At 45.3% G+C, this 121965-nt stretch overlaps 3 protein-coding genes across 12 annotated transcripts in view; 2 read left to right on the top strand and 1 right to left on the bottom strand.

Annotated features, from left to right (window-relative positions):
- shf (Src homology 2 domain containing F) overlaps nucleotides 1-17507 on the top strand; it is a 77771-nt gene extending 60264 nt beyond the window's left edge. For both annotated transcript variants that reach the window (XM_084682382.1, XM_084682381.1), the window contains 3 exons: nucleotides 9492-9660; nucleotides 9920-10039; nucleotides 14603-17507. In XM_084682382.1, the coding sequence (XP_084538508.1) occupies nucleotides 9492-9660; nucleotides 9920-10039; nucleotides 14603-14789 (476 nt within the window). In that variant the 3' untranslated portion in view covers nucleotides 14790-17507. The remainder of the gene's footprint in view (nucleotides 1-9491; nucleotides 9661-9919; nucleotides 10040-14602) is intronic.
- Nucleotides 17508-21311: 3804 nt separating this feature from the next.
- Nucleotides 21312-25205, bottom strand: LOC146246651 (ubiquitin-like protein 7). 7 transcript variants are annotated; one of them, XM_084682430.1, is made up of 11 exons: nucleotides 24746-25205; nucleotides 24219-24398; nucleotides 24015-24134; nucleotides 23737-23819; nucleotides 23578-23662; nucleotides 23405-23462; nucleotides 23150-23283; nucleotides 22993-23042; nucleotides 22733-22909; nucleotides 22066-22179; nucleotides 21312-21879 (listed from the first exon to the last, which is right to left on the bottom strand). In XM_084682430.1, the coding sequence occupies exons 1-11, from the start codon at nucleotides 24762-24764 to the stop codon at nucleotides 21739-21741; spliced, it is 1161 nt and encodes a 386-aa protein (XP_084538556.1). In that variant the 5' UTR covers nucleotides 24765-25205; the 3' UTR covers nucleotides 21312-21738. The 7 variants fall into 7 exon arrangements, with proteins under 7 accessions (XP_084538556.1, XP_084538560.1, XP_084538559.1 ...); XM_084682434.1 differs by having other exon boundaries at nucleotides 22066-22176; XM_084682433.1 differs by having other exon boundaries at nucleotides 24219-24395.
- Nucleotides 25206-25353: 148 nt separating this feature from the next.
- cd276 (CD276 molecule) lies at nucleotides 25354-74676 on the top strand. 3 transcript variants are annotated; one of them, XM_084682440.1, is made up of 9 exons: nucleotides 25354-25603; nucleotides 28464-28558; nucleotides 37829-38179; nucleotides 39447-39746; nucleotides 56235-56369; nucleotides 59967-60008; nucleotides 64321-64359; nucleotides 73759-73790; nucleotides 74086-74676. In XM_084682440.1, exons 2-7 carry the CDS (start codon nucleotides 28507-28509, stop codon nucleotides 64341-64343), a joined length of 903 nt encoding a protein of 300 aa, XP_084538566.1. In that variant the 5' UTR covers nucleotides 25354-25603; nucleotides 28464-28506; the 3' UTR covers nucleotides 64344-64359; nucleotides 73759-73790; nucleotides 74086-74676. The 3 variants fall into 3 exon arrangements, with proteins under 3 accessions (XP_084538566.1, XP_084538565.1, XP_084538564.1); XM_084682439.1 differs by having other exon boundaries at nucleotides 73759-74676; XM_084682438.1 differs by lacking the exons at nucleotides 64321-64359; nucleotides 73759-73790; nucleotides 74086-74676 and adding an exon at nucleotides 60292-60477.
- Nucleotides 74677-121965: the final 47289 nt, after the last annotated feature.

Raw genomic sequence — 121965 nt, 5'->3', positions numbered from 1 at the left:
GTCGGCTCAAACACTGGTGATGCAGTGTGATATCCATCTGTCAACTCCTATAGACGATGGAATGCGATGTTGGAACGTGTTCCGAGGCGTGCGCGTCTGCTTGTTAGACACAGCCATCCCCCAGAGACAACACGTTCGCCCCGCCCTGCCTAATGCCGGCGCTTCTTCGTTACAGTTAATTGCAAAGACTTTGTGACAGCTTGTATGTGGGAGAGAGAGCTGAGGTGTGCAGGCTGGAGGAAAGGGGGAGTTGGGGGTAGGCAGGGTGGGATCGGGAGGCTGTCTCTGGGCTCGGGGAGTCTCCAGGGGCCTGCTGGAATGGGGTGAGCTCCAGGCTGTAGCCTGCTGAGACATCAGGGGACAGCCTCCCTACCTCCATTCAACTCTCCTGCGTCACTCATAGGGCAGAGTTAACTACAACAACCTGTACCCAACCAGCTAGCACAGGCACGCAGATGGATTTAGAACAGTGTGTGTGTGTGTGTGTGTGTGTGTGTGTGTGTGTGTGTGTGTGTGTGTGTGTGTGTGTGTGTGTGTGTGTGTGTGTGTGTGTGTGTGTGTGTGTGTGTGTGTGTGTGTGTGTGTGTGTGTGTGTGTGTGTGTGTGTGTGTGTGTGTGTGTGTGTGTGTGTTACTGGAACAGGCAAGGCCTCCAGAGATCGTGGTGTGCAGACTACAAAATTCAGAACCACAAAATGGCTGGTGTGTTTTTTTTCTTTTTTTTCTTCTCTCTCCCATGTGCTGTCATAAAGCACTGACTAAAACATTTGCATGTCACTCTTTGCTCCCTGTTCTCGTCACACTTCATTTACCAGATGCTTTTATCCAAAGCAACAAATAACGCATGTCAAAAAGTTCATCGAAAGGCATAGAGAGGTTACTTTATAGAGAGACAGAACAACACAGGGGTCCTCCTAAACCTCTCAAGCAGCCCTTCAACAGCATCACATCTGAGCCAGGGTTTATTCAGAGGAAAGGCCTGGAGGCTGTCAGCCAATTCAAACAGGTTCGAGGGTAAGGGAAATAACTGTCCCCTGGAGGGTTTGAAGCCACTTCTGCCACTTGAACTAGTTTACCTTCATTTTGACAAGGGCTGTTTGACACTTCAGCACATAATTCTGCAGTGCAGCCAAGCGCAGCTGAGCTCAACCCTGGAGATCCTCCTCCTCCTCCTCCTCGGGAGCAAGGCCACGCTAAGCACAGCTTTCGCCTTCCCAAAACAATTACACGCTAATCTGCAAATGTGAAATAGGAATTAGTCTTGTGAATCGCACTGCGGCCCGGCCCCCGGCTTCACCCCGAAAGTGGAAGAAGTTATTATATGAGCTGCTGGCACTCCCGACCTCCTGCCGACCTCACTACCTCCGGTCGGTTCACCTCTCTGAGGGGAGAGGCCCCCCCCCTGGCTGTGTGTGGGGACGTGTTGAGCCGGACTTGGTGAATGGTGCTGGGAGTGCTCATCACAGCGGGCAGGCCCACAGCTGTGCTTCTCTGAGCCCGGCTCCCTGACACGTCTGCAGGGCTCTGTAATTGCTTGTCTGACTGAATATTCTCCAGTTTCCCCTTCTTCATCTGGCCGCTGGAAATCTCGTTCTCATTTGCATGTTCCACTGCAGCCCAAAGCTATCTTCCACAGGACAGAACAAGGACAAGTCCATTATGTGCTGCTCATCTGCTCGCTGAGTAAAAAAGCTCGTTTGCCAACATTTAAAACCCGGCGATGCGCAGGCGGCTGTCGACACACGCTTGCAATCACACATACACACCCTCACACACACACACACACACACCCACAAACACACACACAAACACACGCACACACAAACACGCATTAAATCCCCAACATACACACAGACATGCACCCCTGGATTTCATCCAACGTTTGAAAATAACAGTCGCTCATCGCCTGAGGTGGGTGATTCTGAATTAATGGTGGGCTTTGCCTGATGAGACTATAGATTCTCTCTGTAAACTGTAGGTGTGAATGTCAATATAAAGATGTCTAGTCGAGTAGTTTAGTGTGAATAGACTTTCTCCTGTGCCCGGCAAACTGAGATGGCGGGTTTGGGGAGCTCATTCTCAAACAAAGCACAGCTTACCACTACTATTTGTATTATTTTATGAGGGGAAATTCAATTACAAGAGGACATAACAGAAGCGTGTGTGGAACCTGACAGGGCCACATCTCATCCCCGGATGTCGCTTTCCAGTCCTTGTGGGTCGTGTTTCTTTATTAGCCTCAGTCACTAACACTGGCTTTCTGCTGGGATAAGGGGAGAGGGAGGGGAGGGGGGGGGGGCGTTTCTGGTCTGTGTCTTATTTATGAAGCCTCTCTTGCTATTAACAAGTGGGCCATTCTCTGTGAAAGATGGCGTGTCAGAGCAGTTCTCCATTTACTCTGGTAATACTCCGTCCTGTCTGGACAGGGGGTGATGCATTACTAAGGACCTACCCTATGTCTGGGGAATGTCCACTGTCACAATGGATAGAACTGAGACTCGGTCCACTGGAGAAAATTGTCCCGCTGTTTATCTCATTGTTGGGGGGGTAACTTAGTTATGAGCCTGGCTGAGTGTGAGTTAGCAGTGAGGTACTATTGACTCCAGACGATCTTGGGGCCTGCTGAGGGCTTCGTAGCCTCATCAGTGTTTTCCAGAAGCCACTCTCCTCATGGTGGAGGTCTTGGTGTACCCAGGGGTGATGAACTCTAATTCCAAATCCCTCGCTGTGTTGTTAGAGCATCAAAGACGCGTGTTGAGGCCGAGGGGAAAGGCCAAAGAGCGCAGTCTCGCTTCTCTCAGGTAAACTAATATTCCTTCCCTTTCAGACCTGCTCTGCTCTACTGCACTGTGCAAACCTGTCCTGAAGTGTACCGTGTGTGTGTGTCTGTGTGTGTGTGTGTGTGGAAGGGGGTGTGTGTGTATGCATTTTCCCTTATTCTGACTTGGCTCTCTTTTTTTCCCTTCCTCTATTTCTCCATCCCTCCTTCTGCTTCCTTTCCTTCTGGATCCGCTTCATGATACATCTTTCTCGTTTCCTGATCTCCCTCCCTCTTTCTCTTCCTCTCTCTCTTTCTGACCCTCTCTTTCTCTACCTTTTTCTCTACCTTTCTTTCTCGCTCGCTCGCTCTCTCTCTTTCTCTCTCTTTCCCTCCTCCCATTCTCCTCCTATGGTGACCGGGGCTGCCTGCAGTAGAGATTAAAGGTATCAAGGACCTGCCGTGGCCCCCTCCTGTAGGGCAGCTCAACAGCAGCCCCGCCCTCATGGAGGAGCTGGAGTCTCCAGTCTCCTCCCCCCAGGCCCAGGCCTCGCCCTCCCCCTCACCTGGGAACACAGCCTGCGACCAGCAACACCATGGTGGGTGACGCTGTCACCATTGTCCCCTGTCTCCCCCCCCCCCCTCCTCGCCGTCCGTGGTCCCTTCATTTCATTCTCCGTGGTCTCTCTCTGTCTCTTCTGTGTTCGTCTCTCTTCCTCTTTCCATCACTCACTCCCCTTTTTATTACACTTGTGATTGTATATTCCTCCATCTTGATTAAGGACTTCAGAAATATGTAATGTGTGGGGAGGAATAAGCATTTCAGGTTTGAAGTGGCTACACCTTGACAGTTATTTTCTATCTTACCTAGTTATAGTGTCTGTTATTGATCAGAGCCACTGGATCTTAAATCAGTTTGGCATTGCACATTACCTCAGTATTAGAACCACTTTTCCATCTGGATTACATGTGGCAGAAAATCACTAGCAACAGTCCAGGTTTGAAGAACGAAGGCTCATTAGTTTTAATTGTGCTGAATTGCCTTCTGAATGGGTAATTGCAGTTGCAGGTGACCCCTATTGCCTTTGTCAATATAATCGTAGCTATTCCAAATTTCTCTCTCCACAATCCATATATTTTATAGTAGACATTTCAATCTAAAGGTTTTGTGTCTCTGTTTTGGTAAAAGCATTTATGACGCTCTTAAAAGCGTATGACCTTGGCCATACTCTCTGAGCAAACAATACCGTACGTTCAATTAGTGTCCATGTCTGCTGATGTGTGCAGCTCTTCCCCACTTCACAAGCACTGACTAATTACCAAGGAAAAGAAGAACATGTGAAGCAGAACTAAAACTCTTGGTCATTGTATCCCCTTGGCGGGGGGGGGACTGTGAGCGTGACACAGTAAGAAAACACCGCTGGGTTCCGTGGGTGAGAACAGGACCAGTGAATGATTTATGGTCTCTTAACTCTGTGGGAATTACTGTATGGCCCTTTGTGATGTGAGTGGGTTTAAGACTGGCGTCTGGGTGTAAGGCGATCCTCCCCCTGTCTGAACTCCCACTAGATCGGGGGGGGGGGCCGAGGGGGGGGGGGGGGGGGGTCAAAGGTAGCATCAGTAGACAGGGGGGGGGGGGAGGGGCTGCCCTCAGCGACCTCTGTAAGTATGGTTACAATCAAGGTCCCTGACCCAAGATAACTAGGGATCCAGAATCACACCATGGCATGCATCTCCAGTGATAAGAATGTGACACACAGAACTACTGACCCACAAGGGTTAGCATAGCCTATTAGGGTTAGCATAGCCTATAAGGGTTAGCATAGCCTATAAGGGTTAGCATAGCCTATAAGGGTTAGCATAGCCTATTAGGGTTAGCTGTAGTGAATGGTGTAGAACAGGGGCTGTTGCACTGATGCAGAACCTGTGTCTGCAGCTCAGCCGATCAGCATTTGAAAATATTGATGGACGGACAGATACATCATCTGCATAAAAATGTGGGGAAATTCTTTGTCTGGTTGTAATGAAGAGCTTTACCCTTTGTTTTCTTACAGGAATTAATTGTCTGGGATTTTAATCCATTGTTTCACCTTCCCCTGGTTTTGTCTCGGTAGAATATAAAACAATTTAATTAAAAGAGATCCCACCCAAAAGATTCCCTGAAAGGTAGTGCAGCCTTCGGTGCCTTTTGAGGCTCTTTCTTTTGTCTTTGAAAAACTCATTAAAATACATTTATATATTTGATAAAAGAAACATGCCTTGCCGTTGAAACCATCCGAGATTTAGACCGTTGGGCTTGTCAGTGGTGCACTCTATTTATATCACTGTAATCCTCTCAACACTCTCATTCTAGTTCCATGAGAAATGTATCTGAATGCCAGCTAAAAAGCTGGTGGTTTTACAAGGCGGCTCGCTCCCTCGGCACTGTATGGCTTCGTGCTCGGTACGTCTCGTCTCGGGATGTGTCATGCATTTCAATGAGCTGCAGCCCAGTTAATCATTCCACATGTCAAGCTGGAAATCTTAATTGTGACTCTGTAATACAGCAGTAGACTGAAGGATCGACCCACCGGGTAGCTTACTCTTTTTGATGAACGTACCATCAGAAAATGAGAATTAATTTGCCTTAAGCTGTCTTAATTAGTAAAAAAAAAACTACTAATAAGGAGGTCTATGTCTTAAGAGAGAAGCAGTGTGTGGTCGAGTAAATTGTACTTTCCACAGTGGCCCTAACAGATGGCTGTCTCTTGACTGTTCTGATTCCAGAGAAGTCCTTCTGACCCCTGTGGCCTCTGTTTATCAAGGCCCTGGCCAATCGGATGCCTTTCATCAACCCCTGTTTTGCTGAAATCCTTCTGGGAGTGGTGGAATGGCTGAAGGAGGTGGATCTATCAGCTATCCATCACCCTCGGACTGACGGTTCAATCTGATAAAGAGATTCCATTTGCTCTGCTTTACACGCAATAATAGTGATGCAGCACACACACACAGACACAGATACACTGGGGGTAGGCTTGAGAGTGAAGTGTGTGTGTGCACATCTAGATGTCTCTAACTCCCTCTCAGAACTCTTGTTCACCTGTGTGTCAATCCCCCCTGTTCAATCTCCTCTTGTCCGTCCGGAGGTTGGGCTCAGCTGAATGAAATGAAACGAGTCTTGGGGTGACTTCCAGTGACATTCACCCTGAACCCGTAATGCAGCTTCAGTTCCAGCCATTTCTGGAGAGATGGCTGGCAATCATGGCAGACACGGCCTCAACCACACTGGCACAAATCAAATGATAGCTTTTGTTTTGTACAGGAGCCTCACTCCTGAAATTCGTCAGTTTTTTTCCTGTTTCTTTTTTTTCTTCATATTTCTTTTCTTTCTTTCTTTTTTTTCTTTTTTTTGCACGGCCTTCAGAATAAAGCAGCTTGTGAAAGGAATAGGTTGATGGGTTGATCCCCGCAGAGAACAGCCGTTTGACCTGTGCAGGCGGAGGAGAGTCAGGGAAGAGGAAAAAGGTATTTATATAAAAGCTGATTATAAAAGTATTTATAATCAGCTTGTCCACATAGCCAGCATGTTACTGTGCGTCAGTGAAAGTTGAATTGGGGTGTAAAGAATGTTGTGGAAGAGGGATTCACATGGGTTTTGGTGGTGGATATAAACAGTTGAGGTCAGGCTTGGCCTTGATGGCCAAACCAGTGATAAGAGGGTAGGTATGTTGGTGACGTTCCTGCCAAATGTTGTGGTAGTTTGACCCGTGACGCTGACGTCATGTTCATGAGATGGTATCTAAACAGGTTTTGTCACAGGTATTAGGACAGAGGTGAAGTTAGGTCCTTACACACTACCAGACATGTTCCTACCTGAAATCATTCACCTGCCCTCTCTCTCCCTCTCTCTCCCTCTCTCTCTCTCTCACGGTCGTTCTTGCTCTCTCAACAATAATCTCTCTACAATGCTCTCTGTCTCTGATACTCTCTCTCTCTCTGTTACGCACACACAAACATACACACATACGTGAGATGACAGGGGAACCCATAGGTATAATAATGTATAATAATGATTAGTATCATGTTTAATCCAGAGAAAACCAAACATCTTGTAGACCATAGTCTCTCTCTCCCACAGCAACATTCCTAGATTGGCAGAGTCTTCATGCTGTGAGCCCTGATAGGGGTGAGGGGCTGCAAATCCACACATATCCCTTCCCCTTATGTCAGTTTCCATGGAAACCATATGCCACATACACACATACAATAAACATGCATTTGCTGCTTTTGCACATTGTTCACAGTTGCTCACACATGCTACATACTGGCGATGCAATCCATATGCTTTTTGACAGCCTTTCATTTGAATGCAACTCACTGAAGCGACACATTGTCGTGTAGTAATTCAGCTGCACTATACAGCAGCATTATTAACTGTGACCAGCGGGGCACCACAAAAGGCAGAAACCTAGGTAAAAACTATTTGTAGTCATTTCCACGGATTTGTGTTTAGAGCAATGCTCCAGTGGGTTCTGACCAGGCAACTCAGACACACAGGGACTCAACACCATAGACAAGGGGTTGAGGGGAGCCCCTGCTGGTTAATGGTGAACTTACATCACATCTGCAGTTGCCAGTGGTTAATGTGCTCTTCATTGAGATTTAGTTTTGAGAGTTAGTATGTATCCTGACTGACTTCAGTGTTTTACATGGTCTGGTTTCCCATAACACATCTGCATTGATTGATTTGTTTACCGGTAGCTGTTCTGTCAGCCTTCGAATGTGGGTGGGGGAAGCTGCACCAAGCAGGAGGTGTGCCTGCGGGAATGTGAAATGGAGCTGACTGAAGCTGACTGAAGCTGTCTGGAGCTGTCTGGAGCTGACTGAAGCTGTCTGGAGCTGACTGAAGCTGACTGAAGCTGACTGGAGCTGTCTGGAGCTGACTGAAGCTGACTGGAGCTGACTGGAGCTGTCTGGAGCTGACTGAAGCTGACTGAAGCTGACTGGAGCTGTCTGGAGCTGTCTGGAGCTGACTGGAGCTGTCTGGAGCTGACTGGAGCTGACTGGAGCTGTCTGGAGCTGACTGAAGCTGTCTGGAGCTGACTGAAGCTGACTGAAGCTGACTGGAGCTGTCTGGAGCTGACTGAAGCTGTCTGGAGCTGACTGAAGCTGTCTGGAGCTGTCTGGAGCTGTCTGAAGCTGACTGGAGCTGACTGGAGCTAACTGGAGCTGACTGGAGCTGACTGGAGCTGTCTGGAGCTGTCTGGAGCTGACTGGAGCTGACTGGAGCTGACTGGAGCTGTCTGGAGCTGTCTGGAGCTGACTGGAGCTGACTGGAGCTGACTGGAGCTGTGGTCTAGACGTCGACGTGTCTAGCTGCCTGCGCAGGGGCGGGGCATGTCATGCCCATGACAACTCGGGGTGATGAAAGTCAGAGATCAGGACCATTCCAGACTGACGGGGGGGGACAGATGGCTGAGCGGCCAAATGACGTTGTGTCCTTGGGCAAGGCACTTCACCCTACTTGCCTCAGGGAGAATGTCCTGAACCTACTGTAAGTCGCTCTGGATAAGAACGTCTGCTACATGACTAAATGTAAATGACGGGGGGAACAGGAGATGGAGAATGCTGATGAGAGTGAAGCAGAGAGGGCAGAGAGATGCACTCCCATCTAGCACCGTGTTAAATTGATGCCTTCCGCCTGACTCAACTTTGACGTGCATCTCTTTAACCCTAAAGCGATCAAAGCGCTTGAACGGTCTTTGATGTTTACGGGTGACTGCAGTTATGACTTAGGGAAGTGAGGCAGCCCTAGTTTGATTCAAACGGCATCTCTTCCAAGGCGTTGCGACGATGGCGTGATCAATTACGGAAAATAAACGCAGACAAAAAAACACCTCGGCTTTATTTTTGTTGAGATGGTGTGTTTGACCTGGTGACCGTAACCAGGAAGTTCTTCAGTTTCAGCTCAGCTCTCCCCTCCCAGGGTCCCCTCTCTCTTTGCCCACAAGCCTGTATGTAAACACGATGATCGTGTTGCATGTTCCAGACCAGTCCGCGGCCAGCTGCTTGACCTTGTGACACCAGGCGGTGTCGTGTCACAATCTGGATGGTTCACCTCTGATCCCCAGTGAGTGGCGTTTTCCCTCGCAAAAAAAGGTTTCCAAAGAAACGGTCAATTCTTTTGTTGACCCTGGTGCTTTTAAAGGACCAGTTCAATGATTAACCTGGGCTGCTGTTGAGCTTGTTGTGTTGTCCTGGTTCTGTGGAATGTGTACACAGTGAGGCACCATTGATTTCTCCCTGCTCCGTTGTCTTCAGTGTCCTTCACATGGATACGGTGTACAGGTGTGTGTGTGTGTGTGTGTGTGTGTGTGTGTGTGTGTGTGTGTGTGTGTGTGTGTGTAAACCCACTTCCGCTAGCTGTCTCCTCTCGTTTGCATGGCTCAGTGTAGCAAAGGCTTGACTACAACATGGTGACTGCTAAATGGGCTTACAGCAACTCAGTCACGTAGAGCTTGTATTTGCAACACATGATGCCCATTGACTTCAACTGTAAATGAAGGGCACATCATTGATTAGCCAAGCAAAGTACTCCATGTACCACTCTGACCTTTATGCTGTGGGTGTAAGGCATGAGAAATCCACAAGCACGTCCATCATTTCATGTTTGACAGCTGTTATTTTACAGTCTGCTTTTATCTGTTCTAGCTTCCAGAGAGGGACATTTTCACCGTCTGTCTCCTGTGTTACAGTCCAGTTCGATGGGGTGGAGAAGTCTCGAATGTCGCCCACCAAGGAGGGCAAAGGTCGCCCGGCCCAGCGTCACACCAGTGGCTGTCTGGTCAACACCAAGATGAACTCTCTGGATCCCTCTGCCCTGGGCGAGCGCGTTGACCCCGCCATGCCTCTGGAAAGCCAGTTGTAAGTCACACAAAGAGACCGCCCTCTCCAGTTTGCCTCACCTTCGTTTTCCTGCTAATATCATCCCAAGTAAAGATTCACATTTTGTATCGCGACCTATTCCTTTGTTGGCTGGAGAGGCTTTGTTTGAATTTTTTTGTGAGCATTTCTATTTTATCGTTAGGTTGTCTTCTGACTGGAAGACCAGTTGTTGCTATCGTTTCAAACCCACCATCTGTTCCCCTTCCTCCTTTTCCCTCCCCCTCGTCTCTCTCGGTAGCTGGTACCACGGAGCGATCAGCAGGACCGATGCTGAGACTCTGCTCCGGCTGTGTAAGGAGGCCAGCTACCTGGTGAGAAACAGCGAGACCAGCAAGAACGATTTCTCCCTTTCCCTCAAGTAAGAACCCTCCACACACACAGACACATTCACTTACATCCACTAAGCTAATTTGATTGATCATAATGTGGTTTATCTGAAAAGTAAGTATCTCATCCAGGAACGAGAGAGCAATACACACACACACACGCACACATACACACACTGATTTCAAGGAACTTACACCACATGACAAACCATTGCCGTTAAGAGGTTAGCATCGATTAAACATCACGTGCAGTAGAAGCTGAACACACTGTTACTGCAGAGCCACAGCAAGTGGTGCATAGTCAGCCTGTCCAGTATGGTAATAAGCTTCACCTTATTGACCTTATCTCCCCTGTACCTGATGCCTCCCCTGTCCTCCCCCTATCCTCCCCCTCCTCCAACTAACCTTCTTTGCTCCGTCTGCTCTCTGATTTGCTGATGTGTCCAGACCACAGTTAAAATTGGCCCCTCTCCCTGACCTCCGGACCCCTGCCGTGACCCTTATCCAGGTCCCTGCCGAGTGGCCGACTCTGATTGGTTTTAGTCCTGTCTGACATTTTCTGCGGCGGTTACTTGAGCGCAAAGGGACGCGCTCCCCTCCGGTGCGGTCACATCTCATTGGATCAGGGAGCCGTTGGCGCCGCAGGGAGTGGGGATGATGGATGTCAGCGGGAACGAAAGGCTCTGTACCTGACAACCAACTTCTCTCCACGGGACACACACACACACACACACGCTTTTGCATACACCGGCGGCCACAGAGCATAACTACTCAGATAACTAGGCAGATCTACAGCACTGCCTCCTCCTCCAGACCCCATTTGAAAGTCTCCCTTGCTGTGACGATGGGATTGCGCGAGCCAGAAAAACAGGACCAGATGTAAGACATTGCACGCTGATATTATTCATGACAAGGAGCTATTCTGGGCCCGGGAGGTGTCGGTACGTGAGGTCCTCATTTCGCCAGCCTGCTACATCTTCTGCTGTGTCCTCCTGTCTGCTAGCAAGAGACAGGAGAGGATGACGCTGTCCAGAGATGATCCACTCTCCTGATGCTGCCTGGCTGGCTGATATTATTATGGGAGCTCTGGGACTCCCAGCCTAGAGACATTTACAGCCAATTACAGTGTTGGACTTGATTGACCAGACCAGACGTTGTTGGGACTGGGGCTGAGGTAATGGCTGGGGCTGGAGCTGGGGTCGAGGCTGAGGTTGAGTCTGGGGCTGGGGAACATAGGCAAGGCCTGTGTGTGTGTGTGTGTGTGTGACAAGAAAGTGTTGACCCCCCAGCAGGAGTCGTCCTGATCTGTGTGGGGTGAAACGATGTGACCTTTCTGTCAGGACAGCTGCACCTCTGACCTGTCAGACCTGCCTGCCTCGTGCTTGCTCAGAGCACCACTCAACCATAGTGGCTTTGATGAGGGCAAAGGTTAAAGCTATAAACTTTACTGTCCGGCCACTAGAAGACTATTCCAGAACAACGTAATGGGACTACTTGCGAAAGGCAGGGCAATGTATCCAATCTTCCTCCTCCTGCGTCGCCGGCCCGCATGTTGCGTTGTCCTGGTTGAAAAAGAAGTAGATCGAAGGGTCACCAGCGATCAGGCCAATAAACGATCTGCAGTGTGATTCCTGAAGGTGGCGTGTTCTGTGGGCCGGCGGTGGCTCCGAGTTCAGCCCCGCCATGCGTCTGCCTCGCCTGCTGCTGGGAGACCCCCGAGGCCAAGGCCAGAGACCCAACACGGAGATCCTCCATGTCTGCCCGTGCTGAAATATTCATAGGGCCATGAAGCAGCACGTTTGTCTAATGCATCATTGATGAAGGCCCAGACTTGGGCGAGTTATGAGCCCTGAGAGCTTTTCAAATGGGAGGGAGCGTTTTCCCACTTGTCTCTTTCCCCCCCGTCTCTCTCCATCTCCTCACCCCCTGTTCTCCATGTCTCCTCTCCCCTCGATGAGTGTGTGAGCTCTTTTTGAAACGTAAAACACGTTTAGCGCGGACCAGGCCCCATAGAGCTAGAGTAGGCGTCCGTACCCCAGGGAAGGAGCTTAACACAGCCTTGGTTTACTGGCTGAGGTGGGTAGGAAAGTGTTGACGAAAGGGGAAAATGGGAATTTATGCAGACAAATGTGTTTGATGCTGTACCACATGGGTAAACTAGAAAGATTCTGGTCGTTTCAAAAGCGAAGCTCTGATTGGACACAGTCTGTATACTGTGTCTTTGACTTTAACTTGAGAGGCACAGCAAGGCCTCTTCATCCTCATGTGTGTTGCTCTTGGTTAGTCCTTCAAGGTGATCCTAATTCAACAGGAACCTTTCCAAAAAGAAAACCGCACAAAACCCTTTGAGTCTCACGTCTTTTAATGAGTCTTCTTTTGCCTGGGCTCGTCACATTCTTGCTCGAAAAGACTGTCTTAAAGCCATAGGTGTGTCTTATGACTTTTAAATCCACGTTTCATTCTGTTTGTGCTGCCAGCTTGTAAAGAAGAAGAATAGCCGTCCAGGATATTTCTTGTCTATATAAGACTCAAAAAGGTCACTGCTTCCTTTATGTCTTTATCTGTGGTCATGTGACTTCACCTCTTCTGATGTCGTGGGTGTAAAGCATTGAAAGCACCATTCATGGTCCAATTTAATATGTGACGGTACAGATAAGAGGGGATGATTGCCGTCTGGCAGATTCATCTTTGAGGATGAGAGGGTCCCGAATCAAAGCCGACGCCCCCGCGGAGATGCACGGCAGACCTCCCCAGTGAAATTAATCCTAATTAGAAAATAAAACCGATCCGATAACGAAACGAAAGGGCCCGGATCTTCAAAAATAGCCCCGGTTATCGGCGGGAGCTGCTTCATTGCGCCGTTGTCTTGGCTTCTGCCTCAGCTGGACTGAAACACGAGGAGCATAGCTAAACGCTGGCAGGAGAATCAGCTGGGACTCTAAAAGAGCTCCTGTTGAAGTGTTTTGCTGTTTAAGTGTGGGGCTCTGAAACCTGAGGCTCGTCTCCTAGCAGCACAGGGAGAAAGATGAATCAAGCACACTTCCAGGAGGACTTTCAGAATGGCTTCCGGTCCAAGGAGCAATACAAGACCGAGGGGTATTCAGTCCTCATCTCCTCCCTGTCATGATGAGGATCTGGGTAATGGCTGCTGCATATTCTGCGGAGGTTCAGTAATGGAAGAGTCGGAGAGCTGTATTAACTCCATGTTTACAGCATGGAGATCAGCTACCCTCCACTTCCCCAGCTCTCTTAAAAAACGATCATCCGGCCATTCCGTCTTTAACACTTTCCATCCACCCCATCTCTCGTTGCATCATTTACTAGGCCTGGTTCTATCTCACCCCACTTCTCCCTCTCCCCCCCCACCCCCCCACTCCATCTCTCTAAACTGTACTGATGACTATATTATTAAACTGCCAGCCCAGCCCGATAGTCACATTCCACATCAGAGAAGCCTGTGGTTGTTAGTGTCTGTTTGGTCTACAAAACCACTACATCATGTTGAAATAGCTCCTTGTCTCTCGACGCTAATGAACAGAGGAAAGATTTGGTCTCGCGTCATAATCTGGCCTGAATTTGCATAAAGCGCTTGCCGTGTGTGTTGTTCTCTGTTCCGCATGTCCTTTTGTATTGATGTGTGTCCCTTCATTGAACCTGTTTCTCCTGTCCCCATCTCCCCTGGCATGTGTAGTCCATGTGTAATCTGCATGGCTTCATCTCTCCATGTCGCAGTGAGACCATGTGGCCTAGGGATACACTCATACAATTAGGAGATAAGTGAAGTATGGACTTGGTTCACATTTAAGATGCTCAGTTGGTGCTTGTGTTTTTTGTAGATAACCGGCACACTCTCCTTACTTCTGTCTCTCTCCCTCACACACGCACACACAAACACGAGTGTATGTAGAGAAAATGGCTAGAAGTCATTGTCGAGATGTTGTTTCACAGGTTTTTTGTGTATCGACGGCGCTAATAATATTTGCTCGGCTAGAAGAACACTTGTTATACGTCCTTACGACAGGCAGTATCTTGGTTAGTGTGAGCAAGGTTGTTGTGAAAATAGCTTGAGATAAATATTGTCCAGAGGACTTTTCTCCTTTCCTCCACTCCTCTCGTCCTCTCGGTGATCAAAAGCAGTGTCGCTGCCCATCCCCCCCCCCCCCCCGGCATGCTGTGGTTTGCCCACTGCAGCAGAAAGAAAATACTTTTATATGGCTCCATTTCTCATTAAGACAAGACTTTAGAGCAGGAGATTAGTTAGAGCTGTTCGGCACACGCTCCAACTCAGCCTAGGAAGCTTGTAATTTGCTCTGAATTTGTTAAGCACTCTAGCCTAAGTGATTCTTCCTGGGTGCTCGTTAGACTGATGACTTGCTCAAAGTGTGGAATGCTGCTGGTCTCGAAACCTGGGTCCTGGATGTATTATCACCTGTTACTGAAAACCAGAAGGTTGAAACACTTACACCTGTCCACACAACTGTATGCCAATGTCTCTCTCTCTCTCTCTCTCTCTCTCTGTCCACCTCCTCTTGTGTACCTGACAATAAAAGACTTGAACTTGAACTCTCTCTGTCCACCTCTCTGTCCATGTGCAGGAGCAGCCAGGGCTTCATGCATATGAAGCTGTCGCGGACGAAGGAGAACAAGTACATCCTTGGTCAGAACAGCTGTCCCTTCGACAGCGTGCCCGAGATCATCCACTTCTACTCCAGCCGCAAGCTGCCCATCAAGGGGGCCGAGCACATGTCCCTGCTTTACCCTGTGGCCATCCGGACACTTTAGTGAAATCACTTCCTGCGTCACGAGTCGTCAGCCGCAGCCTGTCTGGTCTGGGCCATCTCACGGCCCTCGATGCTTCCACTCTCTGTCTGATTGGTCACAAGGGAGTTGAAAGAAGTGGAAGCAGAGAAGATTAATAACGCATACTTTTTCCTCACACACACACACACACACACATATACACTGACATTACGGACCTGCTCTTACTTCTGTCGTTCTTCATCTCATGAAATGACTCACTGTCACAGAATATGTCATAGATATGTTTTGTCATTTTGTTTTTGTTTACTACAAACACCCAACAATATAGACTCATTATAGATTGATCCAATCCCATTGCTGTTGTTTCCTGCCATGGCATAGCTGACAGCCAATATCCATCCTTTTCACACAAAGATATTTTGTTCTATGAGTCTTAGAAACTGAACAATTATTGTTTTGTTTGTGGAACCTAAAAATTGGTAATGAAACAGTCACATAACTGTAGGGATATTGTGTGGAGTTGCGTGACATTGTGCACACTGGTACTGTTACGATGGCCAGAATTCTTTATCTGAACCCACCCCGTTGTCAGCGAGAAACTGCAATGCCGTTTGCTCTCCAAACGGATGTCTCTGTCCCGTCACTGGCCATATTGTCTCGTATCCATCACTATGTGGGTGTGCTATGGCAGTGACAGGGTCAGTAAGGCTTCGTCTAGACAGCCAACTGTGTGTTGGAGACAAACCAGCCCTGAGTTCTCTGAGCCCATTGGCAAGGACAGGAGACCTCGGCCAAATTAGCCTTTCTGTGTCCCCCCCCCCCCCCCCCCCGCTTGAAAATGGCTTTGCATCAGGAGAATGAAATATGCCTGCATTGTCTACCTCAGAAAATCTATTTCATTCGCCCATCTGCAGATCAATAGGTACAATGGGATTGCAGATATTGATCCTAACCCTCCTCCCCCAACTCCATCTCTGATTCCCAAACAATTGCATCTTTGGTTTAAGACTATGTTTTCATGTAAACCGCTCAGTCAAATGTTTGTTCTTTTTTTTTTTTTTTTTTCAACAAAAAAAAAAGAAAACAAAAAAGGATTTTCCAGATTCCAGCATTTGTATGTATATTCACTATGATATTGTGTGATGTCAGTAAACAAATGTTTGGTTAATGCCTTATAAATGCATGGGTCAAATCAGTCCAATAGATCAGCTGAGTTATTTTTGACGATTGTTCTGTGACTGTAATTTATTAAGGGGAGATTATTGTTGCAAGTGTATGACTCCTTACTCTGTGAAGGCCTCTCGTTGTTCTGTGCCAATGTGACCGTGCTTGGACAGAGCTTGGATGTGGTATCCAACCTCATCATTTGCTGTCGGTGCTCGAGCTTCAGTTCCAATTCTTCTCCATACAAGTCTGTCTGCCTCTGTGGCCTGACTCTGAGACACGAGTCGCAGTGTCTCCTTGACCAATGGGATTGTTGAGCCTCACACAAAAGACTGCGTGGAGATGTGCTGGGCCAATCAGAACGCCCTGTTTTCCAACCCAGCCTCTGTACGTTCAGCCAGATCTGAGTATAATATCTCCTCCTTTCTACTCGGTTCACCCATGTATGCGCATGTGTTTGTGTGTGTAATCTCTCTTCATTGGTAAAGTCTTTAAGATTTGATCAATAGCTTGAGGGGGTTGTTAAGTATAATTTATTCCTGAAACAGAGAGACAGAGACGGACACGCCCTTTAATTGGATCCCGATTTCTGTAGGTTGAGATCGTTCTCTGATATCTGTGACGTATGCTAAGCAGTCTCATAACCGACGGTAGGATCATTCAGGTGGCAGAGGGGGACGGTACAGAATGGTTGGAATCTAAAGCTGATTGGCTGGATTTCACTGTTATTTACAGAGAAGCATACTTCAGAGGCCTGAGAATGGCTTTGTTAGGTTGGTTGGTGAGTAGGTGAGCAGAGAGGATTGAGGTGCACCAAATGTGACCTTCTGGGAAGTTAATGTGGCTGTCTGTGGGTGTCACGAGACTAGCCTGGACCTTAATAACGGACCTGGATGATGTGGCTGGAGAGGAGCAATGTATGTTCTTGTCAGAGAGACATTTTTGGTAAAGCAAAATATATCTGTACATAAGTATGTCTTAAAAAGAAGCCCCTGTTCTAGAGATAACAACCCCTGGTGGAAAGATAAGGCTCTTGATTCAGTTATTGCTGCTGACAGAAAGATGTTACTTTAGAAACGTACAACAGCCGCCCAGCCTAGAGTTTTTCCCCCCCTAGATTAGAGGAAGCGAGAGAGACAGAGGCAGAATGAAGGGGCACTCTACAAACCCCAAAAGACTAGGGGTTTTGTCTCAATCAGCAGACTCGCTCTTCGCATTGTTTTGTCTCTATGGAAACCTAGAAAAGCCCTTTTCTCCCACAGAGAAGTGTCTTAGGTGTGGGTGGGTGGGTGAGTGTGTTTGGTTTGTGTGGGTGGGTGTGTGTGTGTGTGTGTGTGTGTGTGTGTGTGTGTATGTGAACTGCCATCAGCCACTGATTTGCTCTGTGTCTCTCTGGCCACAATCTGCCAGAGCATTGGTTTGTATGAGTGCTTTTGTGTACATTTTCCTCTCATGTATGTCTGCACTACTATAACATATCTGTCCCTTATCGCCAAATGTATATACTGAATGTATTGTATGGGGACATAGAGGCATCATGTTTCAAACTAAATAAAGTACAGTTTATGAGTCCAACCATCATGTGAGCTATTTTTTGTAGGTTTCATAAAAATCAACAAAGCAATTTGAAGACCTCTAATTTGTCATTGCCAGTTACCATGGTGAAGCGCCGTTCTAAAGGTAAGTGCCATATTCAGCACCATAATATCTGAGAGTCAAGGACTGTACGTGCTGTGAATAATGAAAGAAGTAGTGGGGCCGCCACACTTGTTAGCATCACTACACTGATGTGCTTTTGTTATGTTGCACTGTTTTAAACTCCACTCTGTGCTTCAGGTTTTCACTTCCTGGATATCATCCAATCCTAGAAGTAAAAACATACCCCCCAACAAAATCATGTTATCTTATAAAAAACATATATTAGTAGGATGTACTATAACTGTTGTATGTTTGTTTTTGTCTCTCAAGCAACATTATTCACAAAAAAGGTATACGTAGCATCCAGGTAGCTGTGGATGGCAGATCCGGGGATGTGCTTTCCTGGCTGGCTGGTGTGGGTCTGTCCCTGGTGCCTGGTCACACACAGCTTGGCTGGGATAGGCAGCCAGACGGCAGAGATCCTGGCCATGTGGCAACGACACACTGGTGTTTATGAACATGGAGCCCATATGTCTGAGTGCAAAAAACACACCGTCCTCACTGTTGACATGGTAACGTGGGCTCCTCTCTCCCTGACGTTGAGTGCCTGCTGTTAGACGGCACGGGACGGTGTGTGTATGTATGTACGCTTCCACTGATCTTAGAAAATACAGCCCACAGACAGTTCTGACCATCCCCAATTCACAGCACACCATCCATTTCCCTGCAGCATTTTTTTAAGGACTCGGTACAGAAGCAATGTGGGTAGGTGTCTGGAGAATCACTGCATGACAATGCAAGGGATAGGCCTAATACTGGGTTGCTTGGATTTATCTATGAACATATCTAATATCTCGTTCAGTCATTCGGGTATTAACATTAAATATCTTTGTACTTTAAACATTTGAATACATCAGGTAGATGCTCAGTTAATTTCCTATCTCTCTAGTCCCCCGGCACCTGGTTTTCTCAGGAGAGATGTCACATTTCCGATCGTCTCCCTCCTATGTCATATCCACCTCACCCAGGGATGACCCGCCTGGGATGAAACGCATCAAAGCAGCCTTTACGGACAAAAGAGGGCCACAGAAAAGAATCCCTGGGAAGAAAAAAAAACATGTCCTGAAAGGCCTGAATGCTTCCACAAGGGAATGAAAATGGCCGTGTCCATTACAAACTCATTTCATATTCCGCTCAGTCATACCCGGCAAAAAGCAATCTCAGGTAACAGACTTGATGCTAATAACTCAAACTGGATCATTTATTAAAGGACAATTGTAAATGGAAGATAATAAGGCAACTTTCCCCTGTCACCTTCTAAAACGTCTAAGGAGGTGTCATGGAAGTCAGCCTGGGGTCTAAAGAAGCTTGATTAGGCTGCCTTTACCCCCACTTTAAAAGGTTCTGCAAGCAAATGGAGATTCTGTTCAGACACAATCCAACATTGAATAATAAAATGACTGTGCCCTAATCCATCAGTGGAATCGACAGGTCTGCAAACTCCGGCATACTTCACCTGTTGAAGTTATGAACCAATTTATTATCCGTCTTTTTGTTCCTCCTGTAATGTGGCTCTGAAAAAGTTGGAACAAAGATAGTCCATAGATGAAAGAGCCAAACAAAAGGGTGCTGTGGGCTTGAAAGAGCAATGTCATTTTAACTAGGTAGTACCGGGGTTGAAGCTATGTGTGAAGCAAGGCGTGCAGAGTACAACAGCAGAAGACTTTGACAAAAATAAGCTATAATGAGCTCAGACTAAAGAGGGAGAGTGAGAAAGGGAAGGAATGGTCAATAGCGATCATTTGAGCAATTATTTTTTTGCTTTCAGCAGTTTTCTTCAGACACACGCACTTCCAACTCATCCGGAAATGTGTCCCTGTCTTCCACAGCCAGAATATCTTCCTCGACCAAAACGAAAAGAAAAAGGACCCTCATCTGTACCCTCAGATCTTCCAGAGAGGCCTGGCCTCACCTGTACCCTCAGGTCTTCCAGAGAGGCCTGGCCTCACCTGTACCCTCAGGTCTTCCAGAGAGGCCTGGCCTCACCTGTACCCTAAGGTCTTCCAGAGAGGCCTGGCCTCACCTGTACCCTCAGGTCTTCCAGAGAGGCCTGGCCTCACCTGTACCCTAAGGTCTTCCAGAGAGGCCTGGCCTCACCTGTACCCCCAGGTCTTCCAGAGAGGCCTGGCCTCACCTGTACCCTCAGGTCTTCCAGAGAGGCCTGGCCTCACCTGTACCCTCAGGTCTTCCAGAGAGGCCTGGCCTCACCTGTACCCTCAGGTCTTCCAGAGAGGCCTGGCCTCAGACAGAAGAGAAGAAGAAGGGCCTTACAGGGCCGCCAGTTACAACCTGACAAGTTCTGTTCAGACAGCTGCTGATTATTTAAACATGCGTTTGATGTCAATGAACACACACGTCTTAAGAAGTTCAAAGATTCCAAGGGAGATCTTTTTCAATGACTTCACACAAGCATTAAAAACACAATTGATTGTGTGAGTTCGATGGAAGGTTAGATAACAATTATTTACGAGTGAGGGACATTTTCAAGTGGGGTGCAATGGCAGTACTACAACCATATGTACTGTATGCTACCTTTGACATTTTCCTTTTGAAAAGCATATGTTTCCATGGCAACATTTCTGTTTGTTGACTGTGGACTGTTGAGAAGAGGCCTCTTGATAAAGGGTCAAGGCCACAACACAAATCACAACACACAAAAAATGTGTTTGTGGTTTTCACACTATTGCTAAATTAGTATGTTTTATTTTTTATTTTTTTATCATGCGTCCAATAGCAATGTACAACCTTGTAAAAGTGGCAGAATTAGTCTATGCATGGAATGTTCACAGTGTAGTCACAGCACTGTCGCCATGTAATGAGTCCCCCTCTCTAAAATAAAGCCCCAACAAAACACTACTGCACTGCATTAAGAACACATTGTATGCATGTATGCATGTATGCATTTCACCTAAAAACACATTCCAGCCGCATGTGACTTTGAACAGGTGCAGGGTCCTCTGAAGAACAGCCATCACCCGCCCAGAGCAACCTTTACAGGGGGGCACATAACCCACAGGTGTGGCCGTGTGTGGAATGGCGAAGGGGACAGACAGACTCAAAATAGGGTTTGGGTGCTTGGCTTGTCAAAGGGCAATTCCCTAATTGAGCTGTCACATTCACAGATGCAGTTATAAAACTAAGCAGAGCAATTACTGAAAGCTGGAGGATGGTGGGGTGTGAAAGGAGACTGTTAAATTTGTCCTCCCCCCTCCCTTCAAGAACGCCCAGATGGGAGACAGTAAGACAAAGAGGCTCACAAATGGACTTGGCTGAATCCAGTAGTGAACAAAGACTTCACTCGTCTGTTCATAGCCACGGTGTTCAGAGACGGAGTTCAGAGACGGTGTTCAGACTGATCATTCTCTTTTGTTTCTTGAAACTATGCAACTATATTTTCTTCTTATGTATTTGGTATATATCAAATTTGTGAATTCAGACGTTCAATTTGGAAGGCACTGGAAAAATAGTGACTATACATTGCCACCTAGTGTATGGCTGTGGAAACTACAACACATTGCTTTATTCCAAGTAAGCTTCCTTTTGCATTCATCTCTTACACAAGGTCAATATCACTTGATCTCAGATAATTCAGCCAAATACAATATCTAGTGGAACATTGTTCCAGTTCAATAAAACAGAACTATTAGATCAACAGAACAAAAAGTATAAATCAAGTCTACATAAGGTACACGTTTGCTTTTATTCCAAGTTAAACACAAATCAAAAATGTAAAAGGAAAAAATTGTCACCAAGTCCAAAAGACAAGTGGAGCTCTTTTGTGGCTACATAGTGATGAATAACAGAGTCATCAAATACCAACAGGCATTGTCCTTTTCACAGAACCGTGTGGGGGTTTCCAGAGCTGGGCTCCTCTCTCGGGCTCTCCCTGAAGTCAGAGCCCTGGTCCTCCCTGGAGTCAGAGCCCTGGTCCTCCCTGAAGTCAGAGCCCTGGTCCTCCCTGGAGTCAGAGCCCTGCTCCTCCCTGAAGTCAGAGCCCTGGTCCTCCCTGGAGTCAGAGCTCTGGTCCTCCCTGGAGTCAGAGCCCTGGTCCTCCCTGGAGTCAGAGCCCTGGTCCTCCCTGGAGTCAGAGCCCTGGTCCTCCCTGGAGTCAGAGCCCTGGTCCTCCAGCGAAGATGAGCTCCAGGGCTGCCTGAATGTCCCCGTCTGTGGCCTGCAGTGCCCGCAGCATCAGCTCCTCATCCTGGATGCCCATGTCCCTGAGCTGCTGCATCTGGTTCTGCCAGCGACCCTGAGGACAAGCGCAAACGTAGGAAGGATATCAACACCCCCACAACCAAACTCCTAAAAGTGTAATTTCTCTCGCTACGAAAACAGAGGGAGAGCACAGGGTTTCATGTTGAATCATGGAGGACGCAGCGAGGAGCTGTGGGGGTGTTTATGGATCTAGCGGGGAGAGCTGAATGAGGGGCCCCACCTGGAGGGAGGACATGCTGGAGGCCTGCAGAGCCTGCTGCAGAGCCTGGCTGAACAGGTCGTTACTGACTGGGGTCCCTGCCGGCATGGGGGGCCCTCCACTGGAAGGGTCCTGCTAGAGACAAACATCAAACACGTCAAGGAGGAGGAAAGGGACAGTTTTTGGTTCTACAAGTAGACAGTACCATGGACATACACATTTGTTAGCCGGATTATTAAATTTCCCTTGTTCATAACAGGTTAAGCGGATTTGCGCCTTTAGGCAGAACTACAAGTTATGATTTAGCCATAGCTTGCTTTATAAAGCAGGCAAACAGGCATGAAGGAATACAATTACAGTTTGATGGAAAATTAGAACAAGCACAGTGATGTAATAATAGAACTCTGTTTTCCTGGCAGAGTCTCTTCATGTTTACCCTTCAAACAAGACAATGCACCATGTCACCACATCTTGTGTTTTCTCTGAATGGGAAAATAACAGCCAGTTATTGGGTGTACTCGAATGACCTGTGTAGTCCTCCGACCACCACCCCAATAGAGCTGTTGATTGTTTCCCCTCACCTTGTAAGATCCATGGTCACGAAGAATTCCGCCTATTCTGAAGGTAAACCTGGTAAACGAAGGGTGTGGCTAATAAACAAGCCACCAGGCGTTTGCACGTGTCTTACCTGGCTTCCTGTAGTGGGAGTGACAGCACTGCTCTCAGGGGTGCTGGCCAGAGCCAGGGCAGTGGCCAGTTCACTCTGGGTTATGGGTCGAGGGCCCGTGGCCCCACTGTGACCCAGGGACACGGGCCGTCCAGCGGGCCCCCCTGCTCTGTTGGCTGGGCCGGTCTGGTTCCCCTGCTCAAACACATGACATCCAGGGTGAGCCGCGTCTATCGATTCATACCGTCAACGTCCACCTTGCTCGCAGCGAGAGCACTTACTGATTGGAAATCCTCGTCGTCATCAGACATCCCCTCAAACATGAAGCCTCCTAGACGGGGGGGGACACACAAAGCAGACCGTGTTGTGGTAGCATGTGAGCTGTGCTCAGGTGTCAGGTGGTGGAGCCAGAACGATGCTCCGCTGAGTGATGCTCACCTGGCATGTCGCTGTAGGAGCTGGAGGAGACGTTACGGGACGAGCTGGCGCTGGACGGAGTGGGCATGCTGCCAGCCACTGAGTGGAGCACCAACATTATGGCATTTACCAGGGCTGGGTGGGACGTGATCAACCTGCGATAAGGCGTGTTTAGCCCGTGGATTGAGCGCATGGGATGACGGATCCACAACATAGATATCACATTGTGAACAATATGGGTATGGGACATCCAGTCATTACTGCAAAATCACTTACATATCCAGCATGTTTGGGTCTGTGAATTGTACAAATAGATCTTTGTCTTGGAGCACTCCTGCAAGAATCAGAACAGCGTTGTTAGGCATAATGTCATTACATGGTTAGAGCTGCATTTAACTCTGTGGTTTGACACTTGCTATTAGAAAGCAGGGCTTGGTCGAGATACTTGCCTAGTGCTACTGGGTCCGACCTTAAGCCTGGTGTTGCAATGATGATCTGGTCCAAAGACTCTTTATTGGTTAACATCTTATAAACCTGCAGAGAAAACGAAGGTTATGCTACAGACTCAAAGCTGATTGAAGGCTGGTTCTCCTCATCTGTCTACTCACAGACTCTCTGTAGACAGCATTGGAGTGAAGAGTTGTCTGCAGCACACGGAACTCCCTGGCTGCAGTCGCTCTGTTCACTGGCTCTACAGATGAGAGAAGGACCAAGAGATAGAGGCACAGGTGAGTATAGACGAACAACAGAGCATAGCGCTCCTCTTTCTGGGATTCAACTCATTCTTTTAGCAAGCTAAATTGTTTAGTAAACCAGGAATTGCCAGACTGACCTGACTTACAGACCTTGTTTGACATAAATTAAAACAAGAAGTGTATCTTCTCACCTGGTCTGATGTCAGGTTCTGGCCAGGTTTTCTTGAGGATGTGGAGAGTAGATCCTGGCTGGATTCCACAGGCCTCGAGGGTCAGGTCATCTTTCAGCTTACGACCACAGTGCACCAGTTCTGAAAGTACACACCGTCAGACACGATCTATCTGCGTGTACCACCTAACAGAAATGTTATGTTAGTGATACAAACATTACAAACCTATCAGTTCAGGGTCCGGTAGCGAATCGGGGAGTTGAGCCGCTACAAGTTGTTTCAAAGTCGAGACTCTGTAACCGCCGGGTGGCACATCTCCAGGCATCGTCTCGGGAAAGTGGAAAATGGATTTGGGCTGATCCATCAGCTTTAATGACAACTGCCATTCTGTTGAAGCCATGTCTACTTTTTGCAAAAAAATAAGATAATGTAGATTGTCATTCAACGTTATGTTTAGCAAAGTGAGCTTAATGTGGTAAACAGTATACAATAGCAATGTGCCGACTGGCTTGGTAGAGCAAATATCTATTTAAGTAACATAACGTAAAGGTAGCACTGAGGCTAGCTTACGTTGTTAGCATAGCGTAGCAAAATAACATTTGTATGCTTGGATATGACAGCTAGCAATACATAAGATAATTCTAAATGTACAATGGCATTAGTAAAACTCTAAACGGTAGGCCTTGTTCAGTCGAATTTGTCAAAGGGACAAAACCATCGAATGTAAACATAAATGTTTTCTACAAACTCACCGCTTTGTTGACAATCCATGTAGCTAGCTAGCCACTTCCTGATTAGTCACGTGATCTGTTACTATTCCGACGGAATCGGACAGGAAAAAAAGTGAAATGTTAAACATTTGCTAAATCGCAATTTGGCTAAAAGGTGTTGTTATTTCTCCTGTGCAGTAACTTGATTGAGTGGCCTTCACCAGACACAAAAATATTTATATGTTACTGATTTGTTGATAGGCCACAATTTTCCCACGTCCCACCACCAGCAAACGGGTCCGATATGCGATATAGTATATACCATTTGATCTGTACCTCTATATGCGAACACCTATTGTAGCCTACAAATAAGTTTGGATTTTCCAGTTCATAAGAAATAGCCTACATTCATATATGCGATTGAGAGAAGGGGGAGTTGGGGAAAAAAGCAAAACCATGATAATAAATAAATAAAAACCAAATAGTTTTTCATGCCGTGTTCGTCAGCAGGGATGTTCTGACCGTTAGATTTTCCATTTGCGTTTCCTTGGCCTGTCGTGTCTGAGATAGCCATTAATCAAGCTACTGTCTGAATCCTCAACCGAAGTTTTACTTGTAATATTCCCCAGCGGTGGGGTAGGGGCAGCACTTTTCCGTGTGTGACATCATACTGGACAAAGCACCAAGGAGTGGTTTCTTCGAGGGAATCGTTCTGAACCTAACGTTTATATGAACTGTGCTGTTCTAATTCCACACAAAGGGACATTTACTATTCAAAAGAGTTTCAATGTGGCATTCATTTAGAATAAACAACTCCAAGAGTTAAGTTCTTGTGCGAAGTCTGTTCAAATCCCTGCCGCTGGATGGCCGGGCTTTTTTAAATTGCATTCTCCTAACATGGTAAGTTCCCGTGAATTTGATTTATAAATTAATTAATCTAAGCTAAAAAGAATTCAGTGGAAATTGCGTCTTTTAGATGTGATATTCTTCCTGAACAAGACTGAATAACTCTTTGTCTACAAGCCTTCAAGCAACAGCTGTAGTAGGTAGGGGCACGAAAGATCCAACTGAAAGGGTAGCCTATCATAGCTGCATTTACTTGAACAAAACACATTGGTTTGTAAACGGCTATCAATGATCAGTGCGATTTCATGATTCATCGTAGTTTGAAGAATCTGATAAGATTGCTATTCATGCCTTCCTTTTATATATTTGTCATGATGCTAATGGTTTGGGGGTTTTGAATGAAATTGAATGCGACTAGTCTGTCTATATCCTATAGAACGCGCCCCCATCAGACAATAAATTGAAACGCACTGTTCATCACTCACAAGCACATTGTCTTAATGTCCCCTAAAGACTGTACTCACAGTTTCACAGAATGTAACTGTACTCTTCTTCATTATACCGTATAGTTCCGCTGGCTATAAATAGATAAACTGCATAATAACTAATCATTTTCTAAACTGGATCTCTTACTACCATTCGTATTATTCCCTGCTTTATTTCATGGCTTTTATAGGGTCCCTGTGGGTAGAGTTTCATGGCGTCAGCTGCAAATCTGTTCTCATATTATTATTCTGGACTCTACGCTGCAGTGGAATATTTGGATGCAGAATCAGTGGTCTGATATTGCCCGCACCACATGACCGTTAGAGCAGCTGTGCTTTTTGGCAGGTACAGTTTCCTGGTAGGACACAACAGTAGTCTTTGATATTCAGCTACCAAAACTGCTTTAGATGAACTGATAACTGGAGATATTCGTGTTATCCTTTTAAGTATATTTTGATTGTCATTATTGGAGAGTCAGTCAATAATCATGATAATAAAAATAATGTAATAATTATTAACAAATATTATGTGCGAGACACACAAACTCTTTACTGAGGTTATACAGGTGGTAAACGCATCTTAGTTTTGCCTTTTGAAACAATGCAATTGCTTGTTGCACATGGGCAGCTGTCCACAAACTCTTACTGTTCTGAATGTAGCCTTGCCTCTGCAGCTGTGGTCAAATGAGTGTGATCGTTTGACCTCAGACCCCCAAACCGCCAATGACATGACAGCAAGTGGAGCAAGGAAGAGGTAGATCCATTAGTCTTTCGGGAGCAGACAAGCATGGAACAGGGAAAGAACACTGAGTAATTCAATAAAAAACCCTTTGATGACTTCCTGGTGTGTAGGAAACAGGCTGTGACAGAAATACTCACCCATTGCTTTGTTCACAACCTAAACGCTGATCTTAGGGAAAAAGTTCGAAACGAGAACTTACTTGACCATATGTCAAGAAATCTGACAATGACGCAATCTGGGTGTGTTTTGTATTTTTACAGAGCCCAGACTGAATAATCTTCAGATAGTCAGCCATTAAAATCTTGAGGACAGATATGGTATAGATTCTTGGACATTTCAATGAATAGATTTAACAAGCTGGCAATATCCAGATGTCCAGTGATGTGTGTGAAGCTTGACATGTGGTCCACATCCTTTCTGCAAATATCATAAGGAAGCTTGTTTCAAAAGGGTTTGTCTTTATCCAAGTTATGACCACATCTCTATCTGCACTAAATGACTAATTTAACATCAGGGTGGATGGAAACTCTTAGAAATCTTGATATACTTGTTTGTTTCATCTCGTGATCATTTGACCCGTTTGTTGTTCGGAATATAAAAGGAAAACAGAGCTTTCTGTTTTTGTTGTCGTTTTGGCGACCGTACCTCAATCTAAGGACTACACTTAGTTGGTAACACCAGCTTTTAACTACTCACCACACCCTGGTGTGGTCTGAGCCTAGCTATTCCCACTGCCACCTGTCAACCTGCTGTCATGGTGACCCGGGTTGGCATAGCCTGTGAACAGTCTCGATCCTCTCACGCTCCCAGATCCTCTCCATGGATGTTCGCAGGTTAAGTCGGGACAGGAAGGGAGGGGGCTGAGAACAGATAAAGAGAGACACGACTGATGAGAGACAATCCTGGACTTGCCAGGAAAGTACAGTAATAAAGAGGAAACAGACATTTTCCTGAAGTTTTGATGATGTCAACATGCAGCTGTTACTAAGACTGACTCAGATACAAGGCTTAAGATTTGATTATTTTTAAATTGGATACATAATGGAGTGTACATAGTTGCCAAGTTTGTACCTCTTTCCATCAGATTAGTAATGAACTGTAACTTGATCTCTAATTTCACACTGTATAGTCTTATATCCTGTTGTTAGAAGATGGAAGGGATCAGCTTTGTAGTTCGTACATATGTAAGCACACACACACACACTGTGTGCTTTTTATTGTCTCTGACGTCTCACACAGCAAGCGATGGAAAAGAGGCGAGTGTTTTGTCTGGCAGGAGTCAGAAGAGTGCACCACATCTAACATGCACCCACTGGTGGGCGTCCTTAGGCCACCATTAGCATGACTCAACTGTTTCCTGTCCGTCAGCCCTGGAAGTCCCCCCGACTCTGCTTTTATGGCCTGAAAAAAGTGCCTAGTACACCATACACTCTCTCTTTCTTCATTTCCCTCTCTCTTTGTCTCTTCCCCCTTCTCTCTCTTTCCATTTTTCAGAGTCTCATGCCCCCTACAAAGGATTTTCCTACAGTAGGATTGCAGGGAACTCATTTTGTTTACATGACATGTTCCCCTCCTTATCACGTATTCCTCCTCTTAATGATGTTGTATTTCATTTTGATCCGATGACTCAGGAGGGTGGTCTGATCAGACGTGTGTGTGCTTGTGTGTGTGTGTTTTGTTCCTGCAGAGCTACGCGTAAAGAGACCCATCCACGGTTCAGATTGCCCAGGATGACCATGCTGCCTCTCCTGCTGCTGCCGCTGCTGGCTGGCCAGGTTCTCGGTGGGTGGCACTCCCCCCCCCCCCCCCCCCTCAACCTGCCATTACCTCCACATCACACACAGCGCCACGGGAAGCCCTGTCGCTTCAAACACAACACACACTACGGGAGTCGAGTCATGTCATATCTTCAGAGCTTGTCCAAACAACAGCTCAAATGAGAAAACTTCCCAAACTAATACCAAGACGTATAAAGTTTAGACTATTAAAACTTCAGGGATTCGGTCCATTTTCATATTCCTTCCTCGTAAAAGTCGGCCTTTCAGGGGGTTGGGGGTTTACGAGATGCGTGGGAGGATGAGATTCAGACAGTAAAGCTGAATTTGTGTCTCTCTCTCTCTCTCTCTTGCTGGGGTCAGAATAGAGCACCTCTATGGTTGGGCGAGGCCCTGTCTCAATACAGCTGCCGTTGTCGTTTTTCCCCCACTGAGTTAGAGACTGTGGTGGGGGAGTCAATGTCTGGTATTTTAGGAGGAGGATTGTGGTTTGTGAAGCCCTGCCTCAGCCACAGGCTGGACGGGGAGGCAGTTTGGGGTGGGGCGCAGGGCACTAGACTCAGCACAAACGGGCCAGAACAAAGCAGGACTCAGGCGGTTAGAGTGGAAGAGGAACAGAGGTTGATTAGGGCCCAGTCCACCAGCCTTAACGGGTATCTGGCCTCCTCATTAAAGGCTGCTTGGCGGGAGGCTGTCTCGCTGCCTCACATTAAGAGGGTTGGATGGGGGTGGGGTGGGGGGGACGGGGGGTGGTCACCTGCCTTTAGTGCTTTGTAGCTCTTTTGCAGTTAATAGAGGTTTTGTACCTCACACAATTCGATACGTGGTCTCGCTCGTGGTTCTGACTGGAAGGCTGTGTTATTAGAGCACAATCTATTAATTGAACTCCTTTTTTCTCTACTCCACACCTAATCAGGGGACAGTGTAGAACCTGATGCACACTTCACATGAAGTCGATATTGAATGTAGTGTATACATTTACAAGACATACGTAACTGAATGGCTATGTTAGACAGGAAGTTTGTGTGTGCCTGCCTGTTTTTGTATGTTTGTGTATGCCTGCTTTCCCTGTGTGTGTGTGTGTGTCTGTGTGTGTGTGTGTGTGTGACTGTGTGTGCCGGTGTGTGTGAGAGAATCTGTGTATTTGCCTGCCTCTGGTGGTGGTTTCCTTGTGTGTGTGTGTGTGTGTGTGTGCCTGTGTGTGAGAGAGAATCTGTGTATTTGCCTGCCTTTGGTGCTGTTTTCCTTGTGTGTGTGTGTGTGCATGTGCAACTGCCTTGAACGTTCTTCTACAGTGTTTGCATGGAAAACTGTGTGTGTGTGTGTGAGAGAGAGAGAGAGAGAGAGAGAGAGAGAGAGAGAGAGAGAGAGAGAGAGAGAGAGAGAGAGAGAGAGAGAGAGAGAGAGAGAGAGAGAGAGAGAGAGAGAGAGGGAGAGAGGGAGAGAGGGAGAGAGAGAGAGAGAGAGAGAGAGAGAGAGAGAGAAACGCTGTGCATCTTGATTTATGACTATTGCTGAAAATAAGCGAGCTGGACTCTCCTGTCTGCCCCAGCAGAGAGTTTGTCTGTGTGACCCTGGGTCTTGCGGGCCTGTTGTCTCCAGTTACCTGATTCGGATTACGGAGCTGTAATCCCACTTGTTTTGTGCAGTGTCACTCCTCTGTTACACCATTAAAGTCCCATATCTCCACACCGGATTACGCTCTGCTGGGGCCTGCTTTCCCTGCACTCTTTCCATCCAGGGAACAGTTAGTTTGGAGCAAAAAAAAACTCTAGCAGAGAGATTGTGCTCTGAGGTTGTCAGTACACAGCAGCTACTACATTGCCTTTTGCTGGCTCTGTCTCGGACTCAGAAGAGGGGAACGGATGATGTATCACTCTCAGTGTACCCGCTCCCCGCGGTAAACTCGTCCTGCGCTGCACAGCGCAGCTGTTGTGTCTACTGTTCAGTATTGAGCCTCATGCCTAATGGGCTTGTGTTTGACACGTCGACAAGTCTGCTCCCATCAACAGACTGGTAACCACAGTCATAGAATCAGCACTCGACTGGCGGTGTGTTGGTTGGTTGTCGTACGAGATGAAGTGAAGTGGCGGTTCACTGCTCCATGCTAAGCCACGGCCAAGAAACAGGGTGAAACAACAGAAGTACCGGGACACTTGCTTCCTAATTGCTTGTTGTTTCGCTCTCAATTTCGACAGCACTGCCATCAGCCTTGCCAGGTCTTGCCTTTTCCAGATTTTAGCATACACGCATTAACTGGCTAATTGCATTCATGAAAATGCAAATGCAAAAAAAAAAAATAGTAAGGTGACCTGGATTCCGTTTTAATGATGACGGGAGCTTTGAGGTAATTCAAAATTAATTATGAAAATTGAATATATCACGTCTAGTGGGGCGGTCGGCGGCAGACAGTACAGGGTGGGCCCCGGAGCGTGAATAAGACCCGCTCACGCCCGAATCTCCTGTGTACCCTTTGAGTTCATCTAACTGCCAATGCCCTCTCCCTGTCCTCCTTTTGCTTTTTCACAGCAATTGATTCTGTAGAGAGAGGGGACGCGTTAGCCCACGCTGAAATTCAATTTAGGGTTATTACCCCGTATCAGTGATGTTCTTGCTAATTTGATTGCAGCCAGTGAAGTATCCTTTTAAAAACAATCGAGGACAGGCTCCACTAAGATTGCTTTTGCTGCGATGCATACTTAATGTCAGTCCGCTGGTTTGCTCTCTGTGTACCCCCCCCCTCCTATTGCTTCACTTGCTACCCATTGAAACAGAGTGCATTGCCCACGAAGCACCTCATAATTATTTCAAGAAGTACTGAAAAAGCTTCCGAGTGGAATTGCTTAAAAATTGATAAGGGTAATGTGTCGAGATTGCAGTTATGGTTTGAATGGCCTAAAGCCTTCTGATGGTTGGCTTTGTGTGTGCTGGGCTGTGATGATGAGGATGAACAAAACACTGATCTGTGCTTAGAAAGCATGGTGCTGCGTAGCCTCCCCTAGCTATCTGCCTGTCTGACAGGAGTGCGTGTGTGTGTGTGTGTGGGGGGGGGGGGCTGCGAGGTGCTATGTCTCAGTAGAGGTGGGGTCAGCCCGACCCGGACAAAAACCCAGACAGACAGACAAGCTGCCAGTCCCTGCGGTGACACACACCTCCAGCAGACCTGACTGATGGACAGAGGGCAGTGTTGGTTAGAGCCTGTGGAGGATCTGAAAGTTGAATACATGACCCTGGCCCTCCCTGGCATGTCTTTTGTTATTACCAGGGTCAGATGTCAACCACTGGTCTTATTGGAGGGATTAAAACCCAACCCTTCTGCCACCCTACAATAATAGAATGTGGCTTCTTCATCAACCTCTGTGGCTTCCCTGTAATCATATGCATGGAGCGTCGCCTCGCCTTAACCCTCCATCATTAGGATTTAACAGCAGAAAGATCTCAATCCCCTCCTCCTTCTTTTAGTCCCTCCCTCCCTCCCTCCATCCCTCCCTCCCTGGTTGTCTGTCTCTTCCGTCATGGAGGTAAAGGCTTGTCCTTATCTCCTGGCTCTTCTGCAACTGGCCCTATTATCAGCCTGCCTGAGCCCATTAATAGGTTATTGACGGGATATGAGACCAGCTCCCTCTGATAAAGCACCCGTCTGCAGAGAGAAGAAGATGGAGAGAGCATTAAACACAAGAGGGAGACAGGGAGAGAGGGACGAGAAAACGAGGGACGAGAGAGAGAGAGAGAGAGAGAGAGAGAGAGAGAGAGAGAGAGAGAGAGAGAGAGAGAGAGAGAGAGAGAGAGAGAGAGAGAGAGAGAGAGAGAGAGAGAGAGAGAGAGAGAGAGAGAGAGGAGGTAGAGAGGGAGGTAGAGAGGGAGGTAGAGAGGGAGAGAGAGAGAGGAGAGAGAGAGAGAGAGAGAGAGAGAGAGAGAGAGAGAGAGAAGAAACGCTGTGCATCTTGATTTATGACTGTTGCTGAAAATAAGCGAGCTGGACTCTCCTGTCTGCCCCAGCAGCTAGACACTTCACTGATAATATATCTCTCACTGGTCTCTTCCTCCATGATAGCTGTTTGTAGCATGGCTTAGACTGGATTAAGTGGTGATTGTCCTATGTGTCCTAACTCCCCCACCACCACCACCACCATAAACTCTGCTGGAACCAGACCAACACAATGCCCTCCATTTTGTGCCTCCTTCACAGAGATTGTGTGATGAAAGTCATATTACACCATACTCCATGTGTCACCACATACCTTAAGTTATCCAGATGTCTTGTTTTACAGATATCCCTCTCTGTAGAGATCAGAAAGTCCACATTCGTCCAAAAGGGGCCACAAGGCTTTAATCTGCAAATTGTTTAGACAGCTATGAGGTAGCAAAGGTAGAAATGCTATGGTATGTATGGCAGAAGTATCAAAGCTTTTAAGAGGTGTGCTACCAATGTCTGAAACTGCAGTTCTTTTAAACACCAGATGGGGGCATTGTTGTCAAAGCATTTTGACCTTAGTTCATGCCTCACAAGGCAGAACAGCAGCTACAGTAGGTTTTCTGTGTGTTTTGTATCTGTTTGCTTTACTAAGTAAACATCACTACGGAAATTTGCCTTCCAGTGTTGCTGCATGATTTGCTTTGTGTTTTGTGTGCACCAATGTGATCCAAAGTGTGTTTTGTGTGCACCCATGTGATCCAAAGTGTGTTTTGTGTGCACCCATGTGATCCAAAGTGTGTTTTGTGTGCACCCATGTGATCCAAAGTGTGTTTTGTGTGCACCCATGTGATCCAAAGTGTGTTTTGTGTGCACCCATGTTATCCAAAGTGTGTTTTTCTATGTCACGCTTCAAACAGGAGTCCATCAGGCTACTGAACATTTGAATCTTGTTCATGAGGGACTCTATTGTCTGTTGGTAATGTGGCTGCTATCGAACTGGACTCATTTAACATGTGTTAAAGGGAGAGTCCTAGATGATAATCTATGTGCAGCTCAATGCTATTGATAGAGAGAGAGAGGTACTTCAAAAAAGCAGGTTTCTGTTGGGTTTGTATAGTGGAAAATGGATATAAGCATGGTGTTATTGAACCTTGTTCTGTGTGTGTTAATGTAGGGGTGGAAGGAGGCCTTGGGTGTTATGGAACATATATATATATATATATATATATATATATATATATATATATATATATATATATATATATATATATATATATATATATATATATATATATATATATATATATATATATATATATACATGAACCTGTGTGTTCTCTCTCTCTCTCTCTCTCTCTCTCTCTCTCTCTCTCTCTCTCTCTCTCTCTCAAAGGGCATGTTGATGTGAACCTGTCTGTTTTGGAGCAGTGTTGTAACAGAGTGTAACATTGTCAGAATGCCCTGTGCCCAGTGTCGATTGCTGCTTCAGAGCGTTTGCTGCTGTGGAGCTGTCAGGACCTCCACCTGAGAGGAATAACAATCCCTGCATGTGTCTGTCTTCCTGTGTGTGTGTGCATGTGTCTCTCTTCCTGTGTGTGTGTGTGTGTGCATGTGTCTCTCTTCCTGTGTGTGTGTGTGCATGTGTCTCTTCCTGTGTGTGTGTGTGCATGTGTCTGTCTTCCTGTGTGTACGTGTGCATGTGTCTCTCTTCCTGTGTGTGTGTGTGCATGTGTCTCTCTTCCTGTGTGTGTGTGTGTGTGCATGTGTCTGTCTTCCTGCATGTGCACGTGGGACTGTGTCTATACCTGGCCACTTATTCATCTCTGTGTGTTGGCGCGTGTGTGTTGGCGGGAGGAGACGTGGGCGTGCTGCACGCGCCCCTGCGCTCGCACGCACGCCCGTCTTCGCCGGGAGGAGCGAGGTGAGATGTCACCGCCGCCGTGACTCGGTGAATTTGTTTCCCAAACAGCCGTGTGTGTCACCCTGTCAGCCAGGCTGTGTGTGAGGCCTCTGATCCTCCCACCCCCTGCCTGCCTACCTGTCTACCTGCCTGCCTGCCACGCTGCCTCTCAGGGCCCCACGCTGCCTCCCAGAGCCCCATGCTGCCTCTCAGAGCCCCACGCTGCCTCTCAGAGCCCCACGCTGCCTCTCAGAGCCCCACGCTGCCTCTCAGAGCCCCACGCTGCCTCCCAGAGCCCCACGCTGCCTCCCAGAGCCCCACGCTGCCTCTCAGGGCCCCACGCTGCCTCTCAGAGCCCCACGCTGCCTCTCAGGGCCCCACGCTGCCTCCCAGAGCCCCACGCTGCCTCTCAGAGCCCCACGCTGCCTCCCAGAGCCCCACGCTGCCTCTCAGAGCCCCACGCTGCCTCTCAGGGCCCCACGCTGCCTCCCAGAGCCCCACGCTGCCTCTCAGAGCCCCACGCTGCCTCTCAGGGCCCCACGCTGCCTCTCAGGGCCCCACGCTGCCTCTCAGAGCCCCACGCTGCCTCCCAGAGCCCCACGCTGCCTCTCAGAGCCCCACGCTGCCTCTCAGACCAGGGCCCTCTGTCTGGGAGCGCTGATCTGGATGAGGGGTCAGCCCCACCCATCACCGCTGGACGGAGGTTGGTTGGGGGGGGGGGGGTTGGGGGGGTGGAAGGGAGAGCTGAATGAGGATAGTGAGGGATGGGATGTATGTATTGCACTATCGTCTGGGGCCGTTGTCTGGGGCCGTGCTCGGGGCCCTGCGGGGGGAAAGGTGGCAGCGTTCGCTGGGGCTTTAATGAGTTTATTTCATGTTGGCTGTGAAAGTTCCCTGGCTCTGTCTTGCGGGCACTCAAACAGAGCCAGGGCCCATAAACACAAAGTGGAGGGTGTAAATCCAGACAGCCTGCCGTCTCCCCTCCCCACCCTGCTTTCAGCATCTCTTCATCGACTCTCAGGGGGAGAGCCCTGGGCTGGCCGTGCTCACACACACACACACACACTCACACGCACACACACGTCAAGGGCCTGCTGTCTAGAGGACACGGCAGCTCAGATTGCTTCTGTCTCTGAAAACTTTGACACTATAACTCCCACTACCTTGGTGTGCTGTGTGTGTGTACTCTGCGTTCTAAGGAAACCCCCCCCCCAAAAAAGCCAAGCTTTTGGAAAAAGCAGCGATTCGTTTAAATCGCTGCTATTTCACCTTTCAAGGTTTTGGATCAGAGGCTCTTGTTTCCATGACGTCAAAGAACAAGCGCCCCTCCCCTCCAGCACGGTGTGAAACGGTCCTCCCACAGCGATCTCCTCCTCCGTGCTGCGTGGCGGGGTGTTAATGTGCTGCCCCCTAGGGAGCAGGCAGGGGAAATATCACCAGTCAAAGAAAGGAGAGAGTATTAAGGGAAGAGAGGCAGAAAGGGAGGGGTTGAGGGAGTGGGGGATGGTGGTGGGAGGTGATACATTAGTCTTTTCTCTGACATGGTGCTAGTCCTGTGGTAAGGGATAACTGTGTGAGACAGTCTCTCTCTCATATCTCTGTCTCTCTCTCTCTCTCTCTCTCTCTCTCTCTCTCTCTCTCTCTCTCTCTCTCTCTCTCTCTCTCTCTCTCTCTCTCTCTGTCTCTGTCTCTCTCTCTGTCTGTCTGTCTCTGTCTGTCTGTCTGTCTGTCACTCTCTCTCTCTTTCTCTCTCTCTCTCTCTCTCTCTCTCTCTCTCTCTCTCTCTCTCTCTCTCTCTCTCTCTCTGTCTCTCTCTCCGTCTCTCTCTCTCTCTCTGTCTGTCTGTCTGTCACTCTCTCTCTCTCTCTTTCTCTCTCACTCTCTCTCATCTCTCTCTCTCTCTCTCTCTCTCTCTCTCTCTCTCTCTCTCTGTGTGTCTGTCTGTCTGTGTCTCATCTCTCTGTCTTTCTCTCTCATCTCTCTCTGTCTCTCTCCCCCTGGCCTGTTTCCTGATATTGTCTTTAAGTGTACACTCAGTAGCTGCCCTCTTGCTCTTCCCTCCTCTCCTCTCTTTCTCTCCCCCCCCCCTTCATCCCTCCATCCCGTATGAACCCGCTGCCGTGAGTCATCTCCGCCTGCTTGGGGAGGGATCTAATTGCTCTCTGTCCACCTCCCCCCTCCCCCCTCCCCCACGTGGAGACTCCTAAGGGGGCTGTCACTGACACTCTAGGCCGCCCTAAAACTGCCTGCTTCCACGTTCCCCTCCCCAAACGCCGCCCAGCGCCGGCACAGATGCCCTTAAAAGCATACGTAGAATGTACGAGTGTCTAGCCAGCTCGGATCACAACGTTGAGGCCCTGCCTCTCAGTGTTGCAGGCTCGGAACAACTGATAGAGGCAGCAGCGGCTTTTGTAATCACTGTCACAGGACCCCCCCCCCCCCCCCTCAAAAATAAAAACACATCTTTCTCATTTTCTCAACAGGGGCAGAGAGAATTGTGGTGTATAACCATTCGCAGCACACAGTTGTGATTGCCAGTTGCTGCTGCTTGTGTTATTGTGTCCTCCTGGCATGCTAGGATGGAGTGGATGGTGTAGTTTTGGATGTCAAGATTTGTATTCCCGTGCTCTAGTTAGCCCGACGTCTTGTAGTTACCCAGTGATCCAGCAGGTGGCAGTGTGCCTGCAGATGAGTCGAGGGGTGTGGAATGTGCTTGGTCTCCTGTGTGGTCTTTTCTTTGTGTCTCCACAATAGTCCTGCCTTGACCGAGCCTTCTCATCCAGCTCTGTGCGAGAATGAAAGTGTGGCATCTTCTTAATTGGGGTAGTAATTTGTAGGCAATGCCTGAACCTTGGCATCATCAGAAACAGTTCCATACCAATCTGAAGCCTGACAGACAGTGTACAAAGAGGGAAAACAGGAAGAAGAAAAAAAAAAAACCATCTTGATATGGCTCCTCCGTCCTGTTTACTAGCGTGTGATGCCCATCACAGGCCCTGGCCTGGATGTGCTCAGACAGTAGGATCAATGGAGAATGCTGATACTGTGATACCTGGAGAACAGGCAGAGGAATGGGCAGACAGCACCCTGCGTTGTCTGGGAGGACTACCAAGTCAGACTGCTTATGCAGCGAACTGCCTGTTTTGGTGGTGAGGGAGACTGCCTAGTGTAGCCATGGCTCTGTGGATCCCGGCAGACATCTCAGATCTCTGACTAGACAGCCAGCACAGCCAGCACATACTCACTGATACTGAGTGTCCGAGGATTGGCCATCACCTGACCCCATGCGCCTTTTTTTTACCCATCCCTTGACTACCATCTCACCTACTCACCACAACCTCCAAGAGGATGCTGGATGACCTCAAACATTCATCCGTCTTTGAATCATTTTCCATATCAAGCCACTTCTTTAAACAAAATCAGCCGTTGGCCACATCCTCGTCTTCTTTCTCTCCCTCCAGCTCACTTTGAGGTGCAGGTCCCCGAGCAGCCAGTGGTGGCGCTGTACGGCTCGGACGCCACCCTCGACTGCTCCTTCGGTCAAGTCGGCCCCTTCAACCTGTCTGACCTGAGTGTCTTCTGGCAGCTGACCGACACCAAGCGCAGCGTGCACAGTTACTACGGCAGCCAGGACCAGCTGGAGGACCAGGGCGAGAGCTTCGCCAACCGCACCAGCTTGTTTCCTGCCCGGCTGGCGTCGGGCAATGCCTCGCTCCTCCTGCGGCGGGTGGGCGTGGCCGACGAAGGCAGCTACACCTGCTTCGTCAGGGTGGACACCTACGGCAGCGCTGCCCTGCTGCTTCAGGTGGCTGGTGAGTCGCGACCAGCTGTTTGTGTGGGTGGGTGGGTGGGTGGGGGTACTTACACAGAGAGTAAAGTGGGCCCCATAGTGATCTTCACACACTGGCACCCCCATGTCACTCCAGACCTCTCCTATCACTCCAAAATACAACAACCGACAGTAGTGATTAAACCCTTATTTCCATCCAGGACTGCTCGATAGCTTGCACCACGTCAATAATCTCTGATTGCGTTCCGGGATGTCTGTCGATATTCAGTGCTCATCGATGATCAGAACGATTGAGCGTTCCCTAACAGCTCTGTTGTGGTGTTGGACTGTCATCCAGCAATCACAGCAGTTGACTGCGCTTTTACCTTACGCTTTATGGCTTTACGCATGACTTTCATCAACCCCTTTCCTTCCTACTCATCTCCAGGCCTGTTGTTTTATCGTTGCTTCTCGTTAGATGCATGTGCATTAGGCAGTGTTAATGCTTGGCCTTTTTCCTCTTGGCTGGGGAGACAGGGAAAACAATGAGGCGGACTCAAACAGTGACAAATTGCCCCCTTTTCATGCATTAGATTTATAGATGTATTATTTTTAGCTGGCATTTACAGTTAACGTGGTAGACTTTCCTTCCCACAGTGCTTTGAGGAAAATGAAACGTGGTCTCCATGGAAATGGGCCTGTCAATCAAACCGGGTAGCCTGGAAGGTTTAGTGTGTTGCCACACTGACATGCGTCTTGGTAGGGAAGACTGTGTAGTTAGAGCCCGCTTCTCACAGGCAGCTTAGGTCACTTATTGGACCACCCACATCCCTGTTACCCCGCCCCTTCCTGTTGTTTGCTGTGTTGTGATTGGCTAGGGGGAATACGTCCACTTCCCCTCTCCACCTCTCTGCTTGTGTCTTCGCCCTGTGGGAGAGTCGTGATTTCTGAGGAGCCACCCTCGAAACCCACCCCCTCCACCGCCACCCTCCAAATCTACTTTAGTCTGTCAGACCCGCTGTGCCAGTCCCCTTCCCCTCCCAGCCTTCCCCTCCCTGGGTTAGCGCTTGGCTCTGTGTCTCGCTCCTGGGACGAGGCGGGGGGCTGTGTCTCAGGGGGTGTTGGGGGGTGAGAGGAGGGAGGAAGCTCCAGGACGTGCTACAGACAATGTCTGTGGGATCTTAAGCTCTTGTGTTATGCTAAGCTCCCTAAATGTAATTAAGAATTTAATGGGAATCATGTCAACCAGTTCCCAGGGTGTCTCTCACTGCTGATAATCGAGCTGAACTCAGCCTCTCTCTCTCCCCCAGCCCCCTACTCCAAACCCCAGGTGACGCTGGCTGCAGACTCGGGGAACCTGCGTCCGGGCGAGGAGGTGGAGCTGACCTGCGTGGCCTACGGAGGCTACCCTGAGGCTGACGTGCTCTGGCAGGACGCAGGCGGGCGCAACCTGACGGACAACGTCACCACCTCTGTGGTGGCCAACGAGGAGGGCTTGTTCAGCGTGCGCAGCATCTTGACCGTGGTCCTGGAGCCCAACAGCACCTTCAGCTGCCGACTGACCAATCCCCTGCTAGGGGAGGAGGGCCACGCCTCCGTCACCATCACAGGTGGGTGTGTCCGTCTGTCTGTCTCTATTTTCTATTCTCTCTCTCTCTCTCTCTCTCTCTCTCTCTCTCTCTCTCTCTCTCTCTCTCTCTCTCTCTCTCTCTCTCTCTCTGCCTCTCTCTCTCTCTCTCTCTCTCTGTCTATCTCTCTCTCTCTCTCTCTCTGTCTATCTCTCTCTCTCTCTCTGTCCATCTCTCTCTCTCTCTGCCTCTCTCTCTCTCTCTCTCTCTGCCTCTCTCTCTCTCTCTCTCTCTGCCTCTCTCTCTCTCTCTGCCTCTCTCTCTCTCTCTGTCTATCTCTCTCTCTCTCTGTCCATCTCTCTTTCTCTCTCTGTCTATCTCTCTCCATGGCAGCTGTCATCTCTGACCATGGCCCTAGCCTTTTATTGCTGAAGAGTAAACAGGGCTGTGTTCCCTGTCTTCTCACAGTGTTTTAATGCTGCCGCTGTTACTCTAATCTTGTTTTTGCTCACGCAGAGCACGCCCAGTTGCCCATTAAAGTCTTGTTTGCTTTTGTAAATCAATCCGCCAGTCAAATCTTTGTTGCTGTGTGAAGATTCAAAATATTTTCCCCAGCTCTCCCTCCGCCCAGTGAGCGAGTATCTGTTCTGTTTCCACGGAAATGAATGGGAACGAACGAAATGTCCAATTACGGCCCAATGAGCATAACCATCAGTTCTCGTACATCGTTAAATTAAATCAACGGGTAATTATTTCCCAGATGATTTCTATGAAACTAAAATAACTGTTCATCTGGCATTTGTAATGCAAGAAGGTGATAAAGCATTCAATTTCCAGGGTAAGTGGAAAGAAATAGCACTTCCAGTAGCTATCTCAAGACTGGTCGCGCCAGCCTCGAGCTGCAGTGTGCCATCCCCTCCCCCCATCCTCCTGGGCCCCCCAGGCCCCTTCTCCACCCTGTCCTCTTGCCACCCTGCTGGTGTACGCAGTGTTCAGTGCGTGGAGGGTGTGTATGGCTGACCAAGGCTGGGCCTCTAATGGGAGCAGCGCTGTGTGAAATAGCTCATAAATAACAGGCGAGGAGGCCTGGGTGGCAGCGGGCTGCAGGGGCCTGCTCTCTGGGCTGGCGCAGGGCTGGAGCTGGGGAGGTCGCGGGGGTCGAGGAGTGCTGCTCCGCTGGGCTGGGAAATGACTCTGGTCTCTGGCAGCAGGATGTGGAAGGCCGTCTGGCTGGGAGGCAGTTAGGCAGCTCTGTAGGAGGATGGCCCCACTCTTCTGCTCTGTCACAAGCGTAAAAGCGGCCGTTACAAGGCCCTGTCGACCACCGTGTAGAACTTATTGTTATTATATAATTGTTATTTTATATCGTTTTAAAAAGAGGCATGTAAGTCATTAAGTACGCCACCACCTCTTAGCCAAGTAGGATTGGACTTGGATTCCCTGGAGCCGTGTCACATACCATAGCAACACAGTCCACAAAGAGGCTGTTAAAAGCAGATCACTGGGTGTGCCCGTGTGGGTCTCCCCCCAGCAGGACTCCTTGCGAAGGTGATGGAGAGATGAGAGAGGAGATGCTATCGGAGGTGAGGGGAAAAGGAGGGACGTAGCAGGGATCTGAGTTAGCGCGGTGTTTGAGGAGGCCTGATCTCCCTCTGTGGATGTGCTGAGGTGTCCGCCCTCAAACCCTCCCCCTCACGTCTCTGGTCAGACGGCCAGCCTTTGTTCTCCGCCGAGAGGCTGTTTAGGGTCGGTGCAGAAGCAGGCTCATAACGAAAGGTGATCTGTTCGGCTCTGCGGAAATACAGGCATGCGCTCTGAAGCCTTCTGTGCAGAGAGAGGGAGAGGGAGCGGGAGGGGGAGGGGGAGGGGGAGGGGGAGGGGGAGGGGGAGGGGGAGGGGGAGGGGGAGGGAGAGGGAGAGGGAGAGGGAGAGGGAGAGGGAGAGGGAGAGGGAGAGGTGTCAGGCAAATGAAACAACATAACGGGCAAATTGAAAGAAGCAGGGGAACAGACATGGTGAGTAAAAGAAAGGGATGGAGAGACAGCAAACATGAGAGGTCCTCGATGAGAGCCAGCGTGGGCATGGTGAGAGGGCCCTGGGGTACAGAAAGACCATCGCTTTCTACCTCCGGAAACCCTCCCAGTCAGACGATGGCCCTAACTTGTTAGTAAACAAGCTTCAAATATGTTTGTGTGCCAGGCGGGATACAAGGGGCTTGTTTGATATGGGAATGTATTTGCATTTGTTTACAAGAGCTGCTGTATGCTTAACAACTTCTGTAATTAATTTTGACCCAGCGCAACTCCTCTGCTGGTATTTCGGTGTGTGGATTGGAGTTTATATAGTAAATACACGGTATAATCACACTGCAGCGGCTACCAGACTCTGCCTTCTGACAATCCTATTACAGGGAGGGGTGAAATCTGCTTAGGATTCAAAGTGGACGACTCCCAAATAGGAGGACTGGAGAGAGACAGAAGAAGGGTGGAAGGGAGCAAAACAGAGAGAAAGAGAGAGACCAGGCGCATTAGAATTTCACACATTGCTCCAATCTCTGATTGAAAATTACAGTAGTAATATTATCCTCCCCTTGGGCCCCCCCCCCAAAAAAAGGACGTTTGACAAGGTTAATTTTTGAATATGAACACTTAAGCGGGTGGTGGAACTGTGTGTGGTCTTATGGTAGTGGCGTGTTGAGACGCTGCATGAGTTAAGATTCCTGTGTGAATCATGCCTCTTTTATGATCAAAAGCACTTTGAGCGCCCCTCCAATCACAACACTTCCCCACGGTGCTGGCTACCTCATACATTCTGCAGCCCCGCACATACTTACACACCTACCTTACAGTGGAGCTGAGGGTCTAGCAGAGCCCAGGTCAAACCTCAGTATGTAGGCCTATATAATATTGATGGATGGATTTTGCAGATTAAAGTAAGATTCTATCACAGCCAGCCACTGACAGCCCTCAAAAGACATTCATGGGCTTATTCCTGCTATTATGGAGCCTTCTATTGACAAGGAGAAGCAGCTGCAGCCCTCAAATGAACTCAAACACCCTGTCTGCCTGCCTGCCTGTCTCTCTGCCTGCCTGTCTGTCTGCCTGTCTGTCTGCGTGTCTCTCTGCCTGTCTGTCTGCCTGTCTCTCTGCCCGCCTGCATGCCTGTCTCCCTGCCTGCCTGCCTGCCTGCCTGCCTGCCTGCCTGCCTGCATGCCTGTCTCTCTGCCTGCCTGCCTGCCTGTCTGCTAGCCTACTGTCACTACAGCTCAGACTCACTAAATCCTACCTGTGCTCTGCCTCTCCTCCCCTCCCTTCCTCAGCCCACTGTGACCTCTCTGCCATCCTCAAAGCCTTGTCATGTCCTTCGTGGGACCTGGCATTTTCTCCTCATGGCTTCCACTCATCCTTCCTGAGCGGTGGGCTTGGCTTGTCCTTACGGCGGGGTCTGCGAGGTGGCTGGTCCTCCGGGCCCTCCGGTGCTGGTGCTGGTGCAGCACAACTTAGATAGGGAGGGAGGGCGTGAGAGTGGGAAGGAGGGAGGTGGTCAGTGGGAGGGAGGGAGGGAGGGAGCGAGGAAGCGAGGGAGGGTGGGAGGGAGGGAGGTGGTCAGCGAGAGGCCGATGACAGAGGAGGAGATGGGGAGACGGGAGCCTGGGAGTGTTTGCTGAGCTCACTTCTTTCCCAGGGGCGTGCCTGGCTGACAGGCAGGAGTCGGAGTCGCTGACAGTGGAGGATGGGAGGGGGGGGGGGGGGGGGGGGGGGGGGGGGGGGCGTCTCGGGATGGTCTGGGCTAGGCTACTCAGCTTCTCCAATCTGCTGCACTGTGTTCCCTGGAGGACTGCCCAGCTCCCTCGCCCTCATGGGAGGGCCCAACCCTTTACACCGATAGGTCTAGACCTACAGAAGCGCACGCAATTGTGTTCCTCTCTCTCTCTCTCTCTCTCTCTCTCTCTCTCTCTCTCTCTCTCTCTCTCTCTCTCTCTATCCCTCTCTCCTCTCCCTCACTTCTTTTGAACTTGCTGACAGGTACACACACTTGTTCAACGTGTTTTCTTTTCCCACATGCACATCCAAGCCTCCGTACGCAAATGTTAGTTTGAATCGGCAATAGGAGCCTGCATCACAGTGAAGTTAGATAAGTCGACTGCGGACAACACTGCGCGACAGAATCAATTTTTTTCCTTCTTTTTTTCCCTTCATTACATTTTCTGCTAACCTCTTTCCTTTTCACCCCTCCGACCATGTTATTATCTGTTCCAGAAGCTTGTTCCTGACGTATGTTGCCGTCTAAATTGGTACCTGCCAGGCCTCTCCAAGCGTATGCCAGCCTATAAAACAAGCAAGCAGAGGAAGCTAAAAACAAAACACTGTATTACTCCTTGTTCCCCACTCAACTTTTTTACAGGTCTAATTTAAATGCAATTAACGGATCCTTTGGAGAAGAGGAAAAACAGCAGTATAAATGAATCCGTTGTCAGCAGAGCAGCACACACACAGCTCTCCCGATGGAGCACTGTATTAATTAGTGTCCAATTTACAAACAGGCCTCTCTCTCTCTCTCCTGCTCTGAATGCACGCTCTGTCTTATCAGGAGTCCAGACAGAGAAAACAACCAAATGGGTAGATGGAATAATAGAGGGTGGGGGGCAATCTAAAATAAATTCAGGTAGGCAGCACTGGCAGCTTTGTAAGCACATTATTTCCTATCAGTGTTATTAACTGGGGACCACTTGCTCCTGTCACCGAGCTGAGTTGTTTGAATGTCCTCCTCCAAGCCATCACTATGGGAAGTTTTATCCCTGTATTATAGCCCAGCAATATTATTTGTCATGCTCTCACTCTTGTCGTTTGCAGCTCTGAGGGATTGTTGGCTTGAATGAGGGATTAAGGCTGGGCTGGTTCCAGTTCACTGCATTGCTCTCATAGAATCGTACAATCAGAGAGATAAAAAGAGCTTCTCTTCTTTGTATTGGGATTTATTCCCTTCTATGTTGCTTCGCTCCCTGCCGTCCTCACTTTTTTCTTTCCTCCTGGTTCGGAAGTTGTTTTTTTTTTTTTTTTTTTTTTTTTTTTGGTACTGCTCTATGCTCTTTGTGTGGCATACTCTTTGGGCACATGTAAAGGCGTTTGTGACTCACCTCTGCTGTGAAATGCTGTTTATACTGTTGAGTGGTTTGTGTGCGTGTGCGTAGAGGCAGTGGGGGGTGGGGAAGGGGGGGGCGAGAAATTGCTCTACATTTCACCTCAGAGTACTCGTAGCCCAAACAGTCAGAGTGTCCTTGGCCCTTTGGGACAGCTTGCCGTAGCCCCTCGTCCCACTGAGGAGAGTGACATATTTATACCTGCCCGGGAGGCTGCAGGGAACCTGTCTTTTGATGTCCCTCTTTCCAGAACAGGCCATGTATATGACCTCAGTAAAGAAGTCAAAGCCCCTCTTTAGTCATTGATCACCCTCACTTTGATTTGGGCCCACAAGTGAGCACTTTGGGTGAGGCCAAGAGGGTGCCTACAGTGTACATTTCACACAGTCCCTGCTAAATCCTGTAAGAGGGATTGGTTCGGGGAGGCCTGGCGTCAGTCTTTGCTTCACGATATATCAAATCATATTAGCCGCAGCCTGTCAGAGACATTGAGCCAGAGAATGGCCACCAGAAAAAGTGGTTGGGCATACCTTCAAAGGCTCTACCTTTAATTATTCATATCCATTTATTTGTGCTTAAACTCCACATGAGATAAGACCATGAATTGTTGTTCCACAAAGGATGTTTGCACCCTACGAAAATTGCTTTGTTCTGGGCCATGAAACAGTCCGAATCAATGGCTAACTATACACAAAGAGTATTGTCTAGCAGTGTAATGTCTTTTCAATTAGGAGTGAGAGGAGATTTAGCCTGTGTCTGAAATAGGCAGCTCTATCCCTGAGATCTCAAGAGAGACCGGTAATTGATTACAGTGTGTATTGAAAGTTAAGAATGTACCTAGTGTGGTCGTCGCCCTACTGAGGTGAGTTCCAGCCACTCCTCTCTCCCCTCCCCAATCCTCCTTGATCTGGAGCTTAGTCACACACACACACACATCCCCAAACAGTGGGTGCACACTTGCACTGAACTGGGACTCCGGTGAGTCACTATGTATTTAGAAATGCAATCATGGTGAGTCATTTGCAGAGACTGCCCACTCCCTCAGAGTCATAGCGTCAAATACCACGGCCCTCTTTGCAATCGCAGGCGATCACGGTGCGGTGGAAGTGTCCGTTCCTACCCTGCCCCAGCGTCGGCATACAGCGAGTAGACTGGAGTCGTTCCCTCTCATTCTGGTCACATTAAGATCTGGCTGCTGGTCCGCCCTCTTTAGCCATGCCTGTTTCGCTACCGCATGACGACCTGCAGCTTATGACAGCCAAACTGTCCAAAGGGAAATAGACTCACTCCTCTCACCTTATTAATTTTGTCAACTGTGTTTAATTTCATCGGGCCTCCCCCCCCCACCCCACCGCCTGGCTGTGGGTGGGTCTGCGGTAAGTGCGGCTTTCCATCAACGACGCGAGACAGCTCGCTGACCCGCATTTAAAGCGGCTGTCATATCTATAATGTATCTGTCTGGGTGCTCTCGGCCATTGACTGAGCTGTGTGAGGAGCGCGGTCTCTGCATAAACACGACGTGTCACTTCCTGGTGGGGTTGTTACAGTGTCATCTAACTTCTTCAGTCTGACTGGGTTTATGTGTGAGAAAATCCCGTCACACTTAACATTCAAATAAGTAAACAATGCCAATACACCCGCCTTAAAGACATTCCTGATTGGAAGATCGGTCGTCTCGATAAAAAAAGTTTCAAAAAAAGATATCACAGCTGTTCTTGCAAAATGCTGTCAAAAGCCAAAATAAAGTTAGAAAGTTAGTCCGTGGAAGTGTGTTGCATAACTAGGGCTTAAGGACACTTTCAAACTCATTCAAATTTCAAACTGCTGCTCTGGCTTGATCCTGCAGTAATAGAACATGATCGTTTCCTGATAGACTTTCCCAGGCCATCATTGGGGCCAGCCCCAATGTTTCAAACACAGTCATGTAGAGAGGGAGTGTGATATGGAGGATTGATGTGTGCGGGTGTGGTTGTGTGTGGAATAAGATTTCTAGAGGGAGAGAGACAGAGAAAGAGACAGAGAGAGAGAGAGAGAGAGAGAGAGAGAGAGAGAGAGAGAGAGAGAGAGAGAGAGAGAGAGACAGAGAGAGAGAGAGAGAGAGAGAGAGAGAGAGAGAGAGGGAGGGATATGACACAGTATGACCACCTGCTGGTGACTAGAGCACCCACCAGGAGGGCAGGTGGGGATCAGGGATTAAAGCCACCAGCATGGGCACTCACACGACTGCTAAATGACTAATAGAGGGAAACTAAGCACGTCACAGGGCGGTATAATGAACCTGCCTGTGGAACCTTGTGTTCCATTATGGGCACATTCACACTTTTGCTGAAGGGAGAGTGTTCATTCACAGGGTTGAAATAAGCCCCTTTGAGAAGCATGGTTACTGTATATGCTCAGGCAGCGGTTGAATGTATGCGAGTTCAATTTACAAGAACCTGTACTACAAAGGAGAGATGTGTTAGCTGCTTGTCATGGCAGATAATATATAATTTGATTATGTAAGCTATTATTTGAGAGCGCTGGATAATAGAGAAACTTACAGAAGGAGGATGGAGAGCGTACAAACTTTTAATTCAGTGTTGCTGGAGTTAAGTGTGTTATCAAACATTTAGATCTATTGTACCCGTGGTCTCTTGGAGTTAAAGAACTCTTTAGGAAACTCTTTAGTGAGCGTGCACTCACTCACACAGACACACACACGCTGAACGAAATCACATATCCAGTGGTTTTCAAAGCCCTGGGACTCAAGTCTATGAATTCCTTTGTTAGTGATCGGACCCTCAACAGTATGTTAATAGTACTGTTTTTCATAGCAGGGGTACACGGTCATGTTCAGCTCTCCTTATGATCAGGATGGCCAATAGGATTGGCTGTATACTCTCACAAGCTCTCTACATAACTCCATAGATCCACACATCTGACTCAAGATCACTTGATTTCACCAGTATTGTGCGCTGTGAAAATAATCATAAAACAATGTAATGGCCATGGAGATATTTTGGAGAGCTTTTGCATGCCCATTGTCATATTTTGTTGTCAGGCTAATGGATAATGGATACTGGAAGATAATGGATCTTGATATTCACTCTGTATGATCAAGCTAGCTACCCTTTACTGGACTCTACCACTCCACCAGATAGCTGCCCGATACTGGACTGTACCATTCCACCAGACCCTCCAAATACCGAGAAGCTAAGTTCAGGTGTTGCAGAGTATTGAAATGAATTTACCGCCTGGTTGGTATTTACCGTGCGCTGTGTAGAAGGAACACTATTTTCTTTGGCTGAAGGTCGATGGAAGGAATCTGTGTGGTGCTCTGAATGGAAGTGGAGGCTGAGGGCCTTCAAACCTCCCGCTTTGTTCTGTTCTGTGAGTTCAGAGGGGGATGTGGCGGGGGGCTCGTATTGCTGAACCACATGGCCGTTCCAAAGAGGTGAGAGAGGAAGACTCAGCCAGTCATGTGTGAGGGGGTTGGTTACTTGTTACGTGCACACACATACACACACACACACATACACACACCTGATTTCTTTCTCCCCTGTACTCACTCTTGTAGGCTCCACTCTGTGCACTGACTAAGTAAACAGCCGGTGTAGTTTATTGTCAGATTTCTATATTGTCCCAATTCTTTTAGTCTTGTAATGTCGTAACGACAGATCAAAAACATCTTTCTAGCACCGGGTGTATCGCTGTGTTCACGGTGCAGTATATTCATCTGCATCCATACCACACTCTCCTAGGTAACTTGTAATGTATTTATTCAATTTTTACCATTGTACAGTCTCTTTGGCACAAGGAATTACTAATTAGCATGCCTGCTCTTATAAGCATCATATTGTGTTGCTATGGAAACAGAGGACCGTGCACTTCTGTGTACGAGCTTACTTTGAAACGAAGACTATTCTAGAATGAGAACAGGCTCTGTCGAAGACATGTAGACTATTCTAGAGTGAGAACAGGCTCTGTCGAAGACATGTAGACTATTCTAGAGTGAGAACAGGCTCTGTCGAAGACAAGTAGACTATTCTAGAGTGAGAACAGGCTCTGTCGAAGACATGTAGACTATTCTAGAGTGAGATGTCTTTGGCATGTCCTGCTTGATGGTGATAAGTGATCTCACCTGCTCCCCCAACCCCTCCTTCTCTACACACACACACACACACATACACACACACACACACACACGTTGAGCACATCCCATTCAATATCCTGTTTTCCTTAACCTCAACCCCTACCTCAAGCTTCACCCCGAAACCTAACCTGAACCCTAAACCTAACCCCAGCTCATAACCCTAACCATAAAATAATCCCTAACTCCTAACCCCAACCCTGATTGAAGATCTAACTGTAACCCTAAATCCCCGTAAAATCTTCTAGAAATAGCACTTTGAACTTAGTGAAGTTGAATTTGACTAAGAAAGGTTCACCACACGGTAAATTATTTCTTAGTTTACTATTCTTGTGGGGATTTCTGGTCCACACAAGTGTAGCTAGACAAAGCAACATACACACACACACACACACACACACACACACATACACACTCATACATGCACATTTCTGCCTGTGCCCCTGCTCTGGAGTATAGAGTGTTCATTCATCTCCACAGTAAGCACAGAGGAAAATGAGAAATGCTGTATTATAATGAGAGCCCGAGGCAAAGATATACAGAGGCATATCTTTTTAAGAAAATTCCTGTCATTATATATTTTCCTGGTGATACTGCAGAAGGCAAGACATACTAAGAAACGTGCTATCTCCTCTAAGGCTTGGGGGAGATGTGGAAATGGCTTACTGCTTTGTGATCAGTGCTTAAACTTAACACCTGTCATGATGTGTTTAAAAATGTCATTGTCACTGATGCAACTCTCTGGTGTATAACCCCCTTTTGGGTTTATTCAATTAAACAATTCTCGGTAAACATCTAGAAAATACAGTATGTCAAACATGAAGATCAAAGACCAAATTGCTACATGTGTTGGCAAGGTGTGAGGGGCCCTAAACCAGTGCATATGTACGGGTTAGGATTAGATCTGTGCTTTAATGCCTTTGGCAGGATGTCTTGAAATTTGCAGCGTTAATTCTCTTTCATTTCTCTCAGTCTCTTTCAGTTCTCTTGAACTTTCTCTCTTCCTTTCTCTCTCTCCATGTCTCTCTCACCTTCTCTCTCTGTCTCTCTCTCTCTCTGTCTCTCTCACCCTCTCTTTCCCTCTCTCTCTCCCCCTCCCTCCCTCCATCAGAGCCGTGTGGCCTCGTCTCTCCCTCCTCTCAGCTCTTTCACTCCACTCCAACTTGATCAGCTCGGCAGATTGTCGGTCGTGGCGCTGATAGCTGTCACTAGCGATTCCCTCCTACACAATCCCTCGCTTCTCTCTCAGACCTTGTTTTAGAGCTAATTAAAAATTTAGAGAACACGACTTTTCAAACTGATTATTGCACCCAAAGTTTGCCTGCCCTGTTCCGGCTCATGGAAGAGCTGGGGAAAAATCGATAGAGCACTCTGCCTCCAACATCTTAATGCCAGCCTGCCTCTGTGGGGGGGGAGCGTGCGGTGGTGATGGAGTCTCTGTCAGTTAGCACATGTCAGAGGAGGTTTTTAATGGAGACCACTGAGGGGCTGGGAGGGGCGAGGGGAGGTTGGTGGAGGAGGTGTGTGTGGGTTGTGCTATTCTCCTTCCCACACTTAGCAAAGTCCCCCCAGGCCAGTGTTTATAAACTCCACCGCTGCCACATACACAGGCTTGGGTGCTAACAAGACAGCCATGCTGTTTGCTTTGAACAGTATACACACTTAATTAGCCTTCCTACTGGGATATGGGATTAGAAGCCACCATAAGAAAATCACATTAACCTTGCTAGGGGCACATTTGAGTACGATTTTGAAATCATCTTCCTGAGTGTACCTGGGGTTATCTCATTCTCTTTTCATGCATCGCCAAATCCCGGTGTATGCATTCCCTTGTTTTACACACCATACCTTGATCTGACTGGGAGAGCTGAGCCCCATGCCAGGCGCTGTTGGACTCCACACGACACCATGTGACAAAACATAAGATGGGGGGTTTAATGGTCGCCATTTTGGGTATTTTGTTAAGTAAATGCTTTATGGCACAGCAAAGACTTTCAAAATTCAAATGTCATTGGATATGTAAAGTACTTAAAATTGTGCATCCAGGTTGAATTGAGAAGGTGCTGTCCTTCATAAAGTCAAAAATGGATTCGGACAAGTTTGTGCTCAAATCTTGTTTCTGCTTATTTTGTTATGCTTTGTTAATCCAAAACCAGGTCAATCTATAGTACTGGTAGCCCTGCCCTGCCATACTAGCCTTGCCTTGCCCTGCCCACCTATGCCAACACCAGGCATGCCCAGTTCATCCCTGCCCATCCCAGGCCAGGCATGCCCAGGCATGCCCAGAACATGAGTATTCAACTGCATGGAGTCTTCTCTCCTTGATGGATCAAATCAGCTGTCACAATACTTTCAGGAGGAGGTGACCTCCCCCAACTCATCATCTGAACCCCCAGACATGTGCTGATGGCCGAGTCAACTTTCAACCGACTCCACAGCCCAAACAAGCCTTGCAGTGAGATCAGCAGCAGAGAGAGGACTGAACTTAGACCAACACCATTCAGGCTTCATTCTGATTCCAGTCCTATTCCCCCCCTCCCCTTCTGTCTCTCTGTCTCCTCTCTCTCCCCCCCCCCCCCTCTCTCTCTCTCTCTTACCCTTCACCTCCCTTCTCTCTCCATATCTTTTATTTCATGTCCCGGAGAATAAGTGGCTGTTTGAAGACTTTTTACCCCAATAAATACAGAGTCATTACCCAGCGCGTGTGCGTGTGCTGCCCCCCCTCCTCCTCCCAAGCCCACAGCTTGGAGGGGAGGGTAATAACGTCAGACAAATTGTGTAAGTAGATGAGCGCCAGGTCATCGTAGAGAGGGAGAGGGGCGGTCTTCCTCCTTGCATGCCAATAAGACAAGTCGTGGGGTTCTAGCTGCGAAGCAATTCATTGAAATGCAAAAAGAGAGCGAGAGAGGAAGACTCAGAGATGCTGACAGGACTAAAAGCCGTGCCCATCCATCTCTGTTTGCCAACTTGTTCCTGTTCCCGGTGAGCTCCTTGTCCTCTCTCTGAGATATGCGCCGGGAGATAGTGAAAGGACACACAGATGCTAGCCAGTCAACTGCTGCTGGAGCGAAACCTCTGACGCCCTGAGAGTAAAGGATGCAACAGGAGCCAGAGCGGGCGGAGGTACGAGGGGTGAGGAAGGGGGGCTGATAGGATAAAGTGTGACAGCAGACCAGAGGCCAAAACTAATTCTAAGTTTTTCATTCAGTGTAATGCCACCCTCCCCCCAAACACAACATCCCCCCACCCTCCCTCCTCCTTGGATAGAAAAGTAAATCATATTCCTGCTCATGTCTCCCAGGCAGGCTAATCCCTGTCCTCTGATACTGTTGGGCTCCTGTTTCCATTAGTGTTGGTATTATTGTTTCTGCCAATCATCACCCTCTGAGGTTGGCTCTTCCATACAGACGGCACTATATAAAGAGGTCTTGAATCGGTGGCAGCAGGACTGTTTGTTCTCAGCGAGATGTGCCTGCACATCTATCACAGGGCCTCTTTGGCTGATCTCTTCCTGACTGACTTTGTCCTCACCTTTTAACTGCCGTTTAAATGGGAGAGAGGTGTGAGTCTGTCTGAACCTGGAATCATTTTGGAGTTGAAAGTCGTTGCTATGCATCTCAAGTTGATTCCGACCACGGCCAGTGAGTGATTTACAGCAAACGGCCGTCGGAAACTGGATGAATGGTGATGTGTTGCACAGCAAATGGTGGCCGTGGTCAAGTCAAACCCTTGATGACTGTAATAAGACGGCAGTCTTTCTCCAGTTTGATCTCTCTCTCTCTCTCTCTCTCTCTCTCTCTCTCTCTCTCTCTCTCTCTCTCTCTCTCTCTCTCTCAGTCAGTGTCTGTGTGCTGGCTCAGGGGACCCGGAGGCCCTGGAGCAGGGTAAAGCCTCAGCCTTGGAGCCACTCCCCTCAGGGCTAGCCCCTGGTCTGAAACGGCCCCCTTCTGATCAGCTCTGAACCACTAGGAAGCCCCCTGATCTCCCCCCTCTTTCTTTTACACACACTCACTCACACATTCACAAACTGCCCAGCTCGAAAAAGCCAGGCCTTTGGTTGAGCCTCACAAGGAAAGAGACACCTAATTGACTCCTTCTTTCCTTCCCCTCATCCCCCCCAGCTGGTCAGCAATGAGCCCTGGGGCTCCTGTTGCCGTGGGCTCGTCTTTGGACCAGAGGATATTGCCCTCCTCTGGTCACAGCTAAGGAGGAGGGTCTGTGCCCGGGCCCGGTCAAACTCTCTGCAGCTGACAGCTGCAGAGAAAGCCACTTTGATCCCCTCCCACCATCCCTCGTCGTCACGTCGTCAAGACTGAGAGGACGGGCCGGGGAGTCTTAGCAGCGCTTTGCTTCACAGAGGGTGCCCAAGTGAAGACACAGGGACTGGGGGGGATATGGAGGCAAATCTGGCCTTATACATTCAGCTTAGTCCTTGTGGAGGAGGGAGACTGGGTGAATAACGCCTTGAATGATGAGCTAGTGAGCCCTTGTTCTGTTTCTTGGAAGGAACAGGAGAGGCTCTTTCCTCACCCATTGATGTGAGCTCGCTAGCTGGTGTTTAATCGTCCTATTCGCTCCAATTAAAAATGAAATGCTTACCTAAATGGCTTGCTCGGTTGCTCCATTTCCAAACTAAAAACCGAAGGCCCACCTCCAGGTCCGAACACTGAGAAGCGAGTGCAACTTTTAACGCTATAATATTCAGGCTCCTTGAATATCAACGGTTCTAAAGCGAACACACCTCCCCGAGACACGTCCTGTTTGTGTCCTCTGCTCTCCGTAGAAACACATCTGGAGGTTTTTCTCATTGGATGCGATCAAGAGGCTACATCCATCCTTTCAAATATTCTTCAATAACCGACCAGAGTAGACATGAATGCGAGCGTGGACGTTTTCTGCCTGCCTTGTGCTCTGTCGAAATCCCACAAGCCGGCCCTCTGTGGCTCTGCTACCGCAGCCACGGCAACCTGCAGACTCTCCATAATGTGACACTGCAGCCCAAACCACTCCATCCTCGCACCCACCAGAGAAAAGAGCGGGAGGGGGAGGGGGGAGGGGAGGAGGATAGGTAAACAGAGCCATTAGAGACAAATCTATTTCTGAAGAAAACAAAATCACATCATCAAACAAGAGAGAAAGAAAAATATGATCCTGCCCCCCTTTGGGGCCTTGGTGCGAATGATAGCCGACTATGGCATTTGTCTTTATCAGTCTGCCCCGAGGGGGGGAGAGAACAGTGGGATGGGGGGTGAGATAGAGCCTGAATAGAAAGAAGAAAGCACAGTATTTCTGCAAAAGTGCCAGACACATTCATTACCTCTCAGTCTTCTTTAGGCCGTATGTGAAGTCGTCATGCATGAATCAGAGCGCTCCGACGAAGCCTCGTCCCTACGCCCGTGTGCTAAGATGGTCATGCTACCAGGTGGTCATCCTTTAAATAGACTTTGAGCAGGGGGGCCTGCTAGACAGACAGCCTCGACACATCCGTCATAGCGAGCTCGGGGAAGCATGTGCAATGTTGTCGAAACGACAAGATGGAGTGTCTTGATTTTCTCTGTCCTCTCAGACGAGGGGCTGTTTGTAACGGCTGGGACAGTGGCAGAGGTCATTTCAATGCATTGTGTGACCGTACATGACATCTTGAATGAATGCAGCGAAATATTACCACTAATGTAATATAGCTGAATACGCAATAAGCTTAGCGTAAATACTTCTAATGAGTTTCACTTACTCATCAGGGTTTGTGTTTGCAGTCATTTTACTTGGTTGGAGTCAGGTGGCTGAGCGGTGAGGGAATTGGGCTGGTAATCTGAAGGTCGCCAGTTTGATTCTCGGCCACACCAAATTACGTTTAGTCCACTTCACCCTACTTGCCTCGGGGGAATGTCACTGTACCAACTGTAAGTCGCTATGGATAAGAGCGTCTGCTAAAATGACAAAATGTAGATGGTTGAATTTGGTCTAATACAAAATTTGCAGTGTTCAGGTCAGACGATGTGACATAATCTTTGACACCACTTGTATTATTACCCTAAATGTACATATCAATTAAGAACATTATGACCTCATTGTGGCCTTGCTCTACAGAACCTTCCATCTCTTTGTGCAATGCCCCATTCTCCAGTATGGCACTTTGTTGGCCTTCTGGATCAGGTAAAATGGATGGCATTTCTCTGGGCTGTTTTTATCCTCCCAGAAAAGAAAAGATGCCTCCAATTGACCTCTGTATTTGGCTGTGTAATACTGTCTCTCTCTGTCCTCACAGCCTGTGCCAAGTCCTTCCAGATGCTTTGTCATTTCCTCCTCCAGACGCCAGTCAATTTTTAGCCTTTTTTCAATTATCTTGCCCGGAGTGGGTTCTCTGAGAGAGGCCTGTTTGTGTAAGCGCCAAGCTCACTGCTAGTTAGTGGCTCCAATGTTATTTCTCCTCTTACTTTTTTTCTTGCATCCAAATGCCCTGGGGAAATTTTGGGATGTCTGCAATATCTTTTTTTATTTTCTCTTTTTAACCGTTTTCTTCTTTTTATGAGTTCCAGTTTGCCAATAGGCTGCCACTCACTCTTCGATCTAATTGCCTCCAGAATGAATTTTTGCTTTCATCTGATTGAAAGACCCACTGTAGTGTCTCTGCAAGCGCATGAAAAGTCCAAGTTTGAAATGTACTTTTATCAAAAAGGTGGAAAAGGTTTGGTGATTGTTTGCTGTGTGGCATCAGAATTACTTGAAGACATAACAGTAAGAAGACAAAAGAGATGTCACTTGAAGCTTAACGCAGCAGACAGCACGAGTCCATACCCTCTACACGGAGGCACAAACCCTTGATTGAAAATCCAGTGAAAAAAGAAACACGTTGTCACACCTGAGATATCTACAATATGGGCAAAGCTGACACACTCCAGGGTCTGCAGACTCTCAGAACAATAAATCAAGTCAGACACATTGAAAGTCATGTGGGTGCATTTGGATCGTGAGACCCTTGATGATGACCATCACGATAAAGACAGGTGATGAAAAGGAGAACAATTATGATGATGCTGTTGACAATGTTTATGATGATGGCAAATATCGCTGGGAGAATCATTCGTTACAGTATGATCACAACGAGGATAGGAATGAATGTAAACAATGGCTACCGAACCGTGACGGTTATGGTGGTAGTGTGCTAAAGTAGGTAACATTCCTCTCTCTTCCTCTCTCTTCCTCTCTCTTCCTCTCTCCTCTTCCCCGCCCCCCCCCCTCCCTCCCTCCCTGGCTCCTTCAGGTCAGAACATGGTGTTCCCCCCTGTGGCTCTGTGGGTGACTGTGGGTCTGGCACTGTGTCTGCTGGCTCTCCTCATCGCCCTGGCTGCCGTCTGCAGGAGGAAGATCAAGGAGAGCTGCGAGGAAGCCAGAGCAGGTGAGAGGACAAAACATCCCGAACATAAACACTCTACCAATGGACCCCCACTCCCAGAATCCCCCCGCAAACACAAGGAAGGCAACAGCCACACGCACGTTTTGTTTCAAAGCGCCTGTGGTTCTCTTGGAACTGAATCTCAAAAGTGAAAAGTTCCATTTGACCCTCTCACCTCTTGCTTTTCAAAAGCACAGAATGACAGTTAGAACTCTGGATTGAAGGGCAAGAGCCGCATCCGGGCCTAACAGGGAAAGGTGTGTGTAGGTTGTACTTGTTTACTTGGTCTCACTGTTATAGTTTGAGTGAACAGGCCTCCATTATCTCACAGACTGGGCCACAGGCAAAATGTAGAAACGCCACACTGGTGCCCACAACAAGGGATTTTGGTTGTAGAGGGACAGATAGTTTGGATAGGATGTTCATATGGTGTTAAATGACCTAATCTACCCTGCAGTCGTCCGAGTTCTGTAATCGAGAGGAAATGCAATGTGTTGAAATGTTTTGGACTGGTGATGGCTAGACTCCTGTCTGGTAGTTCATTAACTGGGGGCTGGGCAATTAGCAGTGTGGAATAACTGGGGAAGAATTGCAAGTGGAGAGAAAGTAAAGATTTCTGAGGAGAATGGATAGTGTGGAGCCACCAGTCTTGCTGTAATGAGATCTGCTCCGAGTGGAGGAGACATTTAAATAAAGGTCAGCCACTGTCTGCACTGGGCCCTGGGGTTTAAAAATAAATCTGGAAGTGACACAGACTCACAGGAAAGAGTAAATAGCTGCATGGAACATGTGAAATCAAATGAAATGGAAGAAGAGTGATATAAGGCATACCCACCCACTGGCCAAGGCTTTGCCGGGTCACAGGATTTGCAGTCGGTGGCTAGAGCCGGGCTTTTTCTCTCTGCCTTCAGTTTGGGCTAATTATCTGCTCGTCCGCTTCTCATTTAAGTGGAATGTTATGTCTCATCCTGTTTCCTGTCTTGACGTCCCCCAACTCCTTCATGTTTCCTGTTTGCCGCCTTGAGGAGTACACGCACTGACTTGTTCACGTATCATGGGGCTGCGCACTCACCGATAGGATGATACTGTATGAATATCGATGTGGAGATGTTTAAATGGGGATTGCAATCCACATTCGCAGTGGTAGGAAAGGCAGGAAGCAAGGAGTGCAACCTAATTGAGGCTGTCTTATCTTTTAATAGTGTTCTTGGGTATGGCCAGATTGAAGTTGACTTTCTCCTCTCAGACTCGTGGTAGTGAGGGTAGAGGGGTCAGAACTAGTGAAAAACGGAGTAAGTCATTTTTCTTCCCTGTCATAATGTATGTGGAGCAGAAGGATGTGCAGTGTAACAGGGCAGCGCAGCTAGTGGGATTGCAGTCTCAACTGAAAGCTTGGTTTATGGGACTTGTAGTATGTCAATGTCGATTGGGGATATTTTCCTTCCTTCCTTCCCTTCCTTTTTTATTTCCTTTCTTCTTTCCTTCCTCTCTCAGTTCATGACTTCCTTCCTTCCTTCCTTAATTAACCCGAGAACACGCACAGCATATGCTCTCAAACCGATCTATCCTTGGCCAGTCGATTATTATCCTTAAGGTTATTTGACATTTAAATGAGCATGTGATTTCATCAGATGGACCCTTGGTAGTGGTGTGTAAGTGACGTGGGATGGCTGTCTGTGTGTGATAGATGAAGGTCACCCGGAAGATGAGCGCCATACAAGATCATAACACTCTAGTGGGCGTGAGGCTGTCTGTCCAGCTGCTGCCCTGGGCTCTCACAGCACCTGAGATCCAGCCAATCCCTGCCCAGATCGCAGCTTTCTAACGGCCGCTGGAAAAGTCCCATACTTCCCAAACTCGGAAAGCCCATTTAATGTGCGAAGGCCTCTCGTTTTAGTCCCTGTCTCCACGGATCCCTCGTCCCCCCCGGTCCGGACTATAAAACACAAGCTGTGTCCCTGTCTTTGGCAAGCGTAGCCTGGTCCCCCTGGGCAGCTTGGTGCCTCTGTGTCAGAGGGTGACCCATCAGAAGGTGCCGGGTGTGGGTGTGGTGGGTGTGAGCGCCGCGACAACCAGGCTGGCGGTACGGAGGGGCGAGTCTCAAGGTCTCTTGCACTTCTGGGCGGGGGTGTCAGACTGTGGAGCGGGGCGGAGTCGGAGTGACAGGCCGCAGATGTGTGACAGAATCCCATCTAGGCGCTACAGCACTCTCTCTCCATTGTTTCGGAGTGGTTGTGTTGAATGTGCTGGTTACCTGATGTAGAGTGAAGAGCCTACTCTCTGCAGACGTTTGCTGTGTACAGATTTGAGACCACAGCGCGATGGTTATGTTTGAGAAGACGGATAAAGAAAAAGCTTGAGAACTCTTAGTCATTCAGCGTAACATTCATGGTGGCCAGGATTATGCTTTCAAATGTTTACAGTTACTGGACAGCATCCTGTATTTGGCACTTCGATAATAAATAATGTGTACTTTGAAGAGTAAATGTTTATTTCACCTGAACTTGATGCTAGACTTTTAAGGAGACCTGCTTGTGAAATATGTATATGACCTTAAAGGAGTTCCTCAGAAACTCTCCTAAATTGTGTTTTTGAGGAAGTAGACATACTGTAAGTAGGTGGGCATGCACTACCAAGAAAAATGGGGTGCAAAAGAACGAGTGTAGAGGCTGGAGATTGGAATGAATCTGTCTCTGAAAGACGATAACCTGTGGGCATACGCATGCTGTATGAGTGAGTGTTCACAAAATGTGAATTCAAAATAGATTCGGAGAACGAGAGAGGGAAATGAGCTGTGGGATGTGTGAAAGAATATGGCCTCAACTGCATATATTCTTTAAACCCACTCTTGAAACATGCATATATTACCACTGCTGTAATTATAAGCACTTGATATAATTTGCCAGTTCATTTTTTCCCATTGTGTTACTGTCAAACAAATTACAAATACACAGAAAGAGTGAAGGCAGCATTTGTTCTGCCTTGACACTTCATCTGGCCCAATTATCATTTAATCTGTGCATGGAGTAAGTGTCAGCCACTAAATGGAAACTCCTAAACGCAGTTGCATAGAGGATGGTGTCATACAATTTGAATCAGCCATCCTCTGGTTCCCGTAGCTTGTGGTCTATTTTTGGCTCATGTGTCTGTGGGTGCTTGTGCTTGTGTGTGTGTGTGTGTGTGTGTGTGTGTACGTGCGCACTTTGCGCAGGTGTGTGTGTGTGAAGCCATCCCTGTGGGCTCCGTCAGCCTAACCCAGTTGACAGTGTGTTTCCAAAAAGCCAGTGGCCATAGAGTAATGTGATTACAGTCTTTGTGAGTGGCCAGGACATGCGTGTGTGTGTTTGTGTGTGTGTGGAAGTGGGGGCAGGCAGAAGGGGGGGAGGGGGCAGCCCCCAGCCACAGCTGTCCCTCAGACAGAGCTGTGAGAGATGGGCACACCATGGCCTTTAATGAAGTACGCTGGTGCAAACCGGAGGAGGGCGGGCTGCGTTCTGAGTTTGTCTGATCGCCTGGTGTCTCTCTCTCTCTCTCTCTCTCTCTCTCTCTCTCTCTCCCATCTCTCTCTCTCTCCCTCTCTCTCTCCCTCTTTCCCAACAGCTGAAGAGGCCAAGGAGCTGGAGGAGGAGGAGGCCAAGACAGGTGAGCCCTGAGCCCATCTGCTCCTCTGTGCCCTGCTAGGGCTCCTCTCCATGCCTTACCACACCCATACACACTCTCTCTCATTCTTAATGCATGCCCAGCTCTCAGTGAAATTGCAGCGATATCACAAACAAGTTATAGATTGCAAAGGATCCCTTTATCGGCTTTTTCGAGCATGTCATCTTAGCGGAATACTAATGTCATCTGTTCTATTGCTCCTGCTGCAATATAATACTTTGCTTTGTATTTCTTCTTATGGTTCTTACATTAATGTGGTGATTAGCAAGCAGAGCAAGTTTCCGACGCTGTCAAGGCCATCATGGTTACTTTGGGCCAGCTCTCTCTCAAGACTTAATGTCATTAAAGTTATTCATTTGACTCCTTCTTTAGTCTGATTGAATAATTCAGTTTCTCAGTGAACGGCAAAGTTAATACTATGTGATTTTAATAAGCTGAGAGGAGAGGGAAGGTCGGCAGCCGAAGAGAGACAATGACTTTTTCCCTAATGCTTGTCTCATGAATGTTTCAAAGTGATCTCTGCAGCCAGAGGCAGGGTCAGCTGTCCCACACCTACACTTCTATTACAGTGGAGAGAGGAGAGGAGGGGGAAAGAGAGATATGAAGAGCAGAAAAGAGAGATGAAGAGAAGAGAAGTGAGGAGAGGAGGGCAGAGGAAAAGAGCAGTGACAAGAGAAGGAGAGACGAGAGGAGTGGAGAGGTGAAGAGAACTGTTTAACCCTCAGAGGCCCTACACATACATGCAACAACTTAACGAGTCCTAATCGCCGCCCTGCGGCCCCACCCCCACCCTCTCACGGCACACCTGTGCAGGCCAGGTAGGGGGCGGGGAGGGCAGGCGGAGGGGAAATAGAGAAGCTCAACCACCGGGCCTGCCTTTGGAGAGAGAGGAGAGAGACCTCCTCAAACACTCCAGACACGGCCTTTGTTTTGCCATCTGGCTCCAATTGCACCGACAAAGGGAGAGGTTCCTGTGCAAGACAAAGGAGCTGAAATGAAGCCCACTTTAATAAATCCAGGATGATGGGGGAGCCGCGTTTGTGTTTTATCTTAATGAGCTGTCCAGGGGAGAGCTTGTCTCCCCTTTCAAAGGCAGCCTGATTGGAACAATAACCAATGATAACTGGGGACCTGGGCTCATGCATTTCAACCGCAGGCTTCTTCTCCTTTGCTGCTTATGAAAGGCAGAGAGCTTGGTGAGCAATGTTTAGCAAACAGGATGCCTACAATCCAGGATTCTCTTGAAACTGGCAGAGCCGTAGGACATGGAATCTTGCACATCCATCCCGTCGTCGACACACACACGCGCACACGTACGAACACACAAGCACACGCACACACACACACACACACCCTCCCAACCACAATTTTCACCTCCTCACCTCCTCTCTGGAATGAGTTTTGTAATCTGAGCATGATGTGCTGTTTAAAGCAGGGCTATAATCTGAGAGCAGCCTCGTGTCAGGCTGGCTGCCATCTCTCTGGCCAGCTCCAGCCCCTCTCTCTCCCTGCCTCTCCTTCCGCCTCTGTCTCCCTTCACCCTGCATGCCCTGCCTCCCCTGCCTCCCTGCCTCCAATTTCTCCCTGCCTCCCCTGCCTCCCATCTCTCCCTGCCTCCCATTTCTCCCTGCCTCCCTTCTCTCCCTGCCTCTTGGGCTCAGAGCAGCTACTGGCCATAGCAACAGGGCCCTGGCTGGCTGAGGACTCATCGTGACCCAGTTCTTTCACTGAGGAAGCATCATCAGAAAGAGCAATTTGAAACCCCCTCAGAAAGGGGAGAGGAATGTGAAAATGGGCTCGGCACTGCGTGACTGAATTAACCCCGTCTTTACCCTTGCCGAGCCAAGGTCCTGCAAAGGTGGGGGACTAGCTAATGTCATGCCCTATAATGCTTGCAACCGAATGAATGGCCGGCTGTCGCCCATCTCCTCTTCTCCTAGGGCTCCGCCTTTGAGGGATGGGTTGAAAATTGGCTGAACCATATTCAAGCGTGCAAGCTCATCACCCTACATGTCTTGTAGATTTTTAAGGAGGCGGGGGGGGGGGGGTATTAAAGGTGACTTCCACACAGACAACAGCACAGGCAGCTGTTTCTGACTCAAAGTCACCTCTGTTTGGAGTTTTCTCTCCTCCCTCACGGTTGGCGGGGCATCGTTGGGGGTCTGAGGCGCGAGGTACATCTGGACGAGGACGACTGGCAGATGTCTACCTTGGGAGAAGGTAATCCCGCCCTCCCCAGGGTGAACCATCCAATAGGACACAGAACCCCCTGTGTTCACAAGCCCTTCAATAAAGCAACAAAGCTGGGGAGAGTGATGTCCCCTGGTGTTAACTCTCTCCTCTCCCCGGGGGAATACAACCCTTCTTCTCGGTTCAAACCATGCCTGGCATCATGCAGTCTTGTTTAGCCAGGCTCCATAAGCTCTTGTAAGCTCAAACATCAGAGAGGCCTCCCAAACCAGATTTGAGTCCCTGTCTTCTTTTTTGCTCTCTCACGAACGACCTGAAAGTTACACGGCTTTTATGAGAAGACAACGTCGTTTGGGAGTGGCCATTGATGTTGGGGGGTGTAACAGATCCCAGTCTGTACTGCGTCACAGGATGCCAGTAGGGAGGTGAAGGCTGTCCTGACTTTACACACATTCAGCTGTTTGTGGTGCTGTCTCCCAGTAGTCCACCATTAGCTCCTAAAGATATGGAGATAGTCAGTTGCGATGCCTTCATTAGTGAATATAGGCCACAGGATGGCTGCAGGAGCTCTAATTAGAAAGACACATGTCCCCATGCTACACAGGGCTGAGCTGGCTCTGCAGACTGCACCCATGCACATAAACACAGGCCTGTTCCTTGCCAAAATACGGTTTGGTGCCACGCACTTCTTGATCCGGGATCTTCTGCTGTACAAATACATAGTACATATGATTTGTATGTATGTACTATGTATGTACTATGTTTTTATGACGTAGTATTTGTACTTCGCTCTGGATAAAACCTGCCAGTGTCGCCTCAGAGTCGGCAATCTCCCATCACTCGTTTCATGTGTCACTGCGTTGAGCTTTGTTTCCACGGTTCAAAACGGAACCATAACATAAGTTCAAATCTTCGCCCTCCCCCCCCCCACTCATGCCCCCCATAGTGTTTCTGGAGGTAAACATACAGTACGAGTACAAGGCATTTCCGGTTAGTGATACACATAGCGAGAGTTTGAAAGTGTGCTTAGGGAGTTCCTCTCCCTTAGGGCTGAGCTGTGTTCATCGTGTTGTGTACTATGTGTACAGACTAGGCCAGACCGAGGGTTGGTGTCCTCGTAGAGGTTATCTACTAGTCCGTGAAGAGAAGGCCAGCAGATCATTGTCACACGGCAAGAGATATGGTAGAAATAGCACCTCTTAAATCATGTGGAATAATGAGTGTTGTCAAACCTAATGAAAGCAGTCAAACTGGAAGCCCGGCACTCCTCTTCCTTCTCTCCGCTTCTCGGCAACCCTGCGAACAACCAATGCAACGCACGTCCGTCCTGATTAGAATATTAGATAGATAGTAATTGCATGAAGGCGTGTCTAAAACTGTCTTTGGGAGGAGAGAAGGGGACACCGCAGGGGGGGGGGGGGGGGGTGGAGGACGGACGGGCTGTGAGCCTCGCAGAGCGGCCCGTCTCCGGGACGAGTTACACTGCTGACGTCATCATCTGCGTCGCCTGACCCGGGTTCCAGAGGCGCCGTCGCCAGCTACCCCCCTCCCCCATTCTCCCCCCATCGGGGAGAGCACCGATCCATCTCCTTCCTCTGCCTAACTCCCCCCCCCCACAGCCCGTTTGTGTTCCGAGGGGCGCTCTGGTTCCACATGAGCACTCAGCTGCAGTGGCTAATTAAATAAAGCAGTGTGCCCTCTGCTTCCTGTTAGCTATGGCAAGGTTGCTGCTCGGAGAACAGGGAGGAGAGACAGAACGAGGGGGGGGGGGAGTGGAGAGGGGTAGGGGGGGAGTGGAGGGGAGGGAAGGGAAGGAGGGCGGGTGGGTGGGGGGTTCAAGGGAGGGAGGTTGATTGTGATCTCGCTCATTCATCCTCCCATCAGGGAGACTCCTCGTTAGGTAGGCATTAATATGGGAGAGCACTGACTGGTCTCGTGTGTAACACTGGAACAACCTCAGGGAACGTGCATGCTTCTAGGACACTCTTTTACACTGCAGTAGCTATCCTTGTTGGCTCTTCACCTGTATCCACAATGGGCTCCAAATCCCTAGTTCTCGGGTTGTCTTCATTGAGCTTATGTTCCTGTTTCTCTTTCTTTTCAGCCATGACACCTCTGAAAAGCTAAAGCCAAATTAATACAGGTAAGGATGAATTCAAATCCAACTTGCTTTGTCTGCGTTTGTGTGTGCATGCGCTTATGTGTGTCCATGTGTGTGTTTTGTGCTTGTTTGAGCACCTGTGAGGCGCTTGTGTGTGTGTGTTTTGCTTACAATACGAGTAAGGATGACATCAAATGAACCAGGCTCTGTCTGTGCTTATTTGTGCCTGTCTTTATGTGTGTAGTGTGTCTGCCAGTTCATCTGTGTGTGTGTGTGTGCGCTGCTCCAGTATCTTCACAACTCATTTCTTCCTCCGACAATTGCCTGGTATTTTCATCGGTAAGTGCTCTTGAGGACCCAAGGTCTCAAAAGGCAGTAGGTAACTGTTTCTGTGATGAGGTTAGGCTGCATTAATTCTGTGAAGGACAATCAGGAGTTTGCGAAAGTCTTGACATTTGATTTTCAACACTGTGGTGTCATTGGTTGCCATGGCAAACGTATTTCAGTGCCCTGCTATTAAAAGTCGTCTTGGATGCCCTGCTCCCCCATAGCCCCCCTTGCAAACTAATTAATGGTAATCATTTGAGCTATGGGTCATTAATCTGTCAACACCAGGTGTGCTTGTGTGAGCCACTAAAATGACACAAGAAATTGATAAATAAATCTTTGGGAATAAGCCACATGTTTCTGTGCCAGACACATGCACTAGATGTTGATCATCTCATATGCCTCAACAAGTCTATTTACTGGCTCATGTCAGTTTGGGAAAACAATACAATTTACAGTACATAGGAGGACATGAATTAAACTGCAGAAATCAGTATGGTTGGTCGTGTTGAAATGACTCACCCACAACCCTCCGATATCCCACAGTGCGACGGAGACACAACAGTCCTAGAGTTTGTGGTGTTCTCACTGTGCAGACAGCAGTGTAGCGAGGGTGACCGGGAGCATGCACACAAGCAGTAATGCAGTGCTCGACAGGCACACAGGGAAAGCACCATCTATCTCCCAGTGACCGGCTCCTGGTTGGTGTCAGTGCAAGGCCCCTGGGCACCCACTTGGCCCCTGGGCCCTCACTTGGCCCCTGGGCTGCTGTCTTTCCGGGGACGGGGAGCGGCAGGTCCTGCGACCCCGGGCTCGGTGGCCACGCTTGGACAGGCTCCACAGCTCACTTCCTGGGCCCTGGGTGGGTCTCCGCTGGGACAAATGAAAGAAAACACTATATCTGTTGAGGAAACACAGCAGCTATTTTAGGGAAGCCACTGTTACAGACAGAGGACAAAGCCCTGAAGGCCGGGAGGAGAATTTCTGTTGTTGCAGCTTTTTCCCGGAGAATCTGTTTTTCCCTTTTTTTCTTATCCTGACAAGGGAAGTTTGATACTGCAAGTGGATATTTGGGGCGGCTTCATAAGGCCCCTCCATCCGTTTTCTTCTGATACAGCTTGCAACGTGGTGACTTTTAAGGCAGAACTGGAGCAGCACTGTGTCAAAGACAGTGCTCGTCCACACCATACCTTTTATCTTTTTACGGCGCTATTGTTTTTCATGCGGTCATAACTGAAAGCAAAGTGTGGCATCAGGGCTACAGTGCATCTCTTTATTACTGCACTGGACAGTTACAGCATGTTTTTATTAAGCCCAGATTGGGTCGAGACATTAAACTACAGTATGTAGAGTAAGTAAACTACAATCTGATGGAGGGTGGAGATTTTCATTTTCTGTAACAACCCCAAATAAAGTCCCAGGCCCAGGAATGACTGGGAGGTTATTTGTCATGACTACAGTATAACCTCACCTTCAGGTCCACCACTAATGCAGGCCAATATCCTGTAAACCCACAGCCATCTCTGCTGAATCACCCCTAATCAATTATTTTAATATTTGTGTGGCAGTTTATATATATATATATATATATATATATATATATATATATATATATATATGTGTGTGTATTGATCAGGTTGTTTATGCCGAGTGCAGCATATCTTGTTTAATAACGGAAGTCAGTGCATCTGATTATCTTGTTTTAGTGTCATGGGGCGTTTTGTTTTCATGAACCTTTGGTTTATTGATGTTTATGCTTATATGTGATTTATGTTTCCCCATACTTCATTAGTGTGAAGCAAAGAGCTGGCTCGACGTGCAGTACTGTTCACACACAGACGGTACTGGTGTTCATAGCCTGGGATACCGCGGTGAGAGAGTCAGCAGGGCAGAGCATTTGAATGAATGTGGGCATTTTGGAACAGTAAACTGTGCTATGGGCGCATTCATATCATTCCATTTCCGGGGACACCGTCATGTCCTTGAGGGAGGTTCTAGTCAATATGGAGGACTCTAGCCTTGTTCGTCCCCTCAAATGAAGCACTATACAAATTCATTTGCCTTCAGCATGGAGTGGTCATGATGACACTAATGATCCCTCCCTCTTCAACGTATATTACGCGGATGTCGTCGATGTAAAGGGCTTCAAAGAATCCCCCTGGCGCAGAAGATTGAGCGTACATGCTGGCATAGCGAATCAGCCAGACACATCTGTAAATGAAAAGAGAAGCCGTTTCCAGACACAAGGAGAATAAAGAGAATCCTGTCAATTGGAGAGAGAGAGAGCCATATACATCCTAGTCATCTACCTACCTGAGTTGTGGACTATAGCGATTGAGATTGTAGATATTAATACATCTTAAAGACAGGCCCTATAGGTACAATTATGGCTAGATAATAGCCCTCCCCCCCCACTTCCTAACTAGAATTCTGAAATATTGATTTAATTCCCCCCTATATATCCACTTAAACTCTTGGCTGTCACTTGTAGAATATATCTCATTGTTACGTTCTACAGCCGGCGGCCCAAGGTTTTTTTTTTTTTGTCGCGAGCAGCTCATCACCATGAGCAGCTCCTCCGTTTTGAATGAGGAAGAGATAACTAGGGGTGAAATAAAGTGAGACATAAAAACGGGGGTAGAAAGTGTTCCAAGAGCGTTTCTTCACAGTCTCCTGAAAGGAAAGCAACCGCTGGCGAGCTGCGCTGGCGCTGTCCCAGGCGATGCGCTGACCTTTCCGTTTGTTGGGACAGGATAGCCCCTCCGGAAAGACGGGACCCTTCGGGTGGCGCTTGTCTACCACCGGGCAAGGCCCGTCTGACGTTGATGATGTCGGACAGGACGCTTACGCTGGACACATCCTGGGAAGTTCAGGCATCTGGGAGTGGAGTCTCACTCTCGTTCACCCTCTCAGCTCCTCTACATTATTTATGGTATTGTCTCAGCCGTTTATCAGCGTAGGTACTCCTCAGCAGCCATACTGAACGATACATCTGCTCAGTGACAGAATAGCCAGCTACATTGTGATGACCACTGAAGAAAGCCAATAACGAAATGTGCAAATACCGGCACCATATTGATATTCGGAGGCTATTGGATGAATAGGTCTAACGCACAGAAAAGTCTGCATATGCATTATGCTGTGGGTTGGAAGAGCGAGGGCTCGTACGCATCGAAAACATGCAGTGAAAAATTGAACTAGGAAAATGCTGCTCCAGCTCAATTTTCTTTACCTTTATAAATATATATTTTTTATGGTAGAAAAGTGACAATATTTCGACAGTGGCATGAGAGGTGCACTGGGACTGATTCACTGATCAATGACAGCTAATGAACACGGTAGGAGTTCTGCTCTGTTTGCCTCCAGACAGTGAGTAACCCCCCCTGAGAGCTCACTATTGCCTGTTTTGCTTGAAAAATGCAGGAGCCTTCATAGAAACCAACTGCCTGTGGGCTCAATTAACCACCATATTTTACTCATAATGCAGATGAGAGACTGGATGTGATCCATAGCACAGTGACACACACTCACGCGTGCAATCACAAACACACATACGCACATGGCCTGGAGGAGGGTAGGCAGTGGGCTGCATTTCTGCACCTCAGAATGTGTCTCTCAGGTGATGTATGAGTCACGAAGGCTGTTTATCAGGCCATCGTGGTGACACGGGCAGGGCTGTGTTCAGTCAACTTGAGGGGTGGTCTCTGGTGTAGCCTGTCAACACCACTTAATATCCCCCCACTCAGGGTCTTGGCTTGGAACCGCTGGGTGCCGAAACCCCCTAAATAACATGGATGAAGAGGCCCTCCGCAAACACACACACACAAACACACTCCTCCTTACATTGCTTTCCTCATTGGCCACATATTGTCTGCATTTACCATGTGCTGTATGTCTTCACGACACACACACACACACACACATAGCAGTCCTCTATTGACACAATCTCATACAGTAAACATTTCAGACACATACACAAACACCCACACAACCTCACAATCCATTTAAACAATGAGCAAGTGTTGATTTGAGAGCGAGTCTTTATGATTCCGCTCAAAACAATGAATCCCATATTATTGTTATTGTCTACAAAGTCAAATAATCAGAGAGGATGTTCAAAACATCAAGAGATTTACAGACATCAGAAATGGAAATGGAAAGTAGTTCCTCAAATGGAAATCTGCCGCCATGGAAGGAGATACCTTTTATGTGCGTACCTTTCTGAAGTGTGTTTACACTTGCTGTGATGTCGGGAGAGAACATACTTTGGACATAATGAAAGGACTCTGAGCTTTAAGATGGTTGACAAGTGCTGTGTTGACAAGCCAGGTTCCATGCCTGTGTACAGCAGCACAAGGTTATGGAGAGTAAAGGGAGCTGAGATGAAACAATATCAATTGATTCAGGCAAAAATCAAGTCAACCAAATTTCTTACTTGAGAAAACGTGTAGAGTAATGTGCTGGATCCTTTCAGAATACTTGGAAAGTTAGCATAATTCACATCCGGTTTGACAGTATAAATGTTTCCATTGATCGCACTTCTCAAGCACAGAGGACAGAGCCCCACATAAACATGTAGACAAAGACACAATGCATACACAGCGCAACATAACTACATGACATATAACTATATACTGTACCTATAGCACCTTTCCATTTCACATTCACAGACTCACATGCACGATCACATGCGCACACACACACATAACTGATTGTTCGACCTTACAATGGTCTGAACAAAAAAAATCCTTACAGGGAAATCTTAATTTGATCTCCTCTGCTTTCAGTCCTTATTGAATGACGTTCATGAAAGGAAAAGTCCTTGGTTTGGCAGATGGTCTGTCAGTGAGATGGCTGTGTCTGTGTGTGGATGTGAGTGACACCACAGCATATAGCGGGGGGGAGGCATCACTGCTCTCCAACAATTACCACATGGGTTTACCCAGCACCAAGTGCTGCTTATAGTGTGCGTGTTTATATGTGTGTATGGGGTCTGTATGTGTGTGCGGTTGTGTGTGTGCGGTTGTGTGTGTGTGTGTGTGTGCACCCACGCATGGGTGACAGTCTCAGTTGAGGAACAGGCATCTGTTGGATAAAAGTGGGGTACGTAGGGATGGGGAGTGGCTGGTCTCTATTAAACTTTGATGAGCAATTATTGTGTCAGCGTATTACAGGACCTTCATTCGCCGAGAAGGAAGATCATGTCTGACCTTGGGGAACTTTGTACTGTGGTTTCAACAGCACAGAGAACAGAGTATAGGTCTGGCACAAGGACATGGGTGAGAGAGATAGTTTGCTGCACTCCCAGCAATCACTCAGTCCTGGTGGAATGGGCTTCTGACACAGCAGTGACCTCCATACGTTGATAAATAAATCACAACAACTATAAGCCAGTGGTCACCACTTTCTCAATGTTCTCCGTCAGTACTTGAAATATTTATCACGATACAGATTAAAACTAATATGAGGAGAGGGAGCGAGGGAGTAGATTTGCATGCTTCTGGAGACGTCCAGGATTTTTTCTTTCCCACCGTAAACAAGGAATGATCTTCAGCTCTTTTCTTTGCTCCGTCTTCCGCCGACTCCTGGCTCTGAATCACCCCCTTGCCTTTGGGGGTACCACAGGAGTCTCTTCAAACAAGCCTTTGTACTGGAGTGGAGAATCAAGATTAATGCACTTCTACAGGCCGAGCTTGCTCCAGGGGAAAGCAGTGATATAATTAACACCAGGGGGCTTTGAAGGAGATAGGGGGGGCAAATCAGACAAAATAATAGAAATAGTGTGGGGGGGGGGGGGAGAAAGTTACATATGAGTTTTTCAGAGGATGATGCATGATGCTGGGGTGAGGTGACATGTTGTGCCTCCCTCCTCCTGTCCTGTCCCCATCGGTAACCCTCTGTTATTGGACTGGGAGTAGAGGGTACAGAGGGGTGTCATTGACACGGCTAGGATGCATTTTTCTAGGTCATTTAACCTGTAATCACAGTTTACCCACGAACAAGGAAAAAAAAGCTGAAAAGACACTAATTTCTCAACTAAGAAATGTGTAGTGCATTCTATACTCTTAGCAAGTGTATACACTTTCTAGACAGCACAATAATAATCACTCGGGTGGGAATTTTGTTGTTGTTCTTCCTATGACAGTCCTTACAAGAAACAACAACAATCTGCTGCTAGCTGCTAACTCAGCACCAGGAAGACCCTCTCAATGTTGCTTTTGCAGAACGGTGAATTCTTATACTTTTCAACTTGAAACTTTCATAAGTTTGTTCTTTCGAGATGTATCTTGTTGTCGTCATTTACGTCCTTGTCACAAAACAGCCAGCAGTTGCCTTTTGGTTTTCTGTTCAATGTTCTGCAAATATATAAATAAGAGGACAGTTATCAAGGAAGAGAATGAAGTATGGCACTTCCATTTCAATGCAAATGAGCAGAGAAGTAAGTGCGCCGTGGTTTTACAGAGCTTCATTAGAATGATCCCAGTGTGCCACTGTGTGTTCTAAGTGAACAATCTCCAATAGCCTGAGCAAATTAGACTGCAATCTTCTACACTGGCAGTAAATGAAAGTGTCCATCAGGCTGCATCTTCACCTGCTAACAAGAAGAAGGGTGCTATTCCACTGATGTAGGATTTCTCAGACGAGAAAAGTTGTATCGTGTTCAACACTGAGTTCAACCGCACTCTGTCTAAAGTTTCGATTGGCCGTGTTGACAGCACAGACAGTCCTATCAGGTTAGGTTTTTGTCAGTCTGTGGTTGTTTTCCCGACATTTTTCTGATCTTGCCAAAGCATGCCAACTTCAAATTTAAAAAGTCTCAGAGAAGGTTGAGGTATTTTATTTTACTCCCGTTGCTGACTTTGCCGGTTTAGACTGACCTCCTCTACGAGATAAGCCTCATTCCTCTCCAAAAGGGAGTCTGAAAGTAGATTTGAATCCGATGAGAGGCATGCAGGTGTGAAAATATTGTGTTGTGTTCATTTGGGTGATGGATTAGGAGTGGAGCTTTGGTGGCCTCAGAAGAGGACGCTAGCAGGGAAGCAGAAGTGAGTTTTCAAAGGGAGCACAGTTTCATAATACATATGGATGTGTTTACCCTCTGTCTCCAGATTCTCAAGAAAAATGTTGTAGATGGACTCAGACGTTACAGTCATCTCTCCTGCTTCTTATCCTCGTCAGGACGAAAGTATTTCCTGCTCGCTTTCTGTTAGACCTGTTCAGAGATGGCAAAAGTACTCACATCTTTCAGTCAAGTAGAAGTACAAATACTCAGGTTTAAAAAGACTCATAATATAAAAAAATAAATACAATAAAAAATAAATAAAAAATATGTAGTACTGACTACACTTTTTCACTCAAGTTGAAGTAAAGAACTGTGGGCTCTGACATATACTTAAGTAAAATGTGTCCATTACTACTGCATGTTTGACCTCACATCATACTAATACAGTCATACAAAAAGACACTATAGCATTCACCAGGAATCCTTTTTGACACCAACAATTTAGATCTTCCTCATATGGGTGATCAGGAATGTCTCTATTCTCAGTCATGTCAACATGGCTGTCTGCCTCTGTCTCATACATAACATACCTTTTTTGGGAAAACATTTTTTTTAACCTTTCGAAACGTTATCAAAGATATTTGTTCAACCTTTCAAAACTTAAAAAAAAAAAAATATATATATATATATATATATCAACCTTTCAGAACTTTACTGAAAATGTTTTTTCACCCCACCTCACCCCCAAAAAAACTTTTTTTTCTTCAGAAATATTTTGTAAACCTTTTAGAAACGTTTTGTTTCACACACACACACACGCGCACAACACAAACGTTTCTCTTTTTTATTACTTTAAAGTCAAAGGAGAGGTGAGGAGAGACAGATCATGAGACCTAATACAGATTAAAACTAAAGTAATGAGCCTTCTTGAAAATGTAAGAAAAAGTAGAAAGTACAGATATTTGTGTAATACATCTATTGTGAGTTAAAATACAAAGTGGTCAGCAAAAATAAATAGTGAAGTATTGATAGAAAAATCTGGTAGTATTTGTACTTTGTTACTTCCCATCTCTGGACCAGTTTGATACTGATCTGTTGTATTTCAGACACAGGCTGATGTTTCCTTCAGAAACAGGTCTCCATGCGGAAGAACCATTCAGCAGTAATTAAAAAGAGGGTTACAACTATTGGCAGAACCTTTTCTCAGGAAACGGTGACAGAATGTAGACGGTTTGCACCAGCCCCATGTGAGCTCAGCATCTGTTCCCGGTCTGCATGCTTCTTCACTCAAGGAACAACAGAATCAAAAGAGCCCTTTACAAGGATGTCTTCATGGAATACAGAGCATGTATGGCCGGACATAAAGCAATATGAAGCATAACCTAACCTAACTTTCCTGGTTAAATAAAGGTTAAAAAAAATAATAATAATCTCCCCCTTCCCGTTTAATGTAGGCAAATGCTAATATTTCCTTACTTGAAAAAGTCATCTTTCTTTAAACTGACAGTTTATCTCTTAATTTTGTACATCAGGCATTGTCTTCATCCAGGTGTAGATGATTGACTCTAATTATGTATAGAAATGGAACCTTTATGCTAATAGACGGCTCTTTTGCTTTTTTAAACCTAAAATGGGAGGGCGTCATGTGTGACATAATTACATTATGTCCAAGGTAATTCTCTAAACAGTTTAATGATGCAGGTAGAAGAGCTGCTATGCTAGCAGTCAGTGTGTGTGTGTGTGTGTGTGTGGGGGGGGGGGGTATGGGTCAGCAGAGAAAGCAGTCTGGATTATAAATTTAATGAGTCTAGAAGAGGTTAAAAAGGTGAAGGTTCACTTCTTAAATCTTGCAATTCAAACAAAAGGCAGAAGACTTTGAAATATTATAAAATCACTTTCAGGATAACCAAAGCACAGTGACTTTTTGTCACTGTCTCCTTACATTCAAGGGTTGTGATCACATCTGTATTTAGATGTCACAATGAGGGTTTCATTGTTGCATACAAACTGATTTCTGAAGTTTCCTGACCTTATCAACAATTCTAAATCTGATAACCTTCTTCTTTGTGACCAGAATAATTAATATGTGTCTGTGTGTGTGTGTGTTTCAGAAGGGAAGGCCAGTCGGTAGGATGGAGATACAGTAAGTCTGTCTGCTAATCCCACTGCACCCATCCATCAACCAAGAGACTGGCGTACCCATCCCCAACCGAATGTCAAAACTGAGCTCAACTCGAGACGAGTCTATCATCTCCTTTCTCAAAGACGTCTTTTCCCCTGGGCACTCATCAAAATACATAAACACATCCCATCCCATTACTGTACATAGGGCCGTGGCGTTTCATCCTCATCTTCTTTTCAAATTAAGGGAAGATCCCGGCAGCGTGTGAATGTGTTTATGACATCATGTTAATTCCACACGGTGTGCTGGTGAGAAGCTCCGGGTTGACAGCCATTGGAGCAGACACACTTCCTCTCCGATCCTGACATCCCGTCTCTTCACTATTGGACGACTAAGGAAGCAGGTTGGAGATCTGCCGTCTAATAGGAAGAGAAGCGCCTCAGAGATGACCCAGCTGAGACTGCTGTCAGTGTCTTCCTGCCAGAAAGAGAGCCTGGTTCCCCCATTACTCCTGGACTTGCTAATTAACGACTGCCGCTGGGGTAACTTGTACCTGTCAGTCTTTGCTGCTCTCTTATATTCAATAACTGTGGGGGGGAATTGAAAATGAATGCCAGTTAAGCACCAACAAACGGCAAATGGTGCATGGGATCCACCCATTTTTTTTTTCCCCTTCAAACCTGACAGCCTTACAAGTAAGAAATAAGTTTTAATGAACACTGTCTCTCTTCTATTCTCTACTGCCAGTTTTGCAATGTTTTATGAATGCAGTACAGTACAATACTGTACAGGTTGTTTTATTGAATTAGTTTTCTATTCAGGTACTTGAGCGAGTCCATGTGCCAAACGTCCATGTATGAATGCCAAAGTTCACTGCCTGTTTACATTAAAGTTACATATGAAACAACTTGGTCAATGGTGATTATTGGGCTCCTTCTCAGTCGAAATGTGTGTGACCACTGACGCAGAACAGGTCCAGCTTGTTACATATACTGTATGAGGACACCTAGAGGATTAGCCCCTCTACTCAAATTCATATCTCAATTTTTCCATTAAGTGATTTCTCTGCAGTCTAGGCCCTTCCACATAATGAGTAAAACATGAATAATGGTCAGAGTATTACAAATATTTCATTTACATGCAGATCAACCTGGATGGGCTGAATTGTTCAAGGAGACGCTTTTTATTTTTAGGACTTGCCAGTTTCTGATGCTCAGTCATCCCAGACGTCTTCCTTGTTTTGAATAATGAGTTTCCTCTCTGATTGTTTGTTACTGTCACATGTGGAATTACCTAGCTGGAGCATTACAAGCACAGGAAATTCTGTAAGAGATAGCAGTCACTGAGCACCCCCACCCAGACCACCCCCTCCCCTCCCTTCCTCTCTCCACACCTCTCCTCTGTGTTTCTCTTCCTCCTGAGCTGGATGAGGCTGTTGATAAAACCCCGGGCTGTGCCTTTTGATGCACATTTCTTTCTGTACAGTAGCCCCTGACCTTGCTCCACGTCCTCATGGTCCAGACACCCGCTTGAAATTAAATTACAGATTAGTGGCTTCGGCCCCTAGGAAGGGTTTATTTGGTTGGCCCCTCTCTGTGTCACTCTCATTCACCCATTTAGGGTCTGGGAACAAATGTCATGGGATTTAAGGCAGAAAATGCCAGCCTTGATTTTTTTTTTGGTTTATTTGTTTTTTTTACTTCAAAGTCTATGCGGCAATGGTCCCTCACAAGGAAGTCTTATAAGCAAGGAATGGAGGTCAAAGGGCAGGAAGAGGGATAAGCTTGGTAGAATGAGTAATGGTTGGTTGGAAATTGACACCAGAATCAAACGTTGTTGGTCCAAAGTAAAATTGTTGGTGCCAACTAGGACTTCTCTGTCAATTTATCTAAGCTCACTGCCATGAATTTCAATCCATCTGCTTTGACGGGAGGGACTAGTGCTGCCGTGTCCGTGACTTCTCCCTTCTCTGTGTTTGCTTCCCCTGCTGCTGCTGCACACTGGAAATTGAAAACTGTCTGGTGAGACAAGAGGACCAAATGCCCAAGACCATCACGTGGAGCACAATGCAGTCATTTCAAATCACTCTCGCTTCCACTCAGAGGATATGATGATTTCAGGCAATCAAAAAGCCTTGTTAGTTCTAGAGAAGATCCACATCCCGTTCACCATCATGCAGATTCACAATCAGTGCTCAAGTACATAACTCATTATGTCAGATTAGGGGCTATTTTCTGTTGGAAAGAGGAGTTCTTGACTGCGAGTAAAGAGCAAGAGAAACCACTTAGAGATCAAGATTGCTCACTGTAAACCCTTTTGACATCAATGCTGTAATGATGTTCCATTCTGCTGGTCTGTTGTTAGAGTCGAAGGGAAGTCAAGCCCAGAGACCAAGTGTTTTACCATGCGATAAATACAGTGTTCCCTCAAGGTGTGTCAGTTGTGCTCTTAAGATGGATAGAACAAGCAATCAATAAAACAGATTTTGGTTTGCAAAAAAAAAGAAGATGAAACTTCAACTCAAGGTTTAAAAAGTGTGATATGCTTAATAATAGATGGTATTATACATGCTCTGGGTTGCATTCTGCTAGACAAAACAAACTTAGGTTTAAACTTTCCTGTGAAAAATCCTTACCAAAGGCTGCAGAGGCATGCGCAAATATACTTGCACTTATTATTCTCACCTCACACCATGTGGTGTCCTACCTTCTCACTGACAGGAGTATATGTTAGCCTGGGCCATTTGCTTACTGTGACAGTGGGTTCTTGGATCTTCTGGATTCTGGGCTTTGCTATCGCACACGTACTATTTGTATTCAGGTAGCCAGTGCCTAGAGGTAAGATTGTTCTTAGGATATATTGACAGATTTCAAAGCCATGTTGTGGACTGCTTGAAAACAGGAAGCAGAATAGATCAATGTCTTGTGGACCTCTGCATCTCTCAGGAAATTAGTCAACATTGAGAAACCTGTCAGGGCTGACATTGACAGTTCCCAGGTGCATATGTGCAATGAGGCAAAATCGAAGAAGAAGAACAAAAAACACTCTTCATCGATCAAATTATGAAAACATGTTTGATGGCCTGTTGATTTGTTTCTCCCATGCCATCACTTTTTGATATGTATACTATACTCATTTATCTGTGATCATTCATTCGAAGGGGTTTTGGGATCAACATGCTGTGCCCTCCGGTAGACAGAACTGGTAAACAGTGTTCTTAACAATACACTGGGATATCTAAAAGGACAAACTAGTTTGGATAGCTGCTCAGATGATAACATCCTTACGATTATACAATCATGTTTTGAGGAAGAAAGCTTTAAAGCACCTGGTAATCGTTAAATTGACTTACCGGGCATACGATGTCGACGTTGGGACTTTGAGGAGACAGGAGATGGATTCTGTGTTTAGGATGATAGAATGCACTTAGAAACTGTACATTGGAAAAAGGATGCAATTCATCTGTATAGTTTTATCAGTGTACTTCTGTGGACACTGGGAACTGGTCTTTTAAATACAGTGAATATTTTTATTTATGGCATGCATGACCTGATGGCTGTCTGTCAGATTGTGTGGAGGGGTAGGACCCAAACGCAGGAGAGAAGCGTGGCATTGCGAGAACATTGCGAGGTTAAATCCAAAACGGGACACAGAAGGGTACTCACACGCAGACAGTTAGCAGTCATGACAAGACAAAGACTTGACATAAAACGGAAACCTAAATACAACAACGAGACACAGATGAAGACAATGACAGGGAAACACTAGGGCAGGGCAAAACCAAGAACAACAGGGGGGCACGGCAGTGGCCGTGACAGCTGTCTATCTCCTAGGACTAGGTAGTCTTGAGCCTAAATGTTTTGATCACTAGATAACCATATACTGTGCACAAAATCTCACATGCTTTCTACATGTCCAGAAGTTGTCTCCTACATTGACATGTATATTTGAAGTTGACATAATTGCATCCCCTAATGCATATAGTGTGTCAATTGAGCATGTCTGGGGATCTAATGAAATAAAAGCTTAATCTTGTATAAATATTACAATTTGATTACATACATGTGGAACATTAATGTCAACCAAGGAAGTGATATTATATTAATATAGGCCGACATACTATATTATACAAGCTATGGTGTATTATTAAAGCCAGCATCAACCATATGGCAAATATTTTCTTCATATTTCTGTTTGTATTCTTTAATATGCTACTGTAGGCTACTGTATGTTTTTATCAGAAGTACATCAAAGCTTTTTCCTTAAGCTGAAGGCATCATATTATTATAATTGATTCAAGCGTGAAATTGTATTCACCTAGATTTTTTGCACCATTACTCAATTTCCATTTTCAAACATCAAGATCAAAAGCAGAGTTTTGGTCAGTTTTAAAAACATCCTATTTGATTACTGTGCTATATTTTAAATATTAGACATTGCACAATATTAGGATTGCACATCTAGTGTAAGATGTTGAATCTGGTTATTGTTTCTTATAATGTTCTTGAGTTGTTGTAAGAGTGGATATTGTCGTCCTGCACGGTATGGTATAGACAACACAGAAGAACACCTCAGCAATAAAATGTGTTGATAAAACACAACAAAGGTCTCTGTACAAGGTGGGAGAGATTAACACATGTAATGTTTGTGTATGGAAAAAACGGTATACTTTGTCTTACATGGAAAAACAGTCCTCGAAATAGCTCTCTTTGAAATTCCCATGGGTTTTTCAAGTGTATTAGTCGGCAGCTAAGATACAGTATTGCTGTCCTCTCATTACGAACCTTTTATTTATTTATTTATTTAACAAAGTGAACTTCACCAAAACAACAAACACTGCAAAGAAGTGCTTTATTTTAGAAAGTGAAACGTGTGCTATTGTCAAGCTCATTCAGTAGTGCTGGGCTGGTCTGGGCCTAATTAAGGCGTTCCGCTCTGCAGCCCTTCCACAGCGGTCCTGAGCATGCAGAAGACCCGCTCTACCCTCCATCCATCACATCTTCAGTAATGACTTTTGTTTACAGTGGAGGAAACGGCAGCAGCCTGATTAGAAGTTATTGAGGAGATAACTCTTAGCTAATTCAGAGATGGTACTCACCCTTTCTCCTGGATGCAGATGAATCATGTTCCTTGTGACGAGTGTGGATAGCTGAATCTGAGAGGCTTACTCTATGGAAAATGACAATGACAAATTGCCACAGGCTTGATAAAGCTCAGAGCCATTTGCTTCGAGTGCCATCCATATCTTGTCCATTTGTTTTCACTGTTGCTTATTCTCCGTGCAGCGGTGATGAGATTTTCTCTGTCTTGGGTAAAAATAAAGTTGTGAGAACAGGACAATTAGATATGCTTGTTATTCCTTAATGGGAATCTCAAAGGAGAAAATATGCACAGTTCATGTCACACTCACAATATGGTATACACTGTAAGCAATCTACAAACAATATATACAGTATTCCACCAGTCATAATGATATTTTTGGTCCTGGTTTTGTTGATAGCACTAATCTCCGATAAGGGTAGTATTAAACCATTGACCTTATAAGTATATTAAGTTTGCATGGATTTAAGTGTTTGCATGGATTTTGTTTAAATATCACTCATGGTTGCAGAAAAATAAAATATATAATAAAATAGTATGTCAAGCCTGTTCTTCTAGCCTGAGATGCCTTGTCAGTAATGTTAAAGTTGATATGAGGTTCATGGTTCATTTACTATTATGTTCACCATACACCTACGAATTGGAATTGCAACATCTCAATTTCTGCTGAAATGAAACTACTCTGAGTCAATACTTACTGAGGCTCAAAATGTCATCTGTCCTGAATACAAAAGACCTGTGCAATCTGTCACCCCCTCAAAAAAAGACTATGGCAAGATATTTAATAGCAATTTCATTGGGGTATGACAGAGGAAATACATGTCAAATTTTCATATCCATCTAAATGTCCTCTGATAATTTTGTTCTTGTCCTCCCCTCAATGCATGAAAGATCTGTCTCTGTCAGTGTTGCCATCTACACTATTATTGCCTCAACTCATAAGTTCTCTTCATAGGTTGTGGTGGTCTTATTTCAATCCTGATATTCGGAGGGATTGTTCCAGACTAATAGCCTGTTCCAGTGATTCATTATTACAAGTTAGCATGAGCTGACTATCTGGAACATGATGAGTATGGGTAAACGGAATTATTCATTCAAACTGAATAAATACAAAAATGTACTGTAACACACCAGGATTTAGAATGAGCCCTGATCACCATACATTTGTACTTATCGTCCATTCTCTTTGAATAAACACTCCATGGTACACGAGAATCCTATAAAAAAGGATGGTAGCCTTGAATTATATTAGAACATGTGAAAAAACTAAACCAGAGAAAAACAAACTGGCTTTGTGTGTAATTTGTATCAAGCCCACTAATGGGCGTTCCATGTAATGAATACTTTATCTCCTCTGTGGTGTCTCTCTGTTGCTGTATGGATGCTCCATTAATTCATTATTCAATGTGTGTTCATGTGCAAATAATGTAACTCAAAGGGAGTTGCTATGAACTTGCTGTTCGTGCAAATCCCCTCCCTTCTCTCAGGCTCTTTGTTTGCCAAGGTGTAAGATTAATTACTGTCCTGTAATGGGGACCAATATTGGGTAGTGGTAATTAAAAGATAATGATTGGTCCCTTTGAGTGTTACGAATAAAGATGCTCACACTTGTTTGTGATATTCAGGTTGTTCAATAAAAGATTAGGCCATGTGTGCAGTGAGGGTGAGTAGACAAGGGCCCTTTAAGCAGACCTGTGAGATGGAGTATCCACCCCCCCCCCCCCCCCCAAAAAAAAAAAAAGAAAAAAAGAAAACATTTCAGCGCTTCCCACTGGAGCACGTAGTGTATGCTGCTGCTGTTTTCAATCAGATAAACATGGGATAATTTTAATTATAGAATATTGAACAAACACAGCTGGTGACTGGTATTCCCAGGACAAAATTAAAAGTTATGGAAGTAAGGTCATTTATTTTTATTTATCTTATTTACTGCTCCAGACTGTTTGTCAGTCTTCAACCTTACCTGTCTTCCATTCGGGAGCTGATTGATTTTGTGTTTGCGAAGTCGACTTGGTTCTTGGTATACGCGGTATTGTGCTTTTTGTTTGGTTTAGTTATTCACACAGGGACAAGTGGACAGTTAAGAGGCCCATTGGTACACATCACATTTATACAACTAGAACATTAGGCAAGGAACTTTTCCTTTTTAGGGCGGGTTTTGGATGTCATTTGGCTGGACATGTTTGGTTAATCCATATTGCCCTTTCTGTCCATCTACGAACATCTGCCTCTACCTCAAATCTGCCTTTGGAATAGCCCGGTTTACCTTTTTGCCCGTTGAGGAATTATTTATAGTACCTTCAGCTCGTTTACACTTGCATCCTATCCCTCGGTGTTGTCTGGTTACAGATCGGTTGCCACCCAATGTGGTACTTTAGTTGGAGGCATTAATTGGGTAGGCAGGTTTATTTAGCACTTGTACTGTTTTCTTTGGCAATGTTCATGGTTTCCTTGTTCTACTCTGGCGATTATTTTGTTACAAATAACACTGTATTATTTAGTGTGTCACTCGTTGTGTAAGGCGCACACTGCCAAATGCTGTAATTTATTTTGACCTTTATCCCAAGACAAAGGCGTAACTGGGTATTCATGTTAATATAAAACAAATACATAATATCATATTTTTGTATTTGGCTATGACAGGTAGTGGCATGATGAAATTAGTTTATAGAGCCGGGGGAACGTCCTGACCTCTTCTACACGTTGCTAAATAGTGATCCGGTGCAAAACCAAGAAACGCAAGAAACTGTACCATAAGACTGCTATTACGAGATTGATGTTAAATAGGAGCCAGCGTAATGTCAGGTGGCTTTTAACACTGGATAAATGAACTCTGACAGTTAATCCCCTCTGCCATATGAGTTAATGCCAGGCCTAATACAGGTGATGGGGGCATTAGTGTCCTGTTCAAGCAACGTCTCCAACCTGCTTTATATGCATCAGTGTTCAAGGAAAGAATCCACGTACCAATGCCCGGTAGCCTACTGGAGTAACTGTTATAATCACAATAACTGTAGAGGCTGCAGTCCAGCCCTGTGGAGTTGGGATGAGTAGCTGTCTCAGTTACAACTCTCGGTCCAGAGACAATCTGTCTCCAAAATTATGAGAGCAGTGATTAGTTCCTAAATCCCCCCCGCTCCCCATACTTTCTGTTGGCCTGGGACCCCCTGCTGCCCCACCGCTCCCCTCCCAGTCTAGAAAGATAAACCCTCTGGTTACCTCTGTGAGCTTGTTACACCAACAGTGTGTTGATGGGCTGCAGCAAAAACTTTAGTCGCACCTACAGTATAGTTGCTTGTTCCTACAGAATGGGGACCTTAATCCTTCTAATGCAGCTTGCATGCTGATAGAACCAATGCATCCTACCCCATTGCTTTGTAGCTTATTTTGAGATCAGGTGGCACAATAAATTAAGTTGTGTATTTGCATGCTATTTTCATCTCTCTAGAGATTGCAAGGAAGAATTCATCTACAATCAATCTAACATTGTCCGGCTCCCAGGCTTTTAAACTAATGATGGTGGTGTCTAAATTTAGAGGATGGGGCCGATTCACTCTCCCCCAGAGGGCAGATTAAAACATTTGATCACAAAGATGATTTCAATTGTATTGTGATACACAGATGCCGCAAATGACTGTCATTGTGTCAGAGGAAATGGAAAGCCGAAGCCCATGTCATTGTAGATAAACCTGATGGATGACAAGACTACAGTAGGCTACGTTAGAAACTCAGGCTGGGCTGAATAACAAGGGAGGGAAAATCACCTTGAGGGTATTTCTCATTTGATATCGGCGAGAAAAGAGACGGGCTCCCTAATTTACCTTGTCCTCACTTAACTTTCAACGCTTTTTATTTGGTTTAACATACAGTGTGTCGTAATGAGACCCTGTTAACATTCTGAACGTCTGCCGCTATCGATCTTGTCCTGTCACGCGCTATGAAAGTCAGGGGTTCGTTTTAGAAAGTTGGAATGAATTTAGCATGGGCATGTTAATGCAATTTGTGGTTTCTCTTCCAGCATTTAAACAGCTCGTTTTTGTCCTCACTGTCACACAGAATGTATATCTGTGGTCTGAGTTAGATGGAAATGCCAAAGGCTTTGCATGGAACGGCACAGTACATGCTGAATGATAAATGAGGAACATGCATGTATCATACGACCTGGAAGCCTGAAATACATAAAATGGAGTCATTTCAGTACTGCCCACAGACCCCAGGATTTCGACCTCAGCGTGTCTACGTAATTGCATGCCCATTCATGACTCATCACTAACAAGCAGGCTGTCTGACTTGATGTTGTTTGCAGATTTACCTCAGCACCCTATGCACTGACAGGCGGCCAAATGATGCCCTTGGTGACTAGGGCAGGCCATGTGAGCCACAGTGTCTTGGGTAATAAATGGAACATTCTGGGAGCTAAAGGCAAGGCTCCTCACTCCCTGTAGAGCAGATCCACCAATGCAGAGGCCGCAGAGGAATCAAATCGGAGCATTATGCAGGACTCTTTATTTCTTTTTTTCCCCCTTTTTTTTAACCAACAGATTCCTAATTAACGGGAGGCATGTAAATGCATCCACATGACAGGCTACATGTAGCACGACAAGTTAGCAGCTCGCCATTTGCGATCACATCTCATCAGGGGGAAAGCGATGAGGCAGAGAAATATGCAGCTCCATCCCATTCCTTCTTCTGCTAGACGTCACTGGACACAAGCCGAGAGGGAATATTTTACGAAGCACACATGACAGGCGCTGGTTCTCTGGGTAATGTATGGAGATGAATGGAAGGAGTACCTGGATTCTTATGCAAATCAGCTGGCCTTAGTATAACCAAAAATACAAGATTGGGAACTGTGAAATGTTAATATTAAGGCTTACTGTTTAGTTTATTGCCCCTCCAACTATTTTAGGCCTAGTATACTTCACTTTTGGATGTACAGTGGGCTACCATATCAAATGTGATGTGAAGTTTTGCATATGGCATTTCATTTAGCATGAGCTGTGTGGCTCTAGCCTGACGTTGTCATACTCATAATTCTAGTCAGAATATGAGTCTGATAACTCTCCGTTGGGCTGTGACTATGGGGCGTGTTTCAACCGAACTTGTAAAACAAATGCCTCTTCTCTCAATTGGATAGACCTACAACCAATCAGAGCAACGTAACATGTGGTTTGTTGAAAACAAATTCGACCCAAGCGCTCTTTCGTGACGTTGTTGATTACGTTATTGTTGATCATCTGTCCATCATCGTATAAAGCCCGCCCTGGCAATTTAATTGGTCCGCCCAGATCCTGGTTTTATATAGTTTGTCCCCAATACGAGCCCCTCCAGACCCAACTTCCCGACCAAATATTGTGGGCGGGGCTAAGTTCGGCTGGAAGCCAGGCTAGTGTGGCTCTATCAGGTTAACAATTTGTCTTCGCTTTCTACTTGATACAATATTTCCATTTGTGAACAGGATGACAGACGTCCTGTCACTGTATACTACTGTTACCGAGCAATATTCAGTTTACAGTAGGAAATGGAATAATGTAATTGTGTCTTTACCTGAATTGCAATCAAATGATTCTAACTTGCGATATGAAGATATGATGGTGGTCTTCTGAAGGTCACTGTTCTGAGTGTGTGAAAATAGAATTGTACAGATGCAGTTCAATTTAGACAGTGATCCCAAGTGGATTTGATTTAAACAACAAACGCACAATAGGAGGTATTCTCCAATGACCTTATTTGCCTAATAATCATATTTGGTAGGGTAATTATTATGAATCTGTACCTAGAGACAACTTCAGAGTGCTGGTAAGGAGGATTGTTTAATTGTATACAGGGTGATGGACGTAGTGTAGTGGCTGAAAGCAGAAGCCATCAGACCCAATGGGCCATGGTAATTAACAGGAACCTTAATGACACTGGGTAAAATGATTCCCTAGTGACTCGATAAATATTTAATCGTTCTTTCCAATAATGATGGGAAAGCAAAACGCCACCCGCTCACTGTCATAATGGTAAGACTCCTCCCTCTTTTTGGGTCCTGTAATTGGAAAACCATAACCCTTACTATATGCACCCTCTGCACTCTGTTCTTACTGCCCTTGTGAGGGTTAAAAGATAATGAATAAGGAACTGTATAGAAATTGTTTGGAATGTAATTTGATCAGATGACTTGGCTGATTATTAATTCGTTGTTGTTCAGGTTTAAAAATCATTAATTAACATATTCATTAGTGTGTAGGGAATCCATTCTGCGACCCCAACCATGAACAGTATTTGAATGATGTGTATTTCAGTCAGTGTTGACTCGGGGGAGGGGGGTCGCCCCTCAGATAGCCGGAGTCTACCACTGTTTTCAGTCATCTGAGATGTCATAGTTGGTGTTTTCAGTTATTTTTCCTTCTAGAACACATTTGTTCCTTCCCAGCTGTTCCTCACCAGCAGAGCATAGATTTTCCTATTGGAGATGAGCTTGAGTGGACGTGAAATTACAGAGAGGAATCGAGTGCTCTTACACAAACAAATTAGTCAAGTTGTTCTGACCTCTTCATCTTCTGTACACTTGCTGTACACAGTTCAGAACTCTTGAGTTCAATTTCCTTCCTGGCTGCTTTAACCCGCACAGACACCAGAGGGAGTGATGATCAATACTCTATGCTCGGCTATCATTATCAAGACTTATATCCCCTTCAGCTCAGGCCCCATTAAATCCGAGGGCCACACTCCCCGCCCAGTGTCTCACCAAGGCTCCAGAGTCACATTAGGGCCTGATTTACGTCCCTTTAATGGCAGTCCAACCTTAATTAGCTGACGGCGCGAAAGCACTGCCCCCGACAATCTACTGTACTGCCCAGGAAGGCATTCACTCCAGGCCAGTCCCATTCAGTCATCCATATCAATCTGGGCTCACATTGCATTGCATGGTTAACCTAGTCAGACCTCACATACTGAGCCTTTCTGTATGGGGTTTGCACATTCTCCATGGGCTCACATGGGTTTCCTCCGCAAAGAACCCCAACATAAACGCACTCAGAACAGATTGCTCTCTTGTCCAAGTCCCTGTCCACAACATTGGTTGGGCATTTAGACCAGGCCCCTGTTTGCCTTGATGTGGCTCGTAATCACTGCTTCTAGCTGAGCTCAGTGGAAGGACATGATGGGAGACAAGCAGAGAGGGAATGTCATCGGTTTGTGTGTCGCCGTTGTCTCTTCCTGCACGTGTTTGTTAGTTGCATGATCAATAAAGGTTTCTTCTTCTTTTACTGAATGATGCCATGAGGGAAGCTCGTCTAAATGCTTGTCTTGATTGAATGTGGGCCATGTAATGATGATATGTTGTGCATCCTTATAAATGTGTTTGCTGCATGTGACTGGACAGCCCCTTGGTGTAGATGGTGAAGTGTCACAGTGCTTTATGTGAGTGGATTTTAAGGAGTTTCTCTCCTCTCTTGTTTTGGTCACAATCCATTGGTTCCAGTCTGATAGAGAAGGCTATCATTAGCAAATATAATTTGGTTAGCGTAATGGAGTGACTTCGCCTAAACAAGTTGTTGCAACAAGAGTACCCTGAAGTGACTGCAGATGTACAATCATGCTAGTGTCAACTTCTCATTAGCTTCTTGCAGAGTTATTGCAGAGGCACATAAGAAATCCACATAATATTGTATGTGGGCACGGCTGTTAAACTGAGACGGTTGATAAATTGCATAATAACCAGATTAGCAATATGTCACCCTAAGCCACTGGAAAAAGCGAGGAAATTGGGAAGATTCTCTGTCTTCCTCCTGAGATGAGGACACTATAAATAGAATCCTTAAGGCGTAATTTGTCTAGTTATAAGAGAGCAGAATTGTGAATTGTGTAAACCAAATTTAGTGAAAGGCTTCCTCAATTTGTGTGATTTCGATTTAGATGAAGTTTAAAGTTCCCTTAAATCCTTGTGGTCTCAGAGGTACTTAACAAAATCTAGCAACAATTTAAAAACACTTTGCAATCTGTTGTTTAATTTCCTCATACAGATAAATGTTAGTTGTAGGAATGTCATTTTGTTCAATATTTGACATGTCTGAGAAATTACTGCAGAATTCTGTCATGAAACAATATTAAAATTGTGACATCCAAATGCACTGAACTTTTAATAAATGATTCCCAGAGTCAAGATCAATACTTTACCGTGAACCACTCAACTAAAAAAGATTGAATCTCGCTAACCATAACTGCTTGGAGATGCCTAAGTCTATCACCAACCAGAGAGAATGATGTTGTAATGGAAATCCGACCTAGCCAATTAAACACATTTCAAATGTGCTGCTTAGGAAGAAAAAAAAGTGTGTGCAGAAAGTAAAGTTGCCTCTGATATTGTGACACAACTGTTATAATTCACCATATTTCACAACATAATGACATGCTGCGCAGTGCAAGAATTCTGTCATAACATGCCATAAGATTTGATGACAAGCGAGAATACAAAATGACATGTTTGAATCACGGTCTGTTGGGGTTGAATACACTGTTGTATGGGGTAGCATACACTGGCTATCACACGTTTTGACAGGCTAACTTTATACCAGTGGCGGCTGGTAAAAATGATTCTAGGTAGGGCTGTGAAATATTCAGTCAATTCTGTAACCATCCTAATACAATTGAAAACAAACTGCATGATACGAGTTCTCTGTGAAATAATAATTATGTAATTAATGCACACAGCTATAGGCAAATGTCCACATTTGTCGACTATAAATATCATTACACTTCAGTTCCAAAATATTGAGAACCACGGACATCTGGGCACATGAGCCACTTTCCCTGGTATTATTAGGAAACAACTGTAACCTAAATATTAAGGATTTATAAATGAATTTAACACAATCAATTATCTTTGATAGAACGTGCTTGTTCTTATCCACTTCGTTGTTTCTCCTCACTTCAATCCGGTGACCTTCGTCCAGTTGCGATTGTCTCTGCCTAGCATGTCTAGCTTGATTGTGTTCTCCATGTGTGCCTTTGTGCACTTGTTTTGTTTTATCAGATAAATGTTTAATGTCCTTAACTCCTGTAGCAGTCCATGCTGTATCTGTTCCGAATGTTATAAAAAGTAAGCATGAAAAGCAAAATAAGGCATTGACATGACTGCATCCAGCTAGCCCGGCCTTTCTGTTGTAGCTTACCAATCGTGGGAGAAACCTCTGTGTATGATTTACCTCTAACCTTTTCGCTCGCCTGTTGTCTAATTTTGATGTCAGGTTGGGCCAAACTTGGGCCAAAACAAATTTTCTCCACTAAAGTTCTCCTCTCAAAATCTGTCGTCCGGTCTGGAGCATTAACTCTATGGTCCGGAGTCATTCAATTTCAATAACGTTAAGTAGGCCCTACAGTCGCAAAATCACTTCTATACTCTTACATCTGGCCTGGCTGCCAGCCCAACTTTTCCCCGCCCACAAAAAAATTTGGTCGGGAAGTTGGGTCTGGAGGGTCTTGTATTGGGAACAACTACATAAAACCAGGATCTGGGCGGACCAATTAAATTGCCAGGGCGGGCTTTATACGATGATGGAAAGATGATCAACAGTAACGTAAACATTAACGTCACGAAAGAGCCCTTGGGTTGAATTAATATGTTTTTTTCAACAAACAACATTAATTGCTCTGATTGGTTGTAGGTCTATCCAATTGAGCGTAGATGCATTTGTTTTACGAATTCGGTTGAAACACGCCCCATAGTCACAGCCCAACGGAGAGTTTTCAGACTCATATTCTGACTAGAATTATGAGTATGACAACGTCAGGCTATCTTATCTCTGCTTGGGGCGCTAATTTCAGCAACCTTTAGGCATCATTTTTGAGGACGCTGATTGGCTAAATATGTTTTTCTTGTTAGCAACGGTCAGCAATTCACCTATTGCCAGCAGGTTGGTAGGCATTTCGATGGGCGCTTTTTCTAGCGCCAGATGTCGAGCATGAAATGTATCCCAAAACTGAATTTTAGTATATATATTTTTTGACACAGTCATGCTTAAAATTAGTAGTTATTGTTTAGAAAATATATTACATGAAAAACAAAAATCTAAAACACTTTTCACCTGGGAGGGCGGCGCCCTTGCGCCCTCTATTGACCGTCCGCCACTGCTTTATACCATTGTGCATGACTTGGTTGCACCAGAGCCTGTTTAAGGAGAGCCTTGCCACTCCCTATTAAGCCCCATTGTACTGAATTTTGTTGCAGTTCCACCAGAGTTCCACTGGGGGTGATCGCGAGCGAGTGCATGTTGAATGGGAGTCTATGGAGCTAAACGGCTAAATTTGTCTCTTTTGCCTGATTGTCGTTGAGAAATCTCCGATTTGATTGTAGTTTTTGCATGTTCAACATAGATTATAGGTCGAAAGTTGAATGAACGAGTACTTATGTCCTTTTGATTTCTTACAGGGTGAGTCGTTGTTGCCTATAACACGCTAGCATTCTGCTAATGAATGCTGATTGGTTAGTGAAGGACTGATACGACCAGAGCTCTTGCTTGATGGCATCCGAAGCGGAATCAGGATGTCAGAGCATTAGCAACATTAGCAACAACATTAGCAAGCCAAAACTCTTTCTAGCATGTGTATTGACAGGAAGAGCCTAACCTGTCAGCTGTGTTGTCGATGCCCTGAGAGAAAAAAGTAAGTGACCAGAGCTTGCCGTAAAGCAGTAGCTCTGGTCGTACGATGTGTATGACGTCAATTACATTTTCAAAAGCTTTTTAGAACAGAAAGGCAACTTAAAAAAAATCTAACAGCCAGCAATGTGTATTTTTTTTTGCCTCCCCTTTCGAATTCAGAATTCAAATTACTGGACAAAAAATTACATCCTGAGAAAAGTGGATTTTGGGGGGTATAGCTCCATAGACCTCCATTCATTCTGCACTCGCTCGTTAGCGCCCTCACATGGAACTTCAACCAGTTCAGAACCCGGAAGTTTCCCGAGAGTGGCAGTTCTCTCTATATTAGACATTCTCTGGTTGCACCATGGGTCGCACGTCCTGATACAATTGCTTCATGGTGGTTAACCTATCTCCGTAGCTAGTTCCTTCACATGCTCAGCCAGCAGCGGACTGGCCATCGGGAGAATCGGGAGAATTCCCAATGGGTTTGCCGGCCCCCCTTTCCCCCAGGCCGGTTGGTCTATTCCAAATGAACATCTTTGCAGCCCTCAGTGCCGCTTACACACAACAGTGACACAGATCGAAAGTTAGCTATAGAAACAATATAAAGATGGAAAACCAGGTTCAGAAACGTAATTACTTTCACAAGATAATGTTTTATCAAATGGACAAACGGCTGTTTGTTTTACATCAAGCTCAAAAAACGATTTTTCGCTCAAATCAGCCTAAATAATTCGCTCGCGCGCATAAGCGTGGAAGTCCAGAGCGTCCAGAGCGTGGAAGACAGCTAGGCCTACCCACACCATGCTGCTTTAACACTGGCTCGATGTGCTTTTGCACTATTTGCTAAAGCCACCAAACCAGACGCACCCAAGTCATGAATTAAGTACTAGTTTCTGGCTAGAAGGGAGCTGTTGGAAAATCAATTAGCCAACTACATGAAAGGCTGTTGAAAAAAAATTCCACATGGAAAATGTTGCTATCCACTAGATCCCCATCAAGTCAGTAATCAGGTGAGTCTGGTATGTCTGCCAGCTTTATTTGACCTCATTTCACACTCCAAATGATGTTTATTATGTTTCTGTCCAAATCCTTTGTTATTTGTGGTGACGTTTATGAATTTGTCAAGCTAAAGTAGGTGTTGCAAGCTCTTGAGTCTTTGTTCTCAGTTCACAGACTGCTGAGGCGCTGTTGAACTTATTTTCAATGGGATACTTAGGCAGCTCGACATAATGACAGGAACTTGAAGTTAACCACTTGTCGGTGTGGTTGGTAGTCCAATACATATACAAGAACAATCGATTTTTTTTTACTTCAATGGGATTTTTACTTCCTGGCGTGACACTGGGATGACACCAGTCACATGGAAGTGAAGACATCACTGATAAAATACACAACTCATATTTAGTCACAATGTTTGCCAGTAAATATTATGAAATTGAAGGACTTACCGTATGTGATGTACTGTACAAAATGTGCTCATTCTAAATTAACCTACAAGTGCCTAAGAATAATTATTTTACATCACGATTACATCATTGCTTTGACACTTATCATATATATAATCACTGTTCATTAACTATAACAATTTGTCAAACAGCTGGGGAGATGATGTACATTTCCATCCAGCAGAGTACAAATTAATTTAGGACTGGTGGTCTATACTGGAGATTTGGTCAATTAATTGGAATGCGATCAAACATTTATTTATTTATCCACTAGGAGATAACATATCACGCAGTACCTGAATGCATTTGCTTAATGTTTTGGCCATTAGACAACTTGAAAATACAGTGTGTAATATTACAGAGCAGAACTATTTGACATATATTTTGATCATTTATATTTTATATTTTGATCATATATTTTTTAAATGCATTATTATTTGTGTACTTCATACCTACAACCATCAATAGCTATTTGCATGTCTGCTTGTTTGTGATTGTGTTTTCGTATATTTTTATGGTGTGTGTGTGTGTGTGTGTAAGGAGGGGCAGGGGGGCTCGTGAGCGTAGAGGACCAGATGTTTCCTCAGGGGGTGTGTGGCGCGCTCAGCGGTGTCTGGAAAAGGACGCATGCTGTGCTCACTGTAATTGGTGCAACTGTGTAAGCCAATCCCTGCTGAGGACTCTCGTGCAGTTTGTTTTCCAACGTCCCTACCTTGTCCCCAAGGGGCCGGAATCCAGGCTGCCACGTGACACACGCTGGAAATGCGTCTGAGGTCACCTAGGGGAGCTCGAAAAGACAGCACGCTTAATATTTTTACATCGAATGTTATATCGAAAGATGTCCTCTAGTTTAAGTTGATCTGCATCTTATCTTCTCCACTGGGTGAGAATTCAGTTATGGATGTAAAAATACTGAATGGTATTCTAAAATAAAGGCTGACTCCATCGACCCTTGTTGTCTACATTTCAATTAATTAACTAATGAGTTTTCAGGTGGTCCCTTAATGTACTTGGTTCACTTTTTGTACCCTTTGGTAATTATATGAGATGAATCGCAGATTGTTTACTAGACAGCAAGAGGTTAGTATTTGCCATCAGCACCCTGTTAGATGATCAAAGAGAATGACTCCACTTTCTTGCATGTTGTTTAGTTTAAATATGTAAAGAGTTACGAAGAGCTTGGAAGACATATCGAAGAGAGAAATACTTTAGTGCTCGTTCTTGCAGTGGATAAATGCGGATGGGACTTCACTGTTCATCATCATTTTAGATTTCCACTTTATGGCTTCATATCTGCTGCTTTCGTCACTTGTGCACACATGCATCCCGGCAGTCTCTCTTCCAAGACCTTCAGCTTGAGATTGGCAAATGAGAACCAAATCAAATACTCTGTTTTGAGTTTCCACTTCAAAGGCGGAATATTCTGCATATGGGAAGATGGGGCTAGAAAGATGGGAAGGCAAAGTTGATCCTTTCTTTTTGGCATTCTTTTTTAAGGCCTTTGGCTTCTGTTCTTCACTCGTCCGTTGCCCCACGTCCCTGGTGGCTACGCCTGAAGACTGGCAGAGCTTCCCCAGGAAAGTACATCAACCATCAGTTTACAGATCCAGACTTCTCCACTGTATTCTTGCTATAAATTATAATATTGCGGATCACGATAATTCAGTCTCAGCAAGACGACTTATCACTCAGCACCATGTTGAGAAATTAATGAAATCATTAAACAAACCAACTACATGAATTTAAATATATGCAAACACGGGAACCAAGAAGCAGACGTCTATTTTTACAGTTTTTTGGCATTTAGACAGCCTGTGTAGTGCAGCATGAATTAGAAGAAGACCAATGTTTATTTTGGTTAGTCTGGGATGCAGGCAATGAAGCGGTGCAGCTCGTGGGTGACTGGTCAGGGAGCAAGATATGCCAGTGGTGCCTTAAAATCTTTGGTGCTATTGATAGTAGAAAGCACACCTGCTGAACACACACTTAATTACCCGGCATTAATCTCCTGCTGTTTAAACACCATTCATAATATATTGTTTGCATTGGTGATAATGTGGTTCTAGTGATGATGGATCGGTACACAGTGTTTAACTCACGCAGATCCTGAGAACACTGTGGCCATATCTGTGCTCCCTGCACAGTCTTCTGAACTAATGTTGAATCTTTACGATCTATTGGTGATTTCTAATCAGCACTTAAAATGCCATGTCCGTTTCCCTTGTAATTTTCCTCATTTTTGGCCAGGCAGCTGGTGGGAGATTCGGTTCTGGTCATGATGCTCCCTCTGTGCTTGTCAGATTACAGACAGCTTGGACTCTGTATCGAGTAGACTATTTTTAGACTGCTAATAAGAATTCATTTGAAGCAGTGCCTTCAGTTGAAACAATGGGTTGAAAACTACATTGCAACTGCATTGTAACAGGAAGGAAGATAAACTAAATGAATAATTACCTTAAAGCTCTGGTTGGAAGTAATCTAAAAACCTTTCTTAAGTGCATTATTTATGTTCATTAAACTTATCAGGGTTTTCTGTAGCTTGCACTTCCAAAGAGCAAAATCATGTTGTAGATCCATTTCAGTTGTGTTATAATATGCAACAATTGTTAGAAAGGAATCACTTCTTGCATGTTTATACATGCACACTAGTACATTCTCCATTCCCTTCATGACTTCACAGAAACAGAGGTTGAGGTCTGAATGTGGTTCTCTGGGCTTTGACTTGAAACATGAACTTTATTCATGGTTTTAAATATTTAAAGAAAAGCTTCAATTTAAAGAAAAACTTCAATTTATATATATATATATATATATATATATATATATATATATATATATATATATATATATATATATATATATATATATACATACATTTACCTGTTTCAACTTGAAATTGTTCTTGAAATGCTCATTTTACACAATTTGCTGTCTTACAAAGAGAGGGATACATATATAGAATCTAGACTATTTGCATATTCAAGTTAGGATGGAACATAAATGCACTGTGAGACACATTTTAGTCTGATATAATTTGACCAGATGTACTTAGTTTTGAATGAGAGTGATAAGGAAAGTGATGCACCCGCCAAATAACAGCAAAACAACTCATGATACTCAACAAGCCACAGCTGGTGGGAAGTAACCATAGTTACATAATTCATTCAGCATTTAATTGTTCTATTAGGCTGGTGCTCCGGAACTGCAGTACAACACAAGGACAGTTGGATGGCGAGATATGGTTTTAGCTTCTACAGCAAAACCGGAAATATCGTTCTGATGTGTCAGCGTTTCTTTTGAATGCTTTATTTGTCTATAGCTCTCCACTGTTTCATTTGTTGTGGCTGTCTATGATGAAGTTAGGTTATTTGAGGGGTTAGCTATGCGTTGGGTCTTAGACAACAGGAAAGCCGTGTATGTTATTGGGGTTTTGGGAAATTTGTCGAGTTTTGAAATTAAATATCACAAGTGGATTTTTTTTTACAACTTCCAAGTTTACTTGTCAATGACAAAACAATTAGCTGTGGTCATTCAGCTACAGTAGACCAGAACAACGACAGCAGAACTGCAATACTGGCTTTGTTCTTGCCTTCTCAATGAAATGTTTTCGTAAAAAAACTAACATTTGCCAATTCAACCCACAAGCCCTTGGGTTAGATTTGTTTTAACACAATGTGTGGGTGGAGGAGCAATAATAGGCTGTTGCATGTTAAAATTTCAATAATATATTCACTTGTTATAAAAAAAATACAGAAATGCAATTCAGTATGATGTGATTAGTTCTACTCTCAAGCCTTTATACTTACTATAATGACATAATCCAGAACAGGGATTTGAACATAAGATGCTGAGGCAATTTTGAATAGGCCTACCTCATAAATAAGCAAACAGCCACTGAAAACAAATGGCCGAGATCCATAATAGTTCAGCCATCTCCAAAGAATAGTTATGCATTATGGTAATGTACTAATGAGATCAGCTCGCTACCAGGAAAACTGCATTGAATTATTTCCATTTTATTTTCCTGTTTTTAGAATTTCCCCCCCCAAATAAGTAATGGCAGTTTGCCACATATTCTCCTTGAAAGGCTTTGACACCAGCTCTCATACACTATCTGGATGTCTAGCTGTCTTGCTAGCGAGCAGCCTTCAAAAAATTTGACTGGAAAAGGAGGTTGGGAGCAGAGTCTTGGGTTGCCATGGTGACGTGGCAGCAGGCGGGCCCGGAAAGCTGAATGTTGGTTTGTGCGAGCCACAGGACGTCAGGTTGGGCCGGCCCTTGAGGAGCCTAGCCGGTAATATGACCTGTGAGGTGTGGTAATGAGCCAATAGATGGCCTGGCTGTTTGGCTGGCTGGCTGGCTGGCTGGCTGCTTCACTCAGTCACAGAGGCTGCATGGGGATCTGAGGTGGAGAATGATGCACTCACTGGCTGCTCCACAATAAAGAAGAAGCTGTGTTCAACATCCGGGCCAAGGCAGCATTCACCCAGCACAGATTATACAGATTGCCCTTCATATGCAGATTCACACTTTAATTGTTGGGGCTTCTAATTCCTAATGTATGAGGGGAAAGAGGAAATGCATTCGGGGACGTGTATCTAAATGAAATATTCAAGACTCCTAATGAAATATTCTGTCAGTTTGGAGTTTCTCTGGGCCACTCTCAGCCCTAGGAGCGGCTTTTAAGGAGAGAGTCAGGCTTTTTTAATGAGCCTCGAGGCTGCATTTGTTTATTTGGTGCCCACTATTCTACACCGTTAAGCTGTCGTTCATAGCAAGATGTTGGACCAGACCATGCTTTAATGGTTTGTGGAGATCCCTGTATATGTCCCACATCTGTCTACATAATGTGCTATGCCGACGCATGATGCTTTTGTAGTCAGCCTCTTCATCTCAATGTGTTTAGCATGAGGAAAAGTTAGTCTTGAGGATTTGACCAGCCTGGAAGAGGTATCAGTGCTGAGCTAAGAAGAATGAAGAACATATGCCAGTTTGTTGAGACAATGCTTTCAGTATGCAGACTAATCTAACCTTGAAATAATTTGAAGTCATAAGTGTGTTGATGTCATCCAGTGCTGATTCCATGCACTACAAAGATATTTTTGCAAGTCACAGTTTCTGCAGGGATCAACTCTGCAGAAACTCTGTCTTTTAAATTCTATGCTTATTAGAAACCACTGTACATGAAAGTCATGGTGAAGGTGAGCCTGGTGCATTGATTGCCAAAATCCAATGACTACATTTTCAATTAACAGTGAAATGGAAATTGATACCCCATTGAATTCAATAAACTTTAAATTACTCCTTGCTTGTTTCTTGACTCTTTCCTGACTTTTATTAATATACTTTGCCAGACCAGGCTTAATTACAACAACATTGAATGTGAATTGGGCTAAACAAGATTGTTTGAGACTGGGGGCTCACAGGGCTAGTGTACATGTTCAATCACTGATAACAAGTTCAGGACAATACAAAGCCTTTAACATTCTAAGGTATAATGTTGTCGACTAAGATAAATAAAATAATCTTAGCATGTTGTGCAACAAATTGCACTGTGCACATTTTGTCAACATTGCCATTTGTAATACATGCAAGGAATTTAGATGCCTGTAAATGTAATGTAATATATATATATTTTATTTAGAGCTCTGTTAATGTAACAACCTATTTTAAGTATAGTTATAAATACCTGATTACAATAGTTGAAATACCTTTGTACACTCAAAGCAGTAATTGTCATTGATTTGTGATTTTGGGAAGCTAACTCACTGTGATGAACTAGACTCAAACAATGATAAATACTCTGAAAAACGACTGATTGAATCTCTTGGGAAGAGAGACTTTATATTCTGGGTGTTGTGGTAATGTTGAGGACATGTTTTGTAGTCCTAGCATGTTGTGTAGTAAAGAGTGATATAGACTGAGACTGATCAAAAAGATTTTATAGAGTTGCAGTGCTGTGAACCACTGTTCAACAACTGTACCCCATGAACCAAATAATGCTCCCTTAGTTTGTTCTGAAGGTGTTAAAAGTTGTGGTACTATTATGATTTCAACTCTGCAGTACTTCCCACCTAATTAATCACTGTGGCTAGAACACTACTCTATTTATAATATAATTACCTAATCTCCTTGAATAAAATGAACGTTGATTAAGAATATTTGCATTGGATGTTTAGTGATTAAAATGATTTATTGTCAAAGCAGTTTTCTTCATGCTTTCATCACACCAGAGTAATGGATGCAGTGTCTTATCATCTACTCATAATTCAATAGTTTGGAAAAAGATTTGGGGTAAATGTATTTTGCCTCTCAAAGAGAAGCTGTGTTTGACAAAGAAACTGATAAAATGCTGTGAGTGTGATATTAATTTCATTTTCCTTCAGGGGAGAGAAAAAAAACAAACAGTTTTAATTGGATTTTTGAACTAACTTCTCTGCATGGAAAATTGTTTTCACACATACAATTATTTCAATTTCTGATTTACTTAGCAATCAACACCCAATGTCTGACATTATTTTAACTACCATTTGTGTTAATATCTAGCTAAATAATCAAAGTAACACTCTAATGCAGAATCGTCAAGGACATTATCATCACACTCTTCTGTAAAAGAGAACTTTTGATTTACAGAAAGTCCAAATGACTTGATGAATCTCTGTATTAGTGATACACTTACATTTTAGTCATTTAGCAGACGCTCTTACCCAGAGCGACTTAAAGTAAGTACAGCAACATTCCCCCCGAGGCAAGTAGGGTGAAGTGCCTTTCCCAAGGACACAACGTCGTTTAGCACGGCCGGGAATCGAACTGGCAACCTTCAGATTACCTGCCCGATTCCCTCACCGTTCAACCACCTGACTCCCATGATACACTAATCATTGATTTCGATACCCTGTTTGTGTATGAGATGTGCGTGCAGAGTGTGTGTGGAAGGTTACCAAGGATTTCTGTCTTTATGGTTTATTTTTTCCACCTCAATATTTGTATCACTCCGTATTTACCCTAATAAACATCAGACTAGCAGATGGAGCTTTATCATCTGAGGCATGTGTGAAAAATTAATAGTCGTTGAGGTGTTATACTCTTGCAGGAAGCTTTTATAAGTTAACAAATATTTTATGCATCCTCCAGAAGAGAGAACTCATCAATTATGCATTCATCACAACTAGTGTTGTGCTGTTTGGATTGTTTTACTCTCACTCTTAACTGTGGTGGGATGGGAGTTGCATTATGCATTACATGTTCCTCTGAGATGGGATGTGATAATTGCCCACATTTGGGCGCGACACAAAAGAAAGTCAACACTGTAATGGCCAAGTCGTCAACATTACACTCTGAGTGTGGAAACATTGCAGGGTGTCAAGAATTTAAAGAAAAAGGAAATGAAAGGAAATCTAATTTATCATCCAATACAAAACTAACACATCTACCTATTTTCAAAAATGATCGCTTGAATGTGATCCTTTTTTAAGAGAACCACCGGCTCACTCTTGTATGCCTTTTAAACTCTTGGATATGTAACTAGGGAGAAGCTTGTCTGCTTAAGTATTTCATTAGCTCCAGCAGGCCCACATTCCTCTGACAGCTTCTCTGTTTGCCCAATGCTGTCTGTTATCCATCAACCCTTCCCTCAAATGTGCACCGTTACTCCAGCGTTACCTCTGGTGCATCCACGTCAGCATCCCAGCTGAAGGGGCCTCGCTACATCCTGCATGCGAAGGAAGACTTGACATTGACGCACCTTTGTATTATTATATGCAAATTGACCGGGATGAAGGCAGTGGCTGTTTGATGTGCAAATGATGATTTTTAGGTTTCCTGCTCCATCCCTTTTCTGTTAATTGCCTTCCCTGTGGAGGATAGAAGAACTTTATTAGAGAGGAGAAACGTGAACATAAAGTGAACTGAGTTCAACTGCATGGGACTGCTCAAGGACACACTAAGTACCTCCCACATTAGCCAAGGCTAAATAACATTAGAGGCTCTGCTCTCAGAAGTGGTGTTATGCTCCCATGCCCAGCAGAGTCTTCCACTGAGCAGTTATGAAGACTGACCCTCAAACGGGCCACTCATGTGAGAGGACTACAGAGCTGTAAAGTGCTAGGGATTAGAAAAAAAGGACAATTAGTTCTCCCATGTCCAGATAATGAATGCTCTGACTGCAGCTGTATGATGACTGCAGCATTGAGGAGGGAGGCCTTCCAATGAGAGGCAGAAATAACAGTATCTACTTTGACACATTTCGTGATGCCGTTTAACAGTTGGTATTATTTACTTAGTTGAACGTCTGAAAACATCCATGCAGCACATTCTTGCTCAGTCACGTGAAAACAACAGAGAGCCCCTGGAAAGGTCATGTACGTAGACAAGCGTCACATTTTAATCACTCTGTTGCAGCTGAACAAGCTCCTTTTGGCTGGTTCATTTTTAGCAAAAACAAACTCCCCCAGTAGATGCTTTAAATAGAAATTTGCCATATTTCAACTGAAGAATGGCCATGTTAAATTGTTATATGTTAAATAATTTTACCATGCAACACAGAAGCTGTTCAATAACTTAATCAAAGGAGCAAGGGGGCCGCCCTATTTGCCTATGTCTGTTTTTTCATCCAACAAATTCATTCCAAGTTTTTTGAGGACCCTCCCTCCACTCCCCCTCCCTCCTTGGATGGTAATGACCACCATTATGTAAAAAGTCAAGTTAACGGTGTTGTTGGCTGTGACTAAGGCTACAATAAGCATGCACTCAACAACAGTTTCAATGCTAGAATCTGAGGGTGTCATTTTAGGGGGAGCGATGTTGCGGCACAATAACATTTTATTCAACAATCATCATCCAAAAAATAAATAAAAACGATAACCTTACTGGAATCTCAGTTGGCACACAAAGTGGTCACACAAGGCCAGATGAGCATAAGAAAGAACTCGCACACAGCGTTTTGGAACACGACCACTAAACTTTATCCCTGGGCCATGGAAGGGTGGGTTTCCAGACACTCTGGATGCCTACACCACCAGGAGAATGCCTAGAGGGGACGTGCAGGACTAATGAATTCTCAGTGGTTTGCAGTACTCTGGCATAATGTGCTACTCCTTCCTTGATAGAATCCCAGCTATTTATTCCTCCTCTTTTTTTGTGGACATCTTTGTGCTTTTTTCCCCCATCGCTGCAGGGGGCTTTTGGGTACTGTAGTTCCAGGCTCTGGCAGAGTTTGATCTGAAAGCTGGATTGGCCGTTCCAAGATTTCATTCCGCTGCGTTGCAGCCAATGCACACCGGGACTCTCAGAGATATATCTAAGAATTCTCTCTCTGTCTTCTTGCCTGGATTGGTGCATTGTGTGCCTGCTTCAGAGAAGGCTGTTACAGCACTCTTTACCACTAGCATTAAAACAATTATCTGGGTCTTTTGTCTCTTATCTTCTCTCACAGAGATTGAAGATGAAGGTAACGCATGATGATACGTGAATCTTGTTAGCATTCTAGACAAATCTTAGACTAGCTTTTTTAGAATGCTGACTTATCCCGTGCAGCATCATAAGGTTTGCGTTGCTGGGACTAATGTAAGCGAGTTATTGGTTCTCTGCACACGTTCACCCCTACCAATAGATAAGGCTTTGTCTTGTGTCTGAAGAAGGTATTTGACGCAAAGAAGGGGTGTTTTTCGTAGCCTCTGATTAGTGAGCAGTGGAAAAACGAAATGCAGTCAAATTGCCAAGGTTGGCTGAGGACAGATAAGAGTAACAAATGTATTATAATTAAGGAAGCGGGCCCTGCTCAAGCTGTTCTTTATCTACTCTTATTTTGAAATAAAAATGAGACTTTGGGACAGGACCCTGAGGAATACTGCTACGGCTCCTGCATTAAAGACTGAGTCAGAGCAAAGCAAGACAGGAAATAATAAATAAATATAAATGGTTAAATAATTCAAGGATGATTCAAAGTAGCAGAGGAGCTTCAGAACACAGCAGGGCTAATCTTACCGATTGCTGTCAGTACATAATAATGACCTGGCGCATAGAATCTATGCCAAGCAACATTCTACCAGAAAAGTGAACAATTTAACATTTATTTTGAACAGGGACATCACTGTTTGTGAATAACACGTCAGGATGCCGCCCTAGTCTCAACTGTTGTAGATAAATCTTGTCAAGTTAACCTTTGCTTTGGGTACCACATGACCTTGTGTAAAATACAATATGAGCGGGGGAAAAGCCTTCGCACCCAATTTTCTTGTATTTCTGTAATACATCAGCAGCCAGGTAAAAGGTTTGGTTTACCCAAGAGAAAATCCACCTTCCAGAAGATAACTGCACAGTGAGAAAGTATTGGATGACTTCCTGCATTTCCAGCGAGCCCTTTCATCATGTTAATCCTTGGAGGTAAAGAGGGCTTTCTGTCATGATAGAAAGTTGTTTGAGCCCTTATACAGTACGTCTATACTGTATCTGTGTGCATGAGTGTACGCTTGTGTGCACTATACGTGTGTGTGCTTATACAAGGGATTTGTGTGTGTGTGTGTGTGTGTGAGAGAGAGAGGGTTTGTGTGTGTGTGTGTGAGAGAGGGTTTGTGTGTGTGCATGCGTGTACACACATCCAGTGACAAGGCTGCCACTCCCTGTGAGAAGGGGGTCTGAGGCATACAGCATGGGGGGCTGGGTGATTAATCGAGGGGCTGTGCAGCAGGGCTGAAGAGTGATTAATTGGGCTCAGGACCTCATCTGCAATGTTTTGATGAAAATGAAGAGAGGAAGAAGGGTTGAGCTGGAAGAGAGGGAGGGTGGGTGGCAAGGCACTCTAATGAAGCTGGAAGACGAACAACTGTGCTAGGTTGATTGTGTGTGTGTGTGTGTGTGTGTACAGTATGTGTGTGTTTGTGTGAGAGGTATGTGAGGACACTGGCAGATCAACAGCAACTATCAGATTGAAATATTATGACCTGGTTTCCACGTGGCTATATTTGACCCCCCCCAACATTATTGAGAGCCTCCTCTGTCTGATTAGCATGCTAGTGCTATTCTTAGGTCGCAGAGATACTCACACTTCTGCTTGTCCGAGACATCTTTTTAAATATCAACTAAATATTCATGGTTTTAAATTATTCCTGCAAGGCACTCAGAAAGTTTCCTTTACACATCAAGAAGGACAATGGCATTGTCGACATTTCTGTTTCATTTTTACATTTAGTATGATGTGAGTGTTGTAGAGAAAGATTGGATGACTGTAATGATGAAGGTGTCTGGCTGGTGCAAAAATCCCACCTAAGCAAGGAGTGTTAAAAACGCCTTTCCGGATGAGCTGGGCAATTATCACTCAGTGTGTGAAGGGTAAATTGTGCTCCAGAAGAAAGCTTCACAGCCACGTTTGCCTGATTGCTAACCTGTCCTTATAAACACCAGAATCATCTTTGTAATTTCCCCAGCAGTTTATTAGATGTTTGAGGTTGTCACGACTGAGCAGCAAACACCCTGGGGACTGTGTGGTGACATGGAAACCTGCCATGCATCCATTTAGCTATGTGAAGGAAATGACATTTTTTGTCATGAATCTATTTTGATTTAATTCTATTCATTTTCTCGAGTTGGCACGCTCACCTTTCCTCAAAGTGCCACGCAATTAGTAGACAAGTTAGGTAGGAAGGCGTTTCACGTTGAAATACATTTTGCATGACTGGAAATTGGCATTTTAATGATCATTTTTGGACCCTATTCAATCTGCTACCTCCACCACCATATGGAACACTATTTCAGAGACCTGTTATATTTAGATTAGTCTAAACATCAATGATATTAGTTGCACGAGGGAAACACATTCTACAAGCCTGTCTCACAAGGTATTCCATGTGCTAATGAGCTTTAAACTTTTCTCTGAGATAATTAGATGGACCTTTCAGTTCCAGATTTGACAGGTAGATGAGTTGTCCTAAGAGACATTTCTTTTGACTTCTGATCTGAAATGAATCTCTTTAATTTTCCATCCAGGTGGGAAATGCAGAAAGTGAAAATGTTAAATTGGTACACAAACTCTTGGATACTTTGCTTGCTGTTTTTCCAAATCTGAGCGAAGGGGTCAGATTTGGGCCAGTGTGTATAATTCCTTCAAACCTCTTTTTGAAGGCATCAGTCAGTATTCTGAATATCCTTAACCTTACAATTTTCATCAGGGTTAAGGAGGGTTCCATCAAATTCTCTCTGTACTTAGGATGACAGTCCCGCTGGACTGTTGCAATTTCTATGAGATTAGAAACAGGGAGGGTATTTCAAGTAAAAGAAAGAGATGGGGTAGTCTACAGGAGCTATGGAAGTTCAGAGAGAGCACGCATGGACACAAGGCAAAACTACCTGGAGAGTCAGTTATCTACATTCTAGAGGTATAGTTTGTATACGCCCAAGATACTGAAGGCCTTATCTTGAGCTTCTCTCAGAAACTAGGTAGAGCTGGATATCATTGATAGTCATCTCAGTGGAGGAGTTGCCAGTCTGAGACTGCGGACGGAATGTGACACTTTCTTGATAAAATGTTGCCTGCCCAATTTCATGAGTAGTGTTGGTTTGTGGGTATTGTCATTTCTATTCAGTATGGTAGCAATTGAATGTGACAGACCTTTTAACTTCACTGCTGTTTTGTTGTTCCTTGTACCAGTAAAACAGCAAGGAGATGGGGGGAGGGAAAGAGTGGTATGAATTGGGTTTCACTTGCTTTATATCTCAGGCAAACGCTGTGCAAAGTCTTTAAAATGGATCCAATCATTGTGAGAGTTTTGGTGGCATTGTATACGTGTCCGTAAGTGTGCAAGTTTAATATTCCTGCCGTTGTAGCTCTGACAGAAGCCTGTCATCTCTTGTGTTATCTTCAGGTCATTGTGTCCCTTCAGTCATTGTGACCCACTGTCATGTTGCGACAACTTAACCCTATACAAAAATAAAAAAGCATTTTCTTTTAACCGTTGGACTGTCTCAGCCCCCCCACAGTGCCAAGGTTGAAAGAAAATGCTTTGAATTTGTTTTTGTATTGGGTAAACTTGTCGCAACACAACGATGGGTCTCCAATGCTGTGTTCACACCAAACGAATGGATGCAAATCAATGACATAATGTTTTGAAAACGTAATACTGAAATTTAAACACCACAACATTTTTGTTTATTCACGCCAATTGCTAGGAGCCAAAGTTTTTTTTCCGTCGTCAACCATGTCCGAAATGATGAGGCTACTATGAACGAATACGAAGTAGTTGTATAGCAGAGGATACAGCTACAATACTCTTGCCCTCCATTTTTTCTTAAACGTCGATGACATTTCAACATTAATAAATGTTTGCCACACCGTTGAACATTTTCAAATTCGCGTCATTCTCTATGCTGTGAACTCAGCATAAGGCTTCGATGGTGCAATGAGATCTCCTCCTAGCTGGAGAAATCCTGAAAGTAAAGTTACAAGCAGATCCGTCGAACACAATCATCTCACAGAGAAACCCCTTACGGAGAAGAAGCTTTCTCTTCCCTCTACAGTAGATCCGCTAGCCTTTTTGCTGCCCTGGTGCTGTATGAGAAGGGGCTCTGGGCAGCCTATTCATTCACTGTAGGGTTTTTTTCTCCACATGAAAAGGACAGAGAATGCCTCATCACTCAATGTGTGTTGAAAGTGCTGCATTACAGGTCAATGCTTGGCTTAGCAAATCTTTAGAGCCTGATACTGTGGTTCTGGAGGTGCTGCTGGCGAGGTGTGTGCATTTGCTGGAAGAAGTGTTGAAATAATTAAAGATTGATAGAGAGAAAAAGGCTCCAGGCGCCGTGTTGTGTGATTGGCTGAATGCACCTGCCGTGAGCCCTCCCAGCCGTGACAGCCTTTCAGACCTCACATGCCTCAGCGAGGGCCTCTGCCACGACAGTGTAATGGCTCATAAATGTTTTACCGTCGCACATGATAGTACAATGACATCTGGCCATTCCATGTCTACCTCTCTGATTACCAGCCCCCGTAGAGAAGTTCACACCGCGATTAAAAAGATTCCTTCTGTCCCTTAAAGTTTAATAAAGGCAACGAACAACAAGCCAAAGGCCGTGTCTGGAATAGGATCATAGTGGCGTCTGCTTTAGAGCTGACATTGAAAACGTGTGAACGAGTGTGTGGTTGTGGCTTCAGTGATTAATGATTGTATAGAAGGATGTTCTTCTGTCTCAACAGAAGCCTGCTTCATCACCAACATTGTTTCTTTCAACTTGGCAAATGGGGCCAAACTGTTTGGTTTTTCATTGATGTCAACTTTAGTTTCTTCTTCTGGTAAGCATGAATAGTTTTACATGTTGGGGATCAGAAAAACACATTAAGGGGTAAAAATAAAAAGCACAAAAAACCTGATGAAATTACTGCAGATAGTAGCAAATCTCCCTTCTTTGATCTTTGCAGCCATCAAAGAGAACCGTGCCTCCAAAGTAAGAGAGCCAGCTGCCTGTGCTCAGTTTTATATTCCTGAGGAGAACGTCAAACGGCATCTCCTCGCTTCTCTCTCTGGTCAGTAATCCCTCTGAGACACACTGGGACTCACATCCTCACATCACAGAGCCACTGGACTTGCTTAAAGCCTCAGAACATGTCTCTTGAAGGGACTTCTGCCACCCTATCCTAAGGCAACACAGGATGGTATTAAAATGATTAGGGTTAGCATGTTAACTTGTTCCCCTCTAATTTATTTGGCGGGCCTTACTTCCACATTGGGCACATATTCTGCAGTTCAGTCTCTAAATTCTCCACATTTAAATATTCTAGCACGCCACTAAAGTATATTTGGAAGTTTCAGTGTCAAATGTACACGTTATGTACTGGATGAGTTTGTAATAGTACCAGTGTCTGGATTACCCGTTACTTAATGTATGTTTGGAATAGTGTCAGCAGGGTCAGTGTGTACAGGAGTAGTATGATGCTCTTACCATAGTTTCATTTTTTTTCTTTTTTAAGAGCAACAACATCCATAACGTGACAGCTTTCATGTTTTAGTAAAAGTTCCGTGAGGACAAGCAGTGTGGAATTAATCGTTTGTCAACTGAAGCCACTTACGTCAATCTTAATTTAGGCCACTTGCAGCCATCTTTGCCAATCAATGCATTTTTAATGAGAAAAGGGTAACTCGTTTGCATGGTGTGACAGTGGAAATTGTCTTTTACTACCGTGAAGTTCAACATCAACAATGTAGTGTCTCTTTGTCACTGGTCTGCCACCAATCAACCTTAACTTATATTTCTGAGATGTATTTAAATGATCTTACTATATCATTTAACTAAATTGGTCATGGTCTGTTGGTGATCATGTATGTAGACAGTAATTGCTTGTTTATAGCATAATATTGTAGGACAAGTGGGTTCAGGGGCACGTAAATGAGTCCCGATGCTGAGCAATGCAAAAGCAGTCCTCAGCAGTTTGCAATGAGTGGACTGACTTAGACTTGAGCTCATTACAGATACATGTAGGTTCTATCATTGTCTCCTTTCTCTTTTGGTTAACTATTCCCCTTACATTTCCCTTACATTACAAAAGCAAAAGAAAGTTGTTTACGCTATGCTCACCAACACTGGGCTGTAGCACACTGAACTTTTAGGGCCAGCCTGTACCCTTTACAGCCTGCACCCTGTGGACCTGTGAAACCATTTATTTTACAATTAATAATGCATTTTTGATGAGGCTCAAATGAAGAGAAAAATGGATTTACTCTCTTCTGAGCTCTCTCACTTTTCTACCAATTCCATCACCGTCTCACTCATTGGTGCATATTACATTTTGTTTAGTACTAATGTCGCTACTATTATTACATTGATTTGTTGCTTGTCTGTTTTAGGTTATAGCCTCTGCTCAGCCAGTTTAATAGCATTGTAATATAAAACATACAGTGAGATCCTCATCATTAATGTATGAGTGCCTACTTTTTGGTCATAATGCTGTCTTTTTGAGCCTGAGAGCTTTATCCATGATAAATACGAGACATAAAGGTTGTTATTGTACTCTCCTAATGGAGAAAGTTCCACATTAGCCCCTTCATTGCAGAGGGCGACAGAAGTCTCTATCACGTCTGGTTAATAAAACAGGACTTTAAAGGGTCCTATTTTTATTGGCGTTCTCCTGCACTCCCACAACAGATAAATAGTCCCTGGAACTGTCTGCGGGCCCAACTCCCTGAGCTGATGTGGCAGTGTTGGGTGGAATCCTGCCGAGTCCATTGCTGTTTAATTATCGCCTGATTAGGACACGGCCGAACCCTAATGATGTGGGAGGCCTGCGAGGCAGTGTGCACGGCATTGTTGCCCAGGTGAAGTGTTGACTCACTCTCTGCTTTCCGCGGTTCAGTCCACTCTGGGTAGAGTTAGCGGGGGAGCTGAAGTATACGGACTGCCCCCAGTCCTGCTGAGACACCTGTCTGTCCCCTAGCAGAAGTGACAGGTGTCTGCCAATAATGACTAAATCACTCGATAGAAGAGAATAAATAAACGAAAATTAAATTACCCCCCCCCCCCCCATGCTCAAGGCGGCATTCACGCGACATTGGGAGCTTGCGTATGGAAATTTGTCGTTCAGGAGACATTGATTAATTATGCCACACACAATTAGCCCATCAAATCGACTGTGTCCTCCTCTCCTGTGGAAAGGTGATGTCAGAATTTTATGGGGCATTAGGCATTAGTGTTCCTTGTATTTTCTCCCGGCGATCACCCAGAGAGTAGGGCTGCCTGGGCACGATGCACCTCTCTGTATTCTATCTTTTCATGAGCACGGCCCCCTCGGCCTCGCTCCATCCTGAGGCCTGGTGAGGGTAACAAGGAGGCTAACTGGCCCTCTTAGACCTCATGTCAATACCGATTCTCATCACTGTTTGCACTCTCAGCAGGCTGTTTGTCTCGCCTGCTCCACAGTTGCACCACCGTGATTGAGAAGAGAAATGACAGTGAAACAAAATAAATAATAGAGAGAGGGTGAGATGTGTTAGGCAAGTACCACCATTTTAGAATGCAATCTGTTTTTCAGGTTTCATTTAAGATTTTGTGAATCATGTTAAAATATTGTGTAAAATTACTTTAGTATTAGATTTTCATCCACACAAGTCTTTCCCCCTGTGTAAACATGGAGGACAGTCTTGTCTATGGAGTCCTGGCCAAACATTGTATAAATCAAGGCTTTTCACAGTGATTAGAGTATTGATTATCACCGGAATCCATTTTGAATCTTCAAACAACAAAACATGATTGTAGTGACATTTTCATAGAAATCTCTACAGGTGCTAAATGTGCTCAAATGTTATAAGGTAATGCTGTTGCCTTTGACTGTGTCAAATAATTAGTGTCTTCAATGAAGTCTTTGACAATTGTAGTTGATGTATTGTGGTTGTAGAAGTCTCACTAATGACTATCAGTTAGCCAGCACCTTCTGAAAACATTTTCTATGAAAGGTTGGTCTCCTTCAAGGGTATTCTTATTGATATACCTCAATCGTTTCCGGGACTTTCCAGAACCCCCCCCCCCCCCCAGTAACACATACTCTCTTTCTCACTTTTCCTATCCACATAGTCCCTTTGATGTGGTTGTTATGGCAATTGTAAGGGACACAGTCAGTTGGTATAGGTCATGGTCTGTGGAAGCATTTCCATGACAACCGTTTGCCAAGGGTCTGGTTCTGTGAGAGGAGGAGATCTCAGAATGGGCACACCTTGCTTTTGCATGAGAGAGGGTGGAGGGGAAGGGTCGGGCGGCTTTCGAGCGTCCTCAGTGACTCCGAATGTGCACTTCACATCCAATGGCATGCAAGACGTGCAATCATGCAGCTAGTACAGTCACTGCTGCTGCACAGCTACTGCCCCTTTTCAACGTACAACTGTTAAGCAATAGAGTGCTAAAGCAGCACTGGATTGAAATAGGTACCTTTGTACAAACCGTTGGAAAAACACAAGAAAATATTGTCTTTTACCTTATGTGCAGGTGTTGGTTATCAACTGTAGGTAATGCTGTTCTAAACCACAGAAAATACCTGCAGTGAAGCTTGACAAATGGACCCCCTACAGGTGGAAAGAGGTACTGCCGAAAATGATGGTTTCCTTCAGCTACAAAATTACTATGCTTTGCAAAACCTGTAAGAACTCAGAGTCTACAGTACGTTGCCAGGACATTCCACTGTACACATCCAAGTGCAAATGCACTGTGTTTATAAGCGAGTGACACACATCAAGATCTAAGCGTTTCCTTATCAGTGGGATGAATCGTTGGTGTGAAATCATGCCACATTGCGTCCTCGTGTGTTGAACCTAGACAGAGTCTACATGCTGTTCACCTGGGCAACATAGTATTATGTGTTTGGGATAGGGGGAGAGGAGGGGACAAGGAGGGTATCATTATTAGCAGCAGATCCGCTGGGGAAATGTGTTAATAGACCATCGACGTGGCTGCACCTGGCCCCAGCATGAACCGCCTGAATATGGGTAATCTGCAAATGTAACGAGGATAATATACCACATGCTCAATTGAACATCGGATTTTATGGTCAAGCGTCTCACAGTGTGTGTGGGGGTGCGGGGGTGTTGCTGGGTTGGGGCTGGTGGGGGGGTGGGGGCAATGATATGATGTGATGTGATGTACGGATCTCCAATACAAAGCGCTGTGGTTGCAGGACATGATTGTTTATGCAGATGTTCCCTCCCTCACTGTCATTTATTGGTGTTATTTATTGTTTGGAACATTCTGGGTTGGCACATATAAGGCACCTTCAAAGTCTGTGTGGAAATGTTTTCCAGTTTTACTCCAGCTCATCAACACAAAATCACTCCTCGCTGTCGTCTACACAGATTCCAGTGGTGTTATCCTCTGTTTAGGCTGCTGTACCCCCAGCGCCCTAGGGTATGGCTCCAGATTTTAACACTAGGTTAGGCACGTTAGCACTTAGAGATTCTCTGCAGTGTCTTCCCCCCTTCACCGTCTCAACGCAATGCCACAGGGAACCATCTTAATGTACACCAAGTCTATGTGATGTGGAGAAATGCTTCAGATCCTATTTAACTCCCAGAGCTAAAGTTTCTCCCTGTGTTTTATTCATGGATTGTCCCCTTTAATTATTGTTCTTTTTTTCTAAAGCTACAGAAGGGTGATGGAGCCCAGTGATCATTTATGAGCTGTAATGCACATATTTATTTATCTGGCTAGGCTACTGAAGGCCATGACCAGGGCCAGCAATGCAGGCTGGGTTGCTTGGTAAAGAGAATCTTCCCCCGGACCTGGTTCACTCCTTACAAACAAGCAACCTTACACCACCCCTGTTCTGCCTTTCTGCTTCTCCATTCATCGTAGCACCTACCTTGAACGCATACATTTTTTTAATGCCTGCTCTGTATTCAATCCAAAAATAGGTGGATAAACTGCAAAATCAGCACTTAAATAATTTCAATATCTAGAGAGACGGCAGGGAAGGGAGATGTCATTTTTTAAGTATGACTTAACGTATGGGAATGAAGATTGATTATTCCAATTAAATATTTTCTTTGTCAGATTCAGCGAACATCTATTATTCTACTCCTTCGTAAACAGGTCAAACACATGCACTGCTACAAGGTAATAAGATTGGGGTTAGGGTTAGCAACCCTTTCCTCATCCATCAAAAGTGTGTATTTTTTGTGGTTCATGTTATTTCAGTCACTTATTTCGGTGCAGAGCACATTAAATAACCGTGGTTAGGTTGTGCCTAGGTAGTCTACTTCGGTCTCATCTGGCCTCCTTTCTGAGATTAGCAGGCAGCAAATGTGTTACTGTGCCGCCGTACAGCTTTGGAGGACAACGGCTTCTTTACCAGTCAAGTATGGAGTCAGATGGCTGAGCGGTTACGAAATCGGGCTACTAATCAGAAGGTCGCCGGTTCGATTCTCGACTGTGCCAAAATGACGTTGTGTCCATGGGCAAGGCACTTCATTCTACTTTCCTCAGGGAAAGTCTTACTGTAAGTCGCTCTGGATAAGAGTGTCTGCTAAATGTACCAGGCTGCTCCACCAGCAAATCATCCCTGTTAGACAGTTAGGGTGCTTGGTGATATTTTACCACATGCTTTCCCTGACTCCTGGGCCTCATGCTCACCACGTATCCACCACCACTACCAAGCCCTTCCGTAGCTCTCCTCGCTAACTTAAGAAGCCTGCTGAGTATAGACTCAAGATGAGGCTTTCTACTGTCTCTCGTCTGAAAGCCCTCAGTGTTGAGACAAAATGCCACTGCTCACTTGAGGGATGTGTTCAGATAAACAGCTTTTCACCTGCGTTTGTTTAAAGTCGAGGGGAGGGAGGGCAGTGTTCCTCGGTAATTCAGATCTTTCAAACTCCACTGGAAAATATAAATGATATCTAGGAGGACAAATGACTGATATAATGTGCTGGGCCTGTTGGTCCTATTGGCATGTCACTGTGAACTGAATCCAACCATAGCCTTTTGTATTTATGCTTTATGAATATAGTTGTTGTAGTAATAGTAGTCGTACAGTAGGTACTTTACTGATCCCCCCCAAGGGGAAATGGCAGCATTGCTACAGGCAAGAACAGGGAATAAAAAGAAATAGGTTGACATTACAAAATATAATACAAAATACAAAAATTATATAAAACATTGTTGACACAGTTATCTCCTCTATAGTATAGAGGAGTAGACCATCGTTTTAGGTTAAAGGTGAATACAATGACATTGAGAGGGTAAATTATGCAGAGAGCATAGGAGTCACTGTCTGAGTGCCAGTGAGATGGTGGCAGGCAGCTCCCCAGCCAGACACTGACTCGACTCGAGATTCCAGCCTGTTTGCAGGATGCCAGGCATTGGGGGTCGTGGCACATTCACGCTTCTACAACAGTCTGACGTAGAAACAACATATGCCAAGCTTGGCTCCCACCAGAATTGACTGTTTTGCTTGGTTGGGGCCCAGTCTTGGTCGGTGTATACCACTTAACTACATTTCCTTTATTTGCTGTTTGGTTTTCTATCCATCTGTCGGTGATCACCACAGGGAAGCAGACATGACTGGGCGCCCCAGGTTGAGGAAGCCTGGCTCTGCAGCCTTGTGAATCTGTGATCTTGGTCTCCTGTCAAACGGATAGAACTCCAATCACAACCGCTTATCCAAGTAGAGCAGAGGTGACCTCGTATCAACTGCAATGGAAGCCTACAACCAGAATTTCCGACGCCATTGAAAAAGATGTTCTGGAAACAAACAGCTGGTACCGTTTAAACTCATTTTCTTCGACATTTCCCCAAAGGCTGTACGTCAGACTTTCTTTTTTTTGCCTTTGACCCCGACAAGGAATGCTCCCCACTGTGCGGTGTCATGGCCAGCATAGACTGTAAGTCTTTTGAGTTTGACAGACAATCAAATGGCTCTTTCAAGATAACAGCTGCTGAAGCACCCCAAATGAAACAATCACAAGCATTTCATTGAAAACTCATCAAAGGAAGAGGCAATCCCTTCACGAGTTTGAGAAAGAGTTCAGAAGGGCAAGAAATGCAGTAGCATATCTCTCCAAACTGTTGATTGAATTTCTACAGAGAATGTGTCATTTTGTGAATACTCTTTCTCTGTCATTAAAGGAAACAATTTGATTCATGACCTATGAAAAATCTAAATCTTGAAAAACACTTTTCAGTCAGCATCAGGTATCAGTAATGGTTTACTAATGTCACAAAATTCCAAATATCTGACAAATTAACAGTATATTATTTGAGCAGATACTTGAATCCAATCCATACAGGTTAATATTTGGAGCTGTAATCTTTTGATCTGCAGTCATATTATCTACCACTAAGATATAACTATTCCTCAAGCTTTCAAGTTTAAAGTAAATTTGCCATTTGTAACAAGTACAGGTACATTGGAATCGTTGGTGGAGATCCTCTGATTCTTAACAGTTTAACCTAGGCACCATAGATCTTGCGTGAAATGTATACAAACGCACTGAGCTGCAACTAAGACATGAATCATGGAATTCGCCAACGGCCACCATACTTGCATTTGACACCAGCGGCGGTGTCAATGGGTGCTGAACTAGTTCTTATAAATTATGAAATAAAACATTATTATTAAAAGTAACATGAAAAAAAACCTCTATGCCTCTAAAGCCTATATGAAACAATGTGTAAATATTATGTCAGTTGCAATTTCCAGAGAACTGATTAGTGTCCAAGGCACTTCCTGTACAGAAAATGACAAGTGCTGGCAGTTGTGGGGGTGGGATTGAGCCGGGAGGGTCCAGGTTGTCCAGACAGACAGGGAGGGGGAGGCAGATAGACCCAACAATGATGAGGTGGGGGTGTTAGTTCAGACAGGGGTGGGCAAAGGTCTACCTTTAGTTGAACATGCACACTTCCTGAGGGGCAGAAGATGCTGTGAAACCAGTTTGTTCTTGTCATGAGGCTCCACCATCTGGAGTGTGTCAGGTGTGCCAGGGTGGCTGGTGTCCTCGGTGATGGAGAGGAGATGATGGTGCGTGGGGGGTTGAGGTTGCTGATATCTAGTAGCTCTACTCTGACGATCCTCTGTAAGTATTTTACTGTACTTGATTATTATTTTAACATTTATGTGAGTGGATTTCTTTTGAATTGCAATCCTGGTTAAGGATGTCTGGCACCATCCTGGGCTACTTTTCTTAGATAGACTACCTTACAGTACAGTACGTTTAATTGTATGTATTACAAAATAGCTCTGGTCTATTTAGTCAGTTCTTCCTTCAGGCCTTCACTAGTACCTGGTACAGAGATTGTTCACAGTATGTAGAACATCTCATTACAATGTGAAAATGGACTAAGCACAGGGAGCGTTCTTTTAACACAACAGCAGGACCTCGGCTTCTAATAATCCCATTCTCTCCTCCAATTCCATTTCAAATAAAGTTTGATATATATTTATATGTATATTTAAGTCTGCTATCATCCAGAAACCAGAAAGGACCTAGAAATGGGGTGGGGGTGTGGGTGGGTGGGGGGGGGGGGGGTAGGGGCTGAGTATGATCCAGTGTGAAAGGACTAAATAGAATTTGTGAGAATCCCATCTTCCCCTGGCGTGGCATGCTCTCAGTAGTGGGGCGGGGTGTAGGGAAGCCCACCCTCTGACTGTCTCCAGCGAAGGGTGAAGAGTGTGGAAGAGCCTGCATGGGTGGCTCTAATGGTTTCATTTGTCTCCGCTATCACTGGAGTTAGGCCAGAAATAGTCGCTGTGTCTGTAATTTCATTATGCCGGTGCTCCTAAGCATATGTATTTATATAGCGACATTACACGTCGAGCCCTCACAGATGTAGACAGTGTTTTTTTTTAATAGGATGTGTATTTTACACTGGTTCTAATTAGTATCATGGAAAAGTCTACTAATGCACATTTGAGTTGACATTGGTTAATATAATTTACCATTTCAGCTTGTTATGCATAATAAATTGGCTCAATAGATGCAGTTGGAAATGTTCTGGTCACCAGCTGGTGGTTCAATTGAATAATTAAGAATTGAATGAAGGCCTGGGTGGATCAGAGTCTTGGGATGCAGTCGTACTCCACACACAGTACAACAAAGTCCCCCATGAAGAGACTGTACTGGAGGATTAAGTGACGACAAAGCTCTTGTGCACTTAAATGGAAGTTCTGGAGCGGCTCATTCATCTGAATACTGAACCCTCCTGTTCCACTCCGTAGAGTTAGTGCTGATGTCATTCCACCATCTCTCCTTATAGCAGACGGCAGACTCAAAGCAAGGCCTCTGAGGTAGGCATGTGTTTCAGCCCATGTGATCGCTTCGGACTGTTTACCTCATCATTGTCGACATGTAATACAGTACCTTTTATTGACTTCCTGTGCAGCGCCTATCACAGAAAATTGATCTTGCTGCTTTGGCTAAAAGGAAGCTAATTCCACTTGATGGTGCATGAGTAAAAGTTAAATGAAGCTAGTGAACCATACAATATGGGCATTATCCAGGCCTCAATGTATAACTCAATTTATACACGTTTCCATGTATCGGTGTTTTCATAAAAAGCTGTCCAATGAGATGTGGAGCTGGCGTCACCATTAAGGAAAGAGTGTGCAGCTTAGACCTGTGTTTGGTAATTAATAAACCATAAACCCAGTCATATATCATCTTGTGAGGCACGATCAATGCTCTGTTTTGCAGGAGGCCTTACTTTTGAATAATGTTAAACCCATCAAAGCAGCCATGAAAACAAGTGTTGGCAGGCAGGAAATCAAAGAAAGTGACATCATTGTCATTTAGCTGAACCGAAAACAAATCTACCCGTGCAGCACTTCATAGGCATTCATTTGAGATGTTTGTGTGTTCCAAGCCCCTGTCTGCTTATGTCTAACCCCCGGAGGCTGTAGCTGAAAGGTGAGAAGGGCTGGGAATGCGGGTAAACATCAGCCCCCCTGCTGAGGCGGCCCTATCTGATGCTGAACATTGCTCACGCCATCCTGCCTCCACCGACACATGGTGGAGATGGGAAGAAAACACAATTAACTCCAGCGATCATGTTTCAGGGCACTCGATCCATTGTTTACAGTAAAGCCTCTTAACTGTGTTAGGATCCATAACTCAGTTATATAGAGCAAATATAGATCTGAACTCGCCATGCTAAATTGGAGTCAAAAGCCGATTGACGATTTTGGACTTAAATGTTGAAAGTGGTCTGTCTCTATTCAGAAGATTAGCATGAAAAAAGGTGATAGGTTGATACTTGTTCACATAATTTTCCTGGAAAGGCCACACTTAGCTGTGGTGTAATAATTCATATTATTCTGTGTAATTTATTGTGAAAATCGGGTGAAAACACATACATATTTTTTTCTTAATGATTTCACTGAGTACAAAACTGAAGAAAAACTGTAAACATGAAAATAACTAAAAGGCATCAACAATGTATGTATTCAATTGGATCTATAGTACATCATAACTCATAACAAAGCTGGTGAGCATTGTGAATAGACAATACCAAGTCAGAGATGTGTGCAGTACAAACATGGTTTGCGGTTCACATTTTTGCAGCTCACTGTAGCACACTGTATCATCAAACACACTTACTCAGGTGTGGCTGGGAGGGCAAAAACTCCTCAAATCACACGTCCTACCTCCCTCACACACCAAAAGACGCATCAGCCAAGACATGTCGTGAACGAGCTGATTCCATTGTCTCCCAGACGTTTTGTTATGCATTTGGACTCTCATGAAGTATGTTTTTTTTTTTGTAAATGATGAATTTCATTAGTATTCTCAACAGGATAAAAATGACAAGGCAGCATTTAATCAATTATAATTGCTTCGTTGCTCACAACTTAACATTAGCCAGGGCTCCGATGGCACGAGGTGTGAGCATAACACACACACACACACACTCACACACACACACACACTATCCAACTTATGCTCTGTTCATAATGTGCTGATACTGAAAATCACATCCTGCAATCCAAAGTGTACCTAGGTACACCTACACACACACACACACACATTTACATATTAAACCACCAACCATATGCTTGCTTACCCGCCACAAATATTCTAGAAACCATAATGGTCTTCCACAGAACATACTGCTGGGCCATGCACTGGTAATAGTGGGAGAGAATGGTCTGTTGTCTGCACATTGACTGCTATGGCTCTGACAATGCAAAGAGACATACTGAACAGCAAACACGGTAGATGATCTATACAGTTCTCTTAAAACGCAGACAGCACATGCTGACAGGATAATGTATTTCTATAGAGTTACCATACAATAAACATGAATATATCTTTAAGGTATTGTTTATCATACATTTAGCATAGTGGCTGTACATTTTCAGACTGAAGAGCCCTAGATTCTGACCCTCCCACTGTTGTCAGACTCCAGTTTAGTATTTATGGTTTTCTGCACACAGCAAAGAATGTGAAATATTACCAACTACACTCAGCTAACTATAATATAGTAAATCAATCATGTATGGGTTTATTCATGCATTTACTGTACTGCTATTTACAGCCTGTCATGGATCGGCTGTACATGAGCTGTATAGAAACAACTGATCATCTTTTATTGGGTTTTAACTTCTTGTGGGATTTTGTTTGTGTGTGAGTGTGTTTATCAGTCAGTTCTGATTTTGAGAATGATATGTATTTTGATTATAATTCTAGTTAGAATTCTACACATAACATGAGACTGCACCACCCCGGTTATTGTAATTGAATATTTTGTTTAAATCTTTTACATCACTTAAAGGCCACAGTACTGGCCACTATAAAGAGCTTCTGGCAATTTTCACAACATTTATGTAATTTTGGTTTCAGTTGAAAAAAATCAACACTAAAATGAATGAGCCATAACAAGTAAAAATAGGGGCTGAGATCTGAATTCAGATGCAGAGATTCAAAAATGTGTTATTAATGTTTTCTGACAGGAGCAAGCTCGACTGGAAGCTTGCTTCCTCTGGCATTGTACAGTGTATGCTACCAAAATTATTGCCATTGTAACTGATATTTGGATCTGTTCAGAGTGGTTATATCTTTTTTCCTGCAAGTTAACAACTTTGTTGACAACGTTATCTTTTCATGTTACATTTTTATTTTTAGATAAGCCTGACCCGTCTCGTACATTTACACATACCAGAACGGACTTGCCCATGGTACAGTCATTGCTTTGTGGTGCTAATGTGTTGGAACCATTGTCTGATATTACTAACAAAATCACCTGAGGCAAATGTCCCATGCAGGTTTTATCCCATGGTGCATTGTTCTTGCTTCAATCTGAAAGTCAAACAAAATGTTTAATTCTCTCTGCATCTTTAATTATTGGCTTACCCTGCTGCAGCTGGTGGAAAAAAAGAAAGGCCAGATGACATGTACAATCGCAAACCATTTCCTCGCGATTATGCAAGCTTCTCGGCGGCTAAAGGGATTTAAGACACGATAATAAAGATAAGAAGGAACCATTAAGAATTTGTGTTACGTTAATTAAAGGCAAGAGGATTAACAACAACACAGGAACCTTGTAGAGCAATAAACAGGCAGGCGCTGCGATAATGTTCCTGGGCCATTAATAAAATGTGCCTTCAGTCTCTGCTGTGATCAAACAGATCATCTGGGAGCAAAACAAAATAGAACATCGCAGAAGCTCATGAATTTGTTGGAATTCCAGAATCTCAGATTTGAGTGTCAAAAGTTTCCATTGTTAACTTCTGAATTCTCATATCCTCAAACATCATCGTCCAACCGTTTTTCTGACAGTGCCGGGGGACCGGGTGGGAATATTGTGTACCATTGTATCGTCAACGTGACTGTAGCTGAACAGGCAGAGAACTGATCCGGCCTGTGATAAAGGAAGCGGAAGGCTGGTGATTAGAATGTGTATCATCCCCCTCGAAACAGCCTCCTAATCCCACTCTAGGATATGAATAGGCCTGCTTGAGAAAGACAGCCATATACTCTAGAATGTGGGTCACTTTCGGTGTGCGTCACATGGATGATGGAATCAAATCAACAAATCAAATCACATTTTATTTGTGTAACCCTTTTTACAAGCTGTGTCACAGAGGGCTTCACATATGCCCATAGAATTGCAACTGGAATGCTTGCTTAAAAATACCATGGATGAATAACGTTCACATTAACAGGCTGGCCAGTGATGACTTGTAATCTTCGACGTCAGGAATATGCCAGCTCCCTGGTAGGCGGAACTACTGTGCTGCTGCGACTCAGTCCGTGGCTCATATTTCCCAGTTTGTATGTAGGAGAAAAGAACCAGGGCTAGGGAGATGGTGGCGATTTGTGTCGCGTAAGACTTTTAAAATGGCTGCCAGCCTTTTCAAGAGGGTGTGGCGGTGTTTTGAGGTAAGAGGTTACATGCAATCATTCTCAGGATCAGGGGAGAAATGGCCCACTTTTGAAACGGGCTCCTTCAACAGAAAAAGGTCTCTGTTTTCTAAAATATCTGAATGTGAAATGGGTTCATGAATATGTCCACTGTTGTTCCCCGCTTCAACTGTCCTCTAGGGACTTTAAGCACTATGTTCAGCTGAATTCAGAAATTTCTCTCGACGGGTTCTCTCTCTCTCTCTCTCCACCCCCCTCCCATTCTCTCTTTCTGTCCCTTTTCATCATTGTCTTACTCCTTCACTACCTCTGCCTCTCTCTCAACATTAAATGCATTTCTTCTTCTTCTCTCCAGTAGGATCAGTAAGAAGCGTCTCTATTGTTTTTGTCAGAGTCTTGACCCATGATGCAGCCTTGTGGATTCAGGGCACCACTAATGGCCGACAAAGATCTGTGTGTGTAAAACTCACAACACAGTCGACAGAGTGTGTAGAAAGGTTAATGATGGGCAGGTTGTTATGATGGACACCGTTGCAAGCAATCAGTCAGAGAGCACGCGTGTGACCTTTGTGACTTTGTTGTTCTGGAACATCACTGACCATGGCCGTAGTGCAAACCAAACAGGAAGGAGGGAGCCGGCGGCGGGGGGGGGGGGGGACGGCAAAAGATGAAATGGACAAGAGGCTCCTGATCCGCCCAGTTCACGCATCCTGCAGCTGCCTCTCTCACTTGTGATGTAACACAGCTGAATAACGCTACCCCCCCCCCACAGTGACAGCCTCCGGAGAGGGCGAATGCTGCGTGATGCGCTCGGAGGTGACCTCGGCATGCGAGGGGTTAATGGTCCTGTGCCGGGTCCGAGGCAGAGGCTTGTTCAAGACTGATTGATATGTTAAATTGATTTTGCATTAGTTAGCATAATGACATGGACTGGTTGAGATGATCTCGAACAGTTTGGTTATTGACAGTGAATAGCTCATGGAAATTTAACATAGGGATCAGTGTTCGTTGACCCCATGGAAACCAGGGTCTGATTACCGATGAAATAGGCTGGCCGCCCTGACTGCCCAGGAGAAGATTTCATCAACTGCAACTGATGACTTTGCTCCAGTCTAGGTAGAGGATTCACATTAATGGGCTGTGAGTCAGAGCAACCCTTCCAAACTCATTACAGCTCTGTGAAGGACAAAAAAACATGTCTAAACTCATTCTGAGGACATAGGGAGTGCTTGATTAAAAGACAGGAGGGAAAAAAAACAACAAATTATGAAGAGAAGATACTGATGTTTCACATGGAGGCTTTAGAATGCTTTTATTTTCTCAGATGGATCCCTGAATTGGCTGCGAATAAATTCAAGTGTTTAATTAATTTTGTTTATAGGCACTGTTTCTGTGGGTGGACAAAGCATGTTACTAGGGATCCATAAAAACACATTCTCTCTCGCTCCATATTGGAGTAATTACTTTCTTGTGTACTTGAGGAACAGGGTGACCACGCCTGTGTGGTGAGTCAGGATTCAGAATGCCGGCAGTGTCAATAAACAGCTGTGCTTTTTTTTTACGGAGAACTCTCATTGAAATTCTATTTACACCTGGGTAGTGGGCGGCCCTCTCCATTTAAGTGGTCTTAATTTCTCTGCCGTTTAAATAAAATGTCAGAAAATCTGGATCCCGCTACAGAAATGGCCGCCCGAAACAGCTGGGATAGAGAAAGCGAGACAGAGAGCTTGGAAGCCTGCCCTGGTGGATCGTGCCTGAGTCCGCTCTGCCTCTCTCTTCTCTTTGTGTGTTTTCCTCTCTAGCCTGTTGGAGGGGATGAACTTCAGTTTTCCATTGCTCTGCCCCTGGCTGCAGTTCCCTATGAAGGAAAGGGGCTGCGTATATTCCTCCCCGCTGCCATCGGATGGGGGTGTCTGGGCTGGGGGAGTGGACTGTCAGGGAGTGGGTATCTGATCACAGAGCATGGCATGGCTAATGATAAAGTTGCTGAGGAGGAAGTGAGGCGCCTTGAAGGAAATGACTTAATCCTTTCGGAGATGTGCGGGCGTGGGAAGGGGGCGGGGAGTAAAGTGAGGTGACCAGTGAGATCCCCCTCCAGGGAGTCCACACCGCCCTGGACATATCCATAAAATGTATGAGAAATGATTAGCCTGTGACTAATTGCCCGTTTAGTGTCGCAGAAAGTTGTTAAACAGACCATTGACTTTTAATAGCTAAAATAAGAAATGGGATTAATTAACCAGAAATGTATTCTTCAACCCTGCAAAGTACCTTTCTCACACTCTCTAAAAACAGTGTGTTATAGGGATCAGACCTTAGGGAAATAGCCGGTAATGGTCTCTACTCTCCTTTCAATAGTCCAGTGAATGAATGAGAGAAGGTACATGAACAGTATTGGGAGACGAGGTCAAATGTAGTACTGCCCTCTGTTTTTCCTGTTCCTTTGATAGCATAATGAATCTGATCAAGTCCAAAATAGGTACAAGATAGTGCACTAATTCGAGGGACAAAGAATAATTTGTAATAGAAAGAGGAACTTCACTTTGTAAATAAAAACAAGATTATACAGTGAAGGAAATAGAAGCTCAAATTTCCTGTGATAATATTTGACCGAATAGAGAACAGTTTGACATGGAATTTATGTATTGCAACATACCATCCTTTGTACTTGCAAGAAAGCATTAAGAAAGTTCAGTGTCAGCTTTGTGCTGCTGTTCGTGTTGACCTTGCCAATGCTTGAGTGTCAGACTTTGACTGGTTGACTTTTTGTACTTTTTTTGTTTACGGTTGGGGATGCCCACAGAATGAAATATTATCCCTTTGTGTTGCAAACTGCCACTGACAGTTTTGTGGAACACATTCATAGGGGAGTCTAGGTTTTAAGTGACACTATAAACTGTCCCCGCCAGTGTCTCAAGTGTTTTCCAGCTCAAACATATTCGAGTCTTAACAAGGCCTATATTGTACCTTAAGTAGAACTGAACGATTGTAAGTCTTGTGAGTGATCCGTGCTTGCCTGTTAAGTGTCTGTTGCACGTAAAATAATATTGATCTGATCGCTTGGTGGACTTGGCATCAGCTGGTCTTTCGTCCTCCTGTGGTTTTGTGTCAGAGTGGTAAATCTGGCCTGGAGACATGGGAGGTCAGTCAGTCAGCTGGGAGATTTACACCTGACATGCTCTTAAAGCCCTGTTTGAACACTCGG

Source organism: Hypomesus nipponensis, chromosome 19 (assembly GCF_054491055.1).
Source record: "Hypomesus nipponensis isolate SF chromosome 19, ASM5449105v1, whole genome shotgun sequence".
NCBI lineage: Eukaryota > Metazoa > Chordata > Actinopteri > Osmeriformes > Osmeridae > Hypomesus > Hypomesus nipponensis.
Note: the sequence above shows the minus strand (reverse complement) of the source record. Positions and strands in the feature narration are given on the sequence as shown.

What these genes read in the sequence shown, in the direction of transcription:
- LOC146246651 (XM_084682430.1), bottom strand. An exon ending in GACCCAAACATGCTGGATAT is followed by an intron (nt 23,284 to 23,404) that starts GTAAGTGATTTT and finishes GCCTTATCGCAG; the next exon opens with GTTGATCACGTCCCACCCAG. An exon ending in CCAGCATGTCCTCCCTCCAG is followed by an intron (nt 21,880 to 22,065) that starts GTGGGGCCCCTC and finishes GCTTGTCCTCAG; the next exon opens with GGTCGCTGGCAGAACCAGAT.
- cd276 (XM_084682438.1), top strand. Translation starts at nt 28,507, where the DNA reads ATGACCATGCTGCCTCTCCTGCTGCTGCCGCTGCTGGCTGGCCAGGTT. An exon ending in CGCCTCCGTCACCATCACAG is followed by an intron (nt 39,747 to 56,234) that starts GTGGGTGTGTCC and finishes TGGCTCCTTCAG; the next exon opens with GTCAGAACATGGTGTTCCCC. An exon ending in GGAGGAGGAGGCCAAGACAG is followed by an intron (nt 60,009 to 60,291) that starts GTGAGCCCTGAG and finishes TGTGGTGATTAG; the next exon opens with CAAGCAGAGCAAGTTTCCGA.